Here is a 132,583-nt window from a genome sequence, read left to right on the forward strand (position 1 = left end):
AAAGTTTTCGACACTTGTGTCCTTTCAGTGCTCACTTATGGAGCGGAAACGTTAACTTTAACAAAAGCATCCGAAGATAAATTGAGAGTGACACAAAGAGCCATGGAACGGAGTATGCTTGGAATAACACTCAGAGACAGAATGACGAATCAATGGATTCGACAACAAACCAGGGTCGTTGATGTCATGGAAAGAATAGCATCTCTGAAATGGAGCTGGGCGGGACATATTGCAAGAAGGACAGACGAACGTTGGACCAAAAAGATCATGAACTGGCGACCATATAAAAGACGAGCTATAGGTAGACCACCAGAGAGATGGACAAACGGAATTAAGAATATTGCAGGTACAAACTGGCAGCAAATGGCAATGGATCGTACGAAATGGAAAGAAGTTGGAGAGGCCTACATCCAGCAGTGGATAGAAACAGGCTGAAAAAGAAGAAGAAGAAGAAGAAGAGCTATATACAGGCATATAGAGCTATATAATAGCATATTCATCTGTGAAATGTTTATTTATAGGAAAATCGAAGTGACTATTTGCACCCGGGTGCAAATAGTCATATAAAGTCTATTTGCACCCGGGTGCAAATAGTCATATAAACACTATTTGCACCCGGGTGCAAATAGTCATATAAACACTATTTGCACCCGGGTGCAAATAGTCATATAAACGCTATTTGCACCCGGGTGCAAATAGACATATAAACGCTATTTGCACCCGGGTGCAAATAGACATATAAACACTATTTGCACCCAACTCCAACGTAAATCACGCTTTTGTTATGGAAAAATAAAGAAAAAAGTTACCGTTTTACTAGTAGCGAACATACTCTGTTGGACTTTAGCATTAGATTCTTCCTTTTACGAATCGGAACGAAAATAGTCTGTTGGACTTTAGCATTAGATTCTTCCTTTTACGAATCGGAACGAAAATAGTCTGATGGACTTTATCAATTAGATTCTTCCTTTTACGAATGAGTTCGAACATACTCTGTTGGACTTTAGCAATTAGATTCTTCCTTTTACGAATCGGAACGAAAATAGTCTGATGGACTTTAGCAATTAGATTCTTCCTTTTACGAATGAGATCGAACATAATCTGTTGAACTTTAGCAATTAGATTCTTCCTTTTACGAATGAGTTCGAACATACTCTGTTGGACTTTAGCAATTAGATTCTTCCTTTTACGAATCGGAACAAAAATAGTCTGATGGACTTTAGCAATTAGATTCTTCCTTTTACGAATGAGTCCGAACATACTCTGTTGGGCTTTAGCATTTAGATTCTTCCTTTTACGAATGGGAACGAAAATACTCTGTTGGCCTTTAGCAATAAGATTTTTCCTTTTACGTGTGAGTTCGAACAAACTGTGATGGACTTTAGCAATTAGATTCATCCTTTTACGAATAGGAACGAAAATATCCTGGACTCTAGCAATTAAATTTTTGCTGTTACGAATGGAACATACTAGATCGCAGCTCAGATATTGAGTTTGAACCTTATCCAAAAGTTATCTACTTCAAAAACAAAGTTCTGTTCTACTACAGATTATCGTATCAGTATGAACAAAACCATCGACAGTGCTGTGAATTTTCTTGTTTATCTACACAAATCTGAACGGAATTCAGGTAATGTGCTGTACTTGCCTCGATTGGTTTCATTTGTTATGTCTGATATTACTTTCGCTGCAGCAAAACAAGTAAATGTGATATTCTTTTGCAAATCTTGCAGAATCTAAATTTTTTTGAGTTCTTTTCCAAACTGAAATCTTTTTTTTGTATTTTTAATAAATAAAAATTCAATTTTCATTCACTAACTACTTCCTTTGTTACTTTTTAAAAACGTAAGCGCACTCGCAACTTAAACTGCAGCTTTTTCTGATAGTTTTTATAAAAAAAACCTAATTTCCTTGGATTTTGATATAGTTGGGTGCAAATAGTGTTTATATGACTATTTGCACCCGTGATTTTGATATAGTTGGGTGCAAATAGTCATATAAACACTATTTGCACCCAACTATATCGAAATCCCGGGTGCAAATAGTGTTTATATTACTATTTGCACCCGGGTGCAAATAGTGTTTATATGACTATTTGCACCCGGGTGCAAATAGTGTTTATATGACTATTTGCACCCGGGTGCACATAGCATCTACCATAGGAAAATATAGGTAAATATAGCGGTATATAGCTGTTTAAATAGGAATTTATGAAAGTTGACTTCGTACGGGGCTGTCTATATTGCCTCCGGCAATTTATTTGTATATGATAACAAGGCAAAGAAAGATAATGTAAGTGATTTTAAAGGGCGAATAGCTTTTCAGTAGAGAATGAAGTAAAAGAAATGAAGAGTTTCACAGTAAAGGCTTTTGCCTTAAAGTAAAGACCTTGCGCCTTAAATGAATATTGTAAATCAATGAAAATGTAAAAAGATCTTATTTTAATTTTTTACGGTTTATTTAATAAAGTTGTTTTACAGAGCTGACCAAATCAAAAATATTGCTAGAAAATTGAACCGTTCAACTATTTTTTAAATTTTCCATATAAAACAGCTATTTTTCTAACAAGTTACTAAATAGGGTTGTTTTGCGCACAAGATGTGAGTTCAGCAACACATCGTGTGCCCAAAACCCCCATTTACCAGCGTGTTAGCAACAAGATTTTATCTACTGTATATTATGTATATTTTCAACCTACAGTCGATAAGTACATATGCTAAATTCTCACAATTTCCGTGCGTGTCCATACCATCGCCGCTGCCAATCAATATCATCCTTATTTTCTGATTGGCTACGGGACGGAGATTATTGAATTTGCTTTATTCTTATTTGCGACGCTCTTAATACCGTTCGTAGACAATTCATGATGAACAGCTCGATGGCGTTTGTTATTTTTCTTATGTTGATTTAAATTGGTTTTCGTCATAAAATTACGATCACATTCGTCACATCTGAATGGCAGTAGACCACTATGTGTTTTTATATGATAATCTAGTGTTGATTTGATTTTAAATTTTCTGTCGCATTGATTACACGGAAATGGGTTCACACCGTTATGAATTAATTTGTGATGGTTTAATGTTGAATTGCGGGAAAATTTCTTGTCACAGATGTTGCAAGTAAAACTTTTCTCGGAACTATGAGTCTTTAAATGACGCTCTAATGTTGATTTACGGGAACATCGTTGATGGCATAAATGACAAGCAAAAGGTCGATCGTTGGAGTGGGTCTGTTTGTGCTTATATAACGTTGATGAATCAGTAAACTTTCGACCGCATTCATTACACTCAAATTTTCTAACCCCGCTGTGAATGAGCAAATGTTGCTTAAGAGTAGATTTACGTGAATATTTTCGATGACAATAATCGCAGACGAACAATTTCTCTGTGATATTATTTTCTATGTGGGCCAATTTCTGATGGTAAAGTGTTGAGCTACTAATGAACGTCTTGTCGCATTTTTTACATGCGAAACGTCGCCCGAGTTGTGTTACTTTAAGGCTATCCAAATTTCGCTTCGTCGAAAGTTTGGGTTCGAAAGTTTGTACAGTAGGTTTGCTATGTGCCTTGAGGTGCCTATGGAGATAAACCATGTCGATCGACACATGTCTGCATAAATAGCATTCCCAACTCGATTCACCGACAGTCGACGCGGCAAGTGATCGCAAGTGTAGGCAATCATTAAGCCTCGGTTCTTCCTTAACAATTATTGATTCGAACGGTACATTGCCATCTACCACATACTCGCTTTCAGAGCAAATCGTTGTTTTCACGCTTCTGTGGTCAGTCGGATGTGGAACATAGTTCTTCTCGCATTTGACAACGACGTTTTGCAGAAAGTCACTATTGTCCTCGTTGATCGGTTCGTTTTTGATAATGAAACCTCCGCGAAACATTTGTTCGACTGAATCCTGGAATTAGACATTTAATGGTTTACAATGCTTCATCGAGGCTGTTTAGTTTACAGAAGTTAGACTTGGAATAGCAGAAAGAAGTCTGGAGCCTTTCAAAGTGTCTGGCGGCTGTACTATTTTCATAAGAAATGTTTTCCGATGGTAGAACAGTAATTTATCTATCTTCGTGAAAAATGGACCCATGCAAAATATGACATAAAATGTATGAATTAGTAATTAGTAATTTGATAATACGTATGGCCTTGGAATAGACCTATATTTTGCTAGCTCGGTTTAAACCTAATGTTTACACTTGCAAAATAATTGCCATTTGACTCATACATTTTCTGTCATATTTTGCAACCATTTTGCAGTCGTTTTCGGTTTTGTATGTATTTTTAACGAACTGTCTACTCATCTTAAGGCTTAAATATAATAGATTTTATTATATCCGAAGTTCTATTACATTTCTAATGCATTTCGTGATAAAATCAATAATGTCAGCCCTCTATTTTTAGACCCGTACGAAGTACAGAACAGTCAGAACAGTCGGAGCGTTTGCTGCGACTGAGCCCCGTACAAACCCGTACATCCATTGCGCACGTAAGTCTACTGCGGTCGTAAACGTCGGTAAAGTAAAATTCTTATGAAATGTGTACATCTTAGAAAGCGCGCATAGCGCAATTACGAAGCCCCGTACGACGTTCCTTTCAAATGTAACACAAACTACACTTCTCACTGATCAGTGACTTTGTAATTATCAATTTCATCGATTTATTTGTTTTTACAAAAATCCAAAATGGCGGCTGCCTTACATTCGTTAGTATCATTCAAACAATAAAAAATTCATGAAATTCGGTCAAATTTTACTCGAGATATTAACAAAAAAACCACCACCTTCACTGTACGGCCGAGTAGCCATATATAAGCTCACTCCAAGAGACCTAGCTCACGCTCCGGTAAACCGAATTTCATAAACTTTTTTTTCCCGGATTGGTACGGTCAATACCTATCAATAAAGCAAAATCTATCTAAGTCCGTTGAAATTTGGCCAGCCTACAAGCAAAAACGGCTTGCCGCCCTGTACCTAGTTCACACCAATTGGTCTAACTCACGAGTCGGTCATCCAATTTCCATAAACTTTTTTTTTCGTCGATCGGTATTGTAAATACCTTTCATTTGACGTATCACTTACAAGTGTAGCCTTTAAATGGCCAGAGATATCTTCGGAAAACGTTAAATCACTTATGGGGCCCCAGCTCAGGAGGGGTCGACCCAAAACCGCCCATCTTCGAACTTAGCCTCACTATTTTGACTATCTTTCAGGGGAAAAAAATTTGAAATCGGATTTGATTTACTCAAGATATCGACGTGACAGACGGACGGACAGACGGCCAAAATTTTTATTGCTGATTCGTCATCTATGAACATAGGCAAACACTTTGCCCTTACCGTCTGCTTCGAATTCCATCAATTACACACGGCATTGTAATCCTATAAGCCCCTTCGTACTTCGTACAGGGCTAAAAATGTCCGTCTGTCTGTCCGTTCTCGAACTTGAGTAAAACACATCCGATATCTAAAATTCTTTTTTCGCCGTTTGGTAATATCAAAAGACAGGTTAAGTTCAAAGATGGGTGATTTCGGATCGACCTCTCCGGAGCTGGGGCCCAATAAGTGCCTAAGTGTTTTTCGACGATATCTCCGGACAATTAAACGTTACACTTGAAAGTGATACCCAAATAAAAGCCAAATAAAAGGTATTTACAATACCGATCGACAAAAAAAAAGTTTATGGAAATCGGATGACTGACTCGTGAGTTAGAGCCCTTAGTGTGAAACAGGCACAGGGCGGCAAGCAGTTTTTGCTTGTATGTCGGCCACATTTGAACATATTTCGCCTGTTTTAGCTTTATTATTGATCGTACCAATCAGGGGAAAAAAAGTTTATGAAATTATGTTCTCCGGAGCGTGAGCTAGGTCTCTTGGAGTGAGCTCTTATCTGGCTACTCGGCCGTACAGTGAACGTGGAGTATTTTGTCAATATCTCGAGTAAATTTTGACCGAATTTCATGATTTTTTTTTTGTTTGAAAGGTATTAATAAATGTGAATCGTCAGTACTATTTCAGGTCTCCTAACAAATTGGCTTCCGGCGGCCATATTGGAATTTAGTAAAATTGAAATATCTTGGGAAAAATGGTACTTAGAGAGTTTCTGTTAACAGAGAAGTAATTGGTTATGTGTGGGGGCTTTTAGGAATCCCATATGTGGACTTCTATATATATCTATATACATCATATTGAGCAATATACAGGCATGTAGAGCTATATAATAGCAAATTCATTTGTGGAATGTTTATTTATAGTGAAATATAGGTAAATATAGCGGTATATAGCTGTTTAAATAGGAATTTATGAAAGTTGACTTCGTACGGGGCTGTCTATATTGCCTCCGGCAATTTATTTGTATATGATAACAAGGCAAAGAGGGGATAATGCAAGTTATTTTAAAGAGCGAATAGCTTTTCAGCAGAGAAGAGTTTCACAATAAAGGCTTTTGATACGAATAGGTGTTTCGTACGGGTCGGCGTTAGCTATGTTTTTTTTATTAAAATGCGCAAAAAAGAGGTTGCCCACAATAATGACGCAGCCAGTAAAAATAGAGTGCAAGGAATGAAGTACCGAAAAAAATTGTGCCGCCTCTAAGTGCCAACCGAGGTTTCCTATGTGTACAAAATAATTTGGCTCTTCTTCCATAAATAACTATTTTTAAAAGGGAAGAATCAACATGTTCGAAAAGTAAGATAAATCACATAGAAACTTGACAGACGTCATCGTATGTAAACTATAAGAAGTCAATCACCAGTGTCTCATAAAATGTTTTTCTACAAACTTTTATCACACATTTACCTTCAGTCCACATATGACTTTAATATTGACAGTTTGTACGAATTGGCCTTCACATTTTCAACTTAATTCGATACATTTCTTAATATTTTTACACAATTTACAACAAAACGAGATATGGAAACACAAACAATCTTTATACAGAAAAATTAACATGTCCCAGTGTAAATAACTGTTTCTTACAAAGTGGGCCTGATACGACCAAGTCTTTCAATACCATGTTGCCAGAGCCGGATTATAAGGCGGGCCAGGCGGGCAAGGTCGTGTGAAGTGGCATTACAAAGGTAATTGCATGCACTTTCGGGGCAAATGAGGTCTTATTCGGTTTAAACTTTATTTGAACTGAGATATGAACGGCTGGAAAAATGCTTAAAATTTGACGGTTACTATGCATACAAAAAATAACAAAAACATCAAAGGCTGTTGCTACTGGTCTTAGCTTTCCAATGACACCAAACATGCATGAATTGTGACATGATGAATGGCCCATTGAACTTCAAAGTTTGAAGTATAAATCGGAGACTCAGTTAATCTACTCGAATATTTCCTGGCATTGTCAAAATTTTATCAAAAAATATTTTTTCTGTGGAAGTAACAGCTGCTGACTTACGTTTACGATATCAGCGAACATCAACAAATTTAAAACTGTTTTAAGTAAGAAATTTCTGTTCACAATTACCTTTCCAATGACATGTATCTGGAGATACCTCTATAAGAAAAGTGCATGTTTCCTGTTTTCGATCAGCTTCCGCTGTTGAGGTATGAGGATTTAAAAAAAAAATAGTTTTGCCTTCTATGGGCACGTCTGGTAGGACTGTTTTCAAAAGAATTCGGGTATTAAATGAGTTGCAAGCGATAAACCTCGCGGGAGACAAATTACAAAGAAAAACGTTTGATAACCGAAAAACCGGGTAATATGTTGAGATCATTTTTCACTAAGTCGAGCTGGTGAACCAAAAAAAAATTCGCTCGCTCCGCTCGCAACTTTACGTTCATTTCTATCACAAAAAATCCAAGTAGGAATTTATTGGTCGTTTAAAATTAAAACATAATTAGACATAATTTAGACTAGACAACTTTTCTTAAAATTTAATTTAATTTTGTTTCTAAAAAAATTGATAAATTTCGTTTTTCACATTTTTGAGCGGCGCTGTAATCTTACGGCCCAGGGCGCTGGAAATGATAATCCGGCTCTGCATGTTGCGATATACCACCACGACTGTAGTGTCACAAGTTTTGTGTGCTCCGTCAGGATAAAATTCGCTTGCTGATGATTTTGTTTTTGTATAAACCGAACACCGAACTCGATCTTTTAAGCTTTGATTTCAACAGCACTGTTGTTCTATTTTTTTAAAATCAGAATCGGTAAATTTATCGTTTAACGTTTGACCCAGCAAAAATTAGTAAATATGTCAAAAACATTGTCGCAGACTTTTAACAGTGTACGTGGAAAAAAGTATGAAGCGAAATCATTTAATTAAAGGAAATAAGTAAAACGAAAAACATAATCTCAAAAAGTGTTGATATTCAATTTTATTCATTGAAGGCATAATTTAGGACGAAGTAAAGTTTTCAAGACGCACGGTTGTGAAAAGCCTCAAGACTTTTTGATGCAATTTTGACGTTTATCCTGTCAAATTCCGTGAGAGTCGATTACATTTTTTTTCTAAAAGTAGCGAGCGGTGCTTCAGTCTTTTGGAACTCTTGTGGAAGTTTGTTCGCGTCCTCGGTTCTTTGTGACTTATTGTGAAGTCACACTCAGTGACAGATTGATTTTACATTTTCAGTCCAATAAAAAAAGGTACAGAAAATTGTCCTTGTGTTGTTTTGTAAAGAAAAAGGAGAAACGAACACTTGGTGTGTATTTTTCGTGTCAAAATATGAATTTATTGGATTTCATTCAAGTGCTCATAATATTATATTGATTTGAATGTTCGGTAAGTGATTCATCGTTAGTCATTTTTGTATTTGTGCTACGTTTCTTTGAATTTGACAATAGTCGCAGATTCCATGCTTAAAACCAGATTTGGTTTCGATAAATAATCGGAAACTTTTTTTTGTTAACTTTTGTATAATGGAGGATTTCAGGTGTGAGCACATAAAACAATTGCCATAGCTAAATTGAACAATGATTTTATGGTGTTCTCTATGGTAATTTAGCTTTCAGCCGGGAAATACCTTATTCGTATTACATTACAGTGATCGCAATCACGGGTGTACCACTTTACCATAAAAATTGTCGTAAAATACCATCGATTTTAGCCAATTGCCGAAGACAATTAAAAGTTACTATAACAGAAAAGCGTTGTTGCCGAAAACTATAACATTAACGAACTACATGAAAAAGGCAGCAGATTGTTTTGATTTTGTCAAGTTGAATTTCAGTGTAGATCCTGGCTGTAAATTACCATTTGATCGATTACCAGCTGGTCCACGGGAAATTTGCAATAATACAGCAAATCTAAATTACATTTCGCCGCACCCTTCAATTTTTGATGACTTTCTTCTTCTTCTTCTCCTTTTTTCTTTTTCTCAAGGTTCGCATTCTTCCCTGAATCCAATTTAGGAATTCCATCAACCCAAAAGTAACTTGTTAGACGACGCTTATACATTATCGTAATTTGACATTGTAACCATACGAGTGTATATAATAATGATCTGTGGAGTATATTCGATGCATGTTCATACATGGAACGTTGGTGAAGGCAAACAAACAATTTGCCCCAGGCTTTTTTTTATAAATTTCGTCGACAGAAAGAATCATTGAGACTCGTTTGGTTTATGTGACGAGGAAAAATTAACCGGGAAATGATTTTGTTGGAGGCACGAAATTTTTTTCGTCGACAATTGAACTGGAGATCATTTGATGTTGGATGATAACTACTCTCTGCAACTAGTCAAGTCATCGGTGGCTCGTTTCAATTGAGCGATTTAATTTATTGTTCGTAACGTGTTGCGTATAAAATCGAAATCTGCTTTCCTGCTTTTGATGCAGTCATTAGTTTGAGAGCAGTTATGAACATAAATTTGTCAGTGACTCTATGTACCAGTCGCACTATCGTTTTCCCCATTTCAGCATCATAATGACCATATGACATGTTTATTAATCGCTTTAATTGATTCAAATTACATCCTGCCGTCGTTGCAGAGAGTATCTACCTTATGTTATAACAATTATATTGTTTCAATACTTGTCCCAAACAGAATATTAATTCGTATTGCAATAAGAAATAATTTGTGAGATTCATTTATTGTCTGATATTTAGTAGCTGGTTGCATTATATGAATCAGTGGGCTTTCTGTTTTCCACCTTTTCATCATTCCGCTTTTGTGTGTGTTTTTTCTCGATTAATCTTTGGATTGTATATATTATTTATGGTAGAGGGCGAGCTTTTTTACGTTATTCTTTTTAAAAAAAATATTTTCTGAGACGTATACAAAGACTAGTCGCTTATCATTCTTGTCATTTTGAGGTAGATCAGCATCAAACAAGAAGTTATTTATCATACTGCATATATGTTTGATGTTTGTTGTATCGCTGATGAAATTTACAATTTTTTCTCTAAACCTTACTGCACTATTAATGTAGTTTGGGATATTTGATTTGATTTTGATTTGTTCAGTTAGAGACTCACTGACGGCCAATAACAAGTGCAGTCTGAACCACCGGCAGCGTGACTTCCGAACCACGCCTCGAAATATGTGAATACTCTCTGACGCAAGTTATCTGCCTAATTAGAATATCGTCTAAATTTGACTAGACACACAAAGTAATCGTTAAAACTGCCCAAATATTGAAGCTTGAGTGAATTTTAAGACGTTACCAATGCGATATAATCTCTAGAAAAATTCCATGTGGAATTGTCTGACACGGGAATCAAACCCGAATCACTTTGTTGGAAGGAAGCTAGTACGTAACCACTGAGTCATCCTGTCCGTCTAGCGTGCAAATGCTTATTGGTTGGTTACGAAGGCTGGCTATTAGCAGAAACAAAGTTTAATTGTGTCATCGTGATTCGAGTCTGTTCGTTAACAAAGTGTGGTGAGAAACTATTTGATTCATTTCTCTGGAATTTTAAACAAAATCGTTTAAGTTAAGAGAGAAGTATTTTTGCCATACACGAACGTTATCGTAATTCGAACGTAATTCGTCGACAAATATGTACGCCCTCTTAAATTCGTTATCGTCAACCGCTTAAGTACACAACTCTGACGTAATTCTTAGTTTTCTATTGCAAATTCGCATTGAATTGCTGATTCGAATGAAAAAAAAGTTCTGGTTTCCGCTTTCATCGTCGACACCAAATGTATTTTATTACCAATACGAAGGTGATTCGGATCAACGACAAAAAAATATAGCGGCTTATCGTTGCCATCATTTTATCGTTTTATGAACTAATATAATGCTATCAGAATTAACTCTGCTATCGAGGGTTCGGAAAAATATTATAATAAACAATATTTGCGAATTAGATTAGACCTTGAGTGGTGTGTATAGCTATAGACATGATGAAAGGATTTTGAAACCGGATGCAATGAAGAAAAAAAAAACAATTAGCGGACTTGTCGATTTCCTATAGGAAAATTCGATTTACTTCAGGCTTGAAGAAAAAAAAATGCAGAAATAGTCATTTGTGTACCTGTTTTGGACGATTGATTTTAGGCAATTTCGCGGATTGTAGGCCGAACGAAGTGAGGTCTACAAGCGAAAGTGCCTTAAATCAACCGTCCCAAACAGGTGCACATGTGAGTTTTCATGCAGAGTGCCGGAAACCCGAGAAAATTCGAAAAATTGCCCTCATTTTCGGCCCCGAAGCATGAAAATATTAGTTATTTTCATTACACTAACTACGAAATAGTTATTTGGATCACAAGGGACGAAAGTAAAGAAATTCAACCGTGTGCGAGAGTTGCTGCCCGCGCCGAAGGCAAGGGCCGCAATCGCACAGGTTGAATTTCTTTACGTCGTCCCGTGTGATCCACATAACTTTTTATCACGAGAACTACGAAAATTGTAATTGAGGCACATAAACTCGAAGAAATGCGTTATCGTATGATGAACTAAACCAAAATATGCTTACATTTGCGGGGGTCCAGGGGGCGGCAGCCCCCTGGTATAAGAAAATATTAATATTATCAACCATCACAACAATCAGACGTAAAAACAACAACAATATCCTTTGAATTATTCGTCATCAACTTTGTATGTTAACATTAATCAGAGCACTGGCGCACGGTTTGTTCAATATTGATCAAAGTAAACATCTTGACAAGATTTGACTTTCGCATTATGTACATCGACTTTCGCATTATGCGCATTATGTACATAGACTTTCGTATTATGTATTAACCGATTTCGATACATAACTTGCATTTTTTTACTTTCGCTTCCCGTTTGGGAACCGAAAATTACAATTTTCGTAGTTCGTGTGATGAAATAGTCATTTGTGTACCTTTTTCGGACGATTGATTTTAGGCAATTTTGCGGATTGTAGGCCGAACGAAGTGAGGCTTACAAGCGAAAGTGCCTTAAATCAACCGTCCCAAACAGGTGCACATGTGAGTTTTCATGCAGAGGGCCGGAAACCCGAGAAAATTCGAAAAATTGCCCTCATTTTCGGCCCGAAGCATGGAAATTGTAATTTTCGCTTCCCGAAATTAGAACGTTTCCAATAATTTATTATTTTTTCTTTTACCAGCATATTTCGGTAAATTCCATCAGTTGAAACGTGTTTAAGAAGCTCAAATTACAATTTTCGTAGTTATTGTAATGAAAAGTTGTATGGATCACATGGCACGACGTAAAAAAATTCAACCTGTGCGATTGCCGCCCTGGCCTTCGGCCACGGGCTGCAAACTTCGCACACGGTTGAATTTTTAGCCCCGTACGAAGTACAAAGGGGCTTATAGGATTACGATGCCGTGTGTAATTGATGGAATTCGAAGCAGACGGTAAGGGCAAAGTGTTTGCCTATGTTCATAGATAACGAATCCGCAATTAAAATTTTCTCTGTCCGTCTGTCCGTCACGTCGATATCTTGAGTAAATCAAATCCGATTTCAAATTTTTTTTTCCCTGAAAGATAGTCAAAATAGTGAGGCTAAGTTCGAAGATGGGCATATTTGGGTCGCCCCTTCGTGAGTTAGGGCCGCCTAAGTGCTTTAAGGTCTTTTGGGGATATTTACGGCAAAAAAACGATGGAAATGCAAATGAAACGGCAAAAGATAGGTATTGTCGATACCGATCCAGGAAAAAAAAAGTTAATTAAAATCGGGTGAATGGACCGTGAGTTAGGGCACTAGAAGTGAAAGGCTACTCGGCCCTAAGTGTATTTTGCATATAACTCGAGTAAATTTCATCCTTTTTTCGTAATTTTTGTTTCATTTGAAAGGTAATCGAAGCCCGAATATAATGTGGCGAAAAACGTTTTAAATTTGGGTCCTTGGACTGAGGCCGCTCCTCGGCCCTAAGTGTATTTTGCGTATAGATCGAGTAAATATCATCCAATTTTGCTAGTTTTTGTCTTATATGAAAGGCAATTGAATACCGAATAGACAGAGGTAAGAGAAATGTTTGAAATTTGGGTCCTTGGACTGAGGCCGCTCCTCGGCCCTAAGTGTATTTTGCATATAACTCGAGTAAATTTGATCCGATTTTCCTAAATTTTGTTTCATTTGAAAGGTAATCGAACACCGAATAGAATGTTGTTGAAAAAAAAATTAAATTTGTGTCCTTGGATTAAGGCCGTTCCACGGCCCTAAGTGTGTTTTGCATATAACTCGAGTAAATTTGATCCGATTTTCCTAATTTATTTTTCATTTGAAAGGTAATCGAACACCGAATAGAATGTTGTTGAAAAAATAAATAAATTTGGGTCCTTGGACTAAGGCCGCAACTCGGCCCTAAGTGTATTTTGCATATAACTCGAGTAAATTTCATCCGATTTTCCTATTTTTTTTTCATTTAAAAGGTAGCTGAACACCGAACAGAATGTTGTTGAAAAAAATCAAAATTTGGGTCGTTGGACTAAGCCCGCTACTCGGCCCTAAGTGTATTTTGCATATAACTCGAGTAAATTTCATCCGATTTTCCTAATTTTTGTTTCATTTGGAAGGTAATCGAAGGCCGAATAGACTACTGTTGAAAAAAAAAATTGGGTCGTTGGACTAAGGCCGTAACTAGGCCTTAGGCCTCTCAATAAATTAAAATTTTAGGTCAACTTGAAATTTGTGTTACATTTGAAAGGAACGTCGTACGGGGCTTCGTAATTGCGCTATGCGCAATTTCTAAGATGTACACATTTCATAATAATTTGACTTCAACTACGTTTGCGGGTGCAATAGGTCTACGGTCAAAGTAGGGTGACAGACGCATTAGGGTCACGTACGCAATAGATATACGGGTTCGTACGGGGCTCAGTCGCAGCAAACGCTCCGACTGTTCTGATGGCTCGTTTTACTTTCGTCCCTTGTGATCCAAATAACCATTGCGTAATCTGTTTTGTATGCTTGCTAAGAGGACCGAAAGTAAAGCTGTCAATTCGCGGGCCAAAGCTTTCGCTTTCGCCCCTTAAATTGACATTTCTTTACTTTCGGTCCTCTTAGCAAGCATACAAAACTTAATACGTAACTCGTGGCCGAAGGCCAGGGCGGCAATCGCACAGGTTGAATTTTTTTACGTCGTGCCATGTGACCCATACAACTTTTCATTACAATAACTACGAAAATTGTAATTTGAGCTTCCTAAACACGTTCCAACTGACGAAATTTACCGAAATAAGCTGAAATATGCCGCCCCCTGGTATAAGAAAAATTAATAAATTATTGGCAACGTTCTTTTCTATCACAACAATCACAGCGATCACAACGACACCAGACTGAACACATGTTGTTGCTGTCATTTACTTTCGCATCTTCGTTTGAGAGCCGAAAGTACTTTCGCTCCTCTGTTGTTGCTGTCATTTACTTTCGCATCCTCGTTTGGGGGGCGAAAGTACTTTCGCACCTCTTGTGATGTCGTGGCTTACTGAGAGTTGAATTTTTAAACTGTCGCATCTCATTCGGGAAGCGAAATAGTCATTTGTGTACCTGTTTTGGACGATTGATTTTAGGCAATTTCGCGGATTGTAGGCCGAACGAAGTGAGGTCTACAAGCGAAAGTGCCTTAAATCAACCGTCCCAAACAGGTGCACATGTGAGTTTTCATGCAGAGGGCCGGAAACCCGAGAAAATTCGAAAAATTGCCCTCATTTTCGGCCCCGAAGCATGAAAATTACAATTTTCGTAGTTAGTGTAATGAAATAGTCATTTTCATGCTTCGGGGCCGAAAATGAGGGCAATTTTTCGAATTTTCTCGGGTTTCCGGCCCTCTGCATGAAAACTCACATGTGCACCTGTTTGGGATGGTTGATTTAAGGCACTTTCGCTTGTAGACCTCACTTCGTTCGGCCTACAATCCGCGAAATTGCCTAAAATCAATCGTCCAAAACAGGTACACAAATAACTATTGTATGCTTGCTAAGAGGACTGAAAGTAAAGCTGTCAATTCGCTTAAATAGACATTTGCTTACTTTCGGTACGTAAATAACTATTGGACAACTGATTTTAGCCGTTTTCACATGTTGTAGCTTGAAGTGAACGAAGTGACAACAAAAAGCAAGAAAAGCAGGCATGTTTTGGATTATTCCCTTGGATGTAAGTCATGGGTTTTACGAAAACAAATACACCATACATAACACGTTCACTATGATTAAAAATGTATGGAAATGTGATGAAAAAACGTTAAATGTAAAATTTTGTTAACACGATAACTTGAGTAAATCTCAACCGATTTTCAAAAACTTTTTTTATTCGATGAAGTAGTGAAATTCCTCAGGTCAAGTTCGAAAATGGGTGGTATCGGTTCAACCATCTGGTGGTAGTTCTCGAAAGAAGCCCATTCTGCTCTTTGTTGACACGATAACTGGAGCAAAGTTCAACCGATTTTCAAAAACTTTTTTTTAATCAACGAAGTATTGAAATCCTCAGGTCAAATTCGAAAATGGGCGGTATCGGTTCAACCATCTGGGAGTAGTTCTCGAAGCAGCCTTTTCTGCTTTTTGTTAACACGACAACTGGAGTAATTCTCAACCGATTTAAAAACAAAATGTTTGGTGGAGAATGGAATCAATTCCTGAGGTTAGGTTCTAAGATAGATTATGTTGGTCTAACGAACAAGCTGATGTTGCTAACAGAATTTTTGTATCTATTTCAATAGTATTTTTAGAAGCGAGGGTCGCAATTGACACGAGTTTAAATGTTATTGAAAACATACGTCATTTTTTACCGGGCATTTTATATACATAGTTTCGAAGATTTTCAGTGAAACTAAACAGAATTAAATCATCAATGAGAGATTTATTAGACCGTTCTAGTAGTTCTTCTTCTAAATGCGTTTTTGTGGCAATCAACATGCAAGATTACATTTCATTGAAATAAATCAATAAATCATTGTCAAGAAAAATACTATTGAGAAGCTCAGACAAACAGTCAAGGGATCTGACCCACCCAACAGGTGGGGCCTAGTGATTACGAATCAAAACTAGAACTGTGCACCGACTGATTTATTGATTGAATCCACTGATTCATTTGTTAAAAATTACGTTTCAAAATGACACATTTCCAGTCATTGCATAATTTCTTTGAATTTATGTAGCGACATTGTTGAAATAATTAGTTTTACTCTAGTTTATCAGCAAATCCTTATAAAGGACAAAACAAAATCCACCGACACACTTTTCATATTCATTTTATACTTGACCTACTTGTTAGTAGTAATCTACGTTCTCCTATTTTTCTTTTAATTTTTTTTTCTTAGAATTTGCTTAACGAAAATTGATAACACTCATGCATCATGTAGATATAGAATAATAGAATAATGTTGCGACATGTTTGCGGTTTTCGTAGACATTATTCAGCGCAGGTTGCAATGTAATTTATGGAATGGCATGAAAAGTATATAAATCAAATAGGACGGCGCACCGGTCAGCACCATTCTGAAATGAGAAAAATAGAAATGTTAAATTAATGACGTGTGTTATGTGGAGATTCACTAAGTATATATATAATTCTTTAACGACGGCCTCAATGTTTTGTTTAAGATTGAATGGAGTTTAATAAACATTTCGTCGCAAATTTGATATTTTTGGATATTCTTTTGAAAATACATTTCACAAAAAATGTTGATTTTTAACAGTGCAGTCCGGAGCACTCGAACCAAGGCTCACCATAGTGCTCTGTGGCTGCGATAGAACTGATTGGGGTTGCAATCGAAAGGGTATGGAATTCTGATAGTCATGTTATCAAAAAATTGTCTCAAGGTAGCGACTCGCTGAAGGTTTCGGAAGGTTCTACAGGCGGTGATACTTTAGTGACAGACTCGGTAATAAGTTGTACTAGTAGTACCTCAACCAATATTAAAAAAATTTTCTCGGCTATTTGACCATAGTTGTGAAACTCAGCAACACCTAAGTCACACTCATGATAATTTTTCGCAGCCAAACTGCGTAATTTTGTATTGCTGCTAGTCTCAGCTTTCCAACAACACCCCATTTGTTATATCTCTCATCAACAGTGCCGTTCTATTGAGTTCCTAGGGGAGGTAAATCCATCTACGACGCAATTTTAAGCATGACTTCAGAAAACGGTGGATATGATTTGTTTGATTGCGAATTCAAAGGAATAGCCGGAGTATCTGGTAAATAATTGTAATTGAGGGGAATACGAGAAATCTATGGAGTTATAAGGAATTGACTGGAAATACGTGAAATTGTATGGAATTGAATGTAAAATGAGAGTAAATACGGATAAGTATGATGTTCGGAAAAAAGCAGGTGCGCCGACTTTTGTTTTGGGTGTTGGGTGCTAATGCTCCAAGAAAAATTTTCATTACAAAGCCTCTTAGAAAGCGCAGAACGACGGTCAGTTAAAATTTCAACAGACACAGATGTTCCTGTTACGGCATACCGTCGCATCAATAATAGCACCGAGTATTCTGAATATCAACAGCCGATAAATGTGTGACATAAAATTGAATACTTTAGCGCCGCAGGCGAATTTTTTACAATGGAAATTTAGAACTTTTTCTACAAGGAGAACGGTGACAAAAATTTAAATTTCATACAATGATGACATTAAGATGTCACCAGACCTATTCCAATTTATTTGAGCTAGCGGTTTTATATCGGTTCTTTGTAGGACAAATTGTTAGGATGACAAAATCTTATATAAAGATTAACAAAATCTTAGATTTTCTTCTAGAGCTCTTGAAGCGATTTTGCTAACCGTGTAGCAAATGATCACTTTTCCATTTAATAGCTCGTCACGATATGAACTCGCGTGTGGAAATTCACGCTATCCGCGGTATCCTGGATACCGGGAAGTTTTCTTTTCAAATTCTTTAGATACCGGGAAATCGAAAAAATCTTGAAAATATGTGGCGAAAAATTAAATTTACAATTTTAGATACCGGGAAATTTGACTCTGATACCGGGAAATTGACTCTGATACCGGGAAGAAAACAAAATTTCCACACGCGTATGAACTACGAGCATTAAATAGACCAACCAGCGAAAAATTAAAATTCGAAAATCTGCGAGTCTGAGTATACTTTCCCCAAGTCTTAAATTGAACACCCATCACTCGATTTTATGTTTGTTTTCCTTCCGATCCTTAATCTATTATAGAAAAGATAATGAAGAGATTGAGTTTTCGCGTGCCATCGCCTAGGTCTGATTTTCTATGTGGGTGAACCCCAAGCACAACCAAGATTTTTTACAATCTCGAGCTAACGCAAGATCACAAAGAATGAAATTGTTTTATCTTTTCCAGAAATGACCTAAAGTTATTTTGAGTTATACAGTGTGTTCATCTTTAAAAAGCACAATTTTAGAGTTATCAGAGTTTTAAAAGTCATCGATGTTCCCATTCAATTAAGTTCTTTCCAGTCTATGATACTTTTTCGTGAAATTTGAATTAGCTAAACGATCAGGGATTCCACGGAAAATTTAAAGTAAAAAAGTGGAAAAGTGAGTAAAAATAACGAAAATAGTTGCTAGAAATAGTTGATTTTCTGACGAAAAAGTTGGTAAAAAAGTGAGTTTTAAGGAACTTTTGTACCCTATTCTACGTGAAGTCAAGGGATCTACCACGCCTATGTTTCCCCTGCATGAAGCTACAGGTCATTATAATCGTTTAGCGATATAGCAAAAAAAAAATTAAATGAAGAATATACTGTAACTAATGAATTTCATAGACCGAGAGACAGCAGAGAAATGATAAGTTGGTACGCCTGTGGCGAGATGGAATGCGCATGAGGATGACAGCTGAATTGTATGGGGGAAAATTTCATACAATTTTGGGGCCTGCTCTACCCTAGCTCCCAGCTGTCATCCTCATGGCCAGTCTATCTCGCCACAGGCGTACCAACTTATCATTTCTCTGGGAGACAGGAATACGTCCGAATCGAATGCCGACGAATCAGCATTTACAAAAACCTGAAGCGTTACTTCGTTCATTACTTCAAGACTTTAGATATGCTTGCAGAAATTGCCAAAACATTAAAGAGAAATCAGTAGATAGAAGACGCCTGATTCTCCTTGCAGTTTTGTGACAGTCCTAACAGCAACTGGCTCAAAAATACGTACAAGGTTTGATTGATTGATTGCTTTAAAAAAGGTAAAAATTTCAATCTGAAATTGGTAGAAGAATTATGTACAACAGGAGAGGCTAGATCGACGGAATTTTCGCTCAAGCATCGCCCTTAGGAAATTTAATGCAGGATGAATGTTAGGAACTTTATTAGGATCATACTTCTAGGGTAACGTTTTGTTCCTGTAATTTTATTGTCAATTTAACATCCATCCACAAAATACTGACTGCAATATAGTGAACCCTAAGGTTCTTCAAGTGAAATAGAAATATTACGCAAGTGACTCAAGTGGAAGTTACTTGTTTTATTTTAGACAGTTATGAGTTAGTAGCAAATTTTAATTTTTTTTATAAATTTTCAAAAATGTTGAGGTTAAAGTTTTTGGATGTTTTGAAAATTTACTCAGGCTCTTAGACTTATAACTTGAAAGCGTCTTGGTTATAACGTATACCTTCCACCTTATACGTCCTTCTAAAAAAATTTAAAAGAAGGTACTCTTTCAATTGACGATTTCCATCCTTATTGATAAGGATTCCAAAAGGAATTGCAAAATATTAACAATTTTTAAAGCTTAGGATTTTTATAAAATCTTTTTTTTGTGCGTGAATAGCATTGTTAAAAAATATAGCTATTGATGCATAAATGCAAATACGCAGCGGAGATACGTAGATTCATCTCAGAAACGAAGACACGACGTTTTTGTGTGCTCTAGGGGTTACTCTGGTATAATGCCTTTTGCAAGGTAATAGAATTTTTATAGAAGAGAAAAAGGAAATTTTCTAGCGCCGCAGGCGAAACTTTAGAATTATAACATTTTCTAATCTATTTTAGTTGATTTAAAAAAAAAAGTGAGTAAAGGGTCTGAAAATAGTTGAAAAAAGTGAGAAATAGAGCAAATAGTTCCTCACTTTTTCAGATCTTGAAAATAGTTGGAAAAAGTGAGAAAAGTGAGTGCGTGGAATCCCTGCGATTTTCAAATTTTGTGCCAAAATATTAAAACCTGGAACCACTTAATTGACTGGTAACATCGATGAATTTTTAAACTCTAGAAAAACTCAAATATGTTCCGAACTCAAGAAGAACCCACTGTATTGCTGAGAAATTTTTAAGTCTGTTTCGTAATTTTAGGCCACTAGAAACGTTCCTGGGTGTGGGGTCTGTTTGTGATAACAAAAATCAACTACTCTTATATTTTGCCTCGTATTTTGCCATTTCGATGCTGAGATTTTCTGATTCATTCACTTATGCTTTGTTCTATAACTTAACTTAAATGGAAACCTCAATGGAAAAGGAGTGAAGAATCTTGTTCCCGATTAACAGAATGAAAGTAAAACCATTTTTTATAATGTCACGGCCGTGCAACAGGCATTTGAGTCACCATTCTTAATGTGAATAAAGTTTTCACTGAAATTACGTCAGGAATGGTGACTCAAATGCTTTTTTAGTTTGGCATTTTTTCATGAATAGGGAGCATTATCGCTCTTCTTCTCCTTTGACATCTTTAGATACCTTTTAGAAAAGTTATGGAACAAAGTGTAAGTGAATATCCCAAAAATCTCAGCATTTTCAGTCAATTCCGGATATTTAATTAAAATATATTTAAAATTCATTTTAATAATTTTTTACGACTTTCTTTAAAATATTCAAAAAGACTGCCAAGAGACTGTCAGGAGACTGTGAGGTTTTTAGAACAGTTTAGAGCTTTCATTTACTAACACACATAAACAATAACAAAGGCACATCGGAGCCATGTCAAAACATTGCCGATTGATGTAAAAATTTGATGTGAGGTTTGTGAATTTTCATTTCAATTCATAAATATAAAATAGAGTCACATTGATACCATGGTGTAATGGTAAACTGTTGGTCTGGGATGCGACATGTTCTGACACCTTAGCGCCGTCATACCTGCGTCTTAGTTCAAAAAAGGCTGGTTCAGTGGCAAGAAAAGCAGCAGACGTCAAGCTAAACCGTTAGAAAGAGCTTTCGGATCAAGGTTATTTCATTTTACCGTTCGCAGTAGAGACGCTCGGTCCTTGGTGTGAGGAAGCTATTCGTTTCGTGGATATCCTAGGCAATTTGATCTGTGAAAGAACTGGTGAAGGAAGGTCTAAAACTTACTTGAAGCAAAGAATAGGTATTGCTTTACAGCGCTCGAATGCAGCTTGTGTTATGGGAACGTTTAGGGAAAATGAATTCGAACGGTTGGACGAGATTTTTTATATACTGTGATTGATTTTTTGATTAATTTGTTAGCCAGTTACTCTTAGTTAAGTTTCTAGTTAAGCCTTTCTCCTGTTTCTCCTGAATCAGGCCAGTTTCCATGGTTCTGGATAAATAGAATAGGGAAATTTTTGTTAAGTATATAAGCCACTCCATGGGTGGAATTTGTTTCATAATTTGATACAAATTTAGGATGTTGAACAAAACAATAAAAAATATTATTTTTATGTTTTCTTTAACATAAAAAAAAAATAGTGTTTTTTTCATTTGTTGTGGAAGAAATATTTTTTTTAAATAAGCTTTTTAATCAAAATAAATTATAAAACGTCGCTGCTTCCCGACTGATATATCACAACTCGATCGGTTGGTGGTTATGAATGATATACTTTATTCAAATATAATATAGTCGCGCCATACCATTTACATTATACTCTCTCTGAGTATGATATGGGCGCGGAAGCGTAGTGTTACAAATAAATGCATTACACGACTAATTACAATTACTTACCGGAAAACTGCAACATATGTGTTCCAAATTTCAATTTGGTGTAGTCTAACGATTCTTTTTTCAAAACACGTAACATTTCAAAATGATCTGTTATGTTCATTTCAAAACGCACGTTTGACTTTGACTTTAGTCTCTATTTGGCAACTATTTTTGTAGTGAATTAGTGAGTCACCAACTATTTCCCACAAAAACATGTCGCAATGAATTGAATAATAACGGAAAATATCGTGGAATTATTTCGAAAATTCGTCGATTATACCGTGTGCGATTTTGAGAAAAAAGTTTCATGTTTCAATAAAAAGAAGATACCATCAAAACCATTGAAAAAATTATAAATTTTTTTATAGCAATTATTGAAAAATATTCTTGCCATCCCGATGCGATCTTAGTATCTTAGTAAGAATCCAATTAGAATGAATTAGAATGGATCGGAATATCCTTTTAGTCTCATTCAAATTACAGCTTTTAAAGTGAGATATAAAATCAAGCAGACATTTTTCAGATATTCTGTTTGTTGTACAGAATAATAATTTACATCAATTAAAAATATAGTTATTTAAACGTGTACCACTCGGTACGTTGAATTTACATCGCTGATTCATCGCTATGTAAATAATCAATGACAGATCACGTATTACGGCCTTTAACCCGTAATCATTACAAATTTAATTGTTTTTCATAAATGAAACATTCAATAATCACCACTAGAGTATCACTTTTGATTTGATAACATCATTCACTCAAGTAAACGAACTTTTAATTAAGAAAAAACAATTTGCGTACTCGCAATAACACAATGGTTGTCAAAATTTTCAAAACAACACATCGACGATTGTTCATTCCAGAAAGGGCCTACTGATGTGAATGAAATTTAATTTGATCTATTTGTACAGTGAAAATTCATTCAGTTTGTGTGTTAGTAAATGAAAGTTCTAAACTGTTCTAAAAAACTTACAGCCTCCTGACAGTCTCTTTTAATATTAAAAATTTGAGAAGAAAGTCGCACAAAATTATTAAAATGAATTTTAAATATATTTGAATTATCATAAAAGAAATTCTGTAAACACAAAATTGTTGTATTTTGTGTAAAGAATGTAAATAAATTATAAAAATATTGTCTGTTTCCCAACTAATTCTAATCAAAGGATGAATCTTCAAGATAAAACTGATATTTACTCCTTTTTGTAAAAAGGCTTCAAGTTTACAAAATCTCACTTGAGAGGCAATTTATTACTTTTACAAAATGTTACGTAAGAAGCAATTTACAATTAAGGTATAAAGAAGGTCTGATCGGCTGATTTATTCATGTAAAAATAATTTTAAAATGAGCGTCCATCAAAACTATATGTCCTGTCCTACACTCCGCGTTGACATGAAACCATACGCCCATTCACAATTTATTCCTTTTGTTACGTGAGCGGCAATTTATTCCTTTTCCATAAGTCACGTGAGAGGCAATTTACTCCTTTTACAAACAGTCAGTTACGTAGGATACACTTTATTCCCTTTACAAACTGTTTCGTGAGAGGTAATTTATTCCTTTTACAAACTGTTATGGAAAAACAGTTTATTCCTTTTACAAACTGTTACGTGAAAGGCAATTTATTCCCTTCGATGTAAATCGCCAATACTTTACCTAAACTAGGGATGAGCGGGTTGGCCCGAAGATTCGGGTAACCCGCAAACCCGACCCGACCCGTCGGGTTTTGGGCGGGCGGGTTGTAGAGTTTTCGGGTTTGCTTTGGATCGGGTTTTAAAAATAACATTCGGGTCGGGTCGGGCTTGGGCGGGTTTCAGGAGTATTTAAAAGTTCCAACCAGAAGTATTTAAAATTTTATAAAAAGTATCAATATAAGCTGTTTCTTCACGGTTTTAACGTAATTCTGAAAAAATTAAATTAGTTTCAAGCATTTCTCAAATAAATTTGAACTTAATTTGCTAAAAAACTTTGACGGGTTATAAAACTTTCGGGTTGACTTCGGATCGGGTTTCAAAAATGAAAATCGGGTCGGGTCGGGTTCGGGCGGGTTAAGAGTCTGTCGGGTTTACTCTGGTCGGGTTTCAGAAATGAAAAACGGGTCGGGTCGGGTTCGGGCGGGTTTTGAAAAAACCCCAACCCGCTCATCCCTAACCTAAACCTACAAAATCAATTTATTTATTACAAAGTTTGATGTACGCTTTTAAAATTTGATTTAGTATACACTTGACTCGAATCTGTGAAACTGCAGAATAACAAATATTACAATCAAAACAGAAATTCAAACTAAATATCATAGGGGAATTCCTTTCATTTTATTTATACTGAGTATATCCAGTATAACGAGTATATCTTCATATATTCCGTATATCGAGTATAAGTCGCATGTGTTTGACAACTGCCACATTTAGAAAAATGAAATTTTTTACGCGATGGATTTCGATCAAACAACATACCAGTGTGTAGCCTGTGCTCTCAGGAGTCTGGCAAGGTAATTAGTTTTTCAATATCGGCTGAGCGATAAGACTTTGGAAAATGTTTGTTTTTGTATGTGATTGGTTTCTCTTTGATTATTGGACAGATGCGGCGACAATGGAGTAAATAAAATTCGTATTTTAGTTTGCAATATTTCGGGTCATATTTCGACCCATCTTCAGGCTATAACTAATTCAGAAATATTTTTACAAATTTAGCAAACATGAAAAAACATTCGGTTCTACTTCTCGACGGAATTTTTTTACCTTTGTTATCGGCAATAAATAATGAAATTTTAAATGACTAGCAGGGTGGCTTTGCCAAGGAACTATAATAAAAATCTGGCTAGGCCTTCATCAATCGATTAAAACTAATTAGAGCATAAATAAGTTAATTTAGAACTTTGAAAATTAAGTCTCTCTTGTCGGGACATTGCACTTGTTTATCTATAACACTTGACTTGTGCTGATGGTTGATGTTTTGATTCTTCTTCTTCTTCAGTTTATCTTGCAGGTTGTCTTGTTTGTTGTGATCTTATGGCAGGGATGTTCAATGGTTGGTGTCTTGACTTCGGATGTAATTGCAGGAGATTAACGTACGATTTGTGCAGACCGTCTTTGTCTACTTGAGTGTTGCAATTGTTCGGTGTTTTATGAATGTACATTTTCTCTGCAATACACCGTTGATGATAATTGGGGATGTGGTCTAGTATTGTGACTTTGTCCAAAGCAAACGGCGAATAAACAAAAACAACAATTTGTATGTGATTGGCACATGATTTCATTAGTCTTATCGCTCAGCCGATATTAGTCCGATTGAAAAACTAATTACCTTGCCAGACTCCTGAGATCACAAGCTACACACTGACATTTTGTTTGATCGAAATCCATTGCGTAAAAAAATTCATTTTTCTAAATGTGGCACATTTAATACCAATATCTGCTGAGCGATAGGACTTTGGAAAAAATCTTTTTTACACATTGAAAACAACGTATTCCCAAAGTCTTATCGCCCAGCAGATATTGGTCTGATTAAAAAACTAATGACATTGCCGGACTCCTGAGATCGCGCGCTACACACCCGCATTTTGTTTGATCAAAATCCGTAGCGTAAAAATATCATTTTCTTCCAGGTGGCAGTTGTCAAACTAATACTATTGTACTCGATATACGAGATATATTCAAATATACGCGATATGCTGGGGATAAACGCTCGTATATACTTCTTCTTCTTCTTCTTCTTCTTTTTCAGCCTGTTTCTATCCACTGCTGGATGTAGGCCTCTCCAACTTCTTTCCATTTCGTACGATCCATTGCCATTTGCTGCCAGTTTGTACCTGCAATATTCTTAATTCCGTTTGTCCATCTCTCTGGTGGTCTACCTATAGCTCGTCTTTTATATGGTCGCCAGTTCATGATCTTTTTGGTCCAACGTTCGTCTGTCCTTCTTGCAATATGTCCCGCCCAGCTCCATTTCAGAGATGCTATTCTTTCCATGACATCAACGACCCTGGTTTGTTGTCGAATCCATTGATTCGTCATTCTGTCTCTGAGTGTTATTCCAAGCATACTCCGTTCCATGGCTCTTTGTGTCACTCTCAATTTTTCTTCGGATGCTTTCGTTAAAGTTAACGTTTCCGCTCCATAAGTGAGCACTGGAAGGACACAAGTGTCGAAAACTTTGCGTTTCAGACTATTATTCATTTTGCTTTTGAAAATTAGTCTGAGTTTTCCGAACGCTGCCCATGCAAGACCAATCCTACGTCTTATTTCTGCAGTTTGGTTGTCCAGACCTAACTTCAGCTTATGTCCTAGATATACGTAGCTGTCGACTCGTTCAATGACAGTGTCACCAATTTTGATTTCTCTATCGTCCCCGATGTTGGTCATGACTTTTGTTTTCGATAAGTTCATCTTGAGGCCAACTTTGTTTGCCTCTTCACTTAACTGTTGTAGCATAAGCTGAGCCTGACCTAGATTCGCTGCTATCGGTACTATGTCATCAGCGAAGCGGAGATTGCTCAGGTACTCTCCATTTATATTTATTCCCATTTTACTCCAGTTTAACTTCCTAAAAACACTCTGCAGAATCGCCGTGAATAATTTCGGTGAAATGGTGTCACCCTGCCTTACACCTCGGCCAATTCTGAATTTCTCCGTGCTCTTATGAAGTTTTATACATGAAGTAGCATTTTTGTACACATATCGAATTGTGTTGGAGTACCTTGAGTCTACTCTACATTCGTCTAATGCGTCCAATATCGACCATGTTTCCACTGAATCGAAAGCTTTTTCGAAGTCTATGAATAGCAAGACTATGTCGATGTTGTATTCACGACACTTCTCAATAAGCGTTCTCATCACTTGCAAATGGTCGTTTGTGCTGAAACCAGATCTGAAAGCAGCTTGTTCAACAGGTTGGTAGAAGTCGAACTTGTTAGTGTTCCTCTTCGTAATGATTTTCATAAACAACTTGTAGAGTGTTGACAATAGGCTTATGGGTCGGTAATTTTCCAGCTTTGTTATGTCTCCTTTTTTATGCAGCAATGTAATTACCGCATTTTCCCAAGCTTCTGGTACTTCTTCCCATTGGAGACATTGATTAAACAAAGCCGTGATTGCCTTTAATAAGGAGTCTCCACCTAGTTTAATGGCTTCCACTGGAACACCATCTTCTCCTGGAGACTTTTTGTTTTTCATCTCGGCTACTGCGGCCTTGACTTCATCAACAGTTATGTCGGGCATATCCTCCGATCCCACGTTTCTTATTATTGGTCTATCTTCGGTTTCTTCCGTTGGACTCTGTCTTGCTGAAGAAAACAAATTCTCATAAAATTCTGTTGCAATATTTAATATCTCATTTCGATCCGTTTGGATCGTTCCTGTTTTGTCTCGTAATTTGAAGATTTCTTTTTTGGCGTTTGTCATTTTTCTCCGTAGGACTTTCATATTGCAGTTAGCTTCAATTATGTTTTGAGCCAATTGGACATTATATTTTCTTTCATCTGATCTCCTTGCTTTGTTGATACTTTTAGACAAGTTCCGGTATTCCACCGAATCTCGTCCTCCGTTTTTTACCAACTCTGCTCTGCTTGCGATCAGGTCTAATGTTTCTCTGCTGAGTTTTGATTCTTTCCCTTGGACGGATTTGCATTTGGATTTCATGAAACCCATTATTGTATCGACGGTTTTGGTATTCAATTCGTCCAATGTTTCACATTGATTGTTGACGTTATCTAATTCGGCAGTCATTTTCGTAGCAAATTCTTCATTTTGTGTGTAAAGCCGTTGTACGTCAATCCTTTCACTTTTTTGAACTAGTTGTGATCTTTGAAATCTGGTATTTAACGTGACTCTTGCACGAACCATTCGGTGATCACTACCGGTTGAAAAATTGTTTAGGACCGTAACGTTCTTAACGGTTGACTTACAGCCAGTTATGATGTAATCGATCTCATTTTTCGTTACACCATCTGCACTAGCCCAAGTCCATTTCCGTTGAGGCTTTCCTGCAAAAAATGAATTCATTGCGTACAAATTGTGTTGCTGTAGGAAGTTGAGTAAAACATTTCCACGCTCATTTCTTTGGTCGTTGCTAAAACTGCCAATAGAAACTTCGGAGTCTTCTTCTCGTTTTCCCAGCTTCGCATTGAAATCACCGATGAGATATTGGTAATGTGATGGGTTTTCGTCCAGAGCTTTCTCGACATCTTCATAGAATCTTTCTACTTCTTCGTCATCATGGGTGGACGTGGGTGCGTAAACCTGAATTAATTTGACACTGTATCTGTTATTTATCTTCAGGTTTACGTATATCACTCGATCGGATATGCTTTTCGTGTGAGTTATACGGTCCGACCACCGCTTGTTTATGAACAATCCGACACCGTGCATCAGCATCTGACTATCACTTCCTCGGTAGAAGAATGTATGCCCTGATTGTAATTTCAGGCATTCCTCTCCAGGTTTTCTCACTTCGCTCACTCCCACAACATCCCATTTTATCTTTTCTAGCTCTTCTTCCATTTCTTGCATTTTTTGTCTTGACGACAATGTTCTGGCATTATATGTGGCAATGTATAATTCGTTGTGGCTTCGTTTGAAGGTTTTTAGCATTAAAACACCACGCTTGCTACTGCGGGTTGGTGAGTATGAAAGCTTTACTTTGCTCGCCCCCGGTAATCCCCGAGCTCTGACCCGCGCATTTCTGCACGTACCGGGACCACAGTGCCTATCAAAGTGCACAGTGCCCGACGGGGTAGTGTTACTCTTTTTGAACATTCTTTTCCATAAAGCTTTGCCCATTCTTTTGAACCTATCTGAGCAAAAGGTTATTGACGTCTTTTAAAGGACGTCGTTGAAAAGCTTAACCTAGTAGCTAATAAGAATTCTGGGATCGTTCTATCCTTGGGCTTCCTGATCGTGTTGTTTCGCCTTAACGTTGGTCCCTTAACCCCAATTCTTTTGGCTTCCAACTCACGATTCATTCAGCCTTAAGATTGATCTATCTAATCCTATCTTATCTACTGCTACGTCCTCGTTAAACTTCATTCCCTCCACTCTTTTTCAAACTGGCTTGGGACAGTCTTTGGCGGTGTTCTCGTATATACAGTATATACAATGTACGAAAAGGGAAGCAAAGTGAAATTAAACGAAAATTAAATTAATGTGCGCTCAAAGCATTTTCATTTTTCCATTGTTTCTGCTCGATGTAAACAGAGCATTATTAAAGCTATAATATAGAGCTATGATATAGCAAGTCTCAGTATACTTATATTTTATTTATATATATTTATATTTATATTATATTGTATGCAAATGTTCCGAATTGAATTGAATTGAATTTATTGACACCGCCAAAGACTGGCTGAATATTTTACATCAGTTTACAAAATACAAAAACAAATTTCACGTTAACATTTAAAATCATCACAATCTAAACACCTCCAATATCCAACTTTTCGATCATTGCATTTTTAAAAGATATTCTGTTACCATACTTTGTCACTTCAGACTTATGTTCATTGATAAGTCTTATCAGACGAACAACAGGTTGCTGAGATAAATATACATTGTGAAGTCTAGGTTCAACCAAGAGTTGCACGGTAGATTTTCGAAGATTGTACGCATTCACTATGTTCCGAACAAACTTTGATGAAATCAAGTCATCGTCAATGTTACGCTTATATATGTCATACGCAAGCATTATGTCTGCCACAGTACGCCGCGTTTCCAAATTTTGCAATTTCAGTTGTCTACATCGATCTTCGTATGGTGCTAGTCTGTAAGTCGTTGCATTACTTCGGCTTTCCAACAAGTAAATCACGAATTGCTTCTGAATCGATTCAATGTCGTCTTTGTAAATTTGTGCCGCAGGGTTCCATATAGGCGATGCAAATTCAAGTCTCGATCGTACGTACGCCAAATAAAGTATTCGCTGCGTTTCTTTCGTGAAATTGCCATTGGAAAAATGCTTGATACAACCGATCGTTTGACGACATTTCATTGTCATTTGTTCAATATGACTACCCGGATGGAACCATCTGTTAACCAGTACGCCCAAATCGCTCGTTTCCTCAACTCTATTGATGACGTTATCGCCCATTTTATAATCGACCTGGATAAATGATGGTTCATGCCGGTACATACTAAAGATGTAACATTTTTCTTCGTTGAACAGAAGACGATTTGCTGCGTTCCAATTTACTACATTGTCAATATCTCGCTGCATTCTTCGAATATCATAGTGGTCGAAAATTATTGACGCCAATTTTATATCGTCAGCAAAGAGTAGAGTGTGCGCGAACTGCACTACATCAACAATGTCGTTAATGAACACAATGAACATAAGCGGTCCAATCGAACTTCCAGGCGGCACGCCAGATGGTGACTCGTACAATCTCGATACGAAGTTGCCAATTTGAACGTAATTCGTCCTACCGATCAGATATTGACATATCCACCTTGCGGTTTTTCTCCCGATTCCAAAACTAGCTAACTTGATAATCAGCAAGTATATTACCAATTTGTCGAACGCAGTCTTGTAGTCACCATAAAATATGTCAAGCTGAGCTGAACGTTCAAATGCAGTATGTGCCAGTATAGATAACCCGAGCAGATTCGTTACGACTGATCTTTTGTCCCTGAATCCATGCTGAGCACTTTTCAGTTGAGGCTGGATTTTTCCGCTGATCTTCCGCTTTACGGCAATTTCGTGGATTTTAAGAATCATCGTTTGAATGGCAACAACTCTGTAGTTCCTAATGTTCGATTTGTCACCTTTCTTATGTACCGGAACTATTCGCGACCTTTTCGCTGTGGCCGCAATTTTTCCAGAGTCGAACGATTTTTGATATAATAGCCAAATAGGCCACGTTGAAGCTGATGCACACATTTTGATCACTAACGGCTTGATGTCATCAGGTCCAGCTCCACCCTTCCAGTCAAGCGAATGTATTGCTGCTTCAATGTCGAACAACGATAGATTAATATCCTCTGCACCATCTATTGGAATATAAATATCGTCGAAGTTCCAGTTTCCATTATCGGGTACGTGAATAGATTCGAAATAGTCAGCAAATAGATTGACTATTTCATCCGTAGTTGTGCCAATTTTATCATCAAGTTTCATTACATCTGGATACTTTTCAACACCACCGTTGATTTTAACAAATTTCCAAAATTCCGACGGGTTTGACTTGATGTTTTCTTGTGTGTGCAGGTTAAATTCATTAAAACGACGGTCGCATTCATCACTGAAAGCTATTTCTGCTGCCAAATATTCATCCTTAGATGTCAACCCATCATCCTTCCGCTTGTGCAGTTTATTACGGCGATTTTTCAAATGTTGCAAATGTTGATTCCACCACTTTGGTCTGTTCGAGTATTTCTTGATCGTTTTTGTCGGAATATTCTGCTCAATCAGAGATTGCATAGTCTGAATGAAAAATTCGTATGCTGAATCATCGTCTCTCACGCTAAATTCGTGCTGGAAATTAATTGCTTCTAATTGGTGTGACATCCTTTCATAATTTCCTCGTTTATATTGTCGAACGGTGATAGTTTCCGCAATCGATGATGATTTCGAATAATCTAATTTGATTTCGTATGGGACGTGGTAGGTGTCTTGTTGCGTTTTGTCGATGATGGTGTAGTTGTCTTCACTTAGCTTGAAATCGCTTGAATTATTCACGAAAACCAAGTCCAACACATTTGAAGATCTATTTCGGAAATTCGATATTTGAGATAAAGGCAGGCTAAGCATTTTGTCCAAGAAGTCAAGTGCGTCGGTGTGATATCTAGATCGATTTCCGCTCATACTCGTATCTGCTGTAGCGTGTGGCAAATATACGTTTTCGTCATCATCATCACTTGTCCAATTTATGTCGTGCAGATTGAAGTCGCCCATGACAATAATTTTATGACTACGATAATTCTCTACGATGAATTTTACCCGATGATAATGCTTCAGTGCAACTTCCAGGTTGAAAATGCTGAGGTAACATACATAGACGATTAATGGCTGTGGTTTTATACGTATCTCAACCGCTAGAAATTCGCTCTCATCGTCGGAATCGAGTGTGGAAGTGAACACAATTGATCTGCTTTGTAATGAACAATGCACCAAAATCGCTACGCCACCAGAACGCCTCAATGTCTGAATTTTGCGATCGCAACGATAAACATTAAATATGCTTGGGAAATACACACTGCTGGATTGTCCACCGCTAAGCTGTGATTCCGTGAAACAAAGCAACTTGTATATGGATAGTTCGATTTTCATGGAAATGTTCTTTTTGTTCGTGATGCTTCGTGCGTTGTCATAAAAAATGGCCAATGAATGCGTACGTTCTGGTTCGTGGATTAAACTTGCTGTATTGGACTCGGTTGAGTTGGTCGGATTAAAGTCATTTCCATTTGAATTACGGAAGAACGTCGTGATAAGCGGTTGAATTGTTGAAATGTGGTTCGGACATGCAGTAACGGAAAAACGATTCAATTTAAACGGTGTAGTGTCATGTCTTGCTTGGCGAGAACATATACTGTTTAATGAGTTACCTGTGCAATGTCCATCGCTGATTGGTCCGGTATCTGAGTGACGTTCGTCGTATCCTGGTCGTTTTTTGCAGTTCCATTTTGTTCCGGCATTGGCTTCAGCCTTTCAACTATTGACGGTTCCGTGTCGAACTCGAATTCACGGATCAGACTATAAGATGGCCAGTAAGCTGGATTCATTATAGTTTGGAAATGCGCCTGAGTGCAGCCAATACGAAACGAGACAAAGCGGTAAGTCGTGATGTCACGGTCCTTCTTCACCAGTTTGCAGACATCAATTTCGGCTGATGGTATTCCAGTTGCTTTGTTGACGTAGTCAGCTAACTCTTCCACCGTCGTGTCACGATGCATTTTGGAAATCCAGACTGCTTTTTCAGGATTTGACCGAGCAATTTTACGCTGAACTGGCGATGGCGGCTTACCAATTACATTGTTAGACTGTCCAGCAACAGCTGGCTTCACGGGATTCGGCGCTTGCTTTGGATTTGGTGTTTTTGGCGCTTGCTTTTTCTTCGGTGTTTTCGGCGTTTGAACGTTCTTCGAAGATCTTGGTGTATCTCTGAATGAAATTCCCTTCTTAGCGATGTCAGCATAGGTTAAACGGGCTTCCTTAACCGATTCACCAACGGCGACCGAATTCTGCTGAACTACACCCTTCATCGAATCAACAGAAACTTGAAGACTTGCGATCACGTTCGTTTGACAATCGATTTTCTGAGCTAGGGCCTCAATAGCGGTTTGAAATTGCTGATTCTGCTTGGTAGCTACGGCTTTCGGCGAATTGACAACGACCGGCGAAGCTTTCGACAACGCAAGATTCGGGTTCAGAACGTCGAACGTACTTTGTACCAAGTTGCCAGTCCCATTCAGATTCGGTTGTTTTCGTTTGGGTGACGAACAATCTTTCGGACGAGCCAAACATTCGTCACAGACCATCACAATGTTGTCAATGATAAAGACATCCTCCGGCCTTTTCTGGATTTCGTAACACGGTAAATGAATCGGATTGTTGCACACAAAGCAGTACCAAATAGTTTCCGTCGTTATCTTGTCAGCAGGACATTCTCTCGAACATTTCCTTAACGGTATCGGTGCCATTTTCTCGAAAGACCAGCAGAAAACAGGTTCTATTTGATCCAAAATGTCCGACAGGTGAAAATACACTGCTTGTAGCTACAGATGGCTGTGGCCAAAAAATTTTTGACAGCGACCGGTGACGTATAACTCAATTGAGGAATTTAGGGTTATGCGCCTTCAAAACTTGAATTCACTTTTGCCGACAAATTCCACTATGAATTACCAAAACTCCATCAATTTACGATGCACGACCAACGATCAATTGCTTACAGTCACCAAAAAACAATCAAACATTAAATACGAACACCAAATTAAACGATTAAAATATGCACGCAAAACTTTGTTGTCATACAGACAGTGCTGTCAAACAACACTCTTTTTCAAACTGGCTTGGGACAGTCTTTGGCGGTGTTCTCGTATATACAGTATATACAATGTACGAAAAGGGAAGCAAAGTGAAATTAAACGAAAATTAAATTAATGTGCGCTCAAAGCATTTTCATTTTTCCATTGTTTCTGCTCGATGTAAACAGAGCATTATTAAAGCTATAATATAGAGCTATGATATAGCAAGTCTCAGTATACTTATATTTTATTTATATATATTTATATTTATATTATATTGTATGCAAATGTTCCGAGAAATGGAATTTTTGGTATAACGGCATAATTTCATGTTGATGGGTTTCTTTAAAATGTTTTCAAGTTATTGAAGAATAACAGAAGAAACCTTGCACTATTTTGTTGTTAGAGGGATGTACTATCTAAAAGGACAGAAAATTTTGAAAGCATGCTAAAGTTGTTAATAATTTGAGATGTTCAACAAATTCTGGATTGTTTTTATTATGCAAAGAACCAGCTAAGGAAAAAACTGCACATTTTAAGAATAAACGACTGTACAATTACAATATCTGCGCATTTTGTACAATTTCTTATTTTAACTATGGTGAGAATCAATAGAACCATTTTACTGTTGATTCCTAGATGTGAGGCTCAAAGAAAATAGGTAAAAAATTAAAAAATTGCTTTTGTGATTCGAAAGGAGTTGAAGGAAACTGAATGAAAGTGAATTTCCGGAAGTCTAATCGTATCGTTTGAGTTATGTCTTTCGTCCCCCATGAGATGTTTTCAATTGTTTTACTTACACAGTTTAATACATTAGGTAATGAGCTGAGAAAGCTGAGTCCTAATTACGAACTTTTTTTTTAAACCGTTGGAAGTCCATAAAAATTGCAAACAAAATGCAATCTTTTTATACTGAAGATACAGTGTGTTAGTTATTAATCCAAATTATTACTTTGGCCATTTCAAGACGTATTTTACAAACTTTATCTACAATGTTATCTGCTACCTTATCTTCTGTAGTGTAGATAAACAAGAACTTAAGTATTTGATATACAATTTTCTGTATAAGAAATATTTCGCGAATAAAATTTCCGTCGTTACACTGAAAGTTATAATAAAAAATTTTCTGCTGTCATACTGTGGAACGATATATCGGGCGAAATCTCGGGCATGTCTTAATAAAACTTTATAAAATATGGAGTGGACAGTACATTGATACCATTTTATGATTATGTTTTCTAGGTTCACTGTCATAGCAGATTAATTTATGAAATGAAAATGAAAACATGTATGACCGAACGGCCAATTTCTGTCAATATGATATAATTAGTTCGCATGTAAAGTTAAGGTCTTGCCGTACGGTTGAAAATCTAACATCGTATTTGCTGACAGGTCTTTAATGGAAACTTTGAGCAAAAGATGTGAAAGTACTCAACCACATCATATGCGAAAATTTCAAATTTTAGCGCTAGAGCGAAAATATGTTTGCAAAATGCCTTATTAGGCACTCGATAAGCAATAGACTGTAAACACAAAATTTAACTGGCCGAACGAACACGATTTCATCCACAGAGATCGGTTTTCATATAAATATTAATGAGGTTATGTCTCTATGGATGAAATTTGACAATTCGTATGGCATTGGAACAGATTTATGGGATGGACAATATCCAGAAATCATCCATATTTTTAATGAATTCAGTAAAGAGCACAAGCTTGTGAAATAATGTGAATCGATACTTACGTTGTGCAAAATATTACGTTGGCTATTTAATTTCTAGGGAAAATTTTGGAACGCGATAATATTCGTATTCTAATTCTATGAATATGTTTCAATGACGCCGCCTATTTTTATATCGAATTAACATTATCGCAATGATGCTAAAAATGTACGTCTTCGAATTAATAAAATATTTCTCTCACTTACGTACTACATTGAAAAGTTTATCGAAAACTGTTTGGAAGCATGTTGTTTATTAAGTTATTTTTAAACCAGCAGGTTGATGTTTAATGAGAAAATTGCATTCCGAATATATGTGAACAGTAAACTTTTGAGCAAGGAATGTTGTTGTTTTTTCACAAAAAACCAGATAGATGATAATGTATAAAGTAATACCTAAAGGAGACAACACCATCTGTTTACATCTCTCTGCAAAGAGGGATCTTATATTTGGACGTACACGAACAGTCCCTAATGGAAGTGAATTTGTCTCAAACTCTAAAGCCGTTGGGTACTCTTTTTTATAAATAAATATTCCTAACACTACATATACCTAAACATAAAATTTCGTAAATTATTTAGTAACTAATCGGCATCTTATATCTTACACATCATAACCAAATACCAGCCCAGGCATTATTATTAGGGTTTCCCTTTGTTCACGCACCCAGAATCTTAGAATCTCTACAAAAAATCTTTGGATATAGACGTTTTTATTCAAACGAAAAGTTAAGTGCTAAATATAATATGTTAAAAGCGAGCAGTTTAACAAAATTTTCATAAACTGCTAATTGTTCTCAGAGCTGGTCAAACAGTTACAACCAAATCCATTTTCTGTTGAAAGCTAACACATTCGTGGTCGTACATTTTTCAAAAAGGATTTTGGTGGAAAGATATCATCAAAAGTAAGCAAATCAGAATTTAAAAAAAACTCTCAAATATATGCAAAGCACCGATGCCTCTTAACTGATTTCATTGATTAAATTTGAATGTTTCCAATTTTCGCAATCCATTTTGCTCACATACATACGCAACGCACACACCAGGCAAAGCTGTTTATTTTTTTCAGAAGACATGTGAAGCTTTTTTGAATAAAGAAAGTCATTTCACAATTTTATTGGTGATTTTCAAGGCGTACTATAGTGAAGGTGGATGTGTATTGTATTGCAGAAATATTGTAACAACGATGAATGTGAAATGGCGTTAAAAATTTATTACAAACCCACCACATTCAATGGATGCATGAATTTTCTTCACATACAATCTTTAACATCATCCACCTATAAGAATTTATTACGCATGTGTAACACATACAATGTCTCATGTAGGTTATTCATTATAAACATAGTGCGATACCAGCAACAGCTGGTAACATAAACATAATTAATTCATAGCATTCTCCTCTATCTCTCAACTTAAATCCATAATTTAAACAGTTTTTTTATTAGAGTGCGGAAAATTATTCTTAACTTTATCGCCAATTAAAACAGCAACGAAACGTTCAAAACTAAAACAAACATCGATTTGTTTGTCTTGATGGTTTCTGCTTAGAGAGATAATCCAGATAAAAAACATAATCGGGAAAAAAGTGAAAAGAAACAAACAGGTTGCTATAAAAACAAATAAACTCGGACGAATGACGTCAGGTTTCAGAATAAAAAAAAAACAATGAATCGTTATAGCTTAGGTAGGGATGATGAGTGATGATGATGATGATCATGATGATGATGTGTATTATCAATGTCATGTTATAATCAAGGGGTTTAAACCGATTACACATGACATACTTGCATCGGGTCATGAATAGTTCATGCTAGTAACTTTTTTCAATCGTAACATTAGAAAATTCCTTGATATTCCTTGACAATTAAACAATTATTTAGCGTGTGGCTTTCTTAAAATCGCAATATGTTCCTTGCATCTAAAAACAGCAAATAAACAGTTAACTTGACAGTGTAAGAATTTAGAATACGAAAAATATTACAAGTTTTTGTTCGGGTCATCAAGAAGATACCAAACAAAAATCACACTTCAGAGTTCAAATCGTGTTAAACATTGCACGGCGTCAGTGATGACGTATAGCTGACCTCTATATGATAATATCAGACATTCTTCGAGTATGTGATTTGTTCGCGAGCGGAGCGAGTGAGATTTTTTTTGCAATTTTGTACGATTTATTGCTCACTTCTCAGCGCCCTTAACTGCTCAATTCCCTGGGCTTACCTCATGGGTTAGTCCGGCCCTGGATATTCTAAAGACAAATATAAGTAAACCCAATCAAAAGTGTATCTCTACTCTACACATGTAAAGTAATGTGAGAGTTTTTTTCATTGTTCAATGAGATATTGTTGCATTGAAAGATTTAAGTGAATCTTGAATTTTCAATTTAGAAAACATTATTTTTAGATTCTTGATACTTTAATTACATTTATACAAACAACCTTAATGTAAAATTTATTTTTCATTTTAGTAATTGAGTTCGATAATGTTTTGATAGAAATGTCGATGTGCCAATGTGTTTTCTAACAGCTTACAAAAAATGTCAAATAATACAATGTCTTCTCAGGAATACCTTTAACACATTTTGATATATTCAAAAGTGAATTCATGCCATTTAGTTGCTATGCCATTTAGTTTTGGCAACTGGCATATCTGCTACGTATTCGATGTGCACATTCTTCAGAATAATTTCTGTAACATGAGAATATTTATTTTAAATGCATTAACATTAGCATTCTTAAGTGTTAGCACCACTGCCATCATTTCGTGTGATGTGTTACAACAGGGAGAGAAAAGTGAAAAATTGTGGTTTGTATTTGATTCCACAAGTTGAAGAAATGAAAATCTAGATTTTTATTAATAGATAATGTTGGGCACGCAAACGCAATAAGTATCAAATACTAAAATAAAAAATATTTTCATTTGTTAAACAAGTTTTGTTGTGGAATCATTTACAAAGCAGTGCTTTGAAAGCCCAACCACTTTTAAACTAGAAAACTTGTTGAATTTTACTTTTCTCTTACTGTAATAAAAGATAAAAGGAAACTTTGCGTTGCAGCAGACAAAAAAGGGCTCAGATAAAATGGTTATTTGGATCACAAGGGACGAAAGTAAAAAAATTCAACCGTGTGCGAAGTTTGCAGCCCGTGGCCGTGGCGGCAGCCCCCTGGTAAAAGAAAAAATATTAAATTAATGGCAACGTTCTTTTCTATCACAACAATCACAGCGATCACAACGACACCAGACGGAACACATGTTGTTGCTGTCATTTACTTTCGCATCCTCGTTTGAGAGCCGAAAGTACTTTCGCTCCTCTGTTGTTGCTGTCATTTACTTTCGAATCTTCGTTTGGGGGGCGAAAGTACTTTCGCACCTCTTGTGATGTCGTGGCTTACTGAGAGTTGAATTTTTAAACTTTCGCATCTCATTCGGGAAGCGAAATGGTTATTTGTGTACCTGTTTTGGACGATTGATTTTAGGCGATTTCGCGGATTAAATTACAATTTTCATGCTTCGGGGCCGAAAATGAGGGCAATTTTTCGAATTTTCTCGGGTTTCCGGCCCTCTGCATGAAAACTCACATGTGCACCTGTTTGGGACGGTTGATTTAAGGCACTTTCGCTTGTAAGCCTCACTTCGTTCGGCCTACAATCCGCGAAATTGCCTAAAATCAATCGTCCAAAACAGGTACACAAATGACTATTTCGTAGTTAGTGTAATGAAAAGCATTATTTTATGTGTTATCGTTATAGTCTGGGTTCTTATGTAAAAAAAAGGTAAGCACGCAAAAAATGTATGAAAAATGTCGATTTTTGAAAAGGACATATGTTTCATGATTTTTCAAGCCCAATCGAATGCTATAACTGAAAAACTCGGGAAGCACCTAGCGCGCGGATTGACATAAGAACCCAGACTATTAGTAATTAGTAAACCGAAAAACTTGATTCGATCATTTTTTGTACAATTTCTGAATAGACTATGCCAAAATGACTTTTTCTCTCAATTTTTTTGCATAAAGTAGCTAAAAATTGAAAATAAAGATACCCGTGTCTCGTCTTTTGACGAAAAATCTTGAAACCAGAAAGATATTTCATTTTATAAATTCCTGAAATATGTGATTTGCGCCATTTTCCACCCAAATTCCACATAAGGTCTTAAGTTTGCCACTTTACAATTACAGTAGTATTGTGAGTATTGTTCACTCAGTTCACCCAGTTTTGACTTATTCACTGAATTTTGTTTTGATGAAGTGTCAAATTGCCACAGTAAATTTTTAATCTCAAACAAGTTTGTGTCGAAAATTTGTAGTATTTCGCGTAAAACGAAGTGATTCAGTTTAAATTTCGTCCAGAAAATAGTTCCGAGTGTGCTTTTTCTAGTGTCTTAACAGAATTCAGGACAGATCTTCCGAAATAATTTGAAAGACAAATTAATTTGGTCAAACATTGTGGGTGTTGTGAAAATCTCATTTTTAAAAGCAATTTGGTGTCGATTATGCAATTCAGTGTTCAATTCCTTAAGTTTATGTGCCTAGAAATTTCCTGCAAAACGTTTCATGCTAATTCAGTCGGTAAAATGCGAAGAAAACATGCAAAAATATGTTGCCATTCAGATAAACAAAAATTCTTGACATGTCTGTTGTGAAGTTAGTTGTAAGTGACACCACAAAACTGAAATTATTTTGACCGTTAATTTAAAAAACGATTTTTTGGCGGAAATGCTTTTATTTGAATGTGTGCATGTTTCCGGTAAAATAAAATAGTGATAAAGTTACCACTATTGAGGACCTTTAAAATGGCATCATTGGTTAAAGATGATTGGCATAGTCTATTGAAACATTGACATTAAATTCATTTTTGATGTGTTTTTCAGATGAAATAACATTGAGTGAATCAGTCCAGATTATTATGGTGTACAATGTCCTCCTTCGGTCGTGATTCACGGCCCGAGAAACTCAATAGCATCGCAACAAGTTCAAATAATAGAAAACCTGGAAACTTGATAAAAAGTTAATTGAGTGGAATATATATCTACAAAATAGAGATACTTTCTGCTGGACGTTTCCTTAATTGGGAAGTTGTCTTGCCCATTACCCTGATTGTAATATTGAAGAGAATTCGAAAGACAAAACATTTTTCTATTGTGCCTCTGGTTTTTAAATGAAATTATTTTTCCTTTTTCCTCCATTTTATTTTCGTGTTTACACATAAAGTCCATGATATCACGTTATAAACATTGTATCCGTTTCTCGTCTCTATTGATTGCTATACAGTTCAGTAGGTTCACCGAAGGAGTACGTCTTTGTCTTCGAATATTATTGACATTTTTTCAGAAAACATTATACCTCTACGAATTGCTATAACGCTTTCTTCTCATTGTTTACATACTACTTAATGCATGAGGGGACTATTCGGCAAAGGTTATAAATAAATTAATGTTTTACTATACCTATATTGACGTGAAGACCCACTAAAGAGGATTACATCAAGCGGTTATAACGGTATTGTGATGAGAATGGAAAAGGCTAGTTACTCTTTGATTTTTCTTCGAATATTTGGCAAGTCTCCTCTTCTCATTATTTTGTAAGTGAACATTGCCACTGTAATTTGTAAATCAATATCCAAATTTCGCGATCATTTTCAATATTCAGATGGTCGGAATAGCTCGATTAAAGAGAGATTTCTTAGTTTTTACCAACGTTTCGCGATTTAAATTAACAAACAGTGAAATTTTCGCAAAAGGTTATGTGTTATGCTATGTTTATGTTGAAACCGTACAATTTCTTAAGTGGTGGCCTCTCCTTCGGGTTACGAATTATAGTATGAGTAATGACTATGTCGAGCTTAGTACTGTTACTACCCAAACTAGTCTTTTGATTATGTTGAATCAAGAAGACTTTAAATGAAACTCTAGAGATGTTGCTCAGTCGAGTAATATTTTTATTATGAGAAATCCTTTAACAAAACAATTATATTTATTTTAGGGTATAAGGAAAATCTAGGGTTACTTAACAACAAAAAATCCAAACGAAAATTCAAAGTTTCTTAGATTTAAATGTAACAAAAAAAAAAAGATTTAAAACAAAAGTAAAAGTGAAATTTACAGTGATTACAACATTATGATTGTAATCATTTTATCGTATTCCCGGAATGTGCACGTTATATCCACTCTGCCGTTTTATTGAATATTTAGTCATGTTTCCTGTACGTATAAATCAAACATCGTAGCTGCTAAATCTATTGTATAGTGCTGAGTTGCAAATAAGCTTAATCAAATTAAAATCAACTAAATTGTTTACTGTTTCCATCACAGTCCGGGCAGTTATACTACTGCGCTCTTTGACATGATTTGAAATTGTTGTTTGTTCTCTTAGCTCGTTTCATCCAATGGTAAATTGTTTATTGTCATTAATCTTACGTGTTTGCTTTACGAAGAATGTGTGTTGATATCTATTGGCGACCGATGTAATAAATTTTTTTTTTTTGAATTACCTATGCCTACCTCAAACGTGCATCCTACACCATTTGAATTGTATTTAAGGATTTAATTTGCAATTGTTTCTGATATCTTTCAATCATTTCGAATCGTCGGCTCTAAAACCAATAATACAGCAAACCCAACACCAGAGATTAACTGGCGGATGATGAGTGAAATATTTTAGCACCACTTCTTTATTGGAACGTTTGCATTAGTAGAGAGTTTTGGTTTTATTCCTTGAGTAGTAAAAAAAATGTCAAAATTCAAGATCATCATGATGCAGTGAATCTTCAGTTTTGATTAAAATTAAGTGTGTTATTCATTAGTTTTGCTGTCGACTTTCGGGAGATTATCGTCACCATGACCATCATTATTGACCATTCAAATTCGATTGTATTGGATGATATGTGGCGTCATAGCATCTCCGTCTGAAAACAACCTTTTTAAGTGACATAGGAATTATACTTTAAAATTAGACATTCGTTTTAGTTTAACAAACTGCTTACCGACTATTGTGCGGCATTGTGAATGAAATTGTACTGATACTGAACGCATCTGAAAGTTGCTGGAAAACCAATAAACAAATAGACTATGCCAATCATCTTTAACCAATGATGCCATTTTAAAGGTCCTCAATAGTGGTAACTTTATCACTATTTTATTTTACCGGAAACATGCACACATTCAAATAAAAGCATTTCCGCCAAAAAATCGTTTTTTAAATTAACGGTCAAAATAATTTCAGTTTTGTGGTGTCACTTACAACTAACTTCACAACAGACATGTCAAGAATTTTTGTTTATCTGAATGGCAACATATTTTTGCATGTTTTCTTCGCATTTTACCGACTGAATTAGCATGAAACGTTTTGCAGGAAATTTCTAGGCACATAAACTTAAGGAATTGAACACTGAATTGCATAATCGACACCAAATTGCTTTTAAAAATGAGATTTTCACAACACCCACAATGTTTGACCAAATTAATTTGTCTTTAAAATTATTTCGGAAGATCTGTCCTGAATTCTGTTAAGACACTAGAAAAAGCACACTCGGAACTATTTTCTGGACGAAATTTAAACTGAATCACTTCGTTTTACGCGAAATACTACAAATTTTCGACACAAACTTGTTTGAGATTAAAAATTTACTGTGGCAATTTGACACTTCATCAAAACAAAATTCAGTGAATAAGTCAAAACTGGGTGAACTGAGTGAACAATACTCACAATACTACTGTAATTGTAAAGTGGCAAACTTAAGACCTTATGTGGAATTTGGGTGGAAAATGGCGCAAATCACATATTTCAGGAATTTATAAAATGAAATATCTTTCTGGTTTCAAGATTTTTCGTCAAAAGACGAGACACGGGTATCTTTATTTTCAATTTTTTGCTACTTTATGCAAAAAATTGAGAGAAAAATTCATTTTGGCATAGTCTATTATATCATTCAATTCTGAATGAACGTTTAATTTATTCGTCTGTGGTTCTTATTTTCACCATTTTTTTTTTGAATTGATTAACAAATGTGTTTTCAATTCTCATTTTCGGATACAACACGCAATCGAGTGTTTTTTTTTCTCTCCTCATGCTAACCGAAATTAATATGGAACATTCACAGATAACAAGTGAATGTTAAAAATAAACATCTGCAAAGAGCTTGAAGCGCTTAAACTATTGAATTTGTAAGTTTCTTTTACGTGCTTCCGTTATATACAGAATGAAAATAGACAAATTAGATAAATTTAGTCGAAAAAGATTTTAATGTTTATTAACTTCCAATGATAATGGGTTAATGCATTAACTAGTCACGGGGCATTTGTAACCTTTAGCTCCTTTCTTCTGCGAGTAAACATGCAATTTTGTACGGGATGAAAATTTTTGTCATCCCATGTAAAACTTTCAAGTCGCGCAACTGTACATCTGTTTATGTAAATATAAGTTTTGTTATATAAAAGGAGCCATCAGAACAGTCGGAGCAGACTGAGCCCCGTACAAACCCGTATATCTATTGCGTGCGTGACCCTAGTGCGTCTGTCACCCTACTTTGACCGTAAGCCTATTGCGCCCATTAATGTAGTTAAAGTAAAATTATTACGAAATGCGTACATCTTAGAAATTGCGCATAGCGCAATTACGAAGCCCCGTACGACGTTCCTTTCAAATGTAACAAAAATTTCAAAAAGCCCTAAAATTTTAATTTATTGAGTATAAATACACATAGGGCCCTAGTATCGGCCTCAGTCCGAGGACCCGAATTTAATTTTTTTTTCAACAACATTCTATTCGGCCTTTGATTACCTTCCAAATGAAACAAAAATTACGAAAAACGGAAGAAATTTACTCGAGCTGTATGTAAAATACACAAAGGGCCGAAGGAGCGGCCCTAGTCCAAGGACCCAAATTTATTTTTTTTCAAAAACATTCTATTCGGTGTTTGATTACCTTTGCGTACATAGCTGATTTGCGTATTTGTCTCTGTTTAGTAAAAAAAGCGTGCGAGAGACAACTCGGCTGGACCAAGGCTAATTGTGATGTTTTTATATGTTTATTCTCGCACGTTTTTTAGTTTTCATTGTCATTTGACTAATTTTGTAACTGTAATAACCTTTTAGGCGGGTCGGGTCTCTTGACTGACAATTTTATGAATATATTTTAAATAAATTTCATTCTATTTCTCTTTGTTAAACTTCCGAAGCATCACAAATAACCGAAGCATCACAAAAACCTTCGCCTGAGTCCAAATAATAATAATAATTTAAAAATCAACCTTCGTGGGGTAATCTTGCTCACGGGGCTAAAACAACGCATTTTTCAACTATATTTTTCGATACCAACATTATGTATCTGATATTTGCTATTGTGTGCATGCATTTAGTTCGAAATGTATTTTGTATTGCGGGAAAAACGGGCAACGATGGCGCTGTACAGGAGAAAACAACATAAGTGTTTGCCGAAACCAGTGAACAGAGTCATGGGATTAAAACCGTATCTTTATGATTTACTGATAAATGGCATTCAACGGCAATCAATTGAAATGCCGAAAATTTATCTCGTTATTGGAGGTCAGGCAGTTACTGCTGAAAACGCCAGTTTTGCAACAATTTTTTTCAGAGGGTCGGTTCATTTTGTTGTTGGCTCTGTGTGCCTGAATGTTATTTCTACATGCTTGTTACATTAAATTAATGTTTTTCATATATCGAATGTGGCCTCCCTTCGAGAAAAAAATGCAGCAATTCACTAAATTAGCTTGAAACTTGACGGTGTAAGTTAGCTCAATAAAGCGTTCTGTTCAAATGTTGTAATTTTTTTCACTTCATAATATTTTAAAAATAGGATGCGAGGTATGTTTTCTACATAAAATAATCTATTATTATAGAAATTCGAGATTATATAGTATATAAGTCATATAAACTTATCCAATAGAAAAAAATTGTGTAATTCGAAAATGCAATTTCCTGCTATACCTCAACAGTTATTTAGACCTATATCTACTCTGGTAATATAAACGTAACGTAGATATATTCTGAAATAAAACAGACAATGAACATCACCGTTTGTTCATGTTGATTTGCATTTGTTACATATCCTTGCCACGTTTTCAATTTCCTGTGCAATTAATTCACATGTTGCTGTTTCACTATTACACAGTAGAAGCACGGATATGTCTTATCAAACATTACATTACAGTGAATTTTAAAACTAAGGTGTAAATGATTCTTATTCCTAACTATCAATATTTGATGGTCGCAATTGCTGTCACCAATAAATCGTTTGAAGTACTAGCGGCCGATTGGTTTAATTTTCCGAGATATGTCAAATACACTAGTTGATGAATTCAAAACTCCGATTCGTTGCCTACATTTTATACATAAACCATTTTCTTGGTTTAACCCGCTCTATCTATTGTATAAAAAAGCCATAACTTCGAACCAATTCTCCAATACTCGAACAATGGCAACCAAATACGAATCTCAGTTGAAAATGTTGACTATTTTACGTGATGTCCCCTTTATTACCATTAAGTTGATGCAGTCCCATAAACAAGCGATTATTTTCCAATTACATCTTTTCTCGATTCTCCTTCGATGTATAACATATCCTAAATACAAACGTTTATGTGCTAATAAACATATTTGCCTGTTTACACAACATCATTCATTCACGGTAAAATATATTGCCTTCAATATTTGTTCTACTAAACGTCTGCTTCACGAACGCAATATGTGTGTAATCTAATAAAAAGTAATGAAAATTTACGATAAGCAAAAAAGAAAAGGCAAAGTCAGAAGCTATGAACGTCCACGTCCCATAAAACAACAGACCACAACAATATACTACACTAAAGCAGCATTCAATTTCACGGAAATTTTTCCTTCATCTCAGTGATGACAACAACAACAACAATAATTCTACGCAACCGTTCATAACCAGAGGCGTCGAATTTGCTTCTTGCTTCTTAAGTTTGTCACAGCTACGGTTTCATTCAATACAAATGGGTTCGGCTGATCTGTATAAGAAAATTTAAACCGGGCTCCATAAGCTTAACGTGACTTGAGAATGATTCAAATCGTCATTATTTTCCTCACCGGCTTTCACGCAAGTTGAGATTCAAAACCGTTCCACAACGAGCCACATTTTTAATGGTTATTTGGATCACAAGGGACGAAAGTAAAAAAATTCAACCGTGTGCGAAGTTTGCAGCCCGTGGCCGAGGGCCAGGGCGGCAATCGCACAGGTTGATTTTTTTTACGTCGTGCCATGTGATCCATACAACTTTTCATTACAATAACTACGAAAATTGTAATTTGAGCTTGCTAAACACGTTACAACTGATGAAATTTACCGAAAGCTGAAATATGCGGGTGTCCAGGTGTCCTGGTAAAAGAAAAATTAATAAATTATTGGTAACGTTCTTTTCTATCAAAACAATCACAGCGATCACAATGACACCAGACGGAACACATGTCATGTTGTTGCTGTCATTTACTTTCGCATCTTCGTTTGAGAGTCAAAAGTACTTTCGCTCCTCTGTTGTTGCTGTCATCTACTTTCGCATCTTCGTTTGGGGGGCGAAAGTACTTTCGCACCTCTTGTGATGTCGTGGCTTACTGAGAGCTGAATTATTAAACTTTCGCATCTCATTCGGGAAGCGAAATTGTGTACCTGTTTTGGACGATTGATTTTAGGCAATTTCGCGGATTGTAGGCCGAGCGAAGTGAGGCTTACAAGCGAAAGTGCCTTAAATCAACCACTTCGTTCGGCCTACAATCCGCGAAATTGCCTAAAATCAATCGTCCAAAACAGGTACACAAATAACCATTTCATGCATTTCAATTTTCGTAGTTAGTGTAATGAAAGAGTATTTTATATTATAATTCAGATCACTTATTTTAACTTGCCTTGCGGTATGTGTCAAAATAATATGGAAAAATGCAAGTTATCATTAACTGGTCGTCGGACTTCACGCTCGTACACAACTTAATTTCTTTTTGGTAGAATCCACTTATAGATTGGGGAAATTTTTATCGAAATTTTTATGCGATATGAAATTTAAAAATCAAAATCATTTGTTACGAAATTAAATTATGAATCACATTGTCCATTAAAATATTTTTCGGTGAAATGACAGAAGTGACTGACTTACTGACAGCGTCAATCATTGAGAGTCCTGTGAAATAGTGTTCAAATCCACAATCTATTGAAATCTTTTTATTTTCCATTGCAGATGCATCCATCAAAGCAGCCATAAAACAACTTGAAATATTACGAACATCTATGACGCCATCTATAGTATGAATAATAAAGTACTAGGCCATCAACGGAAAATGGAACTATGTTGTAGATGCGTTTATGTTGACGAAACAAAGCTTTACAGAAAGTGCAATGTTGAGTAATTTTTACTGAATCGTTTATTCTGTTAGTGAATTGATAATACATTCTTTCGTTGTGACGTGCAGTAAGGGACACATGTGAATTGATGAATATACGAATCGAACATTTTTATAGTGATATAAGATTGTTTAGTGGACCAAGAAAAACCTTAATTAACAGAAAATTATAATTTGTCTTACGAGAATTTATAGTTGTACCTATGCAAATTTTCTGAACAATTTGTGTGAATATGAGCACCTTGGCAGCAACTGGAAATATGTCTCCAGGACCAGCACCAGCACCATCCCCAGATCCAGATGTTGACGATGCCAGTTCAAAACGACAGGCGACAAGGTATAATAAGGCAGTGTTTATTACAACAATTGACTTTAATAATAGTACATTACGTCCTTGTTTGGAGATTTGTATTATGCAGAGAGAGACAGAGAGAGGTTTGTAGCCCGAGCCGGAGGCAAGAGATATTATCCTTCATGACGAAATAACAATCTCCAAACAATTACGAAAGTGTCAAAGGGGTGCCCTTTGTGAAAATTTCATTTTCGAAGGGTGTTGCATTAGTAAAAGAAAATACAGCTAGAGGCATTGAAATTTCAATATGAACTAGTTTTGCTGATCCACACAAACAGGCAACACCACTACTAGGCGCGTGCGTGTATCATCTTCAACCGTATAATTGTTTTTTTTCATGTGTCGGGGCCGAAAATGAGGGAGTTTTGAGATTTTTCTCGGGTTTTCGACCCCTAACATGAAAATTTTTTTGAGTATCTATTTTGGACGATTGATTTTAGGCACTTTCGCATGTAGCCCTCACTTCGTTCGTGCTACAACTCGCGAAATTGCCTAAAAACAATCGTCCAAAACAGATACACAAATAACTATTGCGTATCTGTTGTCCACGACAGATGCGTATACAACTTTTCATGTAAGGGGCCGAAAACCCAAGACTGCAATACCGTTTTCGGCTCCGACACATGAAAACAGTTTTGATTGTATAGGTTTGTTCCAAGTAACTGTAAACACGAACTTTGACAACCCGAAAAACGTGATATTTCATACAAATCTAGCAACGTCGCCTACGCGATTTACACAGATATATTATTGAGGTTATGGTTCTATGGATGAAATTTGACAATTCATATGGTCTTGGAACAAACCTATGTGTGTATCAGCTGAAAAACAACTGAACCAAATTCATGATGAAAATTGTAAATTGTGTTGAAATGGAATTAAATAAAATTTACATTCAACACATACGACAAATACTTACATCCGTTTTTAAATTCCAGTACCAAAGCACAAATACAGCGCATATTGCGCTCATTGCAGAGAGATGCTAATATGACGACTGGGTCGTTTCGACGAATATAGAGGGAATATGTCGAATGATTTTAAAATTGGTTGAGAGAAAATGTATTGAATGCTCTCTCAAAAACCCAACTGTCAACCGACATATTCCCTCTATACGTCGAAACGATCCAGTCGTCATATTAGCATCTCTCTGGCTCATTGTCACCAAAGTTTATAAACTTACTGAAGGTAATACAAATGCTCAGCGGATCACAAATTTTACGGAACCCAAGTTTCGGGTGAATGTAAGACTTGTTATGTTGCTTGCGTGACGTTTGGCGTTTTAATGTTGGTAGAAATGTGTTGTTCTGTATACAATTTTTTGTGTTGAGTATAAGGATGCAACCTAACAAAGTTAATTTAGCTAGTGGCCAACATGGTAAAAATTGTATTCACCCGATTCCGGTTCTGTAAGTTTTTGTGGATTTGCATTTCAGTATGTTTATATACTGTGATATACTGTGAAAGTGAACATTATCGAAGAATGATGTTTTATTATGAGCTAAATGCTATTTTTACTTAGGTTAGGTATTGTGATTGAGATTTGAGCAGATTCTTTTCAGAATAATTTGCTACAGTGCTGCCTATCAAACATAGCTCTAAAAAATTTGTTACCTTTGCATGCTCATAACTCTTGATGAGATTACCTTCAATTGCTTTAAAAGTGGTAGCTCTGGAGAGTCTTCTTAAATATCTCTAACTCTTGTGAGGAAATTGTTGGTATGGAAACATAAAATAGCTACCGCTACTTAATAGGCCCAAGGAAAAACGCGAATAAAAACTAGATTCTTCATTATACAATGGAAATCAATATGGAAATTACACATATGCTGTTTAATATCCGCTTAATCATACATGCCAATGAATTTTCAGCCGTATTTCATTAGTTTAATGTACGTAATCGGTTCTGTTTATAGTAGCAAAAGATAAAATTTAAGTTGTTTCAAAAACCGTTTGCATTGATTATTATTTATTACGAATAAGTTTAAAGTGGCGAAGCAAGATGTCTCTTCGAATTTAATGGTAAATTATGTCAGAAGGATAAATAAGGAACGGGCCTGGCCCGGATGATTTAAACATCCGGGAGCAGTGAAACTATTCCGAGCTCTACTAGCCTATTTAGATCCGTACATTTTCAAGAAACTTAAGCGAATCATTCACATAGTATGTAAGGGTTAAGCATACGTTTCATATACACTCACGGAAAAGTCTCCCAACATATTTTTTAGCCCTGTACGCAATACTCGGGGCTATTAAGGTTAAGATTCCGTTTGTAACACGTAAAATCCGAAGCTATTTTCATTTTCCTAATTTTGGTTTTATTTGGAAGGTAATTGGATTCCGAATAGAATATTGTTGCAGACGTTTTAAATTCGTTCGGGCTTTGTAAATTCGCTATGCGTTTGATTTTTTAGATGTTGTGATTCCACAAAAAATTTCGTCAAACTGACGTCAAATGAAAGTAATCAACGAAATGATCAGAAATTTTCTTATATTTTTTCTTAATTCTCTTTCAATAAGACAAGTTAAGTTGAGATAAGAAGAAAAGTAAGAATTCGGACTCTTTTCTCACGTAACTATGGCTTTACATTCTAAATGCCACTTTTGACATATGTAATCTTGAATGGAATAGACCATCTTTTGATCCCAACAATCACAATTATGATATTACTTTTCCTGAGTTTAGCTTGACCATCCCATTTGTCCAGCGTTTACTCAAATATTTATTCGTTTCATTGCAGAGTGTTCAAGAAAAGTTCTTCGAACGGAAAGATCACGGTTTATCTGGGTAAAAGAGATTTCGTAGATCATATTACTCATGTGGATCCGATCGGTAAGTGACAATAAAGCTTTAGTACTTACATTTGAAGTAATTCCTTAATTCAATTGTAGATGGCGTTGTGTTAATTGATCCAGAATATGTAAAAGATCGGAAAGTATTCGGTCATGTCTTAGCAGCATTTCGATATGGTCGTGAAGACTTAGATGTGTTGGGATTAACATTTCGAAAAGATTTGTATTTGGCACAGGAACAAGTATACTAAACAAGACAATAAAAAGTTATGCGGATTAATGCAACATTTTCTCTTCTTCATAGATTTATCCTCAAACATCCAACGATCGACCACTTACGCGACTACAAGAACGTTTAATTAAAAAATTAGGTCAACATGCATTTCCATTCTATTTCGAAGTTCCTCCGCACTGTCCAGCATCCGTTTCGTTACAACCAGCACCGGGCGATACGGGAAAACCATGCGGTGTTGATTATGAATTGAAGGCGTTTGTTGGTGAACATATAGATGACAAACCACATAAACGGAATTCGGTTCGTTTAGCAATTAGGAAAATTATGTACGCTCCGTCAAAACTGGGTGAACAACCATCCATCGAAGTTAGCAAGGAATTCATGCTGAAGCCAAATAAAATTCATTTAGAAGCAAGTTTGGATAAGGAGGTAAGTTTTACAATTGTCCGAAATCCACGAGCGCATGTGAGGTTTATTGAGGTATGTGTCGTGGCTGACAAGACCAATTATGCAATTTCAAATTTATCAGTAGAGAGGAAATTTCGAACAAAATTACGTAAAATATGTGGTCCCAACAAGAAATACGAAATATTTATTGGTGTATGTTTGCCCCTTTATTGAGAGGCCAAATTATGTTGTCGAAAGCGTCAACGTATACATGTATTGGTGTAAAATTATACAAAATGTGTATCTCATACAAACTAATGTTAGGACCACATTTCGTTGTACAAATTTCCTCTCTAGGTATAATATTAGTTTGAGGTTTTTCCAAAAAATTTTTTAAATTTAATTTTTCATTTTCACACCAATTTTTGTTTATCAACGATTTGAGCTAACTAATATACACACTAGGCCCACTGGCCCACTCTATATGAGAACTAGACGTGTGCGCCGGTATATAGTTGATCGGCGGCGGCGGCGTGAGTTCGCACATCTCCATTCTCCATCGAACTCTTGTCAAATTCACTCTTAATAAACAGAAGACAATCTACTCTCATTTAACATAAATATTTCTAATTATGTTAAGTTATGTACCTGTGTTAGCACAATGGGCTCATTGGAGGCCTAACTGTTTTTGATTTTAGTCCATTGAAGGGACCCTTAATCCATTTCCTATTAAATACTAAATTTAATATGTTCCTTAACTTTCCTACAAGTATGCAGTTACTTGTTTATAATGTCTGGAGTAATTATATCTACTTCAGAGGTAGAGTATAGGACTCATTCACCGGTGATTCCGGGCTCAACTCCAAATGCAAACAATAATTATCTGGATTTATGTAATTAAGTTTTCGAAACTAGTACTCTAATAGTTGATACACAGCAGTAACAAGACTTAGACTTAAACTTGTTATGTGGTAAAATTGGAGCCTCTTGGCGGCGGCGTGGTCAGTATTTTGTCGGCGGCGGCGAGAGTGGGTTTTTTTCCACGCCACGCTGGCGCGCCGTCGGCGGCGCACACGTCTAATGAGAACTCTTTTTGTAATCAAAAACCAGGGACTAAAATAAGGATTTCTGTGCAGGTGGGAAACTTTTCGAAGGGGCGCCTAAACACAAAATCTTGGCCGCCAAAGTAACAATTTTTTAAAACGTAAATATATTTTACGATTTAAAGGGAATTATTCCACTGAACGTAAGTCTAAGTCTTTCATCCAAAAAATAATTCAAAATGTCAAAATGTAAAGTCTAGTCAAGTTGCCGATCATAACTGATAATAATCTGCAATTTTATGAAATTTAATTTTTCGGTCATGTTAGTGGTGTATTTTTACCTGTGGAATATGCGTCCACAATATGACCTAAAAATCAAATCCCAGAAAATTGCAGATAATTATCGGTTTACTGGACTAAAATTTGTTTTTGGTAGAATATCAGCCCTAAAAATCACAATAGTGGTGAGTTTTTGGGTATGGGGGTGAGTTTTGTCTATAATTTATATATCTCAATGGATGTAACTGAAAAAATTCTTAAGTAACGTCTGTAACATCTGTGATTTTTGCAGAATTTTTGGACCCTACTTAGAGGTAAAAATATTTATTCAAATATTCTTCGTTAAATTAGGGTGACCAAAAACGGTAGTAGCACTTTTGTCTAGCATATGGAAAAAAATCATTGAATTTTTTCATCGTTAAATAGGGGTCCAAAAAATATGAAAAAATCTCGGATGTTTACAGACATTTTTTGAGAATTTCTACCGATTTTTACGATAACACACCAGAGAGAAATAAATGAGAAACAAAATTCACATTTTTGTTAATAACACCATTTTGGAGTTCATACGCCACTCCACTGAAAGTAGTTCTAGGCCAAGACCTTTCGAATGATTTAGTTCCTTTAGTTCCGTTAGTGTCACTTTTTACATGCCAACCCTATTTTCTTTCCATTTTTTTTTAGTTTTTAGGAAATACATTGATTCTGTATCTGTATCTCCATCTAAATTACATTCATTTGACTATTTCAAGTCAGATAATTGTAATTTTTCTTGAGGGCAGATCTGGATTCGCAGGTGGTAATTAGAGAGACGCAGGTGGGAAAATTCTCACCTGCGATGTTCCTTAGTTTAGTAACTGTCAAAAACTAAAGTCGTCGATTTCAGACCTTTTGAGGTACTGCATGTACGTATCTGTCTCGCGTTAAATTTTTGACGATCGTGTTAATGCGTAATCATAATAAAACTACACAAATCAAAGTTGCAACCGCAAAAGCATTTAATTACATATTGATTGTGAAGACTTACTGGATTACTTATTAAATCAATTTTCTTTAATCCTTTTCAGTTGTATCATCATGGGGAAACAATATCAGTCAATGTCCATATTGCCAATAATTCCAATAGAACTGTTAAGAAAATCAAAGTTTCTGTTAGACAATTCGCTGATATTTGCCTTTTTTCAACCGCACAATATAAATGTACCGTCGCAGAAATAGAGTCCGAGTAAGTATATCACTTATCCATTTGCAATTAAATTTAAATGAAGCAAGAAAAAATTGGGCTCGCTCGTTCTTTTATCCTCTTTTTTTACTTTATATATATATTTTTTTTGATCAGTAAAAAATTAAGTCAACCACATTTTTTATTCCTCGTCTGTCAACGGAGATGTAAGGATGTTTTATTGCTGAAAACTGTGCAATCTTAGATTGATAGTCCAGTCCTAAAAGTTTGTAATTTATACCACATTGTTACCCTGCGATAAACGCATAAACAGAAGACACCACAGAACCCAAAACCACTTTCAAAAAATTCTTCGAAGCTGGTAAGAGGTCATCAAAAACCGAAAACTTGCACTTTTCTTACAAAAATTTCTCCAGTTACACGAGCCGTACAGGGTCGTGTGGGGTGTCATTAGAAAGGTAATTGCATGTACTTCCTGGCAAATAGGGTCTTATTGACAACTTACACTTTTCTTACAGAAATTTCTCGAGGTATACGAAACGTACATGGTTGTGTGGGGTCTCATTAGAATGGTAATTGCATATACTTTCAGGGAAAGTAGAGCGCACAGAAGTTTGTCTACGATTCTATATAAGCACTTAAACATTTCAACTTCTCATAATTCGTCGTAGATGCTTCCAACCCCCAATAAGAAAGTACAGCAATTACCTTTCTAATGACACCACACTCGACCATGTACGTTTCGTGTACCTCGACAAATTTCTGTAAGAAAAGTGTAAGTTGTCAGTCTTTTTTCGGTTGAAAACTTCAACTGTACATATCTCAGTGGGGATGAATTTTAAACCCAATAAGACCCTAATTTCCAGGAAGTACATGCAATTACCTTTCTAATGACACCCCACACGACCTTGTACGGCTCTTGTAACTGGAGAAATTTTTGTAAGAAAAGTGCAAGTTTTCGATTTTGATGACCTCTTACCAGCCACACAAGCTTCAAAGAATTTTTTTGAAATTAATTTTGGGTTCTGGGTCGAATACCTTAATGGGCACATATAAAAAATTCCAATAGAAAATGCGTCCGCTTTCGGTCTTCTGTTTTTCAAAAGAATCTCTCTGCTTAATCAGAACATTATTTGTTGTAGAATTTTTTTTAGGACGTGAACAGACCTAAAGCAGCTCCAATTTGGTTTATTTATTGTGTACTGATGTCTTATACCATACCATTGTGTTCAACGTTTAGACTTTTAAGAGTTTTAGAAGTCATCAATGGTCTCATTCATTATGTGCCCCAGTCTGTTATATTTTGGCGCAAAATTTGAATTCGCTGAGGCGTTTTCAAATTTTGTGCCAAAATATCATAGACTTGAAACGCTTATTGAAACACTGATTTTGTGATAGTTGTATGTCAAAATTGTATGAGACGACGGTGTAGCGCAAAGTATATAAACACTGTGTTTTCCGCGAATTTGCATTACCTTTAGTGTTTTTATATACTTTGGGTGTAGCGGTCTTGACACTACACCGTCTCATACCATTTTGACATGCAACTAGCTCGCTCAATCAGTGTTACCTACGCAGTTCTTCTAGCCTATGTTTTTCTTCTACGTGTCTTATATATTTCTCCTCATATATATTTTATACTAGGGCTACCATCTATCGTGCTCTTCTAGCAGAGAAGATCAAAAGTGCCAGAACAGTTAGTTTTCTCGTCTAAGTTAGTGTAACAACATGGTGTAAATTTGTAATTGTGGCCCGGAGCGACAAGTAATCAAAATACCCTAACATCTCCTACCACCACTTTCATACTCTGAACCAAGTAGAACTTCTCCACAGAACTGCTTCTAGCATGAACGTCGAAAATATTCGGATGCTTATGAATTCACAGTAGGCACTGCGTTTCTTTGTAAAGATAGATGACTTGTTTTCGTTGTATGAGTTAAAACATACAATAGAAACAATCATAAGCTTGTCAATTCAGTGCTCATGCTAGGAGCAGAGCTGTGACTTCCCTCTTAAATAAAAACGCAAAAACAACAACAAATAACCAACACAAAAATGCCACCAAAAATTATATAGAGATAATCCGGTCGGACCAGGTTTCACACAATCCAAAGTACTCATCGTTAAGCCCGAGCTCAGAAATAATAAAGATAAACGTGGACTAGCACTCGATGGTCAATTGAAACATGAAGACACCAATTTGGCGTCGAGTACGATGTAAGAGTTTAACAGTTTACGGATAGAACATCAAGCATTTTGATGTGAGGTCTTGGTTTTATTATCAATTTTGTGAAAGTTGGCTGTGGTACATTCTTCATATCTTATATAGTTTTGCTGTTTAATATGGGCAGTAGTTTCGGCTGGTTTTTGGATTCAGAATTTGTAGTTGGTGCACTGTTATGGGGCTACAGAGACTAGATTATTATTGGTGTTTGTAGTTAATTTAGTAGAAATTTGGAGACATCCAAAAATGTTCATTGTTACTTTGTATATTGCATTGCCACTATTTTTCCCGATTAGCTTTGTTTTAAAGTTTATTTTCACTCAAATTACTCAGAAAGAGACGAGCTTCTAATATTCCCGTTCCACTTTACACATCCCTTCCTAACGTATACCATTGTCCACCACCGGAACTGAAAGAAATCTTTTCAAGTGGGCTGATTACGCTCAAATGTTATGATGTCTAACTTTAAGGGATACAATATCTCTACCAACTTCCATGTTTTAACATTGACGAACTAAAAGATGTTTCTTTCGTCATACAAATTTTACAATTTTTCGAGTCAATGTTCATTATTTCCATTCGAATCAAGCCCAGTCAAAATGTGGCTATCGGTCAAGTATTTTTTGTAAATGATTTTTTGTTACAGGACAATTAGTTGGAAATCGTTATTTAAATGGTGGTTGTAAGTAGAGTTTTTTATTTGTGGTGTTGGTTGAATAATTTTTGAATCAAAATTTTTTTTCCTATTTGCTTCACGTTTAATTTTGATTATTTTTTTGTTTTACAGTTTTCATAGTACATTACTTATCAATGGGGGAAATGATGGAAATGGTACTTCTTGTGTGAAATCACACAAGAAGTACCACTTGCACCATTTACCTCATTGCCAAGTAAGGTATTTTAATTCAAAAACTTGAGGTAAAGTTTTGGATCTGTGCAGTAAAGTTCACTTTACCTCACGTTTTTAAATGAAATTTTAATTTGTCAAATGAGCGAGACAGATAATAAATAAAGGAATGAACCAAAAAAAAAAGATAAGAAATTGATTTGTTGAATAAAATAAAGAAATGATAAAAATTGTATAGAGAGGGAAGTATTGTACAACCTGGCTTCACGCTGTCGAAAGTCTTTGAATTGACGCCACTGCTTGCCAATAATAAGGATAAATGGGGTTTGGCACTGGACGGTCAGCTTAAACATGAGGACACTAATCTAGCCTCTAGTACCTTGTAAGTTCATATAAATTTTCGTGTTTTTTGTTTGTTTTTGTTTGGTTTTTCATCTCAACGTGAGAGGAAACATCCAAGCGTCAACGTAGCTTAAAACTTATTTTGATGTAAATTCGCCATTACTAAACAAAGCCATTTCAACATTCTAAAAAGGAAATTAAAGGTTCCTTGAATAGGGTGTGTCGATTTCATTTTTTTTAGTCATTCCTGGTTCCTCCCTACCGCGATTCACCCTCGCACTAGCAATAATAATCAGCAAATTTTTTTTTTATAAGTCAATATAAGCTTGTACCGTCACTTTTTCAAAAATTTTCGAGCTACACGAGATACTTGAATTATGGGTCCGAACCAAAAAAAATCTACAGATGCTTTTGCAGAGTTTTCACTCTGTACGGCATCTAGAGGGTCTACTAGAACATATAATAATTAAAAAAAGTTAAAAAAATGTTTTACCGTCATTTTGGTGTAGCACCAAGTTTCACCGAGGTGGAATTTTCAAGAATTTTGTATGTGAAAAAATCATCTCTTCTGGGTAAATTTTAAAAATGCCCCGTTTTTGAGCCTTCCAACAGCGAAACCAATAAATTTTTAGATTTACCTATCGAAAGTGTACGCTTGCTAGATTCGCTATTGAAAACCCTACAAAATGAGCTATCACAACAATAGCTTGAATAAAATTTACCCAGAAGAGATGATTTTTTCACATACAAAATTCTTGAAAATTCCACCTCGGTGAAACTTGGTGCTACACCAAAATGACGGTAAAATATTTTTTTAACTTTTTTAATTTTTGTATGTTCTAGTAGACCCTCTAGATGCCGTACAGAGTAGGGGTGGTAACTTAGAACAATTTTTATTGTGGCTGCTTAGAACATTTTTCATTTTTGTACCAGCCCTGTTGAATGTCGTTCAAAAACATCGAATCGTTTTTTAATTTTCTGAATGTTATTGTTTTCGGCAACAACGATTTTCTGTTACAGTAGCTTTTAATTGTCTTCGGCAATTGCCTAACATCGATGGTATTTTACGACAATTTTTATGGTAAAGTGGTACACCCGTGGTGAAAACTCTGCAAAAGCATCTGTAGATTTTTTTTTTTGGTTCGGACCCATAATCCAAGTATCTCGTGTAGCTCGAAAATTTTTGAAAAAGTGACGGTGCAAGCTTATATTGACTTATAAAAAAAAAACATTTGCTGATTATTATTGCTAGTGCGAGGGTGAATCGCGGTAGGGCGGAACCAGGAATGACTAAAAAAAAATTGAAATCGACACACCCTAGTCCTTGAATACAAGAATTTGTTAAGATAAAACGAAGCTTTTCGCATTATAATAGCACAGCTGAGCTAATCAAAAACATTCTCTTTTGTATAAAAAAAAATGTTTCATATACCGTGATCGTGTATTTGACTAAATCACTAAATTTAATGCGTCACACATAATCAGACCCACTGGCATACGCCAGAATATATGGAAAGAAAATTCAGTTAATAATGTGAACCGAATCGTGTCTAAAGCTTGTTTACCACAGCTGGTTCAGTCATACAATCACTCGACTTAAGCTTGCTAAACGGAATCAATAAATATGAGACAAAACATAAAAACATCATACAAAAAGCGTCTTTAGTCTCATGTTTTTGTGTGACATCATTTTTTAATGATCCCTTACACCCTATTAATGGGGGTTCCCAGCAATTACATAGTGTATTTTGTGACAAAGGTCTGAAAATTGGACCATCGACACAGATCGATTCTGTTTTGGCCCCTCCGCTTGAGGAATTATTCATGGAAAAAAAGTGGGGCACAATTTTCGGCTCCACATCAAAATCGATTCAGATGAAAAACTCATTTATCGATGTTACAATTTGCATATCTTTGTCACTAAACGCAGTATGGAAAAGTGTTTTATATGAAATGGGACCTTCACTACGTCAATTTTTAATAGCGTCGTATCTGTTCAGCTAAGCGCCAGTAACGACGTCATACTGTTGTTATCATAACCGTCAAAATTAAAATAAATTAAATAAATAACAACGAATCGTTTATTAGGTCTCGCAACTCAGTCGACGGGCAATATAGGTTTGTAAATACTCACATTTCGCTTAATTTGTATTCGCTCTGAAACTATTGATCTTTATTACGTCCTAATGAGATTGTAATTGTCATGTGAATGAAATAGATGCCGTTGTCGTTCGTATTGCAAGTAATACATTAAATAATACCGTTTAGCTTTAAAAGTAATGTGCACATAGCTTCAGACTTCACTAATTGCCGAGCTTTACTAGTGTAGAATTATAAATTCCATCAGTGTATGTAATAGTATATTACTTCCGAGGTTCCAAGTTGTGTATTTGATAAGTGGGGTGTTACAGCCCGACCCGAAGGGGAGGGCTGTATTCCTTACTTGTCAAATAACAACTTGGAACCTCGTAAGTACAATGCTTTACGTGATTAGGCGATGTAAATGAAAATGAAACATGCCGTAACACGTAAACTCAATTAATTCCACATATAACTTCAATGTTAAAGTACTGGTCGTTATCGCATGTGGAATACAATGAATTGGATTGAGGTTGGATGGAACTTATGACTCTATGATGACGTGCCAATTATTTGTGGCCTCGTAGAAATTTGTTTTTTTCGCATCTTCGCTAGGCTTAAGCACTGTTACATAATTATTTACTAACATTTTGTATAATTTGTCTAATTTGAAAGTGCATTTTATAATAGAGAAACGTTCAATGGATGGTTGATTGTTAGTTTTGTTGCATGCTATGATTCTAATTTTTAATTGTTCATTAGGACCTATTTAGGTCATTGCCAATTAAGATATAGTGTGGAGGTAATGTCATTCAGACGCGCGGCCTAGAACATAAGTTCGATGAGAAGAAAATGGATGACTATGATTTACTTGTGTTTCACAAATTATTTTCGCTATCTCACAACAGATGGCCCGACTTTCTATTCCATTTTTTTATTTTTAAGGAGGAGATGGCGGTTGTAAGTTTCGTGCCACCGCACATCAGATCCGGTTATGTGTATATATGACATTACCTATTAACTCCACACTATATTTCTCCTGGCCATTCTATCACTAGCCATAGGAAATATTGGCTGTAGATTGCCGTAAGAATTTGTTTTTAGTTGTTACGTCAATGTTCGTTTAGTGCGCGTTGTTGGGAGTCAGCAGTAACACGAATTTATCCTTTGCCAATAGAAGAGGATGATCAAACAACTAGATCGCAAAACATTTCCCGGGTAAAAAAAAAGTGAATGTGAGACCCCTTTTGAGACCGTTTTTTTTTGTATGGAGGTGAGACGTCTCTTTTCGAACCTTTGAGACTGGTTTCTTCTCATATACTGATGAATTGATGATGATGATGATTGCGAAACCGATGAGAAGTCTCGTTTTAAATGTTTTAATAGACTGTATGAGACTGACTGAGTGGTCTCTTCTTCTGTATTTTACGAGACTGACCGAGTGGTCTCTTCTCCTGTATTTTACGAGACTGACCGAGTGGTCTCTACTCCTGTATTTTACGAGACCGACCGAGTGGTCTCTTCTTCTGTATTTTACGAGACCGACCGAGTGGTCTCTTCTTCTGTATTTTACGAGACCGACCGAGTGGTCTCTTCTTCTGTATTTTACGAGACTGACCGAGTGGTCTCTTCTCCTGTATTTTACGAGACTGACCGAGTGGTCTCTTCTTCTCTATTTTACGAGACTGACCGAGTGGTCTCTTCTTCTGTATTTTACGAGACTGTCCGAGTAGTCTCTTCTTCTGTATTTTACGAGACCGACCGAGTGGTCTCTTTTTTAATAATTTGCGAGACCGACTGAGTGGTCTCTTTTCAAAATAGTTTACGAGACCGACTGAGTGGTCTCTTTTTTAGATTTGACTATGTTTGAGACTCAAAATATTTTTGAGACTCTTTGAGAAGTCTCATTTCAGTTTTTTCTAGATCCTTTTAGAGGCCATCTGAGAACTCTCACTTTCTTTTTGATATTTCTTGAGGTTATTTGAGACGTCTCATTTTAATTTTTTTTCGATATCCTTTTGAGGCCATCTGAGAACTATCACTTTCTTTTCGACATTTTCTGAGACCATCTGAGAACTCTCATTTCCATTTTCCATCTGTGAGATATTTCATTGTCTTTAGGCTGTAGTTTCTTCCCGCATTCACAGATGGCACAGTTTTTTATTTTTTCTTATAATTCGCTGAAATGATAGAAATTTTAGTGATATTTGATTTTTTTTTTACCTTTTTTTATTTCGTAATGTATTTTCCGGTCACCACTCCAAGTACTAACCGCGCCGAATGATGCTTAACTTTAGGATTGGACTGCCAGCCACCTTACGCGTGTTGCTAAATTGGATATATCTTCGTATAGGTCTTATTTCGAACCGTTGTTACAAAAACTTTGAGGCCGACTGAGTGGTCTTCCTTGGATTATTTTTCGTTGGAATTTGGGAGACTGACCGAGAAGTCTCGTTTTGAATATTTTACGAGAATGTAAGAGAGCGACCGAGTGGTCTTTCCTGGATTATTTTTCGTTGGACTTTGGGAGACTGACCGAGAAGTCTCGTTTTGAATATTTTACGAGAATGTAAGAGACCGACCGAGTGGTCTTTTTTGGATTATTTTTCGTAGGACTTTAGGAGACTGACCGAGAAGTCTCGTTTATGAACATTTTACGAGAATGTAAGAGACCGAACGAGTGGTCTTTCTTGGATTATTTTCGTTGGACTTGAGGAGACTGACCGAGAAGTCTCGTTTTGAATATTTTACGAGAATATAAGAGAGCGACCGAGTGGTCTTTCTTGAATTATTTTTCGTTGGACTTTAAGAGACTGACCGAGTAGTCTCGTTTTGAATATTTTACGAGAATGTAAGAGACCGACCGAGTGGTCTTTCTTGGATTATTTTTCGTTGGACTTTGGGAGACTGACTAAGAAGTCTCGTTTTGAATATTTTACGAGAATGTAAGAGAGCGACCGAGTGGTCTTTCCTGGATTATTTTTCGTTGGACTTTGGGAGACTGACCGAGAAGTCTCGTTTTGAATATTTTACGAGAATGTAAGAGACCGACCGAGTGGTCTTTCTTGGATTATTTTCGTTGGACTTGAGGAGACTGACCGAGAAGTCTCGTTTTGAATATTTTACGAGAATATAAGAGAGCGACCGAGTGGTCTTTCTCGGATTATTTTTCGTTGGACTTTGGGAGACTGACCGAGAAGTCTCGTTTTTGAACATTTACGAGAATATAAGAGACCGAACGAGTAGTCTTTTCGGATTATTTTTCATTGGACTTTATGAGACCGGCCGAGTAGTCTCGTTTTTGAACATTTTACGAGAATGTAAGAGACCGAACGAGTAGTCTTTTCGGATTATTTTTCATTGGACTTTATGAGACTGGCGGAGTAGTCTCGTTTTTGAATATTTTATGAGAATGTAATCGAACGACCGAATGGTCTCTCTTGGATTTTTTTTCGTTGGACTTTATGAGACTGACCGAGTGGTCTCATTTCAAGAACATATTTTTTCGAAATGCAGAGACCAACTGAGTGGTCTCATTTCAAGAACATATTTTTTCGAAATGCAGAGACCAACTGAGTGGTCTCATTTTAAGAACATATTTTTTTTAAATGCAGAGGCCAACTGTTTCAATTTTTGACATACTTTGACTCTGATCCACTGTAGAGACCTTTGAGAGTTCTCTTTAGAACTAAACTTTTATTTTACCTAATTATTTAAATTATTTATGAGACTAATGATACAGTAATGATGTGAGTAATAAAGTTTTTTTAGAAAATAGTTACGAAACCAATACCAGCTGATCAAAATAAATACGCCGTCGAAATGGCTACTTGTTCACAGAACTCGATGCAAACACAGCAGCAAAACTTGATAGAAACAAAATTGCGTTTATAATTAAAAGTTAAGTTCAAAAGAGAACTCTCATAGGTCTCTGCAGTCGGTCAGAGTCAAATATTGAAAAAAAGACCGCTCAGTTGTTTTCTATTTCAAAAAATGAGACTGCTGATTTGGTCTCTGTATTTCAAAAAAATATTTTCTTGAAGTGAGACCACTAGGTCAGTCTCCCAAAGTCCAACGAAAAATAATCCAGGAAAGACCACTCGGTCGGTCTCTTTCATTCGCGTAAAATTTTCAAAAACGAGACTTTTCGGTCAGTCTCCTAAAGTCCAACGGAAAATAATCCAAGAAAGACCAGTCGGTCGGTCTCTTACATTCTCGTAAAATATTCAAAACGAGACTTCTCGGTCAGTCTCCCAAAGTCCAACGAAAAATAATCCAGGAAAGACCACTCGTTTGGTCTCTTACATTCTCGTAAAATATTCAAAACGAGACCACTCGGTCAGTCTCCCAAAGTCCAACGAAAAATAATCTAAGAAAGACCACTCGGTCGGTCTCTTACATTCTCGTAAAATATTCAAAACGAGACCACTCGGTCAGTCTCCCAAAGTCCAACGAAAAATAATCCAAGAAAGACCACTCGGTCGCTCTCTTACATTCTCGTAAAATATTCAAAACGAGACCACTCGGTCAGTCTCCCAAAGTCCAACGAAAAATAATCCAGGAAAGACCACTCGGTCGGTCTCTTTCATTCTCGTAAAATATTCAAAACGAGACTTCTCGGTCAGTCTCCTCAAGTCCAACGAAAATAATCCAAGAAAGACCACTCGGTCGGTCTCTTACATTCTCGTAAAATGTTCATAAACGAGACTTCTCGGTCAGTCTCCTAAAGTCCAACGAAAAATAATCCAAGAAAGACCACTCGGTCGCTCTCTTACATTCTCGTAAAATATTCAAAACGAGACCACTCGGTCAGTCTCCCAAAGTCCAACGAAAAATAATCCAAGAAAGACCACTCGGTCAGTCTCCCAAAGTCCAACGAAAAATAATCCAAGAAAGACCACTCGGTCGGTCTCTTTCATTCTCGTAAAATATTCAAAACGAGACTTCTCGGTCAGTCTCCTCAAGTCCAACGAAAATAATCCAAGAAAGACCACTCGGTCGGTCTCTTACATTCTCGTAAAATGTTCATAAACGAGACTTCTCGGTCAGTCTCCTAAAGTCCAACGAAAAATAATCCAAGAAAGACCACTCGGTCGCTCTCTTACATTCTCGTAAAATATTCAAAACGAGACCACTCGGTCAGTCTCCCAAAGTCCAACGAAAAATAATCCAAGAAAGACCACTCGGTCGGTCTCTTACATTCTCGTAAAATATTCAAAACGAGACCACTCGGTCAGTCTCCCAAAGTCCAACGAAAAATAATCCAAGAAAGACCACTCGTTCGGTCTCTTACATTCTCGTAAAATGTTCAAAACGAGACTTCTCGGTCAGTCTCCCAAAGTCCAACGAAAAATAATCCAAGAAAGACCACTCGGTCGGTCTCTTACATTCTCGTAAAATATTCAAAACGAGACCACTCGGTCAGTCTCCCAAAGCCCAACGAAAAATAATCCAAGAAAGACCACTCGGTCGCTCTCTTACATTCTCGTAAAATATTCAAAACGAGACCACTCGGTCAGTCTCCCAAAGTCCAACGAAAAATAATCCAGGAAAGACCACTCGGTCGCTCTCTTACATTCTCGTAAAATATTCAAAACGAGACTTCTCGGTCAGTCTCCTAAAGTCCTACGAAAAATAATCCAAGGAAGACCACTCGCTCGGTCTCAAAAATCTCATAAAATATTGAAAAAGAGACCACTCGGTCAGTCTCGTTCAGCCAAAGTTCAACAATCATCAAAGAAATAAAATATTGAGAATGAAATGAGACTGAAAACGTAATGAGACTGAAATGAGACCGTTGATCATGCTCATTTTACAGTCTCACTGAGACCTTAATTTTCACCCGGGTTTTGCTTCCGTCGAAACGTAGAAGCGGTGTCACAGTCGAAAATAGTCTGCATTTTGTTTTATTTTCTTTATCAATATCTATTGTTGAAATAGGAATACCACAAAACTGATATGTTATCCTGAAATTGAATAAATAAATTTTTTAACAGAATTGCTGATCCATCTCAACGTGAAAATTTGGGCATTATCGTTCAGTATAAGGTGAAAGTTAAACTATGCATTGGTGGACCACTCTTGCCTGGGTATAAAAATCCGTCAATATAATTGATATCAAATCGAAGCAGTACAAATGTTTCCCTGATCCATTACAGTGATCTTGTTGCCGAACTGCCGTTTATACTAATGCATCCGAAGCCAGAAGAGGAGGATTTAAGTGCACTTGTGCTGGAGCGCTCGCCCGGTAGAAGTGCAGCCGATCGAATAAACCAAGAAGGATTACAAGAGAATGCTGAAGTGCCCACCCAAAATTTAATTCAATTGGATGGGTAAGTTGATGCTTTGGAAGCTTCGGCAATAAAAAATTAAATCTTTTTCTCTGTTCTTTTTTGTCGAAATTTAGTGACGATGACTGCAAAGATGATGACATCATTTTTGAAGATTTCGCCAGACTTCGACTTAAAGGTGCTGAAACTGAGGCCTAGAACCTGCTAAGGAAAATATTTTTTGTATCTAAAAGTTGTTGTCAATGTGTTAAAGCAAAAGTAAAATCGAAAATTATTTTTAAAAAAATTTTTAAACTGAAAATTTGCACGCAGAAATGGAAAAGAAATGACTAAAAATAAAAATTCTATGAAAGTTTTCAATGATAGCAAACTCTAAGAAAATTATTTTACTTATATTTGTTGAAAAAAATCGCTGGACATTTCTTGTGTTTGATTTTTTTTTTTTTATTGTTTTTATGCCAATTAGCAGGAGCACACAGAGTCAATATCATTTTTAAGATGCTTGTTTTGAAACATGCAAATAACCAAAGTTAGTTCTTATACAGTTTAAAAAAAAAACATTTACTCAAAAACGTGAGGTAATATATATTATGCACCTGTTGCCAAGATTGTTATTTTGACATGTAGGACATTATTGTCCTAGCCGAAGGCGTGGGCCATAATGCCAACACGTCAAAATAACAGTCTGGCAATAGGTGCATATCATATTTTATCTGTCGAGAACAGATATATCGAGATAAACAAAAACTCCCTAAAGGGATAAGCTCGAGATTATCGTTCTAGACAGATAATAGTACATTTTCTACCTTGGTGTATATTTCGAGAATAACTTCGTATGTACAATTGTATATAACGAGCGCCAGCGAGTGTATATACAATTGTACATAAGAAGTGATTCGAGAAATATACACCAAGGTAGAACAATGTTTTATCTCCTGCAAGCTGATATTTCATACATTAGCGAAATAACCACAAAAATTTGGATTTAAAATTAATTAATTAAGCATTGTGTTTTAAAACGCATTACAACCAAAAAAAAAACATCATACAGAGAATCCTTTATTTACTTACTCACACACATATACTATCCACCTCAACATTTCGTTCAAATCACATCATTCCGACTACTCTGATTATTTGATCGATGTAGAAGTGACTAACGAACCACTACCGACACCAATTGCATCTCGTTATGTGATTTGTTGGCGTAGTGGTCAGCATGTTTGGTTGACATGCTGCTGGTCCCGTGTTCGCTTCCGCCGTTCGGCGAATTTTTTTTTTTTCAAATATGTAGATGGAAAGTAAATTTACCCTAGGTGGGTTATGTGTGAATTATCCAATCGTATAGGCTGTGGTTATGTATGTGTTTGTATTTATATGCAGAAACGCGTAATGTATGAAATATCAGCTTGCAGGAGATAAAGTCTATTTCATGGCGGCGAAACTTCACCTCAAGTTGTTGTGTAAAATACCTTACTTGGCAATGAGACAAATAATGAAAATGTATGTATTTCACACAAGAAATACCATTTCCACCATTTGTCCCATTTGTAAGTAAATGTACTATGAAAATGAAACGATGCAGCAATTTACATGTTTCTTCTCTAATTCGATTAACCTGAATCTAAATCACGGTTCTGGGATTTCAAAGAGAAGACAATGTGATTATGAAACGTTTTGAAAGTACATCGCCCGATCGGCGATTATTGTTCTTTTTTATATTCCATTTTATAAACAAAAGATTTCCGGCAATCGAAATTTTAAGATCATTGCTAAAATAACATAATTCTTTCAACTAAGAAGTGAGCGGGTCTCTGTACAGAATACTAATTGATTCACACACAGAATTGCATTTTTATTTCTTCACAAAACACAATTTAGTGTTAAGGGCGGGCGATTTAGTGTTCAATAAGTCAACCGACGTCAAGGTCTTTTTTCTTCATTCATAAATTTTTGACAGGTGACAATTTGTCAGTCTTCGTTCTCCTTTAACTTTTGTTGTAACATAAAATGTTAAGTAGAACGAAGACTAATCGTCTCTATCTCTGACTCTAAAACCAAGATCGATTTAATTCGGATCGAACTAGACTCAAAAATTTCTAACAAGACCTACACGGGACGAGAAAAGACATTTTCATTGTACAATAGAAGATCGAGCTCAGACCAGACTAGTCCAGAAAATAGGCATGTTCACTGAATAATAACGTCAATCGATGATAAAATTTCAGAATATCAATTATCAATCAACATTCGATTGATATTTATTTTACGAAACTATCGATAATTACGAAATAATCGATATTTTACCCATCGAATGAATTATCGAACATGCCTTCGAGAAAACCAGACCAAAAAGTCTTTACGTTGAAAAGGCGAGCTACATTGAAAACTATAGCTCTCGATCAACCGGAATGTTCAGATTCGGGTTTTCCAGTAACAACTTGACCGAAGTCGAGAAATAATGGTTCTGTGATCCTTCCACCAAATGCAACACCGCACATATTTACAGCGCCGCACTTAACAATCTCCACAAAATGTGTGGCTATGTTCACGTTTAAATGACATTTGTATTGCGGAGATGTTTTTGCGAAGATTGCAAAAGAATAATTTCGAACTGAAACGACAATATTAAATTTTGTACATTACCCGTTATACGAGTGCTATAAATGTCGACCAATCAGTAATTTAAAGTAAAAAAATGAAAAATATATTTCCGGGATACCGACCGAACACAATTCAATTTCCCCGGGTTTTTATTAGCCCCACTCACTTCTGTCTTTCAACAGTGCATCCTTATAAAAATGCTCATTGTATTTGTACTAAATTGTGCGATGTCATAGTAAAAAAAAACTTTATAGCACGGTGTTGAGCACATATTGTTTAAAAATTTGTATTTAGAAATTTTTATCGAATAAGGAGCTAAATTTGATGTTGTAAGAGATAAAGTTTCGTTGAACTGCAGAACAGTCAACATTTTTTTTTTGTGAAATTTTAAAATTTTTATATAAAAATAATATAAACACGAAATCTGTCAACCGTGTAGCATTGAGTGTTTCAGACGCATTTATATCTAAAAATTAGAAACTTTTAAAATAGATATTAAGGATTCGTTGACCTATATAACCAAAGTTTTTATATATGTGTACATGAATAATACAAAAAGAAAAAGAAAAAAATAATACTTTGGACCTAACACTTCTCTGTTTTCAGTTTGATTATGTACGACATTTCATTTGGCAAAACGTCAATGTCGTTGAAAATTTCCGCGTCTGCCTTGTCCCTGTGTAATGTACGGTATGTGTGTTAGATGAGAAGATTGTAACTGCCAATAAACGGTATACTAGCCAAACGCAAAGCATGCAAATCAACGTGTTTCGCTCAATATACTTACGATTTCAATGGTACTCACCAAAGGCTCTATACCAGGCAAAAGTTGACCGATTTTTAAAAGTTGGATTCGTTCCTTACATCCGCCGTTTATACAATGACAACAAATCAATGAGGGTGATATAGATTGTTATTGTGCGTGAAATTTTTGAAAACGCAAATGATTTTTGTGGATTTTTTTTTATTTTTATTTTTTTTAAGGTATTTCAGGTTTTAGGTACTTAGAGTGATAAATATTTGATCACCCTAAATACCTAAAACCTGAAATACCTTAAAAAAAATAAAAATAAAAAAATTTCCACAAAATGATTTGCGTTTTCAAAAATTTCGCGCACAATAAAAATCCATATCACTTTCATTCATTTGTTGTCATTGTATAAACGGCGGATGTAAGGAACGAATCCAACGTTTAAAAATCGGTCAACTTTTGCCTGGTATAGAGCCTTTGTACTCACGCAATGTTGAAATACTTTTTAACATCCATGTTAACCGACCAAGACATGCTCTGACTTGGAATGACATTTTTATACTTGAGATACCACAAACCACAATATTATTGCTCAGAACAGATCGGGTTTGACTTAAAAACAACCCTAATTTAATCTTAAGGCTCTGGTTATATTGCAAACCTGAACCTGAAAAACTTCAGTCAGGTTACGTATCTGAACCTAAACTGACCAATGAATTTAAATTTTCAGGCGAGTTCTCGTCTATCAGGTCAGGTAAACCAGAATTCAGCTAAATCTGAGCCGAAACATGTGGACCTGCCACTAATCCTCTTGTAAGAATATTTGTAAATTGTTCTATGATATTTCTCTGTGATATTTTTATAAGGTTCAAACTCTTTTATATTTGACAAAACTTTTTAAATATATTTTTCAGCCTTAGAGGTACATACCTGTCCAGCTAACAAAAAATTCTGCCCGTTGAGCAATAATAATTAAAACCAATTGTTTTTCCAACATTTATGCTGTCGTATTCATTAATTACGTTATATTGAAATCGTAGGGACAATACTAAAAAAAAGTTCACGTGAAAGTGTTGACCTGTAATGTTTGTGATCTGCTGAAGGTTTGCTCTAATTTCCATTATCATCAATCATCCATCATACCAAAAAAATTCGTTTTATCCGTTTAGTTTTGTAACAAAAGATCGTTACATTCAAACTACAATTTTTCCTATGTTCAATTATTTATGAGCTGATCAATGAATATTAAGATTGTCGGAATAGCTCAAACAAAATACAAATTTCTTAGTTTTTGCCAATATATTTCGTTCTTAATTCAAGAACATCATCAGGGCTGTAACAAAAATAATTCATTGATAACAACACAAATCATAGCTGTATAAAGAGACACAGCGTACCTATGTATAATTACATTCGTACAAAATAGCAAAAACTGCCCACAACAAAGGTTCTGTGTATGTTCCGTCTGTATAAATCATAAATAAAACAGATTATAAGAAAATGCTATTCGCACTACATTAGCAAAATCAACTTACAGAAACAAACACTTCGTCAAAAACATTAATAAAATCAGAAACGAGCCATCAGAACAGTCGGAGCGTTTGCTGCGACTGAGCCCCGTACAAACCCGTATATCTATTGCGTACGTGACCCTAGTGCGTCTGTCAGGTTGCTAGGAATCTCGCGCCGCGTCATTCACAATAATTCACATTTTGACACATTTTGTATAAGGAAGATGTCACTTTGTGAGTTATTGTGAATGACGCGGCGCGAGATTCCCTAACACCGTCTGTCACCCTACTTTGACCGTAAGCCTATTGCGCCGGTTAAAGTAGTTAAAGTAAAATTATTATGTAATGTGTACATCTTAGAAATTGCGCATAGCGCAATTACGAAGCCCCGTACGACGTTCCTTTCAAATTTATTGAGTATAAATACACATAGGGCCTAGTATCGGCCTCAGTCCGAGGATCCAAATTATTCTTTAAATTATTATTATTATTATTATTATTATTATTATTATTATATTCGGCCTTTGATTACCTTCCAAATGAAACAAAAAATACGGAAAACGGATGAAATTTGCTCGAGTTATATGTAAAATACACATAGGGCCCTAGTAGCGGCCTTAGTCCAAGGACCCAAATTTTTTTTTTTTTTCAACAACATTCTATTCGGTGTTCGATTATCTTTCAAATGAAACAAAAATTACGAAAAACGGATGAAATTTACGCGAGTTGTATGTAAAATACGCATAGGGCCCTAGTAGCGGCCTTAGTCCGAGGTCCCAAATTTAATTTTTTTTAACAACATTCTATTCGGTCTTTGATTACCTTCCAAATGACACAAAAATTACGAAAAACGAATGAAATTTACTCGAGTTCAATGTAAAATACACATAGGGCCCTAGTAGTGGCCTTAGTCCAAGGACCCAAATTTAATTTTTTTTCAACAACATTCTATTCAGCCTTTGATTACCTTCCAAATGAAACAAAAATTACGAAAAACGGATGAAATTTGCTCGAGTTATATGTAAAATACACATAGGGCCCTAGTAGCGGCCTTAGTCCAAGGACCTAATTTTTTTTTTTTCAACAACATTCTATTCGGTGTTCGATTATCTTTCAAATGAAACAAAAATTACGAAAAATGGATGAAATTTACTCGAGTTGTATGTAAAATACGCATAGGGCCCTAGTAGCGGCCTTAGTCCGAGGACCCAAATTTAATTTTTTTTTCAACAACATTCTATTCGGCCTTTGATTACCTTCCAAATGACACAAAAATTACGAAAAACGAATAAAATTTACTTGAGTTCTATGTAAAATACACATAGGGCCCTAGTAGCTTTTCACTTCTAAGGCCCTAACTCACGGTCCACTCATCCGATTGGTATTGACAATACCTATCATTTGCCGTGTCATTTTCATTTCCATCGTTTATTTTGCCATAAATATCACCAAAAGACCTTAAATCACTTAGGTGGCCCTAACTCACGAAGCGCCGACCCGAATATGCCCATCTTCGAAATTAGCCTCACTGTTTTGACTATCTTTCAGGGAAAAAAAAAAATTGAAATCGGATTTGATTTACTCAAGATATCGACGTGACAGAAAGACGGACAGACGGCCCAAATTTTTATTGCGGATTCGTCATCTATGAACATAGGCAAACACTTTGCCCTTACCGTCTGCTTCGAATTCCATCAATTACACACGGCATCGTAATCCTATAAGCCCCTTTGTACTTCGTACGGGGCTAAAAACTCCTCCACAACAACCGGCAAAATCACAACAGTAACTTTGAAAACATAAAGAACCACTTCCTAGAAAAGCTTTGCCATCCGTTTTACAAAAGTACGACTAACAAAACTTTAATGGCATTCTCATTCGGCGCGACAATTCAAATGATGTTATTGTATGCAGTCGATAGAAAAACTGATTCTTTCTGTTCTGTTTGTTGATGCAATTTGTGTTCTTCCTTATGTGGATCATTTCTAAAACACAACGTTTCTTCTTGTTGTATTCAAATTCGAGGATTTCTACATCGTCCCACTTCGGTTCATGATTTAATGTAACAGCATGTTCGGTGATGGCACTATGATCAATGTTCTTGATCTTGGCGTTGTATTTATGCTGGTACATTCTTCTTTTCAACTTCTGTTTCGTCTGTCCAATGTAAATGGCATCGCAAGAGCATATGACTTTGTAAACAACATTAGATTGTTCCAACTTGACTGTCTTATCTTTCAGTCTGCTGAAACAATATTTTTTAACATTGTTGTCACCTCTACCAACTGTTGTAAAATGTTCTTTGCAAATAGATTTTTCCTATGCATTTTTTTTCATTAACTTTGCTGTGAAAAAAACTTACACATTCATGCTCCAAGCGTTTACCTGTAAATGACGTTTTTGTCTCTTCTATCGACGAACTTCATTACTTGGTTAGTATCAGGCGCGCCGAGTTCTGTACGGAGAATAGGATTCCTCATCCGACCAAATTCCTATAGAGCACAGCAATATCAGACAATTTTAACCATTTTATTTAGAATTACACTCGCGGAATTTTGAAAACCGACACATTTTCTGTTTTGTGTTTTACTGGTTTTTTGTGAATTTTGCATGTATTTTTATATGGAGAAATCAGAAACTTAAGTAAAACACAGAAACAGAAAATGTGTCGGTTTTCAAAATTCTGCGAGTGTATTGAGATGTCTTAAAAAAATGTCTGCGGCATTTATATATTGTTGATGTTTTCGAAGTTTCTTTTTGTAAATCATCACTTCGTCTGATTGGTATCTATATTTTTGATGTGAAGGTAAGTTCAGGACCCAACAGAAGAAAGGTGAAGAATAATATTGCGAACTAAAATCACCGTAAAGTCAGACTACGTTATTTTTAAGTAGACAATTAGTCGAGGCAATTATAGTAAGTTATTTTTAATCGACGTTAAACATTATTCTAAGCAAAAAGTTGATCTACGGTAGGCTAAGAGTAATTGCTCTTAGACTGTATGTCTCTAAAACGCACTGATTTTTTTATAAAACTGTTCCAATGTCAATTCGTGCCTACATAAAATTTCAAAAATGCCGGCCCAATATTTTTGAGTTTAAACTGTTTTAAGATATTCAGCTAATCGAAAACGTAGCCAGACCAAACACATTGTCCTAGCTACCAGGTAACTCAGACACATTTTTTCATATAGCGGCTACCAATGGCCTCAGTCACAATTTTGGCGGCTGAAAATAGTAAAAATAGGCGTTGTATTTTGTAAAATCTATTTTTTACTGATGCACAACTATTTTCTGATAAAAAATTGTATATTTCTTCTACATACGAAAAGGTTTCAGAAGCGTACTAAATATGAACCAACAGACATGTAAAAGATTATTGTAATCGTACTCGTACACTGTAAAATGGATGATTTCGAAAAATCTCCACACAGGCGAGATGAAAACTACACTGTAAATGCTTTCGGTTGTTCATCTTTTATTTATTGTTTAGAAAATTAATTGCACATTTTCGAATTTTCGTCGTAGAACAATTTTGTAGTCATATAATGAAATAATTTATTTAACTTGCTAATTGTGTTATGCATCGATTAAAAATATGTTACAAGAAGTTGCCCCGACAAATTTTAGATTTCACTTTTCTAATAGAAGTGTTAAAATGAAGCTCGTTTCCAAATCGTAACTTATGCGTGTCATATCCAATATTTTTCAAATTTACTTTCGTGTATGGTGTAGCCTCGGGTGTAGCTTTTTTTGGGCCTTGTCGTAGTCATAATTTATCAGGATCGTATCAGGATCGATCAGGAAATACGGTACGGTATTGCAGCAGGTATAAAAGAAAAAGAAAATCTAAAAAAACAATGAGCACAATACGAAAAATATAGCTCTGACGCCCTCTATTAATATTAAAAAGCACAAATATTCGTTCATAGTTTTCCTTTGATCCGCGAAACAATTTCAATGAAATTCCCTGTGTTAATAACATAGTATGTTACATGATTTGTCGACAATATTGAGATAGGTAACCGTTGTACATCTACGTTGGTTCATGTTTTATACGTGTGAGTGAACGTTCATACAATCCGTAATACGTAGAGTGTGTCTCTAAAACAACTAATTGATTACGTTCACTGTTGTTTAGGAGTGGCTGAGTCTTAAATTACCAATTTCACGTAATAAGCTGTATATTTGTGTACTAATTGATTGAACAAAACCAACTAAAAATAGTTCAAATTTTAATGTCAGTTTTCGCATCCATTTATTGTATGTTTTAACACTTAAATCTGAGATTGTATAATCATGAATTTTATGGCATCCCAATCGTTTTTTCATCATTACTTTATTTACTTATAATAAATTTAGTATATATGTAAGGAACACAAAAGTAAATGTCACACCGTAAATACATACACCCATGTAATACATTATGTAAATTACCTACCTTTTATTAATTATTATAATTAATTAAAACAAAACAAAAAAATATATTGAGGAAAAAAATATTAAGTAAAAATATATTAATGTAAAACCATTTTATATTGCTGTTTCTTTTTCGATTTCGATTCCAAAAAAATCATTGAATGGAAGATAGTCAACACTCTCTCTAGCAACAAAACTCTCAGTTCTCTATGTCAAATTCACACCTTATTTCTTTGTATTCTACAAACACCATTTACATTTTGATTGACTACGCTGGAATTTACATGTAAATTCCAAATGCTACTTGATTCTTTCACCACCTTAATAATAGTATTTTGCATAACAAGGGGCGAAAGTAAAAAAAATTCAAACGTGTGAAGTTTGCAGCCCGCGCCGCAGGCAAGGGCGGCAATCACACGATTTGAATTTTTTTACTTTTGCCCCGAGTGATGCATACTATTTTTTATGCCAAATACTGCGGAAGATTTGTATTTTCGGTCCGAAATAAAACATAAATTTAATGAAACTGTTGAATTCTCAACAAAATTTGATGTAAAAACTGTAAAATGACGAAAAGCACGGGCTGCCGCCCCCTGGTATAAAAATAAAAATGATTTAACAGATAAAATTACATTAAACACACATTCACTTGCTAATAAAACATTTGGTTATCGTCAACACAACACTACACTCAATGCGTACTTTCAATCAAGTGAACATGTGCTTTCGTGACATATGAGGACCGAAAGTAAAATGATGACAGTGACATTTACTTTCGGCCCGCAAATACGCAAGCCCACGGGGCGAAAGTAAAATGATGACAGTGACATTTACTTTCGGCCCAAGGCCTGAATTTTTTTACTTTCGGTCACCATTTGAGGACCGAAAATACAAACTTTCGCAGTATTTGGCATAAAAAAGTAGTTTTCATGTATCGGGGCCGAAAATGAGGGAGTTTCGAGATTTTTCTCGGGTTTTCGACCCCTTACATGAATTTTTTTTTGAGTATCTGTTTTGGACGATTGATTTCAGGCACTTTCGCATGTAGCCCTCACTTCGTTCGGGCTACAACAAGCGAAATTGCCTAAAAACAATCGTCCAAAACAGATACACAAATAACTATTGTTTGCTAGAGACAGTATTGAAGATAGTTGAATAGTACATTGAATGACAAGGGGCAAAAGTGAAAAAATTCAACCGTGTGCGAGAGTTGATGCCCGCGCCGAAGGCAAGGGCCTCAATCGCACAGGTTGATTTTTTTTACTTTTGCCCCGAGTCGTTCATACTATTTTTTTTGATACCAACATCGAAAGTTGATACGTATCGCAAACAGCAGAACAAAATGTTGAAATATGAAGGCATTTAGCCAGAAAATGCGTGGGGCCAGGGGGCGGCAGCCCCCTGGTATATCAAAAATTTAATTATTTAGCCATCACAACAACAACACACACAAAAATTAACAAATAACTAACAAATCATTCAGCAACAAAAAGTATCAACTTCGTATGTTAATTTCAATAAGAGCACTGGCGCACGCTTTCTTTCAATTTTGATTGCAGTGCAGTACACTTATTGACAAGAGTCGACTATTACATTATATAGTCGACTTTCGCATTATGTATATTGACTTTCGCTTTATGTATTCTTTCTTTCTCCCCGCTCAAACACATAACTTGCATTTTTTTACTTTTGCCCCGGATTTCGAGGGCGAAAGTATCAACTTTCGATGTTGGTATCAAAAAAATTAAAATTTTCTCTGTTTCGAATAGATGTGTACGCCGGGCAATTTTTGTTCATCGGCTCGGCGTGAATTCTTTGTGTGGACGTTACCGTTAATGCTGACTATTATTGTATCGGACAATGGTTTACGCGCCAAAATATGTGGAAAGTTCCAGTTCTTTCGATCATATACGCGCCAATTGTGTAACACCGTTCGGACAAAATTCGGCAAAATTATTCACAGTGCAGCAAAATTAGTTTAGGTTTAAGGTCACCTACCTTTTATCTCCACAGGATTCGTACCTGTGGAGATTTCCAACAGACAAAGTCTTCAAATGTTTTCGGTTTTCTATGCCAGCCACAATGTCCGGAGTGGTTTGAAAAAAAAAAATCTGTCGTAGTGTCGCCAATCCAATGCGATTTCAGTGATCTAGCTCGCACCGATTATGCAAATGTACCGAACAATGGATTGTCTGTTATTCGGCGGCCAGAAGCAATCGGATGTGTAATTGATGTCCCGAACAAATGCAAATCAGTTCCTGAGGTCCAGCTCGCACCGATGAAACAAAACGCAACGAACAATTCGGCTGCCAGAAATAATGTAGCTCACGTTGATGCTCAAACTTTTAATCAACGGCCACAATTTTATGCATCCAGCAGCTTACAATGCACAACTTAAAACTTTGGGGTCACCAATGTAATGCTCTTGGCATTAACAGATAAATGGAACCGCTCTGGATCAAATACAATAACAATTTATTGAGCTCTTTAAGACTACTCTGTATGTTATGATGGCTGAGCGAAGAATAAACTTTTGTCTAAGTCACACCACTTGTTATACCTATTCCACAATCGGAAATAACAAATATAGTGTTGATAACAGATGGAGCAATACATTGCGATGTTTCCTATGACACATTGACAAGAAATAAACAGGGGTAGTGTGTCGAATTCGGGACACTACAGATGTTTGTTTTGACGAATGTACCATTTACAGATCGAGTTGACCGCGATGGATATAACTTGATTGTTCCCCTAATCCAATATCTACGCCGTAGATTCTACGTAGATTCGTACGAAACGAACTTTTTAATTTTGAAATATCGATGGTCTTACGAACATTTGAGAGATCTTTTAAATTATGGAATATGGAATTCATGCGATGAATAATAGGAAAAAAATTCACATAATCATAGTCAAAATGGACCTGTAAGGTAGTTTCTGACATTTGCTTTTTTGAGAAATAAATTCCCTTGACTGAAAGTCAATGGTCTAGCGCCAAAAAATAAGAGTGCCGGTAACCAATATCAGATAATACTGGGGGTGGATCTGGGCAAAAATGGAAAATCCTAAAATTTTATGAATTTTTGTCACTTCATTAAGTTGAGTAAATGTCGTCCGATTTAAATGAGCAATATGTCGGGCGATGCCCTTAGCCCGACCATGAACCCTATTAATGGTGGCCCCTCTAGGTCCTATCCCTAAGAAATGAGTGAAAAAAGTTTTGTAAAAAAATTGGCGAAATTTTGAAATTTTGTCACTTCTATAAGTTGATTTTTTTTTTTTTTGTTCTGATGTTTCAGTCTTGATCCATTTTACAAAGTAAAATTCACCTCAGCGATGAATTACGCTGTTCTAAAAATCGTTCATTTTGGGGCGTTTATGAGCGTTTTAAGTGCGACCTGTATGAGCCACATCTCTGAAAATACAGCAGTTAGGGAGTTCGGTGCGAAGTGTTTTAGATTCTAGTTTCATTTTTCAAGGGTTTTTCGCAAATGTAGCTAGATTAGAAGATTAGAGGTAGATACAGGTCTGTAAAACCCTATGTTTTAATGGAAATTCAATCGGAAACATGAGGGAATTCCTAACAAGAACTGATATCACGCAAAAACCACTTACTCATCTAGATCGGACAATATTTACTCAACTTATCGTAGTGACAAAATTTCAATTTTTCCAATTTTTATACCAAACTTTTTTGCCACTTGTTCAGGGATAGGATCTAGAAGTGGCACTAACAATAGGGTTCATGCTAATAGTGTAATTAAAAAGTTTTATACCGAACCAAAGTTACAAAGTAACAAAGTTTGGTCAAAATCATTAATTTCAAAACATATGATAATCCGTTTGTTCAAACAAACTTCGAAATGTTGAAATCTAAACCTATTTTAACGTGTGACAGCTCGTTGAACTCATATGTACTTTGGAGTAGTAGGATCAAAGGGAAAAAGTCAAAAGTTCGTGCTCCAGATTTTTAGCCCCGTACGAAGTACGAAGGGGCTTATAGGATTACGATGTCGTGTGTAATTGATGGAATTCGAAGCAGACGGTAAGGACAAAGTGTTTGCCTATGTTCATAGATGACGAATCCGCAATAAAAATTTGGGTCGTCTGTCTGTCACGTCGATATCTTGAGTAAATCAAATCCGATTTCAAAAAAAAAAAAATTCCCTGGAAGATAGTCAAAATAGTGAGGCTAAGTTCGAAGATGGGCGATTTTAGGTCGACCCATAAGTGATTTAACGTTTTCCGAAGATATCTCTGGCCAGTTAAAGGCTACACTTGTAAGTGACACGTCAAATGAAAGGTATTTACAATACTGATCGACGAAAAAAAAGTTTATGGAAATTGGATGACCGACTCGTGAGTTAGACCCCTTGGTGTGAACTAGGTACAGGGCGGCAACCCGTTTTTGCTTGAACGTTGGCCAAAGAACGGATTTAGATAGATTTTGCTTTATTAGATAGGTATTGACCGTACCAATCAGGGAAAAGAAAGTTCATGAAATTCGGTTCACCGGAGCGTGAGCTAGGTCTCTTGGAGTGAGCTTATATGAGGCTACTCGGCCGTAGAGTGAAGGTGGTGTTTTTTGTTAATATCTCGAGTAAAATTTGACCAAATTTCATGATTTTTTTTTGTTTGAAAGGTACTAACGAATGTAAAGCAGCCGTACTACTTTCCACCTCCTAACAAAATGGCCGTCGACCGCCATTTTGGATTTTTGTAAAAACAATATAAATCGGTGAAAATAATTCTTACAAAGTTATTGATCAGTGGGAAGTGATTGGTTATGTGTGTGTGGTGTTTCAAGGATCCCAAATATATATATCTATATATAAATATACATAGTAGATTGAGCTATATAACGGTATAGATAGTTATTTTGAGCTATATACTAGCATATTTATCAGTAAATTGTTTATTTATAGGTAAATATAGGTTAATTTAGGACTGAGGAAATTGTAGGTCAATTTGAAATTTGTGTTACGTTTGAAAGGAACATCGTACGGGGCTTCGTAATTGCGCTATGCGCAATTTTTAAGACGTACAAATTTCATAAGAATTTTTCTTTACCGACGTTTACGGGAAGAGTAGGGCTACGGACGAACTAGGGTCACGTACGCAATAGATGTACGGGTTCGTACGGCGCTCAGTCGCAGCAAACGCTCCGACTGTTCTGACGGCTCGTTTTTTTTTACATATTTTAGTTGGTGAGGATTTGCTTCATGGCCTTTCACTCACGTAGGGCCACGATACATTCTGGAGACTCATGTTATGATTTACTAAAGATATTTATCTGATAATTTTTTATAAATTCTGCCTATTTTTAGTGAACCGCAACACTCTCCACCAGATTTTATCCAATATATACGGATTTTCAAAAATCTAATCTGACACAACATTGGACGAATCGAATATAGCATTTGAGACCTCTGTAAAAATGGAACTATAAGATAAACTATTGTTACACTGCATACACACAATAGGAAGATACTTCCACCTTCCTAAAGTTTTATAAGAATAAATCGGAACTAATGAGCCGTCAGAACAGTCGGAGCGTTTGCTGCGACTGAGCCCCGTACAAACCCGTACATCCATTGCGCACGTGACCTTAGTTCGTTCATACCGTAAGTCTACTGCGGTCGTAAACGTCGGTAAAGTAAAATTCTTATGAAATGTGTACATCTTAGAGAGTGCGCATAGCGCAATTACGAAGCCCCGTACGACGTTCCTTTCAAATGTAACACAAACTACACTTCTCACTGATCAGTGACTTTGTAATTATCAATTTCATCGATTTATATTGTTTTTACAAAAATCCAAAATGGCGGCCGACGGCCATTTTGTTAGGAGGTGGAATAGTACGGCTGCTTTACATTCGTTAGTATCATTCAAACAAAAAATATTCACGACATTCGGTCAAATTTTACTCGAGATATTAACAAAAACAACTTACAAGTGTAGCCTTTAAATGGCCAGATATATCTTCGGAAAACGTTAAATGACTTATGGGGCCCCAGTTCGGGAGGGGTCGACCCAAAATCGCCCATCTTCGAACTTAGCCGCACTATTTTGACTATCTTTCAGGGAAAAAAAAATTGAAATCGGATTTGATTTACTCAAGATATCGACGTGACAGACGGACGGACAGACGGCCAAAATTTTTATTGCGGATTCGTCATCTATGAACATAGGCTAACACTTTGCCCTTACCGTCTGCTTCGAATTCCATCAATTACACACGGCATCGTAATCCTATAAGCCCCTTCGTACTTCGTACGGGGCTAAAAATATCGTCCGATGTGTTTTATAATGTATGGTGTAATGATGCATCTTAGTACTAACATGGTTGCTATTGATTTCTGTCGGTGTTGATACAATCCCTAGAAACTAGCTAAAACAGTGTTTTACCCAACAAGATTACTTTTTTGCGATAATTTAACACTAACACAACCAAACGTATCCTGACATCATTCCTTAACATCTGTCAAAACTTAAATTTTTTGTTATGCCTGGATTTTCAGCCTTTACCATTTTACCAGTAAGTATGTTAAAATGGTAAACGCTGAGCGAAATCTAAATCAACTTTATTATGCATGTTTGGCAGTCAGGGGACCCGACCCGCCGTTAGGACGGGTGCAAGTTTTTTATCGGACATTTATTTTCTATCTTTTCATTTTCGTCTTATCTTTAATCAGTCGGGAAAATGAAAATAATTTTGTAATGCAAAATAGAACAATTCTGTGTTTACAGAAATTTTCTACGATAATTAAAATACTATTAAAACCATTTCTTAACAGATTTTTATGGCTTTCTTTGATTTATTGAAAAGACTGCCAAGAGACTGTCAGGAGACTGTGAGTTTTTAGCCCCGTACGAAGTACAAAGGGGCTTATAGGATTACGATGCCGTGTGAATTGATGGAATTCGAAGCAGACGGTAAGGGCAAAGTGTTTGCCTATGTTCATAGATGACGAATCCGCAATAAAAATTTTGTCTGTCCGTCTGTCCTTCTGTCCGTCTGTCCGTCACGTCGATATCTTGAGTAAATCGAATCCGATTTCAAAATTTTTTTTCCTCTGAAAGATAGTCGAAATAGTGAGGCTAAGTTCGAAGATGGGCATATTCGGGTCGGCCCTTCGTGAGTTAGGGCCACCTAAGTGATTTAAGGTCTTTTGGTGATATTTATGGCAAAACAAACGATGGAAATGTAAATGACATGTCAAATGATAGGTATTGTCAATACCAATCCAGGAAAAAAAAAAGTTTTTTAAAATCGGGTGAGTGGACCGTGAGTTAGGGCCTTAAAAGTGAAATGCTACTAGGGCCCTATGTGTATTTTACATAGAACTCGAGTAAATTTCATTCGTTTTTCGTAATTTTTGTTTGATTTGGAAGGTAATCGAAGGCCGAATAGAATGTTGTTGAAAAAAAAAAAAAATTGGGTCCTTGGCCTAAGGCCGCTAATGGGGCCCTATGTGTATTTTACATATAACTCGAGTAAATTTCATCCGTCTTTCGTAATTTTTGTTTCATTTGGAAGGTAATCAAAGGCCGAATAGAATGTAGTTGAAAACGAGCCATCAGAACAGTCGGAGCGTTTGCTGCGACTGAGCCCCGTACAAACCCGTATATCTATTGCGTACGTGACCCTAGTGCGTTTGTCACCCTACTTTGACCGTAAGCCTATTGCGCCGGTTAATGTAGTTAAAGTAAAATTATTATGGAATGTGTACATCTTAGAAATTGCGCATAGCGCAATTACGAAACCCCGTACGACGTTCCTTTCAAATGAAACAAAAATTTCAAATCGCCCTAAAATTTTAATTTATTGAGTATAAATACACATAGGGCCCTAGTACCGGCCTTAGTCCGAGGACCCATTTTTTTTTTTAACTACATTCTATTCGGCCTTCGATTACCTTCTAAATTAAACAAAAATTACGACAAACGGATGAAATTTACGCGAGTTGTATGTAAAATACACATAGGGCCCTAGTACCGGCCTTAGTCCGAGGACCCAAATTTAATTTTTTTTCAACAACATTCTATTCGGCCTTTGATTACCTTCCAAATGAAACAAAAATTACGAAAGTCGGATGAAATTTACTCGAGTTATATGTAAAATACACATAGGGCCCTAGTAGCGGCCTTAGGCCAAGGACCCAAATTTAATTTTTTTTCAACAACATTCTATTCGGCCTTCGATTACCTTCCAAATCAAAGAAAAATTACGAAAAACGAATGAAATTTACTCGAGTTCTATGTAAAATACACATAGGGCCCTAGTAGCATTTCACTTCTAAGGCCCTAGCTCATGGTCCACGCACCCGATTTAAAAAACTTTTTTTCCTGGATTGGTATTGACAATACCTATCATTACCCATGTCATTTACATTTCCATCGTTTGTTTTGCCATAAATATCACCAAAAGACCTTAAATCACTTAGGTGGCCCTAACTCACGAAGGGCCGACCCGAATATGCCCATCTTCGAACTTAGCCTCACTATTTCGACTATCTTTCAGGAAAAAAAAAAACATTTTTGAAATCGGATTTGATTTACTCAAGATATCGACGTGACGGACAGAAGGACAGACGGACAGACAAAATTTTTATTGCGGATTCGTCATCTATGAACATATGCAAACACTTTGCCCTTACCGTCTGCTTCGAATTCCATCAATTACACATGGCATCGTAATCCTATAAGCCCCTTTGTACTTTGTACGGGGCTAAAAATAAATTAAATTTGGGTCCTCGGACTAAGGCCGGTACTAGGGCCCAATGTGTATTTATACTCATTAAATTAAAATTATTTATTAAATTAAATTATTTATGCGCTATTTCTAAGATGTACACATTCCATAATAATTTTACTTTAACTACATTAACCGGCGCAATAGGCTTACGGTCAAAGTAGGGTGACAGACGCACTAGGGTCACGTACGCAATAGATATACGGGTTTGTACGGGGCTCAGTCGCAGCAAACGCTCCGACTGTTCTGATGGCTCGTTTTAGAACAGTTTACTAACATACACAAACAATAACAAAGAGGAATCGGAATCATGTCATACTGTCCGTCTGAGCCAGTCGTTGCTCTTTGATGTGAGTCATTTCCTTAGAGTAATTATACCTAGAGAGGAAATTTGTACGACGAAATGTGGTCCCAACATCAGTTTGTATAAGATACACATTTCGTATAATTTTACACCAACACATGTATGCTTTGACGTTTTTTTCGCTATTGATATTTCAATTTGCCCTCTTAATTAAGAGGGCAAACACACATACCAATAAACATTTCGTATTTTATGTTGGGACCACATATTTAACGTAATTTTGTTCGAAATTTCCTCTCTAGGTATAATAACTCTTAGGTCATTTCTGATTTAAAAATATAAAAAGTCGTTTTTTCTATAAATTATAAAAAATTTACTTTCCTGACTGATTCCTATTTTTTTCGCAGTTCCGGGTCATAATCATCACCTTTCCATGCATAAATTTAATTATTTCATTGTATACCCGGACACAGTGAAATACGATTTTTTCGCAAGCTACACAAAGCAGCGACTATATCCATTCGGCTGTACAGCCACACAATTATACCGAACGTATTGTTGAAGCGTATATTTTTGTATTATTAATGGTAGGTCTTTATACATTTTCGTTACAATTCAGTTCTTAATTATCAGATTATTCAGTTACAAAGTCATTTACTCATACACTTCAAACTTCAACATTCAACGTTTTCAACCATTTTATGCCTTCTACTGCCTCCAACCCATGTTCCAAACATCGCAATGGGTAACAATTGAGAATTTGATTCAATGATTGCCAATGCCAATGATTGCCAATGTCGCAGTCGCATAATGGTGATTCGAAAAAATTCCATCGGTACAATTGCTCGTTGCAACATCCATGGCCCGATCGAAAAAGGGTTAAGCATCCTCCATTCTCTCATTGGCTAATCAAATACTGCAAGTTTCTGTTCTGGGCAGTCGATGAGATTGGTGAACTACGGACTTCGGTCCTAATACGATTACCAGACATTTGCAACTTTGAAGTTTTCATTCCAGATTTCAAGATCTTTCCAGATCGTCGTCATGGGCATTTTTATCATTTATATGAAAACGAGCCATCAGAACAGTCGGAGCGTTCTATGTAAAATACACATAGGGCCCTGGTAGCATTTCACTTCTAAGGCCCTAACTCACGGTCCACTCACCCGATTTTAAAAAACTAGCTCACGAAGGGCCGACCCGAATATGCCCATCTTCGAACTTAACCTCACTATTTCGACTATCTTTCAGGGAAAAAAAATTGAAATCGGATTTGATTTACTCAAGATATCGACGTGACGGACAGACGGACAGATGGACTGACGGACAGACAAAATTTTTATTGCAGATTCGTCATCTATGAACATAGGCACTTTGCCCTTACCGTCTGCTTCGAATTCCATCAATTACACACGGCATCGTAATCCTATAAGCCCCTTTGTACTTCGTACGGGGCTAAAAATTAAAAAATGATGTGGAACACTTGCAGTCCATTGTTGGTAAAATTTTCTTTCTTAAAATTTTTAGGTCAATTTTTTGTTGATAAAACGTTTGCGTTCAGGCGCAAAACCCTCAGCGATATCAGTTATTTAGTAAGTAGAAACAAGTACTTGCGTCACATTTGCACCCTTCAGGGCTTTTTGGCGGATTTTAAAATAAGGCAAATACTCAACATCTCAAATTAGTTATTTATTTTGTGTTAGTTACATTTAAAAAAATTATTTTGTTGCTTAAATTAAACAAAAATTGTCTTATCCTACTTCTTTTTATTTGTTTCTTTTTTGATAAGTTTCTGTTTAGATTTAACAGAAATGTCATTTAAACTTAATTCGTTTACATTTACATTATCCGGATAAGCTAGTGGATTTTCGGACTTTCTTTCAGCGATATCATTTAACAAAACGTTTTTAGGTACCTCGTCTAATGCCAAACCTTTTCCATAGAAGATATCCTCATTGTATACTCTATCCTTTCGGCGATATGTATCATGCAACTAAACAAAAGAAATTTACATTAGAATTAGGAATATGACAAAAATATTATATCTTGGACTAAATCTAGAACTAAATACAAGAATACAAGGCCATAATTCCAAAGCATACAATCACTGATGGTAATGCGAATCCTCGAAACGGGACCCAACTTTCGGGTGAATTTAATTTTTTAATGTTACACACAAGTCGCTCTGTTAAGTTGAAACACATTACAAAACTCAACACTAAACAACGCAGGTCCAACAACATCATATGTTTGTTTCAATTAACTGTAAACCCGAAATTTGACAACACCAGTGATGGTACTTTACGATCACAGCCAGAAAGATAATGTAAAGTGAACTGGGTAAAATTTATGTTTGAGAATTCAAAAGTTAAAAACGAAGAACTATATCTCGAAATTAGGTAAATCTTTTCTCGATTGGTACCTCGTGTTGAATCGATTAACTAAAAAAACAGGCAAGACATTTTGAAGTCACTTACCACATCCCATAAATAAATATTAAATCCGAAGTTAACATGAGTATACTGGTGATGATTATCATGAAATATGGCATCAGGTTGCCATGGTTGCCACCACTGCGCCTTAAATGTTATTCCAGAGTGATCCAAAATGGCATGGTAATACGTGTATAAAACGACCGTATAAAACATCACTAAAAAGTTATTTTACTTTAAAAAACAAGTTCCACAACCCAAGATATTATTTAAATTACGCCAGTGTACAGGCATAACAAATAGTGGAACTGCCATCGTCAATTGAACTTGAACTATCTCGACCGGGTGAATTGCAGTTACAGAGAATGCAGTCGGTTGTTTGTACTAATTGGAAATTGTGAACAAAACATTGAAGTTACAATTAAAGAGTTACGAAAATAAAAGACCAACATGACCATTATTCGGACTCAACCTCAGTCATTATCCGTGGGCAAATTACGGCGGAAGTCTGAAGCTCATTTTACTTAAGTAATCTTTACTCTTCGTCAAAACACTAATACGATAGTATAAGTACAAGCAAGAAATGCCCTACAATGTGCCTACGTATATTAAATGAAAGTGAGTCAGTACGCGTTGCAGGTCGATCCAAGATTATTATATAATAGCTAAATGTTCACCACTCATGTTTTTAAGTACAAGCAAATTGTTGTTCAAAAATAAAATCAAAAAATTATGAATCCTCGGGTTTTGTTTGTGTTCTTGTATGTATAAAAACATTTGTTTAAGAACGCATTTAGTAGACCAGTTCAATAATCCAAGGCGGTGGCATCCAAGGCTGTATACTTTGGGGAGGTCACGGAGATGCAGAGACGCGGGTTACACACCACGTTTTATACAAAAAAATCCACCACGCCATACAAATTCAATTTTGGTGAATTTGTTTGTATGGAAAATGTGTGTTCCCGCGTATCTAATGAAATGGCAATCTGCGTGACCTACACAAAGTATACAGCCTTGGTGGCATCACAATTTTCCTGTGGCGCCAGCTAGGTTTGTGAAACTTTATAATTTTTATTTTCAAGTTGACTTTTCACACAATAAGGAATGAGTGCGTTTAACAAATTTGATGTCACCCGCCTTTGTGAGTGCCTTAGCCTGTTCGTTGAGAACCTTGGATTATACTTTTATGTTAGTCATACCACACAGAACAATATAAAAGTTTTTAATCAAATAAAAGAGTTTGTAATCTCCCTACTGTAAATTAATTTGAAAGTTACGGTTTAGGTGAAACTCTAAGAGTAATTATACCTAGAGAGGAAATTTCGATCAAAATTACGTAAAATACGTGGTCCCAACATGAAATACGAAATGTTTATTGGTATGTATTTGCCTTGCCCTTCTAATTAAGAGGGCAAATTGTGCTGTCGAAAGCGTCAACGTATACATTTATTGGTGTAAAATTATACGAAGTGTGTATCTTTTACAAGCTAATGCTGGGACCACATTTCGTCGTACAAATTTCCTCTCTAGGTATAATTACTCTATATTAAAAAAAAAAACGAGCCGTCAGAACAGTCGGAGCGTTTGCTGCGACTGAGTCCCGTACAAACCCGTTCATCCATTGCGCACGTGACCCTAGTTCGTCCGTCGCCCTACTCTTACCGTAAGCCTAATGCGGCCGTCAACATCGGTAAAGTAAAATTCTTATGAAATGTGTGAGTCTTAAAAATTGCGCATAGCGCAATTACGAAGCCCCGTACGACGTTCCTTTCAAATGTAACACAAACTACACTTCCCACTGATCAGTGACTTTGTAATTATCATTTTCATCGATTTATATTGTTTTTACAAAAATCCAAAATGGCGGCCGACGGCCATTTTGTTAGGAGGTGGAATAGTACAGCTGATTTACATTCGTTAATACCTTTCAAACAAAAAAAATTCATGAAACTCGGTCAAATTTTACTCGAGATATTAACAAAAAACCACCACCTTCACTGTACGGCCGAGTAGCCACATATAAGCTCACTCCAAGAGACCTAGCTCACGCTCCGGTAACCCGAATTTCATAAACTTTTTTTTCCCGGATTTGTACGGTCAATCCCTATCTAATAAAGCAAAATCTATCTAAATCCGTTCAAATTTGATGGCCAGCCTACAAGCAAAAACGGCTTGCCGCCCTGTACCTAGTTTACACCAAGGGTCGGTCATCCAATTTCCATAAACTTTTTATTCGTCGATCGGTAATTGTAAATACCTTTATCTGTCTAGAACGATAATCTCGAGCTTATCCCTCTAGGGAGTTTTTTTTTATCTCGATATATCTGTTCTCGACAGATAAAATATGATATGCAGTCTTTTTTTTCGCTTTGAATAAATAAATTATTGATATGCACCTATTGCCAGACTGTTATTTTGACGTGTAGGCATTATGACCCACGCCTTCGGCTAGGGCAATAATGTCCTACACGTCAAAATACCAATCTTGGCAACAGGTGCATAATATATATTAAATGGCCAGAGATATCTTCGGAAAACTTTAAATCACTTATGGGGCTCCAGCTCCGGAAGGGTCGTCCCAAAATCGCTCATCTTCGAACTTAGCCTCACTATTTTGACTATCTTTCAGGGATTTTTTAGCCCCGTACGAAGTACGAAGGGGCTTATAGGATTACGATGCCGTGTGTAATTGATGGAATTCGAAGCAGACGGTAAGGGCAAAGTGTTTGCCTATGTTCATAGATGACGAATCCGCAATAAAAATTTGGGCCGTCTGTCCGTCTTTCTGTCACGTCGATATCTTGAGTAAATCAAATCCGATTTCAATTTTTTTTTTCCCTGAAAGATAGTCAAAACAGTGAGGCTAATTTCGAAGATGGGCATATTCGGGTCGGCGCTTCGTGAGTTAGGGCCACCTAAGTGATTTAAGGTCTTTTGGTGATATTTATGGCAAAATAAACGATGGAAATGAAAATGACACGGCAAATGATAGGTATTGTCAATACCAATCGGATGAGTGGACCGTGAGTTAGGGCCTTAGAAGTGAAAAGCTACTAGGGCCCTATGTGTATTTTACATAGAACTCAAGTAAATTTTATTCGTTTTTCGTAATTTTTGTGTCATTTGGAAGGTAATCAAAGGCCGAATAGAATGTTGTTGAAAAAAAAATTAAATTTGGGTCCTCGGACTAAGGCCGCTACTAGGGCCCTATGCGTATTTTACATACAACTCGAGTAAATTTCATCCATTTTTCGTAATTTTTGTTTCATTTGAAAGATAATCGAACACCGAATAGAATGTTGTTGAAAAAAAAAAAATTAGGTCCTTGGACTAAGGCCGCTACTAGGGCCCTATGTGTATTTTACATATAACTCGAGCAAATTTCATCCGTTTTTCGTAATTTTTGTTTCATTTGGAAGGTAATCAAAGGCTGAATAGAATGTTGTTGAAAAAAAATTAAATTTGGGTCCTTGGACTAAGGCCACTACTAGGGCCCTATGTGTATTTTACATTGAACTCGAGTAAATTTCATTCGTTTTTCGTAATTTTTGTGTCATTTGGAAGGTAATCAAAGACCGAATAGAATGTTGTTAAAAAAAATTAAATTTGGGACCTCGGACTAAGGCCGCTACTAGGGCCCTATGCGTATTTTACATACAACTCGCGTAAATTTCATCCGTTTTTCGTAATTTTTGTTTCATTTGAAAGATAATCGAACACCGAATAGAATGTTGTTGAAAAAAAAAAAAAAATTTGGGTCCTTGGACTAAGGCCGCTACTAGGGCCCTATGTGTATTTTACATATAACTCGAGCAAATTTCATCCGTTTTCCGTATTTTTTGTTTCATTTGGAAGGTAATCAAAGGCCGAATAGAATGTAGTTGAAAAAAAATTAAATTTGGATCCTCGGACTGAGGCCGATACTAGGCCCTATGTGTATTTATACTCAATAAATTAAAATTTTAGGGCTCCGACTGTTCTGATGGCTCGTTTTTTTTTTTTTGAAATCGGATTTGATTTTTCAAGATGTCGATGTGACAGACGGACGGACAGACGGACGGACAAAATTTTTATTGCGGATTCGTTAAAAATTTTGCAAAAAATAAAAATTTTCTACTTGCAAACAATTATAAGAAAATAAAAAAAATACTTACTGTGTGATGCAACTTATGAAAATGCTTATAAAAAAAAGGAATGTGGTAGAAACGATGCGTTAGGTACGTTGCGTAATCCTAAACATAGTTTTATTTTAATTTCCATTATTCTGCTGCAATGCATTAATGAATTAGTTACCTGATAAATAAAAATAACAGGAACTTGTAAGAAAAACCACCACCACCCGTATTCACTTGGAGAATAATAGACCCATTGTAACGAACCACCATTGTAAATGTAACATGCAAATGAACCGGTCAAAATGCTCACGCAAAACAGTGAAATGCTTCCTACTATAATTTCGTGTTTTTCAAGCTCAGCAGATAAAAATTTATCTGGCTGGCATTTCCACTCATGCGGTGTGCTGCGTTGGCGTACATAGAAATACCACTAGAAAATATAAATGTAGAAATTTTTAAGTAGTAGATTTTCTGCAAGACAGAAACACAGACTCAGACACTAAAGAAAGTGCATATTTCAGTCCAAATCAACAATCAATCCAAAAAGCTGTACGCCAAATAGAGTACTTCAGAGAATCGGATCGTCCTGACTTTTATAAGAATGGGAGCACTTTGCAGCAGTATAATAAATCTTAACGTACTTTAGGCAAAGTGAGATTTAATCCACGTTTTTCTGTTAAAACCTACCAATAGCGAAAACGAGAATATCAAACAGTTCTTACGTGCAAAAAGCCTCCAACCGCGAAATAAATAAAGTATGATCCGAAAGCAGCCCAAGTAACGAAATAGATCCATTGATCGAAGACAAATTTTTGTTCCATGGTTTTGTGGTCATCGAAAATATTTTCTAACGTGTGATTTATGTTTTCTGAGCTGTTGCGCTCAATATGGGTCATTTGTTTTAAAAAGTGAACCAAGATTAGTATCCATTCACCTGTAATTAATTGCATTTTGTTATTTGGAGATGTGTAATGCACGTACCGAGATTCATCTGCACGACCCGATTTAACCGGGCTTATGTACGAGTCCAATACCCCCTCTAGCAACAAAACTACTTTTATTAAGGTGAAAGAATCAAGTAGCCTTTAAAATTTACATGTACATTACAGCGTAGTTAGTCAAAATATAGTGTTCGCAGAATAAAAAGAAATAAGGTTAGAATTTGACACAGAGAGCTGAGAGTTTGTTTGCTAGAGAGAGTATTGACGAGTCTTAAAAACCAGACGGGACTAGACCTCATTTTACCTAACCTAACCTAACCTAACATAGTTTTGGTAACAAAGTCTTTTGGACAACATTATGACCTCAGCGTTCATGCGTATATCTACTTTCTATTTTTTATAGAATAACTCCAGAAAAAATGATAAAAATGACTATGTTCCTCAACAAAAGAAAGACGTATTGCACAAGGTCAGCGCTAAATGTGTTCTCATTTAAAACTATAATTTTATCAGTAGTGATTTTGGCAGACCATGAACATTACACGGTGAGGCTTAAATTTTTTAAATAAACGTGTAAGTTAACATACAGGTTTTTTTTTATAAGTGAGTTGGGGGAGGGAAGTGCTGTTCAAGTAAACAAGTTTTAGCAAAATCCCCTCAGCTGTTCCTTAGAACCAGCACCAGCGTTAGCCAGGGCTTGTGAAACAGTGAGGACTTAGGATTTACATTGGAATTGGTAGAGGGACAAATTCTAAGATTTACAGTGTAAAAATTATGGCTCTCGATAATTTCTTCATCGAGCAATAGCAGCTAAAAGTAAAAATTTCACCGTTTTAAAAGACTGATATCTCCTTTACAAAGCAACCGGGGAAGCCTTTGAATGATTATCCTATACAAGTTTTGCGAATCCTTTTGAACAGCAAAAAAATTATTTTTGAATCGATGTTTTCTGTTACATTTTCAGAAATTGCTCCTTTAGGCTACCTTCGGTGAACTTTGGACGCTTCAATACCTTACTAGTCAGAGTATTTTCCGTCAATGTGGTTGCTTATATGGTAGCTTAGAGTCTTACATAAAAGAATTCCTTTTGCTACACAAACAAAGTCTACGGTCGTATCAGAGGTTGAAATGGAGGCGAAACTTACAAAAAGGAAGAAAATATTTTTTCGAAATGAGAACACTTTTCCGTTCTCAAAATTGAAAGAAAATATTTTCTCGAATTGAGAACTCTTTTCCGTTCTCAAAATTGGAAGAAAATATTTTCTCGAAATGAGAACACTTTTCCGTTCTCAAAATTCGAATAAAATATTTTCTCGAAATGAGACCACTTTTCCGTTCTCAAAATTGGAAGAAAATATTTTCTCGAAATGAGAACACTTTTCCGTTCTCAAAATTCGAATAAAATATTTTCTCGAAATGAGAACACTTTTCCGTTCTCAAAATTGGAAGAAAATGTTTTCTCGAAATGAGAACACTTTTCCGTTCTCAAAATTCGAATAAAATATTTTCTCGAAATGAGAACACTTTTCCGTTCTCAAAATTTGAATATTTTTTTTTTTTAAATGAGACTACTCGGTCAGTCTCGGAAAGTATTAAATCCGAGACCACTCGGACAGCCTCATCACGTCTAACAAATGAAAGTCTAAAAAGACTACTCATTCATCCTCAAACATTCTCGAAAAGTAGTCGAAACGAGACCACTCGGTCAGTCTCGGAAAGTGCAAGGAAAAATTATTCGAAAAGAGAACACTTGTCCAGTCTCGGAAAGTATTAAATCCGAGACCACTCGGACAGTCTCATCACGCCTAACAAATAAAAGTCAAAAAAGACTACTCATTCAACCTCAAACATTCTCGAAAAGTAGTCGAAACGAGACCACTCGGTCAGTCTCGGAAAGTGTAAGGAAAAATTATTCGAAAAGAGACCACTTGTCCAGTCTCGGAAAGTATTAAATCCGAGACCACTCGGACAGTCTCATCACGCCTAACAAATAAATGTCAAAAAAGACTACTCATTCATTCTCAAACATTCTCGAAAAGTAGTCGAAACGAGACCACTCAGCTTCTCTCGTTCATTCTTATTCATTTACATAAAATAAATTAAAATTGAGACTTCTCGCAAACTGAAAAAGTCAATGAGACCGAAATGAGACCCTTGAAACTACGTATTTTTCGGTCTCACTGAGACTGAAATTTTTACCCGGGTATGTTAACTTACACGTTTATTTAAAGATTTTAAGCCTCACCGTGATTACAGATGTGTCAGTTTCATCGTAGAGTATTATGGTTTCGATAAATAAATGTTTCATCTAATTGTTTATTGACAAATTTTCATTAAATAATAATATCTGACAATTATTTGTGAGAATTTCTATAAATCTGTTTGAAATAAACTACTTGTCTACGTTTTAAAGAGAACTAAATATTTTAAATTTGTGCCACTTGATAGGCTCTCATTAAATTTATACTTGTGGCGGTGGTTTATTTTGTGGCAGATCATATTAGAGAGGCCAAATTTCCGTTAAAAAATCTGTTCTAGTGCTTGGTTCAGTACTATGGTTTTATAGGTTTTAGGATGTTTTCTAATACAGTGCTGTATACTCCGCGTATTTAGCAAAAGTATTGACCTTTCATAACAAACTTCGGGTGCAGATTCGAATTTTTTTATCACTGTCTGTAAGTAAATTAGTCTCACCTTGTATTGATGTACCAAAAACGAAGACTGCCAATGTAGCTAACAAACTTGTAACGAATTTTGGAGTTTTTGAAAAAACATGTTCAATTCTGTCTGCATATTTTTCCGTCCATCGAACGCCTTCCGTCATAGGGTGACCATTCGTAAGTCTTTTCATAAATGATTGATTTTTGCCAAAAGATTCATTGTCCATGGTAAGACTGAAAACGAGAGAACATTTTTGATTATAACAAATTTTCCTTCTTCACAAGTTTTTTAACAAAAACCAAAACGATTAGTTTTTATTAATTGACTGTTAGGCTGAAAACAAACGAGACATGGAAAAACGTGTTTTGGTTCTTGTTTTCAAGACGAAATTGTCGCAACTGTCAAATAAAGTTACAAATTTCGCTATCGAAAATTGCGATTGCTGCATCTGTCAATGAAAACTAGGACCAAAATACGTTTTCAATGTCTTGTTTGTGCTATCCCTTAAACTGTTGAATTTGTTTCACATTACTAAGGACAAACATGGCTGAAAGGGAATCTTGAAACAGGACAGATTGATTCCGAAATCGGTTTTAATAGAGATTAGTTTCTGCCGTTGCTATCCACTTACTTTTCTCAGCAATTTTGAATCTGGTAACTTATACATCAGCTATACAAATAGATTTAAAAAAAATAGATTTAAAGACTTAAACATTGAAAATAGTTAGAACCGCAACAACAGGGTTCGAAAATTAAAGTCAAACGAAATTCGTTGGAAAACAAATCCAGATGTTTAGTCAAGTTTTCGAACTTGCTTTTTGAGCATCAGCCGAGATCGCAGCTTAATTTTAAACTCGATAAGCCTTTTAGAACCAATAAAATACTCAACTTTATTTTCTTCACTTGAATTGAGGTTACAAATTTAGCTATTTTACTTTGATTTAACTACTTTTATAATTAACACAATATTTTTATTTACCACTTAAAACACTTCACGGTCCTTTTTTAAACTTGACCAATCAAAGTAAGTTTTGTTTTTAATATATTTCCACGCGTTATTGCAAACACCTTTAAAATCGACTCTACAGCGACGCATAACAGTTAAAAATTTAAAGTTACACTCAATATACTCAAGTGATTATATAGTAACTTTTGCGATCGATGTCGGCTTCGATTAATCAAAAATTAGAGTACTTTCATTCTAGGTGGGATTTGCGCAATCGCAAATTTACCAATAAACTTTGTAGAAGTTGAGTTATCAATTTAATAATTAATTCGCACTCAAAAAACATAGCTTTCTCACCCAGTCAACACATTATTAAAAAAAGGCCGTTTATTTTCTAACTTTGAACAAATCTTTTTTATATTGGAAAAATTTGTGGTAAATTCATACACTTAGTTATCTCTTTCACTCGTCATGTGTCAACTATAGTGTCATCTTCAAGCAAGGATGTAAACTTTAAGAAGGTCACGCAGACCGCCATTTTATTAGATACTATCAGATAGGAACACACCACCTCTGAATTTTACATCTAATAAAATTCACCGCATCATCAAGTCGACGAGAGTCGTCACAGGATGTGAATTTTTGAATGAAATCCGCCATTTTATCGTCAACTGTGGTGTGTCACCCGCTATATGTATCTGAGTTGAAATGACATCCACGTTAAAAAAAAACTTATACGAATGAATGAATGAACGACATTTAACGAATACTAAAGTGAGGTTACGTTCGAAGGTACCGTATCTTGAAGATGATCTGTATTCTCATGTCTCGTATGTATCCTAACCTTAAAAATCTTAATTACTCTTTAGGGAGTATCCAATAAATTTCTATATTCTGAACGAACAGGTTAAGAGAGCTACCAACGGAGCTGTAACCCAAATTTAAATGGATCAGTTCAGTGGATATTTTACAGAAAACTTGGATATCAACAGTTTCCTCATTGTTATGTTGTATTTTAAAAGAAACCGGCCTGTCAGGTTTATCCAATTGATTTCTATGTTTTTAAATATTTAAAGCCAAGTGCATTGTTTTAAGTATATTTTCCAACATTTCATCGAATCTAATGTTAACTGGGTATTTTGTATTAGATATATTTGATGATAACTTCAACAGATCCGCAATAACATTGTGAAGTAAAAACGATTGTGAACTGTCTTCTGAAATTGATTCTATTTAAATTTAGATGTAAACAATTTCCGACACTTTCCTTAACTCTTATATGAACCAATGAATGGACCAGATCACAACATTTTTTATTAACAAAATTCATTCATGTACAGTGCAGTTTCGAAAAAATGAATGGACCATCTGTATAAGGCTTGTACACTAAAATGTCGATCGCGACGTCGAAGGTGAAAATTTTGATCTATATCTGACGGCAAGGTCTGATAACTCCATAATACGTATTGTACTTCATACAGGTTTTTAAAGCTACGCTATGCGCAATTTTACGACGGAACACAACCATTTGTAAATATTTGATTGCAGTAGCTATGCGCCGCCACTAGAGTTCTTAAAAGCGCACACCAGTTATGGGCGTTATGGGACAAGTGGGTTGGCCTGTAGAGGTGCACATTTTTTTCGTAGTACTTCATTCTCTGCGGCATATTTTCGTGTGAACCAACTTCACATTTTTTATTACAGAACAAATGTCACCATATGAAGTTGGTTCAGATGAAAATAAGCGCAGTGACAACAGTAATTTTATGACAGAATGTACTAGAATATGGGAGAACTCTATCCGACTCTTTCACATTTCTTCTTAGTTTCCAAACATCATCTCCTAATAGAGTTCGTACGATGGTAAAGGCGGGATGTCTTCTACGTTCTCAACCGTTTTGTGTGTGTCTTTCGAAAGAGGTTCAATCTTAAACGTGGCATTATAGAAAATAATGCTCAAGCAACACGAAGATGTGTCCTTGTGATTCATTCTCATAATTCTTTCGTCTCTGCTTCCAATCGACCTTCATTGCGTCACTTTTAATCAAACATTGATCTTATCTTCAAAATTTTCAACAATTCATTTGATATTGTTATCGACTAGAATTTCTATTTGGTCAATTGAGTGGTACAGGTGTACAAAAGCAGCATTCCGCCAAGACGGTATAGATATCGCTGTATTATTGTACTAACATTGTCGATGTGACAAAGTGAAGTGTTAAACAATATACAGTCGCATGTTTTGAATTCTTTTAATAGATTTATTTCAGGTGTATGATTAATCTTTTGTAAAAAATGAATGTGTTTAGTACATCTGAACCTATCTCTTTTACACGCTGTTTCAAACATTTGAATGTAAATATTAAGCTACATTAATGAAGCAATGATGTATGGTTCAATTAGGCAAGCCAATAAGTACCTACTAGGACTAGATACACTAAATGATTATAGATTGTATATGCGGTGCTCGAGGAAAAACGAGAAAATATAGTCCAGCCGCTTAACGAAAATTTCAACAACGGGCTACAAATATTGTTCAAAAGAAGAGAAAAATATAAACTCAGCAAACAAAAATCGTATACAGTGTTGTGAGAGTGAAATTGAGAGGCGCCGATTTGTATTTGAGAGTAGTGGTGCCCAGGAGACACTTTTCATTCATTTTGCTGTAAAAGTATACTAGTGCCCAGTATCAAACTTCAAATAGTGGTGCCCAGGCCTCACTTGTCCTTAGAAATCGGCAGCCTCTTAGGACTGGTATATACATGAAATGGCTATTTTCTCCCCCGATCTGTCACATTTCTTTTTGTTTTCGAAAATGGTGTAAGAAATTGATGCATTCATAAACGGTTTTTCACGGTTTTTCATGCCTCGCACGTATAAAAAACTTATTTCGATCTTCATTACGTTCATACAGAGTTTCTACTTAATAACGGTATCCCCCATTACAATTACAGAAAAAAACATAAGCTAAAGTCGCTCTGTACGAAACTCCCTTCTGTATTAAAAGCCTTGAATATGAAACTCTTCACCTTTTTCACTTACATTACCCACTCTTTTTCTTGTTATCTTGTTATCTTGTCCAGTACGAAGTCAAATTTAATAAATTCCTATATATACCGCCATATTTAACTATTAGTACATTACGTCCTTGTTTGGAGAATTTTATTTTACCGAGACGGAAGTTTGTATTATCCCTCATAACAAAATAACAATTTCGAAGCAATTACGTAGCGTATTAGACATATCTAAAGCATTCGACAGAATTGGACACCAGCATATTTCGAAGTCTCTGGATTCAAAAGGCGTATCAAAAAATGTTCACGATCACCAATAACACGGTGGTAATATCGATGGGCAAGGAAACATCCAATCCAATTCCAATTCATTGCGGTGTCCCACAAGGTGGCCCCTTATCGCCGATTTTGTTCAACGTTGCCGTCGATTTCATCTATCAAGAAATTTGTGACACGCAATTCGCATCGATAAACGGATATAAGCTTGATGACGCACACGATCCTTTATGTTTGACTGGCTTCGCTGACGACAATGCCGTCACTGCACATTCAGAAGAAGCAGCCATTCGAACAATCGAACTAGTACAGAGTCTGTTCCTGAAAATCGGCCTGCAAATGAATCCGGACAAAAGCCAATTGAAACTGTCAAACGGAACAGAAATATCTTGCGTGAAGGTCTGACGAAAGGATAAAATATCTTGGCTGTTCATTCAACTCAGAACTGATTTTTGACGAAGCATGCATCGGAACGCTTAACAGTAATTTGGACAAACTTGCAACATCTCCTTTGCTTAAGCCAGACCAAAAATTGAACGTCATAAACCAGTACGTGTTCCCGACCTTGATATATCCGCTACAAGCCGCACCAATCAACAAAATCCCGAATTATGTCACCGATGGTTTGGATGTAATGATACGTCGTTCCGTGAAATCGATCATTGGACTGCCTCAACGAACGAACGACTTCATGTTCTACGCGCCAAGGAAACTTCGTGGTTTAGGCTTATTCAAAGCATCGTGGGAAGTTTTCCTACAACACTTTTCGCTGTCGTCAAAGCTATCGATGATCAACGATGTACTATTTCATACGGTAGTCGACTGCCAATCGGAAATGGAATCATGCATTGAAGCCCTTGCAGTGACTGGCGACAACACGAAAATACTTCGAGCCGCACTCCGTAGAAACGCTTTCGACAGCTGGTGCAGTCTCAAATACCAAGGGATTGGAGCCATCCACTTCGAAACGTACACACCTAGCAACGATTTCATCTATAACAAAAATTCACTGTCATCCTCCAAGTGGGTAGCGGCAATTAAGTTGTCCACGAACTATGCTAACCTCAACGGTGTTCCAGGTGTTAGCAGCACTTCCAACCTCTGTCGTAGATGCGGCAGGGAGAATGAAACAATACCTCACGTCACTGGAAGCTGCTCATTTAACAACTTGCTGATCACCGCCCGTCATCATAGTGTGAAACATTACATAATTGAACTACTCCGTGAAAAAGGCTTTGAGTGCTTTGACGAAGTGTACGCTGTTGACACGGATGGTAATTCACGATTTAGTGATATCGTAGCATTCGACCCTAAATCACAACGAGCACATATCATCGATCCGACGATCAGGTATGAAACAAACGACAACGAACAAGACAAGGCCATTCGTGATGAAAAAGCTACGATTTACAACAAGTGCATACCTTTTTATAGCGAAAAATACAGTGCTAAGTTCGGCTCTAGAAACTGGTCAGTTCATGGATTGTTTTTGGATGGTAATAAACGACCATTTATTTTGTTGGGTTGAACGTTATAACAAATTTTTTGTACCAATATTAGTTAGCTGTCGACCGTTATAACTGTTTTTTTTTACCAATATAAAAAATTCAAAATACCATTTCTTATGATAACTACCGTTATTATAAAAGTAAATACCGATAAAATGTGAGGAATTACCATTGACTTGTATATGTGTGTGTAATTGGTAATGTGGGAAATCGTAATTTTTAGTTGGCTTTACCATTTACTTTTTATTGGCTGTACCGTTATATTTTTTGAATATATCAAATGTGTGTTGAATTGGTCAGGTGGGCAAAGGAAGTGTTAGATTCGAATTTTAAATTGGTAAGTCGATGAAAGCAATCGGTATATTTTTTGAATCTGTGTGTATTGGTCATGTGTGCAAATTCAAATCGAAGCAAAAAAAAATCCAAACTGAAATTTAGGAATTACAAAAGTCGATCAATGTTATTTTGCGTGAAAATCCGAATACAGAACCAAATTATAGACGGCAAAAATTTAAATTTGATGTATAAAAAAGTTACACAGACTAATTATTAGACGATGCGAGAGAAAAAAAAATTAACTCCTAAGTTACCGACACCGTTCCGGCGCCCGGCTCGCATTGCGGCCCTCCGCTTCGCTCCGGGGCAATGGGCCGGATCGCTCGGTGTGGTGCAACGCTTTTTATATATAATGAAAGTTTGTATTCATTTCGTAAAAAGATGAGTTCTGAGCCAAACTCCTTTACGTTACATTTCGTAAAAGGTTGAATTCCCCAGGAATGAAGTAAACGCCTTTACGGCGAAACGCAAATTAGGAATTGAGTTGAGTTGAATTACACTAAAAAAATAAGCATATGCGAATCAGGACGATACGCGAAAATTAGGAAAATTCCAGATGCTATTTCGCTGACTCTTTAGACCTTGCACAGTGCCGCAAGGGTCGTTAGACCGTTATTTATTCTTCGTAAGAGTTATAGTAAACGATTAGATAGAAAAAAAAATGTCCATGACTAGGCTTCGTCGACAGTCCATAGATTTTTTATAGATTTTTAAGTTTTGATTTTTGACTTCAATGGCTTTATTAGCTATAGTACAGCACTGATACAACGGATGAGACCGGCATAAAAAATTGATAATGACTGTCCGATAGTGACCAACTTATTTCCGAACACCGTTCGCTACTTTTACAATAGGTTATTATTTATTCCTAACACTATCCATCACGATTTCACCTTAATTTGATAATGTCGATAGTTTTGATGTACGATTTACCACAAAATTATACTCAATACCTCTAATATTTTCAGATTACCATTACGTTTAAACGTTTAATAACGTGAAACAATATTAACACATTCAAAATAATTGGGCCTGTCAACTTTCGGCGCCCTGGACTTTACTTAAATAGTCGTGGAATGCCTCCAAATAAATTTCTAAAAATCTGGAATTCAGTTTTGGATTTTTAGAAATTTATTTGGAGGCATTCCTCGACTAATTAAGTAAAGTCCAGGGTGCCGAAAGTTGATTACCTATTACACAACAGACGAGAGTATAAAAGCTGGATGCTTAATAATTCAAACGAACATTTATCCATCCGATTTCACTCTCTATTTAGAATTTGATTGCTTAATGCAATACTATCAATAATTAACATAAAAGCAGCAAAAGAATGAATATTGATTATCTACCAATATTTTTGATGGCTGATTTACCATCAAAATATATTCAAATACCAATTATATTTACAGATTACCATTAAGCTTAATACGGTGAACCAATATCAAGATACCAATATTTTTTCTTAATCTACCATTGTTTTCTACGTAGTTTTCATGTTATTTTTAGTAGTTACCACTAAGTGAAAAATAATTAAATACCAATTGCCGAAAAAGGAAATTTGTGATACATTACCAATATTTTACACTATAACTCGAGTTGTTCGTTATATTTTATCCGTTTACCAATAATTTTATCGAAATACCACTATTTTGTACGGACAAATCGTTAATACCGTTATTTTTTCCTAAAATATCGCTTGATTTAACCACGAATACCAATTCTGAAAATACCAATATATTAAAATGGAATTTACCAATCCCCAGTTTACCGATAAATTATATTGAAATACCAATTATATTTGTTGATTACCAATGGCTATGGAAGGCACGACCACTTTAATATGTATAATTTACCAATACGAAACACAGAAAAATGATACACGACCAATATTAAAAATTATTTTGACCGATATAACGAACCAATATTACCGATATTTTCCAATTAAAATACCAATTGCGTTACGCACCATATATTACTTCTAACCTACCGATTGAAAAATCTAGAAGAACAATATAAACTTTGGGAAAGTCATTAAATTAACTAAAAGAAAACTCTAAAAAATTTGGAACTACCATTTGAAGAAAATGATTTTCGGCTACATTACCAATACGTTAAATAAAGCAAAATGAGCTGGATATTAAAATAACATTAAGATTTTATTAATTGTTAGATTATTTATAATATGAATACCAATATTTTTTCTGAATTACCATTATCTTTTCTGACACGACCATTATCAATTTCGACATGACCTTTAAACTTACTTCTTTAAACTTGATCAGACACCGTTATTTTTAATTCAAAAAACGTTATTTTCATTTCGATTTACCAATTTGAAGCTACCAATGAAAATAATATGTTTTTACCAATAACGATTTACCACTATAATAAACCTAAATTTTCCGTTATAAAGTGTTTAATTTACCAATTTTATTTATTTTTTTAACAGTTATTGTGACTCTGATGATCGTTATTTGGTTTTTTTTACTACCAATAATAAGTTTTATTCAAATTACCATTAAATAAATGCAAGACGACCAACATTTCTTAGGAAAATGATCAATATCAGTTAATTTTTTGAATAAATATTTAATCACCGCTATTTTATGCCAAGTTTACCATTTAAAAAAAATCAGTTCTACCATGGCCATGTATTGGAATTACCAATTGAAAAAAATTAAATGATCGTTATACACTACCACATACAAACGTGTAAGCGTATAAAATGCACCTATAACGGTAATATCCGAAAAAATATTGGTAAAAAAGTTTTTGGAAAAAGTACTCCAATTGGTAAACCCAGAAAAAATAATCCCTCGAATATAATTTCCCATTGTTTTTTGGTGGCAGAGGCTGCTACGGGAAAAGTGTAATAGAATTTTTCAAGTTAGATAAAGCCAAGCTTAAAGGTGTTTCTGAACTGATCCTCGCTAAGACAATACATATTATTAATCAGCATATTTACAATTAAAACTTTTGTTTAAAGAATGTGACGAATTAAATTCAACCGTTGTTAGTTTGACGAATATCTTTAGTGATAAGATCGATACACTGTGTATTTAGCAACCTTTGTTACGAGGGCAGTACCTTTTATTTGATTAATAAATGTTTTCTTCTTGCGAAGCCCTGCGAAAATGAAAATAGTATATAGTTGAAAATTGCTGCATCATACAGCCTGTATATATAGTTGTATATAGATGTCCATATATGGGATACCTGACACCCCACACACATTACCAATCACATATTATTACATAGTACCATTTTTCAAAAGATATCGTGTCCGGAGCGATAGCGGAGGACTTGACGCAGTCTAACCCAAAAAAAACGAAGACATTTTTTTGAGACGCGGCAACTATGTATAGCCGAACATTTCATTTTCTGCCCTTTAGACTATATCCCCACAAAGCCTATTCTATCATATTCTCGCTTCAAATACGAGCAAAACGAGCTATCACTCGACTAAGTAGGTTTAAAATTGCCGGAGATACATCGTTTTGAAATTTGTCTCTTTTCATACAAAGTACATCAAATTGACTTTTTCCAAACAATCAAAATCTTTCAACTTACTCTGTATGTTTCTATCTATCTATCTATCGACGGTCGATCTCGGAAACTAGTCAGCCAATCTCCATGAAATTTTGCAGGAGCCTCTTCTTCTTCTTCTTCTTTTTCAGCCTGTTTCTATCCACTGCTGGATGTAGGCCTCTCCAACTTCTTTCCTTTTCGTACGATCCATTGCCATTTGCTGCCAGTTTGTACCTGCAATATTCTTAATTCCGTTTGTCCATCTCTCTGGTGGTCTACCTATAGCTCGTCTTTTATATGGTCGCCAGTTCATGATCTTTTTGGTCCAACGTTCGTCTGTCCTTCTTGCAATATGTCCCGCCCAGCTCCATTTCAGAGATGCTATTCTTTCCATGACATCAACGACCCTGGTTTGTTGTCGAATCCATTGATTCGTCATTCTGTCTCTGAGTGTTATTCCAAGCATACTCCGTTCCATGGCTCTTTGTGTCACTCTCAATTTATCTTCGGATTATCTTCGGGGTCAAAAATTACACGTCCACCGCGTGCGTAATTTGAATCTATGAATAGCAAGACTATGTCGATGTTGTATTCACGACACTTCTCAATAAGCGTTCTCATCACCTGCAAATGGTCGTTTGTGCTGAAACCAGATCTGAAAGCAGCTTGTTCAACAGGTTGGTAGAAGTCGAACTTGTTAGTGTTACTCTTCGAAATGATTTTCATAAACATCTTGTAGAGTGTTGACAATAGGCTTATGGGACCTTTACGGGTAAGAGTGATTTATCGCAGCACTTGAAGGGTTATATTGTTGAGAAGAAGAAGAGATTGAGGAGAGCTTACTTTCGCAGCGAACTGAAAGATTACAAGCTGAAAATGGAAATAAATCGCTTGGACCTGAGTAAAGCCAAATCTAACGTACAGAGCCACCTTTATAGGTTGCAGCGCTATTATCAAATGTGGAAAATTAAAGTGAATGTTGAAAAGTCGGAAGCACTTTTCATTCAGAAATCAAATCGCTTGAATGCCATCAATGAGAATTTTTATACTCTTTCAAGAGATAAATGGCTCTAAGATACCATACAAGAAGAGCGTCCGCTTTTTGGGTTACTACGTTCAACCGAATCTCAAACATAATGAACACGTGAATAGAATGCTGCTTAAGGTTTACGCCGGTCTACATAAGCTATACCCTGTCATGAATGCCAATAATGGCATTTCACAAGATGTGAAAGTTAAGATCTATTTGACTATACTGAGACCAGTTCTCACCTACGGGGTGGTAGTCTGGCACACTCTACCGAAATATTTGATTAAGCGATTGAAACTCTTTGAAAATAAGTGTCTCCGTATGGCAATGAATTTTAGAAGATCGAGAACGAACTATAAATTCATCTCTACTGACAAATTGCACAAATACACAAGAGTTCCTAGGCTCAACGTTTACCTTGAAGGCATAGCCCAAAAAGCGTTGAATGGAACGTACTTGCATGAGAATCCTGTGATTAGCAAATTTGGAAACTTTTCAAATCAAAAAATTGCTAATTGCGTTCATAACCCTCCTCACTCATTGATAAGAGGGTTACATTCCAAGCTATTATCATTATAGATTTACACACAAATCGAAAAGATTTTTGATTGAAGTTAAAACCTTCCTTTTCTAAGTACTAATTCTCTAAGAATTTTCTTTCCTTTGTTTGATTTGATTAAACTTAGATTTGAACACAACTATTTCTGTTGTTAAGCAAATAACGTAATTTATTGTAATTTTATTTTATATGAAAAGATCGACTTTTTACTGGCTGCGCCACTATTGCAGAGGCGCCGACTTTCGTTTGAGTTGTTGGGTGCTCAAACCTTTGACTCAGATCATAGTTTTAGTTTTACTGAAATTGATTAGTCTAGACCCCAAGTTGTTAAACACAAGAGTTTTTATTTCATCATTATGAAATCAAAGATACAAAATTATCGTTTCGGGCAACTTTTGAAATTGGAGAAAGTCGTAAAATCTATCATATTCCTGGAAACCTTTCATAGGCGTATAATATTTAAACTAAATACGTCCTCAATTTTTGCTTCATCGGTTGAGCGATCTTGAAATAATTCTAACGTCTTCAGACAACATATTCAGGAAAGTCTATAACTTTCGAAACGGTTCTCTGCGTAACATACTTTGCAAGACAAGATCTACTCTATTGCCTTCAAATAACACCAACTTCAAACGAATTTACGAAAAAAAAAACTAAAGCTATGAGCCCATTGTAAAAAATTGTATTTAATTTTTATTTTTCTAACTTTTTTTAACTGAGTCACTATGGGTTGATAAATAATGACGTCCACTTCCTCTGACGGCACTCCTTATCAAAACTTAAGTGAACACTTACTACGCGAGCAGAGCGAGCGAAAAATTTTGAGATTTGAAGCCTTGCCGAGATGAAAATTTCTACGCATTCCCAATATTTGCGCAGTCCAATAAAATTTGGTTTTTTGGTTTGTTTTTTTCGTGTGAAAATAGTATATTACTGTCTCGCTGGGACATTTGAGGTGTGTGTGAAGTTTGTATTTAGAGCCGAATGCGATGAATTCATCCCACACGTCGAAACAAAAAACTTCGCTGCAAGACAGTGCGGTATTTTGTTGTCTTCCTTCCATTTTTACAAGGTAATGAGTCGTTTTCTGGTCACAAGACAACGAAACAATTTGTTGCATCGAACAACGATTTCGCCGATTAAAAAAACATAATCCAAAAAAAGTTAATATCGATAAGCTAAGACCGAATAGAATGATTTTTGACTCGTAGAACGTAACTCCAATCAAAGCAATTAGTTATCTGTTCGTAAATCTCAACAAAAAATAAATTGGAAATTAGAAAACTGACAAAGAGCACAATCGGCTCAATCTGACAAAACAGATAGCACTAATTGCGTGGATAGTATGGAAACATTTGATAGTGAAATTATTAATTATTTGAACTGCAAAAGATTTGAATCGAAAATAAGTATAGCCTTCCCTTGTCGGGTGCTTCGCACCCAACAGATTCGTTTGTCGGGTGCTCGCGCACCCATTGCCACCTAGAAGTCGGCGCCCCTGCACTATTGTGAGCAGTCTTTTTTGTCGCAAATATTTGTTTATATTAAAGAACACTTTGAGAAGATTGATTGTTTTTCACTTTTCCTTTTTTCAATCTGCAAGGTGCAAACCTTTTGAAGTTTCTTTAAACGTAAACGTAAAGTAAATTTTCTTTTCTATTGAATTTTTCAAGCCCAAAAAGTGGCTATTATGATACAAAACTGTCAAGAAACATGTGTAAATTTGAAAAAGCCTAGAAGGCTGTAAATTTAATTTAAGTATAAAATATTTGTAAAAACTGTAAAGAATTTTGATTTGAATAAACTAAATTGATAAAAAAAAGGCTTATAGGTCGGTAATTTTCCAGCTTTGTTATGTCTCCTTTTTTATGCAGCAATGTAATTACCGCATTTTCCCAGGCTTCTGGTACTTCTTCCCATTGGAGACATTGATTAAACAAAGCCGTAATAAGGAGTCTCCACCTAGTTTGATGGCTTCCACTGGAACACCATCTTCTCCGGTAGACTTTTTGTTTTTCATCTCGGCTACTGCGGCCTTGACTTCATCAACAGTTATGTCGGGCATATCCTCCGATCCCACGTTTCTTATTATTGGTCTATCTTCGGTTTCTTCCGTTGGACTCTGTCTTGCTGAAGAAAACAAATTCTCATAAAATTCTGTTGCAATGTTTAATATCGCATTTCGATCCGTTTGGATCGTTCCTGTTTTGTCTCGTAATTTGAAGATTTCTTTTTTGGCGTTTGTTATTTTTCTCCGTGGGACTTTCATATTGCAGTTAGCTTCTATTATGTTTTGAGCCAATTGGACATTATATTTTCTTTCATCTGATCTCCTTGCTTTGTTGATACTTTTAGACAAGTTCCGGTATTCCACCGAATCTCGTCCTCCGTTTTTTACCAACTCTGCTCTGCTTGCGATTAGGTCTAATGTTTCTCCTCTGAGTTTTGATTCTTTCCCTTGGACGGATTTGCATTTGGATTTCGTGAAACCCATTATTGTATCGACGATTTTGGTATTCAATTCGTCCAATGTTTCACATTGATTGTTGACGTTGTCTAATTCGGCATTCATTTTCGTAGCAAATTCTTCATTTTGTGTGTAAAGCCGTTGTACGTCAATCCATTCACTTTTCTTAACTAGTTGTGATCTTTGAAATCTGGTATTTAACGTGACTCTTGCACGAACCATTCGGTGATCACTACCTGTTGAAAAATTGTTTAGGACCGTGACGTTCTTAACGGTTGACTTACAGCCAGTTATGATGTAATCGATCTCATTTCTCACTTGCACAGACTGAGAAGGCTGTGCAAGTGAAAAGACAAACAAATTTTTGCTCCATAAGATATTTTTCAATTAATTTAATTTTTTGAACTAATTTATGCTTTAAACAGATAGAAAGAAGACGATAGCTGCATTTGTCACGAAATATTATTGCTGGTCATTGAATTTTCGTTGAATTATGAGTCAATCGTCTGACGGTTTGTCGCACCTTTCTGACTTTGTATGTTTATGCTTGGTAAACAATAACCGCCAAAGACTGTCCCAAGCCAGTTTGAAAAAGAGTGGAGGGAATGAAGTTTAACGAGGACGTAGCAGTAAATAAGATAGGATTAGATAGATCAATCTTAAGGTTGAATGAATCGTGAGCTGGAAGCCGAAAGAATTGGGGTTAAGGGACCAACGTTGAGGTGGAACATCACGATCAGGAAGCCAAAGGATAGAACGATCCCAGAATTCTTATTAGCTACTAGGTTAAGCTTTTAAAGGACGAATAACCTTTTGCTCAGATAGGTTCAAAAGAATGGGCAAAGCTTTATGGAAAAGAATGTTCAAAAAGAGTAACACTACCCCGTCGGGCACTGTGCACTTTGATAGGCACGGTGGTCCCGGAACGTGCAGAAATGTGCGGGTCAGAGCTCGAGGATTACCGGGGGCGAGCAAAGTAAAGCTTTCATACTCACCAACCCGCAGTAGCAAGCGTGGTGTTTTAATGCTAAAAACCTTCAAACGAAGCCACAACGAATTATACATTGCCACATATAATGCCAGAACATTGTCGTCAAGACAAAAAATGCAAGAAATGGAAGAAGAGCTAGAAAAGATAAAATGGGATGTTGTGGGAGTGAGCGAAGTGAGAAAACCTGGAGAGGAATGCCTGAAATTACAATCAGGGCATACATTCTTCTACCGAGGAAGTGACAGTCAGATCCTGATGCACGGTGTCGGATTGTTCATAAACAAGCGGTGGTCGGATCGCATAATTCACACGAAAAGCATATCCGATCGAGTGATATACGTAAGCCTGAAGATAAATAACAGATACAGTGTCAAATTAATTCAGGCTTACGCACCCACGTCCACTCATGATGACGAAGAAGTAGAAAGATTCTATGAAGATGTCGAGAAAGCTCTGGACGAAAACCCTTCACATTACCAATATCTAATCGGTGATTTCAATGCGAAGCTGGGAAAACGAGAAGAAGACTCCGAAGTTTCTGTTGGTAGTTTTAGCAACGACCAAAGAAATGAGCGTGGAAATACTTTACTCAACTTCTTACAGCAACACAATTTGTACGCAATGAATTCATTTTTTGCCGGAAAGCCTCAAAGGAAATGGACTTGGGCTAGTGCAGATGGTGTAACGAAAAATGAGATCGATTACATCATAACTGGCTGTAAGTCAACCGTTAAGAACGTTACAGTCCTAAACAATTTTTCAACCGGTAGTGATCACCGAATGGTTCGTGCAAGAGTCACGTTAAATACCAGATTTCAAAGATCACAACTAGTTCAGAAAAGTGAAAGGATTGACGTACAACGGCTTTACACACAAAATGAAGAATTTGCCATGAAAATGACTGCCGAATTAGATAACGTCAACAATCAATGTGAAACATTGGACGAATTGAATACCAAAATCGTCGATACAATAATGGGATTCATGAAATCCAAATGCAAATCCGTCCAAGGGAAAGAATCAAAACTCAGCAGAGAAACGTTAGACCTGATCGCAAGCAGAGCAGAGTTGGTAAAAAACGGAGGGCGAGATTCGGTGGAATACCGGAACTTGTCTAAAAGTATCAACAAAGCAAGGAGATCAGATGAAAGAAAATATAATGTCCAATTGGCTCAAAACATAATTGAAGCTAACTGCAATATGAAAGTCCTACGGAGAAAAATGACAAACGCCAAAAAAGAAATCTTCAAATTACGAGACAAAACAGGAACGATCCAAACGGATCGAAATGCGATATTAAACATTGCAACAGAATTTTATGAGAATTTGTTTTCTTCAGCAAGACAGAGTCCAACGGAAGAAACCGAAGATAGACCAATAATAAGAAACGTGGGATCGGAGGATATGCCCGACATAACTGTTGATGAAGTCAAGGCCGCAGTAGCCGAGATGAAAAACAAAAAGTCTCCCGGAGAAGATGGTGTTCCAGTGGAAGCCATTAAACTGGGTGGAGACTCCTTATTAAAGGCAATCACGGCTTTGTTTAATAAATGTCTCCAATGGGAAGAAGTACCAGAAGCCTGGGAAAATGCGGTAATTACATTGCTGCATAAAAAAGGAGACATAACAAAGCTGGAAAATTACCGGCCCATAAGCCTATTGTCAACACTCTACAAGTTGTTTATGAAAATCATTACGAAGAGGAACACTAACAAGTTCGACTTCTACCAACCTGTTGAACAAGCTGCTTTCAGATCTGGTTTCAGCACAAACGACCATTTGCAGGTGATGAGAACGCTTATTGAGAAGTGTCGTGAATACAACATCGACATAGTCTTGCTATTCATAGACTTCGAAAAAGCTTTCGATTCAGTGGAAACATGGTCGATATTGGACGCATTAGACGAATGTAGAGTAGACTCAAGGTACTCCAACACAATTCGATATGTGTACAAAAATGCTACTTCATGTATAAAACTTCATAAGAGCACGGAGAAATTCAGAATCGGCCGAGGTGTAAGGCAGGGTGACACTATTTCACCGAAATTATTCACGGCGATTCTGCAGAGTGTTTTTAGGAAGTTAAACTGGAGTAAAATGGGAATAAAGATAAATGGAGAGTACCTGAGCAATCTCCGCTTCGCTGATGACATTGTACCGACAGCAGCGAATATAGGTCAGGCTCAGCTTATGCTACAACAGTTAAGTGAAGAGGCAATCAAAGTTGGCCTCAAGATGAACTTATCGAAAACAAAAGTCATGACCAACATCAGGGACGATAGAGAAATCAAAATTGGTGACACTGTCATTGAACGAGTCGACAGCTATGTATATCTAGGACATAAACTGAAGTTAGGTCTGGACAACCAGACTGCAGAAATAAGACGTAGGATTGGTCTTGCATGGGCAGCGTTCGGAAAACTCAGACTAATTTTCAAAAGCAAAATGAATAATAGTCTGAAACGCAAAGTTTTCGACACTTGTGTCCTTCCAGTGCTCACTTATGGAGCGGAAACGTTAACTTTAACGAAAGCATCCGAAGATAAATTGAGAGTGACACAAAGAGCCATGGAACGGAGTATGCTTGGAATAACACTCAGAGACAGAATGACGAATCAATGGATTCGACAACAAACCAGGGAGATGCGGGAAATCAGAAACAAAACTACATTTTTTATTTACATCTTTAAAAAAAAATTTCTATTTAAAATCGTTTGATAAGATTTTAGTGTAGACAATTGAGTCGTACAACTTTACTATTGCATAGAAAAATAGGTCAGCATCCTCTTAAATTTTTTGTGTAACAGTAACTTATTAACCGTACGAAGAAACACCTTTGGATTTTTGGCTAAAACATGAAGAATCGATTTTTTTAACTGCGAAAATTCTATGTCTCCAGTTTCGTGGCTGATCACAATGTGAATGTGAGATACTCTCAGAGTTCTACAACAACCAAATACAAAGTATACAGTAGAAGGTTCCAAAAATAACCAAATAAAATTGTACCAAGTCATACAAATCGAAACACTCCGATCCGAAACATGTTTCGAAGACTCTGCAGAATTCTGCGAATCTTGAAGACAGTGATACCGTACATCAAATGCAATGGAAGCGAAGGGAAAATGAATTTTGCCTAGTTTATGGTCCTCATAGACAGAGGACCTCGGCATTGCACGATATTTGTTTCTAAATTTGGTCACCCATGTCAAAAATGGTCTAAAATATCAGTCGATACTGTCCAGAATCTGGAAATAATCTGCAATTCTGGAAAAATTGGTCACTTACATCAAACGCAATGGAGGCGAAACGAAATTTAATTTTGTCTGGTTTATGGCATACATAGACAGAGGACCTGGGCATTGCACGATATTTATTCCAAAACAGGGTCACCCATATCAAAAATAGCGTGAAAAATGGGTAAATAAACCGTCGTTACCGTGCAATGTTGCACGGTATCGACTGATTTCAAACTAATATTTCGACTTATTTTTGATATGGGTGACCCTGTTTTGGAATAAATATCGTGCAATGCCCAGGTCCTCTGTCTATGTATGCCATAAACCAGACAAAATTAAATTTCGTTTCGCCTCCATTGCGTTTGATGTAAGTGACCAATTTTTCCAGAATTGCAGATTATTTCCAGATTCTGGACAGTATCGACTGATATTTTAGACCATTTTTGACATGGGTGACCAAATTTAGAAACAAATATCGTGCAGTGCCGAGGTCCTCTGTCTATCAGGACCATAAACCAGGCAAAATTCATTTTCCCTTCGCTTCCATTGCATTTGATGTACGGTATCACTGTCTCCGAGATTCACAGAATTCTGCAGAGTCTTCGAAACATGTTTCGGATCGGAGTGTTTCGATTTGTATGACTTGGTACAATTTTATTTGGTTATTTTTGGAACCTTCTACTGTATACTTTGTATTTGGTTGTTGTAGAACTCTGAGAGTATCTCACATTCACATTGTGATCAGCCACGAAACTGGAGACATAGAATTTTCGCAGTTAAAAAAATCGATTCTTCATGTTTTAGCCAAAAATCCAAAGGTGTTTCTTCGTACGGTTAATAAGTTACTGTTACACAAAAAATTTAAGAGGATGCTGACCTATTTTTCTATGCAACATTTAGTAAAGTTGTACGACTCAATTGTCTACACTAAAATCTTATCAAGCGATTTTAAATAGAATTTTTTTTTTAAAGATGTAAATAAAAAATGTAGTTTTGTTTCTGATTTCCCGCATCTCCCTGGGTCGTTGATGTCATGGAAAGAATAGCATCTCTGAAATGGAGCTGGGCGGGACATATTGCAAGAAGGACAGACGAACGTTGGACCAAAAAGATCATGAACTGGCGACCATATAAAAGACGAGCTATAGGTAGACCACCAGAGAGATGGACAAACGGAATTAAGAATATTGCAGGTACAAACTGGCAGCAAATGGCAATGGATCGTACGAAATGGAAAGAAGTTGGAGAGGCCTACATCCAGCAGTGGATAGAAACAGGCTGAAAAAGAAGAAGAAGAAGAAGAAACAATAACGATGATGAAAATATTGAAGATTGGATTTCTTGTGTTGGATGCAAAAATTGGTATCACAGAAAATGTTATTTGATCAGTGATGAAGAATACAACACGATAATTGGTGACTGTGAGGGTTGGCACTGCCCAAGTTCGAAGTGTCAGAAGGTATTTTCTTCTTTTAAAGGCAAAAAAGGTAGTGTTAGTAAGCGCCCAGTTCGTGAGAGACTAGTCAGGGAATGTAAAGTTAAGTCTGTAGGGTCTTCTTCGGGGTTATTACCTTTGAGTGGTGACCACGTATTTGGGAGGGTAACATGTAGTGCGTGTGGCTTCCTAGCCAAGAATGCCCATGGTTTGAGCATTCATATGCGTAAGCATAAGCGTTTAGGTACTATTGATGTCGCGTGTAACAATGCTGATATTGGTAGTGGCGAGGCATCGGTTGAGGAAGACATACCCGAAATCTTAAGTGCTTTTGGATTACTTCTTAACCAATGTCGGGTTTCTGTTCCTTTGACTCGTGTCATACAGAAATCTGTTAGGATTGCTGTTTGTCAAGAGCTTTCTGGTACAATTGAGGATTTAGTGCAGAAGAATGATGTGTGTTCTTGGATGAGGCTGTTAGCTTTTCCATACATTGTTCTGTGTAATAAGTCGAAGGGTAAGGGCGGTATAAATGTGATTAGGTCTAATCTAGATGTTTTTAGGAAGTGTAGCGATATTAATGGGGCTCTGTCTGACGTTTTGAATAGAGAAGGCATTCCGTTCAAGTTGGATAAGTCTGTTAGCAAGGATGATGTAGCTATTAAGGTTGCGACCAGGAAAGTTAGTGAGGGTGACATCAAAGGTGCTGTTAGGGTTTTGTGCTCAAAGGAGTCGGTGGCGCCTCAGACTACGGAAACTGCTTCCAAGTTAAAGGCAAAGCATCCTGATGATAATGGGGAGGTTTTTAATGAAGTAGAGCTGGTAGGTATTACCTTACCAGCCACTGGGATTGAGGACATAGTCAGGGCTATTAGGAGTTTCCCATTGAGCTCGTCAGGAGGAATAGGTGGTTTGCGACCTAGGCATTTAAAAGATCTAATATCTTTTACATGTGGTCCGCGAATCGTTTGTTGAGGGCAATAACTTCCTTGGTGGATATAGTTAAGTATGGAAAGGTTCAACATGATGTGTGTAGGATCTTTTTTGGAGCCTCTTTGATGCACTTGTGAAAGGTGAAGACGATGTAAGGCCGATAGCAGTAGGTATTGTTTGGAGACGTTTAACAGGTAAGGTTGCCTGTTATAATGTTAGAGATAACTTAGTTCAAAAGCTTAAACCTTTCAGTTAGGTTTTGGGGTTAAAGGAGGAGCGGAGGCTTTGGTTCATGCGGTACGTCAATTTTGTACAGCTGATCATGGTGAGCCGATTGCTTTAGTTAAGTTTGATTTTGGTAATGCCTTTAATAATATGTTTAGAAAGTTTATGTTAGGTGAGGTGAAGGATATTTGCCCAGAGTTGCTTCCTTTGCTTCAGCAGTCGTATAGGCTCATTTCGAATCTTTATTTTCTTGATGAACCATTGTTCTCGAAAAGAGGATTCCAGCAGGAATCTAGCTCTAGGTTAAATGGGTGGTATCTTGATGATGGTTGTGTTGGTGATGTACTATCAGTAGTACTAAGTGATATTAGGAAGGTTCTGGCTTTTTGTGAATTGTCTGGTTTGCCTTTGAACGCGAATAAGTGTGAGGTTTTCTTCATTAATGCTTCTGGGGACGATGAGACCCGCATGTATGCTGAAATTTCTGCATTATTGCCAGGTATTAAGAAAGTTGATGAGTCTACGCTTGAAATATTAGGCTCACCAATCTTTGAGTCAGGGTTAGAGAGGATGTTTTCGTCTAAAATTGAAGCGATCAAATTAATGTGCGATCGTTTGAAATTGATGGACGTCCATCCGGCTCTTTGTGTTTTTAGGAAGTCGCTAGGCAGTTGTAGGTTCAATTATTTGTTGCGCTCTTCTAAGGCGTTTCTGTTAGTCGATCGCTTGAAGGAAGTTGACGAGATCTTCCGTTCAACGCTTGAAGCCATCACGAATGTTAAGATGGGCGATTTTCAATGGAGTCAGGCATCTCTCCCTTTGTCCTTTGGAGGTTTAGGGATCCGGAAGGTTGAGGACCTGGCTTCCCAGCCTATTTGTCGTCGGTGTATTCTTCATCAGAATTGTCAAACCAATTATTGGAGAAATTTGATTTTAAAATAATTGATGACGCTATTCTAGGGTTAATTGAGGTAATTCCTCGAGATTTTGTTCCACAGAGTGATGAAAATAAAAAGGTACAAAAGAATTGGGATATTCCGAGGATCATGGATAAGTTTGGTTGTTTGTTGGAATCTAGTGAGCCCGTTACTCGTGCAAGACTACTTGCGTCATCTACTAAAGAATCTTCAAAGTGGCTGCAGGTGGTCCCATCGAGTCAATTGGGCTTACTATTAGATAACAATACAGCTAGAATTTCCGTTGGTCTTCGTTTAGGCTCTCAATTGTGCGAAGAACATAAATGCCTCTGCAGTAAGATGGTTAAGAAGGATGGATTACATGGCTTATCTTGTAAAAAAAGCGGAGGATGGATACCAGGACATGATGAAATAAATAAAATCTTTTCTCATGCATTTTCTTCAGCAGGTTTTCCAAATATAATACAGCCTCCTGGGATCTCTAGAGATGACGGTAAAAGACCGGATGGTGTGACTCTAATTCCATGGAGTCATGGTAGACCGATACTTTAGGATGTTACCGTTAGAGATACTCTCGCCCCTTCTTATGTAAATGAATCTTCAAAGAAGGCTGGTGCAATAGCAGATAATGCGGAAAGACATAAGCATAATCATTACCAACTTTTAAAAGAAAATTACTTTTTCACTCCTATTGCATTTGAATCACTAGGTATTTATAAAGAAATTAGGATCATTGATGCGACGGGCTTCCAGTGAATCGCGTTCTATGGATTACCTATTACAGAAGGTTTCTATTGCCATTCAACGAAGGAACGCTAGCTGCATTTTGGGAACATTAGGAACGAATAGAATTGATGATTTTTATTTATTGTAAACTTGTTTTTTGAAAAGATCGTTTTTTTGCTGGTTGCGCCTAGCAGCCTTTTTTTTCGCTATATTGAATAAATCGAATTACCATTGAAAAAAAAAAAAAAAAAAAAAAAAATTCGTTACATCATCTGCACTAGCCCAAGTCCATTTCCGTTGATGCTTTCCTGCAAAAAATGAATTCATTACGTACAAATTGTGTTGCTGTAGGAAGTTGAGTAAAGTATTTCCACGCTCATTTCTTTGGTCGTTGCTAAAACTACCAATAGAAACTTTGGAGTCTTCTTCTCGTTTTCCCAGCTTCGCATTGAAATCACCAATTAGATATTGGTAATGTGATGGGTTTTCGTCCAGAGCTTTCTCGACATCTTCATAGAATCTTTCTACTTCTTCGTCATCATGGGTGGACGTGGGTGCGTGAACCTGAATTAATTTGACACTGTATATGTTATTTATCTTCAGGCTTACGTATATCACCCGATCGGATATGCTTTTCGTGTGAGTTATGCGATCCGACCACCGCTTGTTTATGAACAATCCGACACCGTCCATCAGCATCTGACTGTCACTTCCTCGGTAGAAGAATGTATGCCCTGATTGTAATTTCAGGCATTCCTCTCCAGGTCTCACTTCGCTCACTCCCACAACATCCCATTTTATCTTTTCTAGCTCTTCTTCCATTTCTTGCATTTTTTGTCTTGACGACAATGTTCTGGCATTATATGTGGCAATGTATAATCAGTCAAAAACACTCAAAAGAGTAAAAGTGACGCAAGTCCCTGTGCATACTTCCAAAACAACTGATATCGCTGGAGGTGACTCATTCTGCGCTTGTACGCAAAAACTGTAACAGCAAAAATTTGACCAAAGAAATTCTAGAAACAAAATTTTACCAAAAATATTTTGCGTCACAAAGTGGCAGATGGTTCGGATGTATTAGGACATATTCTTGCCTATTTTAAAAAATTTCTTAAAAGTACTTTCCTCAACATCTGCCACTTGTGACGCACAATTTTTTTGGTAAAATTTTGTTTCTAGAATTTCTTTGGTCAAATTTTTGCTGTTACAGTTTTTGCGTACAAGCGCAAAATGCGTCACCTCCAGCGATATCAACTGTTTTGGAATTATGCACAGGGACTTGCGTCACTTTTACTCTTTTGAGTGTTTTTGACTGATATCAGTTCTTTTGGAAGAATCCGTCGGGAAAATGAAATTTTTTTTATAATTTATTTTGGTTCTACAACCAAAATAAAAAATATTCGCATCATTAGAAACAATTTAAAACGAACGAATTTTTTTATAAATTCATTTCTAAATTATTTCTCACTCTCGAACCAAACGAAACGACATTTTTGTTAATGCTGTCTAGGAAACTGTCAGCAGACTGTCAGCAGGCAGTAAGTTGCTAACACCAATACACGTATACAAATACAAATTGAAATGTCATGAATATAAAGCGATACCATAGCCGTACTAAAAAAAAGTCGATAAATTTTGTTGACACAGTGTTTCGGCGTTTTTTAAAACAGAAAATGTTGTGAGTTTTGATTTCACTTTTAGCCACCTAAAAATGCGTTTTTTTTTCATATATCATTGAACAACTTTTGTCTTAAAATAAGTCAACGAATCGAATGAATCAAAAAAATTAATAAAAATTTTTGATTTTCCTGACGGATTGTAGTTAAAAAAATTTAAAAAAATGAAAAAAATTGAAAAAAATTGAAAAAATTGAAAAATTTTAAAAATTTGAAAAATTTAAAAAATTTGAAAAATTTGAAAAATTTAAAAAATTTGAAAAATTTAAAAAATTTGATGTTGAATATATTTGTCTCACTCTATCCTCTTCGTCATTACATGTTAACGAATAATTATCTCTACGGACACATCTTGCCTTTTAGTCTTGTTAGAATCGTTGATCAGTAACGTTCGATGTACAATCGCTTTACACAATAATTAAATTGATTTTGTTAAACTTAACCTGAGCATTTATTATTCACGAAAAACAACACGTTATCAGCACGAAGCTCTGATTACATGACTAAGATTGAAGTGAACAGTTTTTGCCATCGATAACTACAAATTGCGAACGAAATTTTGATCGGAAGAATTGAATTGGAAAGAACAAAGAAGTGTGAAGTGTTCATTTGCCGGTTCGCTATTGTTTCGTCGAGTTTTTGGTTAATTTCGGAAAAATCAACTGAACGTGAATATTGCAGTGGTTTCTTTTGAATTAACGACTTCTTGGATACCCATCAGAATTGCGAGTGGTGAAACTTTCCGCCCGGATTAACAAATCGTCCTTTGTGTAAATCAACGGCATTTTTTTGGCGCAAAATGGACAAGGACCAGTTGACAACAATGGAGAAGTTGAAAGGCGTGGAGAACTGGCTTATGTGGAAGTTCCAAACAAAGGTGTTTTTGAATGCAGATGAACTGTTCGACATCACCCTTGAAGATAAAAAGCCAAAACAATCGCAATATGAAGGAGAAATAGGTCAAACCAGATATGAAAAGGATTTCGCTGATTGGAAAAGAAACGACAACAAAGCTCAGAAAATAATTGTTCGAACTATGGCGCCACAGCCAATGATGCACATAATTAACTGTGAATCAGCGCATGATATGTGGACGAAGTTGCAGGCGGTGTATGAGCAGAAATCGTCAGCATCCATCCACCTTCTACAGGAAAAATTTTATAGTTTTGTGAAGGACCCCAAGGATGGTGTGGCCGTGCATATTTCGAAGCTAGAAAATCTGGTTCAACAACTCAAGGATTTGGGAGAGGCAGTATCAACATCTATGCTCATCACCAGAATATTGACCACACTTCCACCAAGCTTCAGCCATTTTACGAGTGCATGGGAGTCTACCCCCACTGACAGTCAAACCTTGGAGAATCTGACGTCACGTTTGTTGATTGAAGAAGCTAGAATGGAAGCGCATAATGCATCGGAGGAAAGTGATGCCTTGGTTGCGAGACGGTTTCAGCAAAGCAGTCACAAGACTAATGGAAAATTAGGAAATTGCTATTCGTGTGGTCAGAAAGGACACTTCAAGTACCAGTGTCCCTATAGAAAAAGCGTGGAATCTTCGAATAGTGGAAACTACTCAGAGCGATCAAATGAGAGAGAAGCACACTTCAATCAACGTCAGATGCGGCGTGAGGAGCCATCAAGTGGAGAAAGTGGCCATGGTTCACGACCGAATAGCATCCGAAGAGGTGAAGCGTATGTGGCTCAACGACAAGGAGCACAGCGCGGGAAGACTTCCAACGTTCGGAGAGGGGAGGCCTTCATCAGTATCGCTATGTTTACAAAAACCAAAGAATTCAAATCGCTTTTTTGGTGGATGGACTCAGGAGCCAGCGATCATATGAGCTACAAGAGAGAATGGTTCGTCGATTACGAGCGGTTCAGCGAACCTTTTCCGGTGCGAATTGGAAATGGAAAAACGATACTGGCATACGGAAAAGGGTGCATCAACATTTTGTCGCTAGTTAATGGAAAGTGGTGCGAAAAACACCTGGAAGATGTACTGTACGTACCGGACATCCATGTCAACTTATTTTCGGTGATTACTGCTCTGGACAGAGGCTTGACGATGGAGGCAAACAGCCGGACATGCAAGTTTATGAGAATGAATGAGATAGTTGGAATGGCTTCACGCGAAAGAGGACTTTTCCGAATGACGTTCAAGGTGGTCACAAATGGCACAGTGGCAAATTTTGCAACAAACAAACTGATGTCACTGAAGATATGGCACGAAAGGCTGGGTCATCAGAATGTATTCCACGTCAGACAGTATCTGAAGGACGCAGGAATCAACTTCAGCGACCAAGGTGAGTTTTTCTGTGAAGGATGTGTAAAAGGTAAGCACCATCGAACACCTTTTCCTAACAGTAAAAACAGGTCAGAGAGGGCTGGTCAGTTGGTGCACTCGGATGTGTGTGGAGCTATGCAAGAAATATCGTTTGGAGGGTCAAAATACTTCGTTTTGTTCAAGGACGATTTTTCAAGTTATCGAACGGTATATTTCATCAAGAAGAAGTCAGAAGTCGCCAGACTTGTTAAAAACTACGTCCGAAACGTTAAGTCAAGTACAAGTTACACGGTTGCGGCCATTCGTACCGACAATGGTCTTGAATTCGTAAACAACGAAGTGAAGACATTCACCGACAGTCATGGGATTCAGCATCAAAAGACCGTGCCATTCACTCCCGAACAGAACGGACGAGCCGAGAGAGACATGCGAACTGTGGTTGAAGCAGCAAGATCAATGATTCACTCCAAGAACCTATCGTTGAAGTACTGGGCTGAGGCCGTTAACACAGCTGTGTACGTATTGAACAGAACTGGTTCAAGTCCAGTAAAAGGAAAAACGCCATACGAACTCTGGTTCAAGAGGAAGCCAAAAATCAGTCATTTAAGATCCTTCGGATCTCAAGTATTCATCCATGTGCCAAAAGAAAAGCGTCGAAAATGGGATCCGAAAGCAGAACGGGGCATTTTTGTTGGTTACTGCGATGACACCAAAGGTTATCGCGTGTGGTTTCCGGAACAACAGAGAATTGGAATTTCAAGAGACGTTGTATTTCGAGAAGAAGGAACGGTGTCGATCGAAGAAAAATCGGATGGGAATTTCTCGATATTGCCACCTAGTGATGCATCTCCATCTATTGACCAACAGTCAAGTCAAACCCGAAATAATCCTGCTGTGCAAATTTTGGACCAATCAGATGAGTCGGTCATTGAAATTGACGAGACTGCAGATGGTGACCACACGTTCCAGAGTATCGAAACTGAGGATGATGCGAACGATCCAACATGGACTCCAGACCCCGATGACCCGGATTGGACAAGTGACGCTTCCGATGCGAATTTTTGCCACGCAGGCGAACCAAGTGAAAGTTTCTGGGCCAACATGATGGAAGGATGTGCTTTCGTACTAGAATCGAGCGAACCAAAATCGTATCAAGAGGCGATGAATTGTTTGGAAAACGAAAAATGGATCGAAGCAATGAACAGCGAAATCTCATCACTCAAGAAAAATCACACTTGGGACTTGGTCGACTTACCAGAAGGCAGAAAGGTAATTGACAACAAATGGACTTATAAACTAAAACACAATTCAGCAGGTGAAGTTGTGAGGTTCAAAGCGAGGTTGGTCATTCGGGGCTTTACCCAGCAGTATGGAGTAGACTACTTGGAAACGTTTAGCCCGGTGGTCAAGTTGACATCCGTGAGACTGATTCTCGCAATTGCTGCATCAGAAGACCTGAAACTAACGCAATTCGACGTGGAGACAGCCTTTTTGTATGGTTCACTCGATGAAGAAATTTATATGTGCCAACCGAAAGGCTATGAAGATCGTACGAGTCGCGTCTGCAAGTTGAGGAAAAGTCTGTATGGGTTGAAGCAGGCGTCTCGTGTGTGGAACCAGAAATTCACCAGTTTTCTTCAAAAGTTTCAATTCCAAATCTGTGAGTCGGACAATTGCGTATTCGTTGGGAAGATTGCTGGTCGAAGAATATTCTTAGCAATATGGGTCGACGACGGATTGGTGGCAGCTTCAACTGAACAAGACATCGCTGAGTTGATTTCGTTTCTCCAGAGAGAATTTGCAATCAAGGTGGCCGATGGAAGCTTTTTTGTTGGATTGCAAATTAATCGTTTACATGATGGATCAATACACGTGAGTCAATCAACATACGCGACAAAGGTGTTGACAAAATTCAACATGATGGATGCCTGCCCAGTGGACACTCCCGCCGATGCAAACACGAAATACCTTTCGAGCCTTGTGAATGGAAAACCGACAACGTTTCCGTATCGAGAAGCCGTTGGAAGTCTAATGTATCTCGCGGTTGCGACCAGACCGGACATTTCATTTGCTGTTGGATTGGCAAGTAGATATCTCAACGAACCGACCGAAAATCACGTAAATGCGGTGAAACGGATCTTCAGATACATTAAGGGAACATTAAGCTTTGGCATCCGTTTCGAATCAAATGCTGCACTCAGCCTCAAATGCTTTAGTGATGCAGACTATGCAGGAGACGTTGACACGAGAAGATCCACAAGTGGCTTCGTATTCATGCTTGGAACTGGTTCGATTTCATGGGGCTCAAACCGTCAAAAATGCGTTGCGCTATCAAGCACGGAATCAGAGTACATCGCTGGTTCAGAGGCGGTCAAAGAATTGGTATGGATACAACGACTGCTCAGCGACATGAATGTGAACATGGGAAAACCCATCCTGCATATGGACAATCAAGGAGCAATAAAGCTAACGAAAAATCCAGAGTTTCACAAGCGAACAAAGCACATCGAGGTCAGGTATCATTTTATTAGAGAGAAATTCGACGATGGGTTTTTTCGTTTGAGTTATGTAAGCACTAATGAACAACTTGCTGATGTTTTCACTAAGCCGTTGGCAAGGCAAAAGTTTGAATTTTTTCGAAAGTCTATGGGGATGTGTCCGATTTGAATGTTTTTGGTTCATTTTTTTTGCTTTTAATGTCTAGTAGTTCTTACGAGGGTGAGCAAATAGAGGGTGTGTTGAATATATTTGTCTCACTCTATCCTCTTCGTCATTACATGTTAACGAATAATTATCTCTACGGACACATCTTGCCTTTTAGTCTTGTTAGAATCGTTGATCAGTAACGTTCGATGTACAATCGCTTTACACAATAATTAAATTGATTTTGTTAAACTTAACCTGAGCATTTATTATTCACGAAAAACAACATTTGAAAAATTTAAAAAATTTGAAAAATTAAAAAAATTTGAAAAATTTAAAAAATTTGAAAAATTTTAAAAAATTTAAAAATTTGAAAAATTTAAAAAATTCAAAAAATTTAAAAAATTTAAAAAATTTGAAAAATTTGAAAAATTTGAAAAATTTGAAAAATTTGAAAAATTTAAAAAAAATTGCAAAATTTAAAAATTTTGAAAAATTTGCAAAATTTGCAAAATTGGAAAAAATTTAGAAAATTTGAAAAAATTTAGAATTTAGAATCTACTCCCAAAATTTCAACAAAATCTAAAGAAGACTTTAGAAGATAGGAAACACGGACGGACGGACGGACTAACAAAGTAACGTAAGATTTTTTCATCTCGTTTAAAGTACTGAAATTGACCAAAATGTATGGAAATGGGGCTTCTTGGAAGATTTTTTGCGTGGCCAAATTTTAAGCTGCAAGAACGTGTGATAGCTCGTTGAACTCGTACGGACGCCTAGTTTTTTTTAATGGTAATTTAGAGTCATTTGTATTTGAATTGTAGAACTTCAATATTTGCTGTATATATGGTTCTGCAGTCTACGACAAAATTTGTTTTTGAAATTTTTTCTAGTAATAGGACTTGCTATGTTAACGCGCGCCCATGATTCGTTGTGGCTTCGTTTGTAGGTTTTTAGCATTAAAACACCACGCTTGCTACTGCGGGTTGGTGAGTATGAAAGCTTTACTTTGCTCGCCCCCGGTAATCCCCGAGCTCTGACTCGCACACTTCTGCACGTTCCGAGACCACAGTGCCCGACGGGGTAGTGTTACTTTTTTTGAACATTCTTTTCCATAAAGCTTTGCCCATTCTTTTGAACCTATCTGAGCAAAAGGTTATTGGCGTTTTTTTTAAAGGACGTCCTTTAAAAGCTTAACCTAGTAGCTAATAAGAATTCTGGGATCGTTCTATCCTTGGGCTTCCTGATCGTGTTGCTTCACCTCAACGTTGGTCCCTTAACCCCAATTCTTTCGGCTTCCAGCTCACGATTCATTCAGCCTTACGATTGATCTATCTAATCCTATCTTATCTACTGCTACGTCCTCGTTAAACTTCATTCCCTCCACTCTTTTTCAAACTGGCTTGGGACAGTCTTTGGCGGAGCCTCTGGGTGGGCATAAAAATGAAAATCTGATATGCCCCAGGAAAAACCAGAATTTTGTTTTATTATCTTCGAAGTGGTTTCTGAGTGTGGTTTTCGAGGGTCGGGAACGCGTTTTCGACTGTAGCTTAGCTGTATTGAAACCTACAGAGGCGTGCGACCCATCAAAGGAAAGGTATTCGCCACACGAATCTAACAACAAAATAATATTGGGAAAAATCGGTGCAGATCCGGTTGAGCTAGAGTGGTCAGAGTGACCAAATTATGAGCTACTCGAACGTAGGATGAAAGGACTACTATTTTTTGGCTTATGAGAGATAGAGAGTTACTTTTTTCGGCAAAGTCTCAGAGTTTTACGAGTAGAACACAGGGGCATATGTGAAAAATGTCAAAAATTGGATATGGGTGTGTCAATTACGTTTTTAGAGGTATTTCTTGAATGGTTGCAGATAGCGTGTTGCTTTCTTCGGCAAAGTCTCAGAGTTTTACGAGTAGAACAGACTGGCATATGTGAAAAATTTCGAAAGTTAGAAATGGATGGGTCAATTAGGGTTTTATAGTTATTTCTTGAATGGTGGCAGATATATATTTACTTTCTTCGGCAAAGTCTGAGAGTTTTACGAGTAGCACAGATGGGATTTTCGTCAAATTTACGAATTTCGTCAAATTTACGAATTTTGCCAAATTTTCGAATTTTGACAAATTTTCGAATTTTGTCAAATTTTCGAACACTGATCAAGGATTAATTTTGAGTAACGCATGGAATGCAATAATTCCGAACATAAAAGATTTCATGCAAGAAAGCCAAATTCGTAGTAACCCATCCCTTTCACACCAATTAGAAAAACGATAAGTAGGTCTCATTAGTTATTGTCATCCCTGATGAAGCTCACAGTTTGTGTGCGAAAGCTCGGAAAAAATAATAAAATAAATAAATAAACCACGTATTCCAATTATTTAAACAATGAATTTCATATTCCGTGGTTGGAGAGAAATAAAAGATTACATAAAAATCCATTTTGGAATGGAAATTATTTTCTTAATTATCAATCTGCAGAAGGACACAAATAAATTAGCTGAAAACAAGAACACAATCCATTTTCTAAAAAAGTGCAAAGACAATCAAATAATTCCAAATTTCATAAAAGTACCAGAATCTTTCGATAAAATTAAAACGAAAAAGTCTAAATTTCTAATTAAAAATTTCGAGCTTCTTCTTCTTCTTCTTTTTCAGCCTGTTTCTATCCACTGCTGGATGTAGGCCTCTCCAACTTCTTTCCATTTCGTACGATCCATTGCCATTTGCTGCCAGTTTGTACCTGCAATATTCTTAATTCCGTTTGTCCATCTCTCTGGTGGTCTACCTATAGCTCGTCTTTTATATGGTCGCCAGTTCATGATCTTTTTGGTCCAACGTTCGTCTGTCCTTCTTGCAATATGTCCCGCCCAGCTCCATTTCAGAGATGCTATTCTTTCCATGACATCAACGACCCTGGTTTGTTGTCTAATCCATTGATTCGTCATTCTGTCTCTGAGTGTTATTCCAAGCATACTCCGTTCCATGGCTCTTTGTGTCACTCTCAATTTATCTTCGGATGCTTTTGTTAAAGTTAACGTTTCCGCTCCATAAGTGAGCACTGGAAGGACACAAGTGTCGAAAACTTTGCGTTTTAGACTATTATTCATTTTGCTTTTGAAAATTAGTTTGAGTTTTCCGAACGCTGCCCATGCAAGACCAATCCTACGTCTTATTTCTGCAGTTTGGTTGTCCAGACCTAACTTCAGTTTATGTCCTAGATATACATAGCTGTCGACTCGTTCAATGACAGTGTCACCAATTTTGATTTCTCTATCGTCCCCGATGTTGGTCATGACTTTTGTTTTCGATAAGTTCATCTTGAGGCCAACTTTGCTCGCCTCTTCACTTAACTGTTGTAGCATAAGCTGAGCCTGACCTAGATTCGCTGCTATCGGTACAATGTCATCAGCGAAGCGGAGATTGCTCAGGTACTCTCCATTTATCTTTATTCCCATTTTACTCCAGTTTAACTTCCTAAAAATACTCTGCAGAATCGCCGTGAATAATTTCGGTGAAATGGTGTCACCCTGCCTTACACCTCGGCCAATTCTGAATTTTTCCGTGCTCTTATGAAGTTTTATACATGAAGTAGCATTTTTGTACACATATCGAATTGTGTTGGAGTACCTTGAAAAAAAAAAAAAAAAAAATTCGAGCTGAAATTACTTAAAGAATCAATTAAATCCAAATACAAAGATCAAAAAGATTTAGAAAATAAAATCAAAATAACAAAGACGAAATTATCCTGGTTACCAGTGTCGATTTACCAAAAAATAATTGATTTTTGCACAAACGACTATGAACAAAAATTCAATAAAACGAAGAAACGTCAACAAGAAAAACTGCAAAAATTGATGGCAAAAACATATTCCTCTCTCTCAAATAATGGCTTTTTACAAAATAATCCTCAGACAACACCAGCGAAATTCAAGAATGTAATAAACCTGAGTGATTACGATTTGAACGAGAAAGAAATGGAAATTCTTTCTTTAGGTTTAAATTTTGCAGTTCCGCCCAACGAAAGACTGGTCAAAAACCTAAAATTAGAATTTATTTCGTCAATCGAACACAAATTCAAAGAAGAGGATATAACAGAAGTCGAAAAAGAAATAATAAGGAACAATATATGCAGAATGATAGAACAAGGACGATTAGCCAACCAAAATAGTGAAGTTATGTCAATAATGAAATCGTTAACGTCGAACAAAGACATATTAATAATGAAAGCCGACAAAGGCAACGCAACGGTACTAATGAACACAATCGACTACCACAGAAAAGTAAAAGATCTAATTGAAGAAGGTCCATATACAAGATTACAAGAAGATCCAACGGAAGCAAACCTAAAAAATCTGAAATCTTTATGCAAAGAACTAAAGAAATCAAAGAGAATAAATGAAAAACTGCACAATGACATGATTGAAAATCATCCAAGAATTTTAAAATTTTTTGGACTTCCAAAAATACACAAACAAGGAACCCCTTTCAGACCTATCAACGATTTCCGAAATTCTGTAAACTACAAACTAGCAAGAATATTGAATAAACTAATATCACTCACCAACGAAGGTTTCGAAACATCAACGATCAAAAATTCATATAAAATGATGAATCATCTACGAGAATTGAGATTACCACAACAATGCATTCTTGTATCCTTCGATGTCACAAGTCTGTACACAAATTTACCTATACCAGATTCCATCCAAGCTATAGAAGAAAGATTGAACGAAAACCAGAATTGGAAAAAAGACATTTTCGAAAATCTGACTATTCCAGATACATCACGACTATTAACGGAATGTCTAAATAACACATACTTTCAATATGGCAACGAATTATATCTTCAGAATTCTGGATGTCCAATGGGATCACCAATATCTGGTACAGTGGCAGATATTTATTTGCAAAAATTGGAAAAGAACATAATTCCAAAAAATCCAAAGATATTTTTTTGGAAGAGATATGTGGACGACGTTTTTGCAATAATCGAAGGAGACATACATGACGCTAATGAAATTAAAGAAAAATTGAATTCATACCATCCACAAATACAATTCACCATGGAAGTTGAAGAAAACAATGAAATAGCTTTTTTGGACATCCTCATCAAACGAACAGAAGAAACAAAAATAGAAACATCGGTCTACAGAAAAAACACTCACACGGACACATATTTGAACTTTGATTCCTTCCATCACAAATCACAAAAAATTTCGGTAATCGACGCTCTGGTATATCGGGCATTCCAAATTTGCAGTCCAAATTATCTACAACATGAATTGAATCACATCAGAGAAACTTTACAAGAAAATAATTATCCGATAGAATTCATTAACAAACGAATTGAAAGAATGAGTTCAAAATTCACAACACTAAACACAATTCAAAATGAAATTCAGAATCCAAATCAAAATTTACCAGTTACCGAAAACCAAATCCAAATACAAACACTTCAACAATCAAATTCTAACATATCAATCTTAATTAATGAAGACGAGAACGAGGATGAAAAAGAAGAATATTGGGTGCCACTCCCTTACATAGGAAACATCTCGAACAAAGTTGGAGGCTATTTACGTCGAAAAATGAAATGGAAAGTAACTTTCACACCAGGGATAAAAATGTTAAACATGACCCGAAGCCTCAAAGATAAAGAAGCAACGAATCAAGCTGGAGTCTATTCCATTCCCTGTGGTACATGTCAGAACATTTACATTGGTGAAACCTTCCGTTTCGAAGAAAGAAAAGAAGACCATGAAGGCAACGTAAGAAGAAGAGAATACAAGAAATCGGCAGTTGCAAGACATGTCATCAGAAACAGAAATCATGAAATTGACTGGAACAACGGAAAAATAATCATAAAAGAGAAAGATTTTGGTCTTAGAAAAATTAAAGAAGGACTGGCAATCCAACAAAGTACAAAAACGTTAATGAACACTGATCAAGGATTAATTTTGAGTAACGCATGGAATGCAATAATTCCGAACATAAAAGATTTCATGCAAGAAAGCCAAATTCGTAGTAACCCATCCCTTTCACACCAATTAGAAAAACGATAAGTAGGTCTCATTAGTTATTGTCATCCCTGATGAAGCTCACAGTTTGTGTGCGAAAGCTCGGAAAAAATAATAAAATAAATAAATAAACCACGTATTCCAATTATTTAAACAATGAATTTTCGAATTTTGACAAATTTTCGAATTTTGTCAAATTTTCGAATTTCGTCAAATTTTCTATTGGTAGTTTTAGCAACAGCTAAAGAAATGAGCGTGGATATACTTTACTCAACTTCCTACAGCAACACAATTTGTACGCAATGAATTCATTTTTTGCAGGAAAGCCTCAACGGAAATGGACTTGGGCTAGTGCAGATGGTGTAACGAAAAATGAGATCGATTACATCATAACTGGCTGTAAGTCAACCGTTAAGAACGTTACGGTCCTAAACAATTTTTCAACAGGTAGTGATCACCGAATGGTTTGTGCAAGAGTCACGTTAAATACCAGATTTCAAAGATCACAACTAGTTAAGAAAAGTGAAAGGATTGACGTACAACGGCTTTACACACAAAATGAAGAATTTGCTACGAAAATGACTGCCGAATTAGACAACGTCAACAATCAATGTGAAACATTGGACGAATTGAATACCAAAATCGTCGATACAATAATGGGTTTCATGAAATCCAAATGCAAATCCGTCCAAGGGAAAGAATCAAAACTCATCAGAGAAACATCAGACCTGATCGCAAGCAGAGCAGAGTTGGTAAAAAAAGGAGGACGAGAACTTGTCTAAAAGTTCAACAAAGCAAGGAGATCAGATGAAAGAAAATATAATGTCCAATTGGCTCAAAACATATTGAAGCGAACTGCAATATGAAAGTCCTACGGAGAACAATGACAAACGCCAAAAAATAAATCTTCAAACGAGACAAAACAGGAACGATCCAAACGGATCGAAATGCGATATTAAACATTGCAACAGAATTTTATGAGAATTTGTTTTCTTCAGCAAGACAGAGTCCAACGGAAGAAACCGAAGATAGACCAATTATAAGAAACGTGGGATCGGAGGATATGCCCGACATAACTGTTAATGAAGTCAAGGCCGCAGTAGCCGAGATGAAAAACAAAAAGTCTCCCGGAGAAGATGGTGTTCCAGTGGAAGCCATTAAACTAGGTGGAGACTCCTTATTAAAGGCAATCACGGTTTTGTTTAATCAAATGTCTCCAATGGGAAGAAGTACCAGAAGCCTGGGAAAATGCGGTAATTACATTGCTGCAATAAAAAAGGAGACATAATAAAGCAGGAAAATTACCGACCCATAAGCCTATTGTCAACACTCTACAAGTACTCCAACACAATTCGACATGTGTACAAAAATGCTACTTCATGTATAAAACTTCATAAGAGCACGGAGAAATTCAGAATTGGCCGAGGTGTAAGGCAGGGTGACACTATTTCACCGAAATTATTCACGGCGATTCTGCAGAGTATTTTTAGGAAGTTAAACTGGAGTAAAATGGGAATAAAGATAAATGGAGAGTACCTGAGCAATCTCCGCTTCGCTGATGACATTGTACCAATAGCAGCGAATCTAGGTCAGGCTCAGCTTATGCTACAACAGTTAAGTGAAGAGGCGAGCAAAGTTGGCCTCAAGATGAACTTATCGAAAACAAAAGTCATGACCAACATCGGGGACGATAGAGAAATCAAAATTGGTGACACTGTCATTGAACGAGTCGACAGCTATGTATATCTAGGACATAAACTGAAGTTAGGTCTGGACAACCAGACTGCAGAAATAAGAAGTTGGATTGGTCTTGCATGGGCAGCGTTCGGAAAACTCAGACTAATTTTCAAAAGCAAAATGAATAATAGTCTGAAACGCAAAGTTTTCGACACTTGTGTCCTTCCAGTGCTCACTTATGGAGCGGAAACGTTAACTTTAACGAAAGCATCCGAAGTTAAATTGAGAGTGACACAAAGAGCCATGGAACGGAGTATGCTTGGAATAACACTCAGAGACAGAATGACGAATCAATGGATTCGACAACAAACCAGGGTCGTTGATGTCATGGAAAGAATAGCATCTCTGAAATGGAGCTGGGCGGGACATATTGCAAGAAGACGAACGTTGGACCAAAACGATCATGAACTGGCGACCATATAAAAGACGAGCTATAGGTAGACCACCAGAGAGATGGACAAACGGAATTAAGAATATTGCAGGTATAAACTGGCAGCAAATGGCAATGGATCGTACGAAATGGAAAGAAGTTGGAGAGGCCTACATCCAGCAGTGGATCGAAACAGGCTGAAAAAGAAGAAGAAGAAGCTGAAAGCGTCAACTCTAGCGATATCATTCATTTTAGAAATTGTACTTCAAAGACTGCGTCACACTTTTCTCGAAGAGATTTTTGTTGGGTTTCATTTTTACTAAAATCCAATATGGCAGCCCGCAGCCATTTTGTTAGTAGACCGGAAATAGTACTGACAAAACTTGAAATATATGCAAAATACTCACTGTACGGCCGAGTAGCTGGATATGAGCTCACTCCAAGTGACCTTGCTCACGCTCCGGTGTATCGAATTTCATAAACTTTTTTTTTGTCTGATTGGTATAGTCAATACCTATATCTAATAAAGCGAAAGTAGTCGAAATCCGTTCAAATTTAGCCGAGAAACTGCTTGGCGCCGTGGGTTTAACACCAAGGGGTCTAACTCACGAGTCGCTTATCCGATTTCCATAAACTTTCTTTCGCCGATCGGCAACCTTTGATTTGACGTAGTGTCTAAATGTCCGAAAATATCTTCGAAAAACCCTAAATAATATAGGAGCCATGGAACATCCTGTGTCCAAACATATGTCCGGAGCATCTGAAAGCGGTTTTCGGTAGAGTTCGACTCCTAGATGAAGAATAGTTCGGGTGCCAACCTGAAATCTAGGTCAATTTTGAGAAATGGCCGCTCCCATCTCAAAATCTGAGGAACTTTTAAGAACTAAAGTAATCTCTACACGCACCTTTGAAACCATTTATCGAAAAAAATCCTCTTTATACTCT

At 36.4% G+C, this 132,583-nt stretch overlaps 3 protein-coding genes across 12 annotated transcripts; 1 reads left to right on the plus strand and 2 right to left on the minus strand.

The window, feature by feature from the left end:
* Positions 1–2,455: 2,455 nt before the first annotated feature.
* On the minus strand, positions 2,456–6,947 carry LOC119075289 (gastrula zinc finger protein XlCGF52.1-like). The gene is made up of 2 exons (XM_037181687.1): positions 6,803–6,947; positions 2,456–3,910 (listed from the first exon to the last, which is right to left on the minus strand). The coding sequence occupies exon 2, from the start codon at positions 3,893–3,895 to the stop codon at positions 2,792–2,794; it is 1,104 nt and encodes a 367-aa protein (XP_037037582.1). The 5' UTR covers positions 3,896–3,910; positions 6,803–6,947; the 3' UTR covers positions 2,456–2,791.
* A 1,241-nt stretch (positions 6,948–8,188) lies between these two features.
* LOC119075288 (beta-arrestin-1) lies at positions 8,189–69,467 on the plus strand. Of its 10 annotated transcripts, XM_037181676.1 has the most exons (14): positions 8,189–8,736; positions 48,072–48,571; positions 51,328–51,419; positions 51,479–51,621; positions 51,684–52,043; positions 54,391–54,548; positions 56,583–56,723; positions 57,377–57,412; positions 57,816–57,959; positions 60,008–60,037; positions 65,995–66,087; positions 66,157–66,330; positions 66,405–66,866; positions 67,707–69,467. In XM_037181676.1, the coding sequence occupies exons 2-13, from the start codon at positions 48,468–48,470 to the stop codon at positions 66,484–66,486; spliced, it is 1,557 nt and encodes a 518-aa protein (XP_037037571.1). In that variant the 5' UTR covers positions 8,189–8,736; positions 48,072–48,467; the 3' UTR covers positions 66,487–66,866; positions 67,707–69,467. The 10 variants fall into 10 exon arrangements, with proteins under 10 accessions (XP_037037571.1, XP_037037573.1, XP_037037575.1 ...); XM_037181678.1 differs by lacking the exon at positions 56,583–56,723; XM_037181680.1 differs by lacking the exons at positions 57,816–57,959; positions 60,008–60,037.
* Positions 69,468–86,319: 16,852 nt separating this feature from the next.
* On the minus strand, positions 86,320–95,016 carry LOC119075284 (lathosterol oxidase-like). The gene is made up of 7 exons (XM_037181671.1): positions 94,817–95,016; positions 91,904–92,115; positions 91,360–91,611; positions 91,221–91,298; positions 87,345–87,450; positions 87,112–87,284; positions 86,320–86,627 (listed from the first exon to the last, which is right to left on the minus strand). The coding sequence occupies exons 1-7, from the start codon at positions 95,007–95,009 to the stop codon at positions 86,391–86,393; spliced, it is 1,251 nt and encodes a 416-aa protein (XP_037037566.1). The 5' UTR covers positions 95,010–95,016; the 3' UTR covers positions 86,320–86,390.
* Positions 95,017–132,583: the final 37,567 nt, after the last annotated feature.

Source organism: Bradysia coprophila, unplaced genomic scaffold, assembly GCF_014529535.1.
Source record: "Bradysia coprophila strain Holo2 unplaced genomic scaffold, BU_Bcop_v1 contig_197, whole genome shotgun sequence".
NCBI lineage: Eukaryota > Metazoa > Arthropoda > Insecta > Diptera > Sciaridae > Bradysia > Bradysia coprophila.

Excerpts from the sequence above, each read along its gene's own strand:
- LOC119075284 (XM_037181671.1), bottom strand. The coding sequence starts at position 95,009 with ATGGACAATGAATCTTTTGGCAAAAATCAATCATTTATGAAAAGACTT. Across the intron at positions 92,116-94,816 it reads TTTTGGTACATCAATACAAG|GTGAATGGATACTAATCTTG; the intron begins GTGAGACTAATT and ends AATTAATTACAG. Across the intron at positions 86,628-87,111 it reads ATATTTATTTATGGGATGTG|TTGCATGATACATATCGCCG; the intron begins GTAAGTGACTTC and ends TCTTTTGTTTAG.
- LOC119075289 (XM_037181687.1), bottom strand. The coding sequence starts at position 3,895 with ATGTTTCGCGGAGGTTTCATTATCAAAAACGAACCGATCAACGAGGAC.
- LOC119075288 (XM_037181676.1), top strand. The coding sequence starts at position 48,468 with ATGAGCACCTTGGCAGCAACTGGAAATATGTCTCCAGGACCAGCACCA. Across the intron at positions 57,413-57,815 it reads TCGTTATTTAAATGGTGGTT|AGAGGGAAGTATTGTACAAC; the intron begins GTAAGTAGAGTT and ends AAAATTGTATAG. Across the intron at positions 57,960-60,007 it reads AATCTAGCCTCTAGTACCTT|GTCTCGCAACTCAGTCGACG; the intron begins GTAAGTTCATAT and ends ATCGTTTATTAG.